Source organism: Mixophyes fleayi, chromosome 9 (assembly GCF_038048845.1).
Source record: "Mixophyes fleayi isolate aMixFle1 chromosome 9, aMixFle1.hap1, whole genome shotgun sequence".
Taxonomy (NCBI): domain Eukaryota; kingdom Metazoa; phylum Chordata; class Amphibia; order Anura; family Limnodynastidae; genus Mixophyes; species Mixophyes fleayi.
In genome coordinates, this window is record NC_134410.1 from 26,727,501 (window position 1) to 26,847,385 (window position 119,885).

Consider the following 119,885-nt stretch of genomic DNA (forward strand, 5'->3'; position numbering starts at 1 on the left):
ACTAAGCCACCGTTCTGCCCACCAGTTGTGTGGTTTCTTTAAATTTTACTTTGTGGGACTACATCGCTCAGCATGCCCTGGCTGCCATGGGTGTGCTGGTGCTTGTAGATCTACGAGCACCAGCATCCCCAGACTAGTTATGGCCGGGACTTGTAGTTCCACAAAGTAAAATAGTGTTTTATACTTTTTCTAGTGCATTCGGCACCGGGCTGGGTATTCCTAGAGGGGAGGCCTGCACAATTTTTTTGTGGACTCCACTCTTTAGGGAATTCGACCCTGTGCTGTGTAGCATGGGGTTGGTTTGTCATTATGGCTGGGGGGGATCCCCTGTGCGTGTCCCCTGCTATAGTGACAACAACCCCGACTGGCTTGCCTTGTGCTGGTATTTGTAAAATTGGGGGGACCCCATGCAGTTTTCCCTCTCGATTTTGTGGCAACCAGCAGTAGGCTGGCAGCACTAGGGTTAGTACCATTAGCAGGGGGAGGAGCCACGCATTTATTTTTTTAAAATTGCTTTATGTACACTGTATTAGAGCGTATAGTATACAAAATAGCTCTGCGCATACCCATAACTGGAGATACGGCTGTGAAAGCGGCCTTGTCTGCTGCGTGTGCAGAGGCAACATACACTTACTACAGCCTAAGAGTTTGGGCAGTGAACAGAACGGGGAAGGGGCATACTCAGTTTACAGTTAGGGCGTGCCAAGCTCCAGCGCACACAGCCACGTCCGAGTCCAGCTCTGAGTGTCTCAAAGTTGCTTGTTTTTCTGCCGTATCTCTTGCTCATAGTTGCCTACTCTCCCGGAATGTCCAGGAGACTCCCGAATTTTTGGGAGTTCTCCCGGACTCCCGAGAGAGCAGGCAAAAATCCCGGATCCAGCTGTCCCCGTTGTTCGAGATGGTGGGGGCAGGGCTAAACGCGCCATCGTGGTCTCGCCCCCTGCTGCGATTGGCTAGAATTGCCTAAGATTGACAGGGGCGGAGCCTAACGGTGCACCACACGTGGCTACGCCTCCCTCGATGGACCCCATCTCGGACCGCTGCCTTCAAAAGTAGGTAAGTATGCTCTTGCTCCAGCTACAGGGCTAGTCTAAGTCCTGAGTCCTAGTGATGTCAGTATCATATGCTTGCTAGAACATGTGTCTGTCATCAGGAGCAAAAGATAACTAATATATTAAAAAATATTTTTTTTTTCAATTTCCATGTATAATCATAAATGACTATATTAGTGACAGGTAACATTAATTGCTTAATTTATTTTTTTGTGTGCGTCCTTTTGAAATTTTATATTCCACATAGGTATTGTACATATCCTGCACTGATCTAGTACAGCAGAGAAAAACTACACCCATAGTCATCACCACACGTATCTTTTAGATCCGTTCCTTGTTGACTTTGGGAGTATGGAGAGACGATTCTCCTGCTGTTTATAACAAAGGCACAATGCGCTCACTATGTGTGCCTTAATGACTCAGGCCCATAGTGTCCTAGTACACTAACAGCATTGACAGAATAACCATACTGCCATCTTGTGGTAGAATAATGGAATACCTTGTGCAATACAGACTCATCATACCAAGTTTGGCAATTACATATATGAAAAAGGAATTACTAGCACCAGTGTACTGGGTTTCGAAGTACAACATATATCTTAAAATTAATTGAAGACCAACCATCTTAAGGCAATATTGCTATGGGGATTCTTTGTGACGTGTAGAGGGTTCTTTAGAACTTTCAGTACTTAATAGGTGAAGGTAAATTATTGTATCCTGTTTTGTTCCTTTGTCGTTATATCAATGCACAGATTTTCCCTATGTACAGTGATACACAATATGCTGACTGTACCTAAATAAAAGTAAATAATAATTCTGATTTAATATATTCAATCATGAAGAAAAAACAGTTTATAATTACTGCTGTTTCACGTAATGTTACATACAGGCATCATCGCCTCTTCTTGCAGGCACAGTATTGGAAAATACAGTGGTATTCTTTCAATGTAATGTATATCTTACAACGCATCTCTGTGATTGTTCTACACAAAGGCCAGGGTAATTTGTGATTTGCTGATTGTTCTGGCCACTGATCTCCACCAGTCACAGATTGTAGTATTGTCTAAATGTTCTTTGAAACACTACACTTCCCATTATTTGCAGTTTAAATGCTTAAATTCAATAGAAAAATTACTTATAAAGTCCAAAGAATAATAACAGTTATGCTTTATATACAGTATAAGAGGAATTATACTGGATACTTAACTAATATTGAAAAAAATATGTTTCCAGTAAATCATTTTTAAAAGCCAGAATATAGAAATTACAAGAAATGTCATCATCATCATCACCATTTATTTATATAGCGCCACTGATTCCGCAGCGCTGTACAGAAAACTCACTCACATCAGTCTCTGCCCCATTGGAGCTTATAGTCTAAATTCCCTAACATACACACAGACACAGACATAGGGAGACAGACAGACTAGGGTCAATTTTTTGATAGCAGCTAATTAACCTACTAGTATGTTTTTGGAGTGTGGGAGGAAATCAGAGCACTCGAAGGAAACCCACGCAAACACGGGGAGAACATACAAACTCCTCCCAGATAAGGACATGGTCGGGAATCAAACTCATGACCCCAGCGCTGTGAGGCAGAAGTGCTAACCACTGAGAAATCCTAACATTACTTCTGATTATGAGGACTATAAGCTAACAAGTACACCAAAGTCTGTAGGGGGTAACTAAATGTATCTGTGTGTATTGAGTGCCAATAAAAGGGAGGGGTGAATATAAAGTACTTGGGCCAGGCAATTAGATGGGGCAAAGAGGTTCTCTAGCCCCATCCATGCAGAGCCAGATAGTTGGCAGGGCAGAGTGAATGCATGGACCAATAACTTCCTATTACAAATGCTTTCTCTGCATCCAATGTTAGTGCTATAAAGAAAGTTTAATATTTCTATTGATTTTGGATTAAGCTTATCATATAGAAGGTGCTGTTCAAAGCTTACTTTTGATGAATAAAGTCTATCTAGGGGGTATATTTACTAAACTGAAAAAGTGGAGATGTTGCCTATAGCAACCAATCAGATTCTAGTTATAATTTATTTAGTACATTCTACAAAATGGCAGCTAGAATCTGATTGGTTGCTATAGGCAACATCTCCACTTTTTCAAACCCGCTGTTTAGCAAATATACCCCCTAGTCTGGATTAGTTGGTTTTGGAAAATAGGGGTTCAATCTATTCCGTAAGATTTTTGTGAAAAGCTTGAGGTATCCAGAAGAGAGAGGGGGTGGTAATTGGTGCAATTTGTGAGGTTCTTGTTTGGTTTTTGTATGACCATAACTTTTAACACATGCGATGTCCGCATAGATTGTTTCTTCTTTCATAATATTGTTAAAGAAACAGGCCAAATAGGAGAGAATAACTTTTTATAGCGCATCCATCCGAACCCGGAATCTTGGATTGTTTCTGTGATTTCATTGTGGGGTTAGTTTTGTAGATCGCTATGTCCTTAATTAGGAATTTGATGAATAATTGGTTTACAGTTCACAGTAAATCTAAGTAGGATTTTATACGGCTCATTAGAGTCTGCTCAGAAGACACATTTTTGTGGACATTGGATAGAGATGTATAATATGATTTAAATGTATTGTTGATCTGTTTATTAGGGTTATAATAGTTTACTCCTTGTTGATCACCTTAGCCCTGGATAGTGTGGGAGGGTCTGCAAATTTTGAGTCTACTGTCTATTAATGTAACTGATTTATTACTTTAGTCATAAAATCCCTGTTTCTTTCACTAATTTCCCATTAACATAACATTGATTTGCCCTGGATATCAAGACAGACACCCGGAGGAATTTGTGAAGTAAAATCCTCTCCATTGTGTTTAGACTTGTGGGAGGAATGGTGGTATCACTCAGACCTTTGTCATCACAGTAGGTTTCTTGGAGGACAATTAAGGAGATTTCAGAGGAATGTAAGCGGGTTAATTAGAGAGAAGAGAACGTCGTTAGTGTATAACTAGATTTTATGATCTCATGGATGGTGCTCACATTGACTCAGACTCTATGCACATTGTGGTTCTTCTTAAGCCAAGATAGTTCTTAAGAAAGGGGATTTGATTAGTGTTAGAGGCATAACAGATGGGACAGGTCTAGGACAGTGTTGGCTGGCCTGTGACACTCCAGGTGTTGTGAAACTACAAGCCCCAGCATGCTTTGCCAATATATAGCAGTTTATTGCTGGAAGGGTAGTTTCACAACACCTGGAGTGTCACAGGTTAGCCAACACTGGTCTAGGATGAAGCTCTCTGGAATAGCATCTGGTAGAATCTGCAGGAATAAGGTCATCAGGTATTTAGGTAGTGCTTATGTGGTGCCCCAAAGCCCAGTTGAACAGCACAGAGGAGTGCATAAGCGCTGTTAAAATGCAGGGCTACAAGGGGTTAATTGTGCTCCTGGAGACTTGTGACCTGGAGTGATTGACAGGAGGAGGGTGAAGGCCCTGATTGGCTGTGGGAGTAACAGGAAGAGGATGTGCAGGAAGGAGGAGGAAGAGAGAGCAGCATGGTAGAAGGAACAAGGGGGGCTGAGGTGCAGCCGAGCAGAGAGAAGATAAGCTGCTGTCAGAACTGGTGACATTGCCAGCAAAGCGGACGGAGAACAGCTGGGGACATGTAGTGGGGCGCCAAAGACAGTCTCCACTAACTACAGAACCCTCTCAAGGTAAAACCCTAGCCTGCAGTGTATTGCACACACCCCAGTGTCAGAGGGAAGAGTGATGAGGGAATCTACCCACAACTGCCATTGCATTCTTGTACAAGGAAGGATTGTGAGAGTTTTTCCCCCAGATCATACCTTTACACAGGCTGCAGGGAACAATTAAGCTATATCCTATGTGTTGCTGATATCTGGACACTATCCCCTGTTGCAGAGCAAACGTGCTAATATAGATTCATTGACTGTTGAGGGAACAGCGCCATTTTGTGGCTGAACTGAGCAACAGCCCTGCTTTCTACTATAATACTTAACCCTTCTGGAAACCTCTGCAGGACATTGGAACGCTACCAAATTCCTGTGCACAGGTCAGCCCAGGACTGAGTGGAAAATATGGTAACGTTACCGGGGATAATATTGGTGCACCAAATGTTTTAGATGATGTTAATGTTATGTGATTTACCTAAGAGTTGATTTATTGATATTGAAGGTGTGACATTCAGCGTTAGCGGTACCGCTACGATTCAAGTTAACCCAGAGGGAATAGCACGGTACCCCAAACACCTGAATAAGAAAGAGCCCTCTAGTGGGAGCGGTAGTGACCGTAAGAGTCTTGATGGATTATTATTGATGGTTCTTGCACCATCACCAGTCAGATATTGTTAACGTGAAAGTAGTAACTGTGATTACCAGTGTGCCTTATTAGACAATGTGCATTGAAGATGTTATCACTATTGTGCCTTATACTCACCAGGTGTATGTTATATGTTAAATGCTATTGTGCTCTATGCTGATCAGACGCATTATTTTGTCATTACTATTGAGCTGAAGGGGTCAGTGGCGCGGTGTCTTACCGAAACTATCCTTACCGCATTCTCAATAAACCCCAGTTGTTTGACCAATCCTTGTCCCTTTCATTGAAGTATTTATCTCCTGACCACCGGATATCCGAACAGAAAAGAACCTGACTCATGTCTGGAGGACAAGGTAAGGGAAGGATTCCCATCAGTACTCTACAACCACACTTCTATGTCCATTGTTTCTGGAACATATTTAATTGTTAGGTTTTTGCAGTGGGTCTGATTCTTTCACCTTGTAACCAGTGTAAGAATATGTTGGTGATGGGATCCTTTTACTGTTATAAATCTGCTGTATGATTTAATGAGGGTAAAAGGGATCTTTGACTGCAATGCTGATTCAATTTCCTCCACCCAGTTGGGAACCATCCGCTTCATCCCTATTGGGGCTTATTTGCCTGGGCCGCCTCTGGAATTGTAGGAGAGCTTTAGTGTTGACTGGAGAGAGGACAAGAGATTTCTTGTAGATCGTTTCTCTGGGAAAACTAGGAAGAATCTACCACTGAAGACTTCTTTTGCTAGTGGGTCATCCTGCAGGCCACAACAGTCTAAACTGGGGAAGGAAAGGTTGGGGTAAAAGCAGTGCTCGAAGTGGGGTAGTACATGCCAGGATAGTATTCGAGGTATGTCTATTAAATAACGAGACTGTGATTCCACCTAGTAAACAAAGCAGTCAGAACCGGTTATAACTGCATATGTGGTAACCTTGAACCTGTCTGAACCTGCATGACAAGCTGCAACACTCTATGACGTTCAGTTGATTGTGAGTCGCCGTTTAGTTTGGTTGTGTTTTCTGTAGAGTGCCGAAAAAATGGTAAGTTTAAAAGTTGAACAACGTGTCAATATGAAATTTTTAGTAAAATTGCACAAAACACCAACGGAATGTTTTCAAATGCTTACTACGGCCTATGGGAATGACTGCCTGTCTCGTGCACGTGTGTTTGAGTGGCACAAAAGATTTAGCAAGGGGCGTGAGAATGTCGAAGATGATGAGCGCCTTGGACGACCTCACACTTCAAGAACCGAAGAAAATGTAGAAAAAATCAGTCAGAGTTGACAAAGACACCATATGGAAAATTTTGCATGAGGATCTTAACATGACGAAAGTTTGTGCAAAGATGGTCCCAAGGGTTCTCACACCAGAGCAAAAGAACGTTGCAAGGAATGTTGTGTTGACATTCTGCAGCAACTTGACACAGATCCAAACCTGTTTTATAAAGTAATCACTTGTGATGAGACTTGGATCTTCCAGTATGATCCTGAAACCAAAAGACAGTCAATGCACTGGAAAACACCATCATCACCAAGAATGAAAAAAGCTTGTCAAAGCAAGTCAAATTCAAAGCAATGCTCATTGTTTTTTTCGATATCAAGGGTGTAATTTTTGAAGAATGGGTTCCAGAAGGCACAACAGTTAATCAGCATTATTATAAGGATGTTTTGCAAAAGCTGAGAGAAAGAGTGTTTAAATGAGTGTGAAAATATTTTCTTTCTTCACCAGGACAATGCGCCTGCTCACACAGCACTTTCATTGAAGCAGTTTTTGACCGACAAACACATTACTACACTTGAACATCTTCCATATTAGCCCGATTTAGCACCTTGCGATTTTTATCTTTTCCCAAAAGTTAAATCAGTGCTTAAAGGGACACATTTTGAGTCAGTTGATGCTGTAAAGAAGGAAATGGCAGATATGTTGAAACAAGGGACAGAAATTGATTTGCTCCATGCATCGACCAGTGGACAAACAAAACTACAGCGGTGTATTAGTGCAAATGGGGAGTATATTGATGGGGACAAACATTAAATTTGTTGTAATACCAATAAATAAAGGTGAGTTATTTAATCAGTCTCGTTATTTAATAGACATACCCCGTATACAGTATATACAGGAACTTCTTCTCAACAAATCAAGCAATATTTGGTGTTCCAGGACTCAGGAGGGAGAGGAGCAGTGCTCCTGTGGTGACAATTAAATAAAAACTCTAAATAAAGAATGGGAACAATTGGAAAGTGACAAGCTAATATAAAGAAATTAGAGAGGATGTATCCTTTGCAGAAAGAGGAAATCACTAAGTGGGACTTGGTGCCAAAGGTGGATGCTGTGGTAGCTTCTCCATCAGCTAGAATTGTGAAACCATTTGAAGATGAAGGGCCTCTATGAGATCCTCTGGGTAGAAAAATAGAGAAATGCTTCAGAAAACTGCTTCATCAGGAACGGTGATTAAAGCAGGAGTAGCAATGCCCTCAGTATCCCGGGCGCTGAGAATTTGGATGGATAATTTTTATGAAGGTGTACAAGGATAGGTAAACAGGCAGAATCTGCTGAAAAATCTACTGACTATGAAGACAGGAATTGATTTAATGTATGAGGCATCCAGGGACACTATAACGTTTTCAGCTAGGAGCAAAGCCTCAACGGTGGTAGCCAGGAGAGCACTTTGGCTGCGCAATTGCACAGAAGATCAATCAAAAAATTGGTTAGTGACATATAATTGTTAAGGTGTTCACCTTTTTTGGGCAATAAACTAGATATGGTGATTAAGAAGGTCACGGAAGGTAAATTCTGTCATCTTACAATGGATTGCAGAAGATCTTTTCTTTTTCATCAAGGCAACAATTGAAAGACGTCAGGACATATTACCCAGGTAAGTTGGCGTTTTTAGCTAATATTTTTGTAAATTAAGTTGTGTATTTGTTATTACTCTTTTCACGAAGTCATTTTTTCTGACATATAGAACATTGTGGTCGAATGGTCATATATATTGGCCAACAAGGTTGTGGCCTCAGCCTCCACCAACTCCAACAAAATTGTCCGTCCTGGGAGCATGTCTACAGGTCACGTGTAAGCCTCTTTGGAATGTCAGATGCATTGGTGATATACTGCTTTCACCTACCACCTCTTGTATTTATGGGCACTGCACATTGGTATCCACACAGCAATACCACTGTAGACTAAATTATTGTGTGTCTGGGTCATTCCAGACCACAGTGAGTGTTGTGGCAAGAATGTTCCGGGCTTCTATCCATTGTGTACTCAAACGAGTACTGCGAGCATTCCGGTGTTGCATCACCCAGTTTATTCATCTGCCATTGGATGAGGATCCCTTATGCCTATAAAACAGCATATTCATCAAGTTGCTTGTTTTCCGCACATTTTATACCTTAGTAGCTCAATTTATCAATGGATTCATTTGATATACCATATTTACACTACAGTTATGATTTGGCCTTATTCCCCCCATTTATGTTATAGATAAGTTCCAATGTGTTAAGCTGATCAGTCCTTCACCACACAAACCATTTACTGATAACACTTACTAGAGATAAAGGCGTAGTGTCAAAATGCTGGAGATCTTTATCTTCCCTCTTTAATGATGCTGTAAAAATTCCTCTCAGGTGTAATCTCTCAGTGTGACTATGAGAAAAGATATAAAGAACAAAACGGATCTAGCGTGATACAGTTTAAAACTGAAAAATACATTTATTGCACTTGGCTACATATATAAAAAATACATTAAAAAAACATTAAAATGAGGAAGCCTGGAACATGAAGGAATATGAGGATCGCGATCAGATAGAGACAGATATAAGCATGATGTAAAAATCCCCAAGGTTTCTCCACTGTCTCTGCTTCTCTGGTTCTAAAGCTGGTATCGATAGGGTCCTTCCTGTTCCAGTATTCCCGCCCCTTTCAATCCAACGTGTTTCAACCTCTAAAACAGGTCTTTTTCAAGGCTAGGGCTAGTACAGTGGCCTAGTGGTTAGCACTTCTGCCTCACAGCACTGGGGTCATGAGTTCGATTCCCAACCATGGCCTTATCTGTGTGGAGTTTGTATGTTCTCCCTGTGTTTGCATGGGTTTCCTCCCACACTCCAAAAACATACTGGTAGGTTAATTGGCTGCTATCAAAATTGACCCTAGTCTCTCCCTCGTTGTCTGTCTGTGTGTGTGTCTATATTAGGGAATTTAGAGTGTAAGCCCCCAATGGGGCAGGGACTGATGTGAATGAGTTCTCTGTACAGCGCTGCAGAATTAGTGGCGCTATATAAATGGTGATGATGATGATAGTACAAACTGACTCCCCTTTTATACAGGAAGTCTGACTAATACAAGTTCATAGGTCACAAATGCATATAATGAAAGCTATATAATAAATCTCATAACTATATAACTAAGTTGGAATACAAGAAATTGGTGACATGTAATCTTCCTCTCATCTAATATCTATACATACATTGACATATACCTTGTTTATCACTGTTGATAATACCCATCCCCCCCCCCCCCCCCAAAAAAAAAATTGCATGCTCCTATTCATCAAATAGTTTTGGATAATCATCTCAAGTGGATAAGTCCAATATAAAATGTAAATTTAAGTCAATATAAAACTCTGAGCTCTAAAAGTAGTGGAACACTGTTTGCGTTCCAACCGTTGCTTCCGGTTAGCGGTTCAAGCCTTAGTGTGAATGTATTGGATATTATACAGGCTCAGATCTACTTCCGGTTAGCAGATCCCACCTCATAGATGGATCATAAACACGAAGGTTATGGGCACATCTTGCGTTCCACCATTACTTCCGTTTTGCGTACCAGCACTCATTCTTAGGGTTTTCTTTCTTACCAAATCATTGTTTGGACATATAGTGATCTAGAACATACTAAATCATTACTGTATGGTTTAATTATTGGGCAACTTTTGATATGCACAAAAATTATTCATGTGATGGTAAAAGGACATTATCATCAGTGTACAGTGAAAGCATCAAAACTCACTTAAACATATTGAAATGTGTCAAAGATAGTAATATGATGTAATAAGCTTCAACCTAAATAGGTCCATATTCTAAGCATGTATAATTAATTTGCATGGTAATTCATTGAAAATAATACTGTACATATAAAACAATAAATATATAATAACATGTGTTTCAACTTGTTGGAACCACAGTAATATAGTATATATGTACATTCTGAATGTATTGCACTTAATAATGGACAGATAGTCAACATGAGAATTGGATAATGATGACGTGGATCCTAAAAGGAAATAAACAGAAAAAAAGAAGGGATAGAGGAGAGAGACAAATAGTCAGTCTAGAAACCATTTTAATTCAAACTCTGCATTTAAGCCATTGGGGATACGAGTGTATATCCATGTCATTTTTCATGTAGCCAATCTTTTTTTTAAGTTCCTATATTTTCAATTGGGAAGTATCACTTGAACCCCCCCAAAAATTAACAATACTCTTAATTGATTATATAAGTATTTCCTTTATGTGAAAATTCTTTAATACTTTATGCATTGTTCTTGTTTTACACCCCACACAATCCCCACATCTGAAGAAACATTTTGTTTTAATGGGGTTCTTTGATGGAGTTTCTTTCAAAGGGCCTCTTACTAATTTATATTTCAAAGTTAGCGCCCGTTTATATATATATATATATATATATATAAAGGATGGTCTTTCTGGTAATATCTTCTGTAATGTCATATCTTTATGTAGAAGATTCTAATGCTTTTCTTTTACAATTTTTTTCAAGCTCTTTATAATATTGACCATAGTAAGTGGTAAATGCAAATTCCATCCATTTTTGATCCCCATTTTTTGAGACCTCCTCATTTGTGTCCTTTTTACATCTGAGTAAATCTGATCTTTTTATTTCCATCATTTTAGTTCGTGCTTTCTGTAATTCTTCTACTGTATACCCTTTATGTTTAAAATCTAATTCCATTTTATCTAGTTGTTCTTCCAAAATTTTTCCGTTTGTCCAGCTCCTTTTTATCATTAAAAATTGGCTATAAAGTGCCCCTTTCAGCCAATGCGCATGGTGTTCGCTATGTCTTAATAAATAGGAATGGACATCTGTTGGTTTCCTATAGCTCTTGGATTTTATTTTATTTTGTTCAACATAAATATTGAAATCTATGAAATTCACTGACTCTTTATTAATTGAAAAAGTAAACACAATGCTATCTTCATTATCATTTATGTATCTGCAAAAAGAGTCCAAGGATTGGTGGGGGGGGGGGGATCTCCTTTCTTGGTCTGTGATCATATCTATAACAAGTTAACCCGTGCATGATACTCATGCATTCTAGTCAAATCAAGCTACTTAAGGTGTTAAAAACTCCTCGCGGTCACCCCCAGCGACCACCAACCACTCCCAACTGTCACTTCTCCTTCAAGAAATATATAGGCCAGTGTATAACTCTGCCCAGCAGGTGGCGCTGCAGCTTGCTTTTTTTTTTTTTTTTTCCACACACGCCACTAGGCATTTATATAGTAGATATTATATTTAATATATATAGGGATATGTGAATACAAACAATTGTGCTGGTTACTCAAATTCCTATATAGATTTCCATTTGTACAAGAACGTGTGTGGTTTGTTTTTAAGAGGTAATAGCAACAACTATTAATAGCACGGTCTATCACTTTTTATATCTTTTATACATTTTAGGATTAGATGATTGTACGTTACATTCCGGTATGTAAACACAGATTTGCAAGGGGGTGTGTGCTTTCTTTTTTGCCATGACTAGGAATGACATTTTATGTATTGGGTATATACACTAAACCTCACACATTACACTAAGCCCCCTTATTAGAGTCCCCCACCCTACACATACACTAGTAAACTCCTAGACATTAAACTGTCAGAAGCTCTCTGTATAAATATCAGTATAGATTAGACACATATTACACTACATCCCTATGTTCTTTAGAACACCCTCATACACTTTAACCCACGTATTTACCCATATCAAATTTACATTTCCTTAAAACCATTTACACAATCAGTGAAAATCTTTCCGTTGTAATTCTTTGTCACTGACCATTATCTAAGCACCTCTCTCACATTTATGATCTGTAGTGTTCATAATATGAGTCCTGCTCTGTTGCTTTCACCCTAATGTACACATCTAAATGCTCCCTCAACCTCCAAGTTGTTATAACACGGGCAACAACAGAGGGAATCTTTCACAAGAAATGTCTCAAATTATATATATATATATATAAACATTTTTTGTGGAAGTTCCTATTCAATGTAACTTTAGAGATATTAGAAGCCCATCAATATTCAACAATCAACAAATTGCTTGACATGCGACATTGACAACATAACAGGAGAAAGGGTGATGTTATTTAAAATAAAACAGAAGCGCTATCTAAACAAAAAGATTATTTTATTCTTACATTAAATCCATTTCTCCAAGGCCATCTGGGAGGTCACTGCTAACTTGGCGTTAAGGTGACGGCGAAGGAGCTTGGAACTTAATAGTTTAGGCTGGAAGACTGAAGCTCCTCCCCTCTCCATCTCCAGGTCATATATGGCAAAGCCCCACAGGATAGGGTATACAGCAGACCAATGACCAAACCAGCCACTGAACCCAGAGTGTAACTAGCGGGAGCACAGTGTCCTTCAGATGGAATCAGAGAAATGGATTTAATTTAAGCATAAAAATCCTCTTTTCTCCCTAATCTTATTTGGGAACACTACAAACTTCCAGATGTTCCAAAGCTGGCCCTAGGGAAGGGTATGCTCAGACACAGTTGAAAACAATACTTCAGTTCAAATCTAACATTTTTGGATGCAAAAACATGAAAACTGTAAAATCTTTTAAACATGTGGACCGCGACCAGGTTGCTGTCTGACATAGCAGCTCGGCCGAAGGCCCGTGACCGGCTGCTGAGGAAGCACTGACTGAGCTAATGAAGTGAAGATTTTCTGAAACTGGCTGACCAGAACTAGAGTAAGTCTGCTGAATAGTGGATACACCTGGCTGTCCTTCCTTTGCTCGTCGTAGAGAACCAGTCACCGTGAAAAATCGAGAAGGGAGAGCTGCACGACAGAGCCGCCAATTCTGAAACCCTTCTAGCTGAAGAAATGGCTAGAAGGAAGGTCATTTCCCAGGTCAAACTTGAACTCAACAGTCTCAAAAGTTGAAATAGAGAAAGTTGAAAGAACAAAGTTAAGGTCGCAAGGCACTGAAGGGACATGGGAGTCTGGATGTGTAAAACACTCTGCAAGAAGTTGTGAACCTCCAGAATCAGGGCCAATTTCTTCTGAGAGTATACAGAGCTGAAATCTAAACCTTAAGGCCACTGTTCAGAGAATCCTACAGAAAAAAAAAAAAAAAGATGTGAAAGCCTACAGGAAGTAATGTTGAACCATCTGCATTTGCACCAAATAACATGAGTCCTACACACACTAAGATAGTATCTTGCAGAAACTGGCTTTCTAGCTTTCAACATTGTATAACAACTTCAGACAATTACTTAGCTCTCAAGATCCTGGCTTCAACAGCCATGCTGTAAAGGCCAGACAACAAAGGTCCTGGTTTCAGAAATAGACCTTGTGAAACATAACCTTCCCATAGAGGAAGACACCATCCTGGACCTGCCACCATCCTTAGAAAGTTGGCGTACCAGGCTCTTTGTGGTCAGTCTGGAGCCATAAGGATCACCAGCATCACTCGCTCTTGGCCTTCATGAGTACGCGAGGAAGCATCCGAATTAGGGGGAAAAAGATAGATCAATCTGAAGTTCCAAGGAATGATCATGGCATCCACTAGGGACCCCAACTGATCCCTGTCTCTGGAGCAGAACATGGGCACCTTGTTGTGTCGGGAGGCTATCATGTCTACATCCGGTTGACCCCATCTCTGCTCCAACAGACCAGATACATCAGGATGAAGGAACCACTCTCCCAGGGAAAAGGAGGAAATGATCAAGAAATTCACTTACCTATTCTCCAACCTGGAATATACACCACTGAAATTGCTGGCACAAAGTGTTCCAACCATATCAAGTTCTGGAAGGACTCCCTTATCGCTGGGGAACTCCTGGTTCCTCCTCAATGGTATATGTATGCCAATCTCTGCTTTGAGATCCAGAACATCGATAGGAAGCTTTGCTTCTTAATTGGACCAAAGACCCTCTAAGCAAAAGTGCAATGTCACAGCTCCATATCCCTGATGACATGCGTTCAAACATTACTACAGTCCAGTCGAGGATGGTAAATAGTTGGCCCTTGTTCATGTTGTCCGCTGTCAACCACCACCTGAGACAGACGCGTCTCCGAATATAGTCAGGTAAGCTGAGAAACCAACCGAAGATTGCATTTCGACCACATTGTCAAAATGTCTAGCTGAAGCATCCAAACCTGGTGCATTGAACATAGAGCACACCTTCAACTTCATGCAGAGAATAACTGATGGACTACTGAGGTCCAGAAACCTTCTTGCCAACACCTGGAGAGTCCGTATCTTGTCATTCATAAGAAAAGACTCTACCCTGGTATCGAAGACTAAGTCCAGAAACACCACTGATTCGGAACAAAGTTGTATTATTGATAATTCAAAATCAACACATGCAATTCCAGTAACTGTCCTGTGCATGTAAGACTGCAGTAAGGGAGTGAAATCAACTTTGAGAAGATCGTCTAGTTAATTCACGATGGCGATTTCGAGATCTCAATAGGGCCGCCATGACCTCTTTGAAGACTTGAGGTGCAGTGGCCATAGCAAACGAAAAAGAACTACACTGAAAGAGCCCTGCACCGAGAATCCAAGAAGGAAGTAGCGCCCCTCTAAGATTGGAATATGTACATATGCATCCTTGATGTCTATGGACACTATAGTTTGTTGCCCTCAATGCCACCGATAACAGATCTTAAGAGACTCCATCTTGAATCTGTGCAGCGGAAGCTTGGTGTTCCAAAGACTTCAGGTTCAAGATGAACTAAAATTATTTTCTCTCTGTTTTGGAAGAAATCTAAGTAAAACTCATGAGTCTTCTGCTACTCTGGAACAGGGGTGATCAATCCTAAAGAAAGTAGAGAGGCAATGGTCTTTCTGAAATCCACCGGTTTCACCTTTTTCTTGGGAAGGTGAATGGAAACAAATCTTTTGGGCAGAGTCCCCCGAAGGACAACGATGTAACCCATCTTCATAATGCCTATGAACACACAGGTCTGAACATGAGGCTTTCCACATGGCCTACAACAAAAGAAGAGGGGCACCCAACCACTACCTTAGTTTGGTGGGAAAAAATCCAATCAGGCACTTTCTTTCACAGGGTTTAGGCCCTGGATGCTTGTCCACCCACATGAGGCATGAAATCAATGGAACCTTGGTCCCTTATGCTTAGACGCATTGACTGGGAGAATATGGTACCTTCCTCCTGTAGACAGACAAATAATTTGGTCAAGTGCAGGTCCAAAAATAACTGCACCTTCAAACGAAAGGACTTCCAAAGACTACTTGGACTCAAAATCTGCATCTCAAGACAGGATCAAAAGTGTCCGCAACTACAGCTAAAGCAGAGATCCTACAGCTGATTAATCCAGAGTTGCATCACCAAGGTATTACGCTTCTTTGATATGCTCTGCCAACAAGAGCAGCTCTAACCTAGGCCAGTCAGCTTGCAATCCCCCAGAAGCTGTCCAGATATTGTTTTCTTGGTCTTTGACTGCGAGAAGACAAAAGGAAGAGAGCAACTCTTCTCTTCTGAATAATGCCACCTACAGGCTAAAAAAGGATTTACTTTCTTCTCTAGGACAAGCAGGAAGTCTAGTCAGAAGTGTGCATGCCACAGTCAGGGCCGGATTAACCATAGGGCTAAGTGGGCTACAGCCCAGGGGCCCCGGGCATCCAGGGGGCTCTTGAAAGTGCTCAGCAGCAGTATTGATCGGTCGGGGGCGCCCGTGCCGCGATCAATGCTGCTGAGCACTTTAAATGCGGTCCTTCCCCGGCACGCTGTAGACTCCTTACTGAAGAGATCTCGCGAGTCTCACTCTCACGAGATCTCCTCAGTAAAGAGCATACAGTGCGCCGGGGAAGGACTGCAATGCCAGGAGAAGGAGGTAAGTGCCTTGGGGGCGGCTCAGCTCACCGGGGGGATGGCTCAGATAACGGGGAGGGGGGCCCTCACGGTGGAATGGAGGTCCCCTTAGCCCAGGGGCCTCCATTCCCTTAATCCGGCCCTGGCCACAGTCCTCCACTTCAAGGCCATCTGGATCCTGATGTTCATTTGGTCATTTTGGCACTTGGGACAGGTGAAAAGCATAACACACTTCTCCCCAGCTTTGGCCTTAGAACTGGTCCCTTTTTATAGGCACAGTATAAAATGCACAGCAATACAAAACAGTGACAGAATCTGACCTAGAATTATCTATATCTATAATTATCAAAGTCAAACTTCAACTTTTAATAGTGTGGATTTTTTTTTTTTTTTTTAAAACAATTGGGAATGTTGCAAGATGTCTTAATACAAAATCCACTTTTATTTTAAAAAAAGACTTTACCCAGAACAAAAACTTTAATGTAACAGCCACTAGAAGAATTGCTGGGGTATGGTGACATGTAGGGAGACGTTTAAAATGTATGTACTCTGATACCCCATATGTTGAGAATTCAGACTGGACAGATACCCAACCGTGCTCTCCGCAATCTCAACACAAAATCTGACGTTTGTAATCCAGATTCTGCTGCCTCCCATTGGTGTGAACTTGGTAAAGAATTTCTTGGAGGTCCTTAAAAACTTCACCCAATTAAACTAAACATTTTGATACACAACACAGATTCGATGGACAATTCAAGATCAGTATGAAAAATTCCATTTATTCTCTGCGTTCAGCCATTCACTGATATTTACACACAGACAATTCATAATCATCTAATACATGAACCATTTTGTCCCTAATACTTGAGAGTTTTATTTAGGCCTGTACACATGATGAGTGAGCTGGGAGTGAAAGAAGCAAAAATATTCAACACAGATTAACTGTCAGTTAACCCCGATCTTGTAGAAATGGCTATAAAGGCAAAAACGAAAACATAGGTGTGATCCTACCGTTAAAATAAGAGAAAGGATTAGACAGACCAATAGTGAGTAGTTTTATTCTGAAACTTGCAGTAGTTTTTGAAATTCTACCTACTTTAGTCTGTACACCACTAAGTGTTTTTATTGTTATTTTAAAGATAGCCAGTGCAAAGAACTGTTTATTATAGCAGTCATGTTTGTCTTGACGCCTATGTTAATTTTAGCCCATAAAGTTTCTTCTAGTCATTTGGGAATCAAAACCTCAGTTTCTTGAGAATATTTTTGGGGGGAGAAGGGGGTTAAATGAAGGGGTGTCTTTTTTTAAATAAACTCTTTACAATACTCAAGTGGCAAGTTTTAAGATTTTGATTATAAATACTTTTTCTGAACTTGCTACTCTTTGTATAATATAGCACATACATAAATGTGGTATAAAAATGATATTTATATATATAAATATATATATATTTACAATGATGTGTCTGTCCAGCCCTATCCAAGCCTCTCAGGAGTCCCACTGTATGGACAGACAAGTAGGGTAATTCGGGGGACATGACCAGCTTTCGGTACAGTAAATTAGGAACTAGCTGCCTCTTCACACAAAGTGTTCTCTGTACTGACGTGCACTCAACACAAAGAGATTGGATTTTACAATAATAGGAATCCATCTTTTTAAACTGTGTTTTTTGAAATACACCGTAAATATATGTATATATACACACACATACATATAGATGTATGTTTATGGAGAAAGCTTTAAAATAATGTACAAAAAGAAAGCATCAGTCACTACACAAGACACTGATTATTCATTAAAAACAGATTGCTGTTGGCTTTACAGTTTGGATGTATGTACAGAAGGATTAACATGAGCACTAATGGAATAAGATTATAAAAAAAATATATATTTAAGTTGTTACTGACACAGTATATATGAACACTACTGGCAGAAAGGAGATGCTGTAGGGTCAAATCCTTTAAAAACATCTTTAAGGGAACCAGCGTCCTGCTCACTGTCCTGTGTTGGGCTGTTCCCAGCGAAAGGGCTGACGTTGCCTGTCTTAGCAGCCTGCTTTACTAACCCATAGACGGATGGCACTGGGAGGTTATGGACAGCAGCCTGGCTGCTCTCAGAGGCAGCTGGAGTCTTAGTACGTGGCCGGTTATAACTGCTGTACCGGTCAGTGGCAGTCTCTGAGTTTGTTTTGTCAACATCCGCTTGGTCAAGGGCAGACTTGCGCACAAACAGTGGCTCTTTTGGTTTACTGGCAACTTTGCTGTCCAGTCCCTTAGATCCCGTCTCACTAGGAGCAGCCTCAGCTGAGGTCTTACACCCTGTTCTGGGATCATACAAACTAATAGTGCTCAAAACATTACTTTGGCCAACAGGCTTGCTCAGTCCCCCTGCAGTCAGCAGGCGAGGATCATAGGGTGCAATAGTTGGTGTGCTCTCAGCAGGAGGTATTGTGGGAAGAGGCTGGGTGGGTTCTGGAGGCCGAACAGGAAGCACAGGCTCGGTCGATTTTTGAAGTCGAGGGTCAGAAGGGGGCTTACGTGTTCGGGGGTCACTGGGTTTCTCAATAGGTGCTGGCACAGTGCCAGTGGTTACAGAGGCAGCATTGACAGTCTTCAAAATCCTAGACAGCAGTTCAAAGTCCGGCAGGCTAGGATTAGGCGCTGGTGGATCAGGAGCAGATGCACGCGGACGTGACTCCTGAGATGCTGCAGGGGCTGGACGGTTAAGTCGTGGATCAATTGCTGGCATAGACTGTAGTGCAGCTGGCACAGGGACGAAGTCGTGTTTGGGAATGGGCAGTGGAATAAGGTCTTCAGGACTCCACAGAACCGTCCTGGCAAAGCTTGGCTTCATCAAACTTATGTCCTTTTTGATATGGCTGAACTGCTGTAGCTGACTACGAGGGTCTCTCAATGTCTGCCCGGGTAGAAGTTCCAATGGGATATTGACAGGTTTATCCCGCAAGACCCTTTCAGTTTCTTCCTCATCTGCAGTCATTTTAACTGGCGAGTCTTGTTTGGGCTGGGGAGGGTGTCGGGTCGCCTCAGCTGGAGTGGAGTCTGTGTGTCGTGAAAGCCGAGGGTCACGAGAGAGACGAGGGTCTGTGGGGCGGTTGGCTGGACTCTTTTGCAATCGTGGGTCAATTTGTCCTCCTGTACTGATGTCTCTGGCAGGATTCTGCTGAGCCGCTCGGTTAGACTGTTGACGCAAAGTCTTGAGTATTGAGGTTACACTACTTCCTCCTTCCTCCTCATCACTGGAGTACCAGTTACCAGGATCACCTAAAATGAGAGAATTTATCATTCCATAGCTCATAAAAGAATAGTTCACAGAAAGCTTCAACTGCACAGTATACCTAGCATACACCACATCTTTAGGTTCAGAGAGGCTATAATTGACAAGAAGCCTTGAGAGCATAGGAAAAAGATTTTATATATACAATTTAAAAAAATATATATATATATATATATATATATATATATATATATATATATATATATATATATATAGAGAGAGAGAGAGAGAGAGAGAGAGAGAGAGAGAGAGAGAGAGAGAGAGAGAGAGAGAGATAAACTTGAAACATATTTTGATGTTCCATTACCTTCTTCATTGTCTCGGTCATGCTGGGAGCCTCCAGCTATCCTCCTGGCTTCTTCTTCCTGCTGTTTTTGTTGAATACGCAAGTACAGGGCACGCTGAGTAGACGGCAGGAAGTCAGGGATGTTACCTTTGCTGAAAGTGGATTGTACATCTATATCTTCAGGCGGCTGTTCTGGAGGAAGCTCGTGGTAATGGTGAGGTTCTTCCTGCATCCCACCATAGTCATCATAGACTCCTTGTAACAAAAGGAAATTATGTTACTGACAAATGTTTTCCATTTGTAGACCCAGGAACTGTACATATTTCATGCTAGTAAGTTAGGATAGGACACCTGTTTGTCTGTGTATTATTTACTGTATGAAGACAGAATGGGAATGAAAGTGTCGGAGTACAGAAGATGGAGTCAGAAGTCTGTGCTGTGTTACTATTTATGTTTCAGTAAGTGGACATTTTTAATTTGGATTGTGAATCAAACACAGGTACTCACAATGCTAGGAGAATGGACTTGTGTTATTTAACTACCCTATTTTGGGGACGTAGAATGGAAAGTCAACAGTGGAAATGTCTACATCAAAATCATAAGGTCAACACAGATATAAGGTCAGCCTGTAAAATGTGTGAAGGGTTGTAAAGTCGACAGTGAAAATGCCGACATAAATCACTAGATTTAAAATGGCAATACATAGTAAAAATAACCCCGGCAAGAAATGTAAAATTAGATATTTTTGCAGAGCTCTTAGGAGCTAGACTTGCGCTGTGTATCGGGATTTTTTTTATTTTGTTAAAGATCCTTGGATTACAGATGGAGACACTGGATCCAGGTGAGCAATAAAGAGGGTGACTGAGGGTAGTGTAGGGGTTTGTGGTTCTCAAAATGCCAGCATGTCCTGACAGCCATGGGTATGCCGGTGCTTGTAGCACTACAAGCGCCAGCAAGACCAAACACTTAATGGCAACCTAGACATGCTGAAACCTGTAGTGCACTAGAGACAAAATGGATTTTTACTATAAAAATAATTATTATTACCCCACACCCACCGCCCCAGGAATGTGGGAAAAGCCTTAGGGCTATTGGCAGGGGGCTGGTTAAACCTACATCCACATTTGTTTTCTTGAAACCAATCTCCCTAGGGAATCCAGCCTGGGGCTGGTTTGCATTAAGGCAGGGGAACTCCATGCTGCGGGATTCCCTGCTATAGTGCCACCAGCCCAGACTGGCAAAGCCTAGTTCTGGTAATAGTAGAATTGGGGGGGGGGGGGGGGGGGGGAACTCCACACTTATTGTCTAGGCTGGCAGAATTAGGGCTGGTTATGGTTTGTGTGCACCTTTCCCAACCCCCAATGCATTGCCGTTTTAAATCGAGTGATTTATGTTGACATTTTGACTGCGGACTTCACAACATTGTACACAGTTTACATGTAGACATTTTAACTGTGTCGGCCTTCTGAACATGTAGACATTTTGACTGTCTACCTTATGACTCTAGACATTTTCAAGGTTGACTTTTCATAAACAAACCCTATTGTGTGTCTACTTTAGTAGAACATGGGACACTCTAAAAGATGGAGCCTGCACAACAGGACTATTCTAAACATGTGCGTCCGTGTTCTGCCTCGTAACCCCCCTGACTGCATTTACATGATTGGATAAGAGCGGTAAAAAGGACCAAGAACCAAAAACTTAAAGATTCTGGTAGGGCTTCAAAGAGTGGTTCCATAATCAAACACTTCGTGTTTAGTAAACCCTCACCGCCCCCTCTTTTCCCTTACTTTCCAGTTTGTTCCTCTCCCTATTTCTTCTGTTTTTGCTTTTCTTCCTTTTCTTATAAAATATAAGTGTCATACTGTCTAATCTGGCATTATAATTTTGTTTCAGGGTTTGTCTGTTATGCCTGTCTTATATTGTGTCAACTGCTTTATTTAAACATCTGGATTTATGGCCTGTTTATGTAATGCACACCCATTATATATATTATATATAAGACATAAGAAGGGGCTACATACCTGTGTCTCCCATCATATTCGGGTCCATCTCCATACCGGGGTCTTGATAATATTCACCATAGAAGTCGGGGCCAGGTGGGCCATCGGCCATCATCTCAGACTCATCACCAGGACCATAGGGCATCATGGGGGGACCTTCATCCATGCCCATGTCATGATGCATAGGGCCTTGAGGACCCATAGGCCCAGGAAACCTTGGGGGAGGTGGCCCTGGAGGACCTCCTGGTGGACCAGGTGGCCTAAATAACAAAAAGATATAAAAATATATTGTTACACACTCAATCTCATATACACAAAGAAAATACCAATGTGAATAAGCAATAACTCACCTGACACCCAATTTGTGAGCCAAGTGGGCAGTGGGACGCACCACAATTTCAAATAGTGAAGGTATTTTCCGTTGGCACATTTGTGGATCCATGGGTCCAGATCCAGGAGGAGGTCCTCCAGACATTGGACTTCCAGGCATTTGATCAAGTGAAGGACATCCAGATCCAGGGCTTCCAAGCATTGGAACAGCAGATCCATCTTGCATTGGAGGCATGGGCCCCCCCGGTCCAACCTGCATTGGAGGCATGGGCCCCCCCGGTCCAACCTGCATTGGAGGCATGGGCCCCCCCGGTCCAACCTGCATTGGAGGCATGGGCCCCCCTGGTCCATGCTGCATTGGAGGCATGGGCCCCCCTGGTCCATGCTGCATTGGAGGCATGGGCCCGCCCGGTCCATGCTGCATTGGAGGCATGGGCCCGCCCGGTCCATGCTGCATTGGAGGCATGGGCCCTCCCGGTCCAACCTGCATTGGAGGCATGGGCCCGCCCGGTCCAACCTGCATTGGAGGCATGGGCCCTCCCGGTCCAACCTGCATTGGAGGCATGGGCCCTCCCGGTCCAACCTGCATTGGAGGCATGGGCCCTCCCGGTCCAACCTGCATTGGAGGCATGGGCCCTCCCGGACCAACCTGCATTGGAGGCATGGGCCCTCCCGGACCAACCTGCATTGGAGGCATGGGCCCTCCCGGTCCAACCTGCATTGGAGGCATGGGCCCTCCCTGGCAGGGATACATAGGTCCTCCTTGATAATGGGGCATCGGGCCTTCTGGTGGTAATTGATCACCTGGACAAACCTGCATGGAGTGCATTGAGCCTCCTGGCATTGGACCTCCAGGAACCTGTATACCAGGCACAGGATCACCAGGCATTTGTCCTCCTGAAATGGGGCCTCCAGACTCTGGACCACCACTAGGTGCAGGGCAACTTGGTCCTCCAAGAACTTGTCCATCCAATACCGTGCCTTCAGACACTGGCCCAGTGACACCTGACATACTTCCTCCCGATAAAGGACTTTCAGGCCCCTGCAAATCTGAACCCGGTCCTCCAGGAAGTGCGCCACTTGCAGCATTACATCCAGGTAGTGGGGCAGTGCTAGAGTTACCAGATGATGCTACCGATGGAGGTGCAGCAGATGATGGGGATGATGGATCACATGGCCCTGTGGAACCAGAAGATCCTGTTGGGACAGAAGGTGTAGGTAGCAGTCCAACCCCAGGTGGTGGTTTAGGTAAAGGATTTATGCCCTGTTTTTTCAGCTCCTCCACATCCTTTTCATCCTCTGCACCAGCTTCTGCATCCTCAGCCAGTATCTATGATGAGAGATAGAATACCTTCAGTACAACATCCATTTAATACAGAGAACCTCTTACATAGGATATCTCCACACAATATTGTAGGTAAAATTAAAATATACAAGTGACAAATATACATTTCTGTAATACTATATTAATGTACTATCTTTTGTTATTACCCTCCAATATATTACTATAAGGTTATGAGGCGTCAGTTCTGTGACCAGTATAGTAGAAAACAGCCTGCAGCCAAGTTAAAGGTTTACTTCTCAACTCTATATAGCTTACACTATGAGCTCATGAGCCTATACAACATCATAAAGTAGTCATAGACAAACTTATTTCAGTTAACACCAGCTAACTGCTGTAACAAATAAATTGTCACAAGTCATTAAGTAGACAACCAAAACCAACAAACCACGTTAGCTAACGCATTTCCAATGTGCTCAATACCTTATCCAGCAACTCCTGTGTCTCATCTGTGAGCGCCTCATGGGAGAACATGCATTCCTCACCATTGACGCAGTTGCCTGTCGTGTGGTACAGCTTACAAGGGAAATCATGTAAGAAGAGTTAAGGAAAATCAACTATTCCATGTTGTAAACCTGCACATCCACATTTATCTGTATCTAATTATGGCTCATTAATGTGCTAAATCAGTCCTTATGTACACACACGGGGATCCACCATGTAAACTGCCCATGCACCCCTCCCCAGTGGGAAGCAGTATCCCTTTGCACACACCCGTGTATGGAGCTTCATATCAACTACGTGTGCTTCCGGGATAAGGCTATTGGACATTACAGGTTTATCCATTATAAAGTCTAATTGTTCCACTGAAAAGGATATTGTGCATATATGGGCAGCTGTCTGCTCTGGCACAGTAACCCGTAACATAGAACTTGCAGAGTCCACGGCGCCTTGGCACCTCCACATCGTGGCTGAAGTTACAATGCTCCCCCTGCAGGAAGATAAAAGAAACAGTCAGCACACACATCCATGAGAAGACAAACATTAAAATAATTATACCACAGACAATTGGGAGCGCAACGGTTATAAATCACTTGAAGAATCAGAACAATTATCGAATGTTAAATAATCTAACATGAGCTGAACTGAGTTCATGATTCTTCCCTCCTCTCCCAAACACAAAGCTGCACCCAGATTGGAGTCATTACAGAGATAAATGTGACACACAATCATCAGCAGTTGTTGGAACGCAGTTCAGCCGTCACCACTACTCTCTATGAAACCAAACACCTAAGCCCATCTGACACGTGTTCAACTGGTTAATGCCTCCCACTCACCCCTTTTGTGATGTGTGATATCACACACTTCCTGTAATATCATACATAGAAATGGAACAAGGACATGTAAGGTTGATGGAAAAGGTGCAGACCTGGGACAGGGGGTAGTTAGGGCCCTGGATGTGTGAGAAGTGATCTCTGGAGTGGTTTCTACAACTGCTGATGTTTACCAGTTATAGTTACCTCTTAGAACACTACATTAGAATTGAGCTTCTGGTCAGAGTTAATCTGGGTGCAGATTTGCCTTTTGGAGGGGAGAAAAGACCACAAATTATTCTGGAGCGCATTTTAGCTCATGTGAAGAGCACTTCCTTTGTGAGTGAATTGATTTGGGTTCCTCTTTGTTCAAGTCTTAGACATTGTCATAAAAGGTACTGCCCATAATCACAAACTTCTGGAGGCCTTACTCACACAGGTCCACTTACCTCACAACCTTTCCTATCTTCTCCCAATTTCTTCTGCACGCCAAAACATTCACAAAAGCCAATAAGTCTCACCCTCATAACTGCTAGGTGTCGGGGACATACATATAGTGTGGCAGATACATAAACTGGAGCCCATCACCGGTATAATACATGACCGCTGTAGACATCCTAATAATTAACGCCACATAATTATACATCCTTTGTATTCTATGCACTGTCCTTGTTTTCAATCCGATCTCTACTCCCCCCACCAGTTATATTTCCCCAGTCCTCTCCTCCCCAGTTCACGACCCTTAGACATGTACTGTCAAATTGTTTGCTGTAGCTCCTTATGCCGTGTATATTGATTTTTCCCTCCTTCCTGCCCCTAAATATTCTTGCAAACAAAAACTGAATACAATATATTTCAAATAATAAATAAAAGGGTATTGCCAAGTTATGTTTTAATTCACGCAACATTCAATAGTTGTCTGTAATGACTGCTATGCAATTTGTAGCAGCTGCACTCCAAATTTTCCTTGGTAATCATTCTGTTTGGGTACAAGCTGCACTGTTATTTTGCAATTCGGCACATTCACAATTTTTAACTTTACTTATAATTCTTTGCATTTGTTCACTGGTTTCTTGGGGTTTTATTCAAAATAATACTACAGAAACAGATTACACGTCTAGTGGTGAAAAAGCAGCAAGCAATATATTGTAGACTAAACATGCTTAGGACTACCTCTGAAAATGAAGAAGTTGTACAGCTTCCAAACATACGTCCAAATCAAATAAACCATATATTTGCCCATAGGGATATACACTTACTACACTTAGTAGTGTTCACTATCTCTTTCTTGTGCAGACAGATACGAGCCATGAAAAGGTATTTGCTCCTCCAGTTTCTCTCACCCCTTCCCAGCAGCTTCGTATTATTTCTTTAACTCTACCCACTGCCAGCACTTGGACTAGTGATTGTCAGATAGTTTCTCCTGATTAGTGAAAATTATGTAGTCAGATCAGGATGAACAAAGGGGAGAAAAAAAGTTCTGCTCTAATTAAAAAAAATAGTGAATTAATTTGTGTTTTGGAGCTTTCCATTTCCATATACTATAGGTTGTTTTTACAGGTGATGTTTTCTGTTTGGTATTCTAGAAATTTGTATTTGTCCATTAAATGCTTAATTTTTCATTGCTAGTGGTTGTAGTGTAGTGTATACAATTTCCAATGTTAACATAGGAGTTTTTATTTTGGACAGACTGTAGGGCACGTCTGCCCCCAGAAGAAAGAGAATCCTCACTTTCCAGGAAGATACTGTTAGATACACTATTATATCTAACAAATATTCAAAGATAGGTAAGGAGTGTAAACTACAAATACAGTCTTATGTCTCTCCAACATACACTGGCAGAAGAAAGGTCACAAAAGTGGAACAAGTAAGCCTTTATAATCTCTCACGATCCATGCTGGTCCTATTTTTACTCACCCAGGTACACCGGCCCTCAACAAAGTATTTGCAGATGACTTTTCCTTTCTTGTCTGCTCGATGGTGAGGTTTCTCATAGTCATTTCTGTACATTCCCCCATCCTACCCAGGTAAAAAAAAGTGTCAAAAGACCCAAGCATGAAAGATTCATAATTATATGAATTGTTCCTCAAACTCCAGGTCACACCGAAATAACAAAAAATGTACACAACTTACTCCATCTTCTTCATAGTAATCATCTTCGTCGTTTCCTTTCCCTCTGCCTCTTCCTCTACCACGACCCATGCCTTTGAATCCCCTTCCACGGGGTCCTCGACCTCGGCCTCTATGAAATCCTGAAAGCCAGATACATAAATGTGACTAAATCCATATCTCTGCTACCCTCTACCTTAATGTCTTCGCCGCTGTATGAACAAACTCACCTCTACCTCTGCCTTCTTTAGATTTGCGATACTGGTTCAGCTCTTTGGAGTATTCATCATACTCTTCATCTCCCATCATCTCCTCATCACAATACTACATAAAACAAATGACAACACTGATCATGACAAGAACCAGAAAATTACCTTCCAAAAAGTAATTTAAATGTGAGAAACTGCAGCTGAAGCAGTGACCATTCTGCAGTTTTATCTCCACAATCCACTTTACAGCTTCCTAATGAGTCATGAAGATCAGTGAGGACATAATACAATAAAGTCAGGAATTGTAAGGGAATGGGACTCCTTCAGATCCTGACAACAAACAGTAAGTTAGCCAAGGTATATGCATATGGAGCTATTTTCTAGCACCTGTCCAAAAGAAATTCTAGTAAAGACTGAAATTATGACAATGGGGGAGATCTATCATAGCGTGAGGTGTCTCAAACATCCGCAGAGACACCTCGCGCTGACGCTACGGCTGGAATCTCCAGTCATTTTTCCACATACCCCCATAGAGATGCGGGGAAAAAAATGAGTGGAAATTCCAACCATAATTGCCTGCAATGTGCGCAGCTCGATGCAATTGAATTTCCCCCTACGAATTGTGTATAATACATACAGTGCACTTCTGACATGTACTAGCCTCTTAATATGGACTATTCAACTACAAAAACAACATAAAATTAATGGTTACATAACTTTATACTTTTGTCATTATTAGTAAAAGTGATTATGAACAAAAGTGGGTTTGTGGCATTACAGATTTGAAACTTACATCATCATCAATTTATATATCGCCAGCAAATTCTGTAGCGCTTTACAATTGGGTATAAACACAGTAATAAGCAATACTGGGTAATACAGACAAAGAGGTCTCTGCTCGCAAGCTTACAATCTATGGCTTACATTTTACAATGCAGTCTTCAGACTGAATTAGAACGATAACTAAATTTAAACCTCTTGTGAATCATAAGAACTGATGACAAATATCTGACATTTATTAAACTTTGTCCCTCTCAACCATTACCAAACATGTAGCACAGGAAACCAATAGGGTCACATAGAGATAATAAGGTATCCATGTTACTGCTAAATTAGCAAACCTATCATTTGCACTGATGTACTGTACATAAAAGATGCCATGAAACATACAAATCATGTTAAAAGTGTGATCCTTTATTACACAGATTCACATCATGAGGAATCCAAAAATTAATTAGCACAAATTCTGAACAGGTTAGTTATAAAAAGATGAAACTTTTATAGTAATTAAAAGAAACAGTCTGCAGGGAAAATAGAAAACTATATGAGATTAAAAACGTACAAAAATATTAAATAACTATAATTATTTGTTTGTGTTATTTTTTATATTCATTGGCAGTAATTTTATGTTAGTGTGTAGCATGTTTAGTAGCAATTGAATGGAATATATGTGGTTTCAAATGGATGTTTAAATAATGGCACTAAGCCCACATTCAGCCCATCCTACCAATGTCAGCCGCCAATCTTGTTGGGGGCACAAAAAACTCCCATGTCCAGCTCAGCTCGTTAGAGATGGTGGTGCTCTTAGCCTTATAGTTTCCCCTTATCCATTCTCTCAAAATCAAATTGTTTCCTGTTAAGGCAACACCAAAAAATGGCAACACAGATCCTTATATGCTCACCTGGACTAATTTATTTAACTTTGAGATTGGTATTTCAAAGTGCACACTGGTTTGGGGGCTCCTCTCCCTTCTTCAGGTGCAAAAATAAAATATAAATAAATATAAGTGTGGCATGTTTAGTATCAAACATGCTTCACAAAGGATACATTATCAGCCTATTACCAGGCTACACAGGTGGAGCACAATCCCTTAGCTAATGTTGTAGTTCCAAATGCACCAGCACCCTTAATCAAAGGTGGTAATTGAAATGCTATGGTGCTGCTCTATCTAATATTATCGCTGAGTCAAGACATTCAAGTGATTGTCTATTGTGAATAATGTGAATTATAAATACAGAGCCCTAAATGCTGACACTGTAGATGGTGCCATAAGTGTTGATATTGTAATAGTGCAGTCACATGCACAGACTAAGAACAATTATAGTTCATGCACAAGTCAACACTAGCTCTTAAATTGATTGTTATCTCTTATCTGAGATGATTTAGACTGCCTAATGAGCTAGTTCTAGTGCTCAGTTTTTTAACTGGTTTTAGGAGACAGCCAGTAAAACTACAATGGCTAGTTTGTGGTGGTGGGTTATCTATGGTGTGACCAGGGGGGCAAAGTGTATTCCTTCATTTGGACACACTGCTAAATCAGAGGAACTAGTTTACAATATACCCTGAAAAGGACAATAACCAGCAACCATTTTATCTATGTGACTTCCCCAGGGGTAACACAAAGCAGGTTTTTAACCACCAGATGGAAGCTTAAATAATGGCGCCAAGCCCACCTACAGCCGTCAACCCCGTTGGGGCCACAAGTGTCACCATTAAGTGAGAAGGGGCGTGTCTTTGTGTTCCTAGTGACCAGGCTGGGTCTCTCCATCTCAGCAGCTACAGATGCCTGAGAGGATTACATACTCAATGTGGAAACAAAGATCTGCTCACTGATGCAAACCAGGCTACATGCTACTCACTAACATATAATAAAGATGTACACTATTTTTAAAGAATATTTATACAATTTAGTTATATATAATTTTCCCTCTAGAATGTTTCTAAAGGTTAGGTTTTAACATCTCTGTAAATACCTTATTCAAAATACATGCAGTATATAATCACTGCTTGGGCTATATATTAATCCTTAACATACACCTATCACCTCAGACATTTCAACTTATATATTGAGTTTATGGTTTTAAAAATTAAAAAGCTTTTTACTGAGAGGAGGACAGATACTTTTATAAGACTTGTAAAGTTCACAGTCTAGAGTCCGCCCCACAGGACTAAGACAGAAAATTCTGCTCATTTCAATATTAGTGACATTGAAGTAGCTAGAGACGGTGGTTTTTATTCTCTTTTGGGTACATTCAAAGAAAACAGTTGCTAATATACTAAACAATAATGCTAGGAACTAGAGTGGGATTAAATGTCTAAGATGTCAGGTGCATTCAGCTGACACAATTCAAGAAGAATAACCACTAACACTGTTGTATTGTGCAGATGCCAGAGAGTGATACGTATTTAGTTAATTGTACTGACAAGATTTGCAGGCACCAATATAAAAGACACCCAAAAAATATATAGGCTGTACCAGATGACTACTAGACAATAAAAATTTGAATCTGCAAAATAAGCATGGATGTCTAACATGAGAACAGACATATTGCTTATGACATTGGAGCGGTTTACATTGATGGGCAGGGGCATGTGGTCACTGGTAGACAAGTTGTCACACATCGCTTATGGTTTACAGAATAGAAATCTGAGGGAAATTGTTCCTTGAGCTGTTTGTAATCCTACGTCATATAGGGGGGATATTATGCTTTATTCTGCTATAGTTACAATCATGTCACACATGTTACGTATATATAATGTTTCTATGCGCCTCTCACCTCCATTTCTTCATCATACATCTCCTCTTCCTCCTGATGATCCTCCTCTGAGAATCCTCTACCTCTACCGCCTCTCCCTCTAAAGCCTCCTCTTCCACGCATCATGCCTCTTCCTCGGCCTCGTATAAATTTACCCCTTCCTCTCATGCCTAGGAGAAAAGAATGGTTAGCCTAAGGGGTTACTGTGCTGGAGCTCTGTACAAAGCCAAATATATTTAGTTACTGCATAACCGATTCTAGCTTATTTATAAAAGTAGGACTTGTTTAAATTCTCTTTAGTTGGGTATAATGTTGTGTTCAACTGAGCTGAGGAAAAGTTATTTGTTCCTTTGGTCACAATTAACCCGTCCCACCCTTTAACAATGCAGGTCTCAAAAAATAAATGCAAATCTTTAAAAAAAAACAAAAAAAATGGCAGCACATCTGCGCTTAGTATGGAGTGTGGATTCTAAAGTTAATCTATATAGGAGCTATCTTAATACTGTGACGGAGATCAAATCTATGGATCACATAGCTGCAAAGATTCTTTACAAGCTTCCAGTGCCCACAGAGGTAGTAATTATCACAAAGGAGCATGATTATCAAACAGTCCATTAAAGTATTGAGTGTACATTTAGAATACTCACCTCTAGCACGATGGTTGCCCTCTTTGGCTCTTCGGTACAAGTTCAATTCCTTAGCAAAATCATATTCTTCTTTACTCATCTCGTCCCCTTCATCACCTTCATATTCCCCATATTGGTCATTCTCATAATCATCATACATGCCATAATTCTTGCTATCCATTTTAGGGTAGCCTTTTTTTTGAGGTGGGACATTGTGTGGTGGTGGAGGAGGGTACTGCTGATGCGGCTAATCAAAGAAAAGACAAACAGAGTTTGAAATGATAAACTGTATGAAAATGAAAGTGACAGTGATATTGTGTTTTCGCACTCTGCATTTATATTAGAAGTATTCTGCAAAAGTAAATAAGTGGTGACATATAGGTAGCAGGAAGTATATAAGCATGGGAAGAACATTTTTTGTGATAAAGAGTTTGGGTCAGTCACACAAACTATCACAGCACTCACTGGAGGGTATGACGGGCTGTACTCGCGGTATTTCCGGTGAGACTTCTCACTGGGGCTGAAGTCTGACTCATCACTATAATCCGAAAAGTCTTCACTGGAAGACGCATGACGCTGAAATGCACAAGAGAATATGTTTCATACACTAATCACACGCGTGGTTTCAAACATAATCATGATTTTTTGGTTAAATGTATAACTGAGAAATACAGAAGAGAAGAGGGTACAGCATAGATCCTGTTCAGCTACTATCGATATAGCATCACTCTACATCGTTATGTACCTTGTGCTTAGACTTCCTTTTCTTCTTTGCTCTCCTCTTCTCTTTCTCCTTTCTGCGTTTCCTTTTCATTCTGCGGTGTGATTTTTCATCATCTGACTCACTGTGATGCTTCTCCACCTTCTCCCGTGGAGCCGCAGGCTCCGATTCATTGCGGCCCCCTTCCTCACCTCCATCATCTTCAAGCTCACCCTCTTCCAGCTCGCCATCCTCCCTATAGAGGTATAAGACGAGGGAGTTCAGAAAATATTCAGACATGGAGGAGGATGTAATCAACAATTACCTGACATTCCCCAGGGAAACTCAATACTGCAAAATATCCTACACCATTTTGGTATTTCCTGGTTTACAAAGTACACAGTACAAAGGAAAATTGCTTCCAAAACAGTATTGGTATTTGAAAGAGGAAGAGTTTTAAACAAGTTGTCTAAAGGCCTAGAAACTCCTACTTATTAATTTGTGAACGTAATAAAAAATGCTCTTTTAAGTTTCAATCTAATACTCTGTATTTATTATTATTAATGGACTCTCCAATACACATACCCTATTTCCTATGATAAACCTTATGTACAACACCAATTTATGTCTCAATTAAAAGATCTGGGCCAGACCAACACATCACAACCAAGAGCTAAAGCAGCAGCAGCTGAATAGGAAGTCTATATATACTGAGATATCCAATGCCAATCATTGTATTTCACATTGAACCATGCATAGCTACCTGGAGCTACATGGCTGGTACCAATACAAGCATTCATCATCTGGAATAAATTTTATTTTTTGAAGCTGGAATCTTAATGTTACCAGCAATAACTTCAGAGACCATAACTTAAAATAAAGACATGGCTATTACAATAAAGGATAACACCAGTGAAAATATACATTTCTTATAAAGTCCTTCCCTCAACAAAATGGTAAAACTGACCCGTTCAGGTCTACCTAGACGATTCTGAAAACGAGCAGGACTCGTGCTGCCTCACAGACAATGGTAGTGAGAAGCCGAGTATGGAGGATTGGGGTGTAGTCTTAAGTTTCAGACATGGTGCAAAAATGCCATAGGGAAAGGTGTTTGACAAGGGGGGGGGGGGGGGGGCTATTACATTAAAGAAACTAAGACCAGAGTATGTTTGGGATTTCATAATCTTCCCTGGAGAGGAGAATGTAATGCCACTTGCTTATATATACCGGAGCTCATTTCCATGCATCACAATCTGCATGGTTTCTATAAAATATCCTCTCAAGTGTGTCATGCTGGGGTTCTACTCTATTACCACAGCACCCAGTTTGGATCTCCTTAGCTATAAACCTACATCTTCACACTTCTAGCATGTCTTATATAATACTGGTTGTAAGATCAATTGAGGTTTTCATTTTCAAATGGTGATGCTGTTGCTGCCTATGATCCCCATTATGTTGTCCCCTTTTTTAACATGTAAACATAGAAGACAACAAGCAGTAAACTACTAAAGAAAGCTTTACAACTAATAGAAAATTAGGCAAATTGTTCTGTCTCGTCTGAACATATTAAAACGTTTTAATTAGCTGCATTACAGCATAAAGAATTCTACAGAGAGGCGTGTCTCGATGGAATGCCAGGAACACTGCGCTTTTACACACAAGATGGGATTAAAGCACGGAGGGGACTGAAAGCTCTAACATGTAGTGCTCTGCGGCTAGCAGCAAGTAATCCATATACCGCTCACAGAAAAAAAATATATCTGCTCTCCTGAATACTAAACTTGCATAAGAAAAGAATCATTAACCAACTAAGGTCTCATGACATGGGAAACCTATTATATGCTGAATCACTGATAAAACCAGTATGAATGTGAGGGTGGCAGCATTAAACATTCATTTTGTTGCACAGAATCTCCTGACTGATATAAAAGTGAATTTATGAGGCTATACAATATGAAGCCGCTGATCCCCTGAAAAATGACTTTACATGTAGCAAAACAGATTGGATATCATCAATCCATACCAACCACACAAGTGGAAAACAACACCAGTATCTGAACTGTTCTTTTATAACATTTTCACAGCTGTGGTTTTAGACAAAGTAAACAGAAGCCATATACTGTCAGGCTCCAGCTTCATATGAACCTAGGACTGTGGCAGCAGCCAAAACGGCTGAAGCTATGCAAAGTTTTTCACAAGCTGATAACAAGTTTCCGCAGTTCATAGTCGCTGCTGATCAGCACAGAAAACACAATAGTGTCAGCCAGCATTGATCACGCTGCTATAACTCACAAAGGGGAGTGCTTACACAAGCTGGATACAGCCTTCAGCTTACACATGGTTAAAGCACAGAAACTACAACTACGAAACAAGTTATAAGGAAAAGCCTCTTCCTGATGTACGATTAACTCGCTGTCCTTTCTAGGTCACGTAAATAAAACCCAATATCTGTACTAAAGGTAAAATAACAATTAAATAGTGACAATTGCTTTTTTAGTCGTTTACAAATTAAAATATATACTGTGTGGGTGGGCATTACAATTCTGAGCCAGATAAATCTAGAAGTCTTAAAATGAATAGCCCCTGCAATCTAAAGAAATTAGCCTCAAGCTAGGCACCCACGGACAACTTTTAGGTGTTAGGTAACTGGGCTTTGTACCGTGCTGATGAGCTGTATCACTGTACATGCTCTCTATAGGTATAACAATTATGGAAATTACATATTTTTCTACAAAAAAATAAATGTTTGTTTTGGTGTAGAAATGGCAAAACATTTTTTTTTTTTTTACAGTCCATATAAATGAACAATAACCTTAATCTAGATGATGCAGGCATGCAATAGAGATACACGACATGTCACTGTGTTATGTGCTGGCTTATGATGGAAAAGTGAACATTTCTCACAAATGTTTTGCTGAGAAAAGACATTTCAGTTTGGGGAGAGATACTCACATCCTCAGTTTCACAGTAATAACAAATTACAGTTTTAAAGTAAGTTCCTGCTTTTCCTGTTATGAGGGAGAGGGGATGAAGTTACACCAAACAGATTCAGAAAGAAAACAAAAAAACAAAAACAAAACAAAAAAAACAGCTTGAAGGAAAGCGGGAGGACAGGACCTTAGAGGATGGGGCAATCGGGGGTTTTGATATTTTGTTGATGTTAGGTCTCGTTTGCAAAAACATTCAACAAAAAAGGTGCAGCTCAGGAGGCGGGGAAGCAGGGAAGAGAGAAGAAAGGAGAAGCTAGAAACTGGTTCAAAGGTCATCTGGCAGGGACGAGGCTTTACAGCTGCAAATATTAGTTATTAATATGGAGAGGGTGGGTAGACGAAAGCACTTGCCGTCCATTTATGCCATGTAAAAATAATCTAATGTTAAAGAGATGAGAGCTTGGGTTTCATACACAAGGAGCCCTGGGAGGGGTTCATTTCTAATACTGTTGGACAGAGAAAGCCCCTCCCCCACAATCTGCCATTTTACAAACAAAGAACCCAGAGAGAACAAAATTAACCCATTCTAACGTGGACGTCAAGAGCTCCATTATTGTCTAATGTTACAGGGCAAATATTTATGATGCAGAAACAAATGTCAACATGTCTTCTGCTCGGTTTCTAAAATCAGGTTTCAAAATTCCCTTTTAGTCAGTATGACGGATAGAGGGAATTTTTCTGGTCTGTTGTTTTCCAGTGACCCATCCCCCATAATAAATGTAGAAACTGGGCTTCAATTGCACAGCATTTCCTATGTTACATGCAGTAATGACAGTAAATGTAACACCATTTCAAATACATTACATCCACACAAACAGCTGTAGGAATGAGATCTTAGTTTGCAACAATTCAATAAACAAAAAGCTTCACAAATTTTACTCTTTTCTTTTAGTAATCTGTGCTATAAACATTTTAATGTCAATATGAAAACAGAGGGTACTAACGTACGATATAAGGTCTTTACTATAATAATTTCTTGGCTGAGGGTGACCTTATGACTCAGCAAAGGTGGCCGGCCACAAACACCGACTTTCAACTGTAATTTATTCATTCTTAGCTTTTTTCCCCCCCTCAGTACACGTTATATTTAAAATTACTACTTTGAAATGGCACAGCACTGATGAATATTTTGTGTGGTCACAAAAACAAAACATATTAAAAAGATACAACTATTCCCAGACACTGCGTGTGCAATACTAAAGCTGTGATGTGTTATGTATATCATAATATACAAAACAGATCTTTAATGTAGCTAACCTGAAGTTCACATCGCTCTAAACATACTACTACAACAGATCACAAAAGTTGGCCTGTCCCTGTGTGGATAAAACACAAGTATTACATAATCAGATTTTTCTCAATTTTTCTTTTGTTCTGTGGCCTTGCAGAATTTTTTTGCTTCCACTGACAGCCTTAAATTTTTACGATCTGCCTTTAGTATAGCAGTGATATTACATCACAAACTGCTCTGTGCTTTTAAACCCCAGGGGCAACCTCACTATGTAGGATTGCAAAGCCAATGACACAAACCTATGAGCCATCTTGAAATGAACCTGTATTCGCCATAATTATGGCACTATTTTTACCGTACTTTTCAACAATACTACAAAAATGTTTAAGTATTTGAAAAAAGGTAATCATAGGATTTTTCCTGGCACCTATGTCTCCCAGGAACTGTCTTAAAGGGTTCATACATGGGGATGGACATATGGTAGTGGTGCTCAACTCCAGGCATCACGCATGCCAAACAGCTCGAGTTTTCAGGATTTCTTTAATCATGTCTACTTGGCCAGGTCAGTAATTATCCTACCTGTTTCCAACAGAAATCCTAAAAACATGAGCTACTGGGGGTGCGCGAAGACTGGAGTTAAAAAACACTTCCATACAGGGTCCCTTGCATGGCATGAGTAGTGTAAAGTAGTCAGCCAGTCAAAAGTAAAGTGAAATATACCACACACTGGCCTCTGGTTTGCTGTTCTTTGAACACAAGGACAAAGCAGTCTTGCTTCTCTGAGCCATACAGATAAGTTGATGGAACACTTCGTGTCCAATTACAAATCCTTAAGATGGCATTAAAATACTGTACATGTGTACTGTTACCAGGATTGCCACCGCCATAAAAACCTTTATCAAATAATAGTTTAGGGATGAAGAAAAGTTTTAAAAAAAATATGTAAAATTAAAAAGCGCCTCAGTCGCTTACGCCATAGCGTAGAAAAGAGATCAATCACATCAACAGCATTAAATGAATACAACATTTACAAAAGGACGACCAAATAAAATTTTTTACAAATAAGAATTTCTGGCAATATGACAATTTCCAGAAAGCCCACACGATTGTCACACCACAAAGTATACACAAAAAAGCCATCAAATCACTTTGTCGTCTGACAGAATCACATTTAACTCTTTCCAAGACACTTTTAACAGATCATAAAGCCTTTTCCCCTATTGCACCCCCCAAAAAGGGTGTGGGTGGAGGGTAGCTGGTGGGGGCTCCTATAGGAATATCCCCCATTGCCCCACAAAATGACATTGTACTACTCTGTATTGTTACACATAATAATAACATATATAGTAGCTATGTAGTATACAGATGTATATATATAATATGGGGTGTCAGGAAGAAGAGACACATTACATGAACACTGACATTATAATGGCACAGATTACCTGCTGTGAGCCCCCCCAAGACCTGTACACACAAGTGGAGCCCCCCCAGCCCAGCCCCCTCCAGGACCTGTGGACACAAGGGTTATACTAGACACACAGACTCTGTTACTCGACCTTTCGGCGGGGAGGAAGAGGAGGTTGTGTTCATTTTCATGGTTTGATGTTGGGGAGGAGGATTCATGGACACTGGTGCCCTCCACGGCCATAATAACCATTAACTGTCTGTACTGGGCTTAGTGTCACTTGTGTACCCGGCTACATCACATGAGTCCACGTGTGGTTTGCACTGTAACACGGCGGGCAGGGGGTGCTGAGGGCGGATTTGGGGGGGTCTCTGGTGAGACGGTGGCGGTGGGCAGGTGGTCAGTGGAGTTGATATGAGGGATTGGGGAGTGGGTTGCGGGGTGACAGATATGGGGGTTTTTGGGGGGTGATATTCCCTGGCAAGAGGTTATTCCGTGTATCGTGGCGCAGTGAGGAGAATACACTGAAGATGGCGGCCGCGCAGGACTGGGGGGAGGTGGCTCTGGCGGTGATGTCACAAAAAAGCGAACCGAGGCCGCCGGTTTTCCGAGGGTGACGTCACCTTCGGTTGTTTCCGGGGAGGGTGGGGGGATGGAGGCGGGAATTGCCTGCGTTGTCATTGGCCGGACGCGTCCGGCCGCGTGGTACGCAGGAATGCACCAATGAGCTGGCGCCTAAGGGGGCGGGGACTGGAGAGATGGCGGGAGGGGATTGGGCGATGTGACGAGGGTGGTGCTGACGCCGTTTCGCAATGCACTTTGGTTCTCCGCCTAGTTCAGAACTTTGTACCAATAAACAAGTGTGACCTGTGTAACACTGTCCTGTATTACCACACCTCACTACCGTGTATGTCCGCGCTCCTCACCGGCTCTATAATCCTTAGCTCATGGCATATTGACTTGTAAACACCCTGTCAGTACCAGCATGTAGAAGTGTGCTGGAAGTAGTAGTGTGCGTGCAAAACGTACTATTAAGCACAAATGTTATACTTTGGCTATATACAAATCTGGGAGGAATGGATGCCTACCTGCCTCACACCCATGTAAATATACTGTCATCTGTCAGTGTGCATGTCCACCTACCTAAGACTTATGTAAACACCTGACGGTGTGCATGTCCACCTACCTAACACCCATACTGACATCTGACATTAGTGTACATGCACACCTACCTAACACTTGTGTAAATATACTGTCACCTGACAGTGTGCATGTCCACCTACCTAACACCCATACTGACATTAGTGCACATGCACACCTACCTAACACTTGTGTAAATATACTGTCACCTGACTGTGCATGTCCACCTACCTAACACCCATACTGACATTAGTGCACATGCACACCTACCTAACACTCATGTAAATATACTGTCACTTGACATCAGTGTACATGCCCACAGCATTGGCAGGCACATTCCCAAACTTTGCATTTGTGTAATAAACACTGAACAGGCAAATATTGCCACTTTGTTATTACATTTACAAATAGGTTAGGAACCACTAGTTTAGTCTACGACAACAGTTTAACACACATTTTATAAATTAATTTCCAACATTTTGGTTGCTCACAATTTTGACTAAATTTAAATCCATGGTCGCAATGAGCAGTTTGAGCAAATGCAGGCAGGCAGTAAATTAATGCAAACTTATAGATTATTTATTATTTTAATATTTATATATATATCCATGTAATAACTCAGTAGCATAAACAGTTTCCAAAGTCTACCGAAATGTGCCCATTTTGGATGAGGCCACATCCTTTCATGGTAGACCGTGCTCCATTAGGATACAGAAAATTGTTATGGTCCCTCAAAAATCAAGACTTACAAGTAATACTTTTTTCGGGCAGCACCCACTCTATGGAATTCCCTCCCTCACACAATAAGACTCTGCTCTGGTCTACAAACTTTCAAGCGTTCTTTGAAAACCCACCTCTTCAGACAAGCTTATAATATTCCTCAACCACCCTCTTAGGAAGAAGCACAGGAGACTCCTGTACCCTGCACTCATGCAGGATAATCATTGCAGAGCAGCCAGTGACCGGAGGTTGGTATAGGTATGTTGGAGGCCAGGAGGTGAGGGGAGAACCTCATATCTACCATCTGGCATACCTCTCAACGGCCAACTTAGTATATCTGATATCAACGCTTAATGGGTTTGTTTAAGTCAAATAATTCAAGAGTTTTCCTATAGGATGAAGCTGCTAAACTATATTTTCATAAATATTACAAATATGTGACTGGTGTTAAATTTAACATTAATGTTTAGGCATCTACTGACTTTAGGCTGAGAGAAGTCACATCAGCACATTCACATCAATGAACATTGTTTGTGTATGTATTTAATAATATACATGTCACATTCAGCTGGTAACTGATTGTTCTATACCAAGTAGTGACTTTTATATCAAAACTGGGTGACATCACAGAGGCTGTTTATGTCAATCACATGATCATCCTAGTTGGCTTTTACATCTCAAACCTCCTGCATTTAACCACTGAACCAGAGAAGAGAGAAAACTGTTGCACTGGTGGCTAATTAGATATTCAGCAGGACTGTATATTTACTAAGCTGCGTGTTTGAAAGAGTGAATATGTTGCCTATAGCAACCAGTCAGATTCTAGCTGTGATTTTGTAGAATGCACTAAATGACAGCTAGAATCTGATTGGTTGCTATAGGCAACATCTCCACCTTTTCAAACCCGCAGTTCAGTAAATATACCCCAAAGTGTATTACTTGTATGAGTTTACTCTCTTTTTATGGGTGCTACTACTAAACCATTAAGCATACAAGGAATAAAAAGTATAGTTTGTTGAATGTAGTCCACTTACAGCCTATTTCTTTATATCTCTTTCACAAATTATCACAATATTATCCTCACAAAAATAAAAAACAATCTTTATTTCATATTAATTAAAAACAGCAAAATATACTTGTGCTAGGTGAGAAGTGATATATAACATGTCATAAGTATAGAGTGTAGAGCTTCCAATATTATAAAAATGTCCTAATTCCTGAGTACTCTTGAGGTAATAAATCGGTTCACTGTATCTTTACATAGTTTCATTTTGCAGATATTTCTTGTGTCTATGTATTTTATCTTAATACTGCAATGAAGTGAGGAGAATTCCAGATATATATTGTTACAATTGATAAACAGGCACAAGTTCTGAACAGTTCCTCAATAACAATCAAGGAGATAATGAGACAGCAGTGCCTGGCATATGAATCCTGCACCATAGTTTCTTTGTATAATAGAATACTCAGTAATTATTATTTTCGTTTATAGGTTTTCACACCTTCAGTTAAATAATCCTAAATAAATATATATATAAAGGTCTGTGGAATTCCATCCTCGGATAGATCTGTGTTCCTTCCTATGTAGTACTGCCAAATCAGTGATGTCTTTAACTGTCGGATCCCTATTTTTTTTTCTCTCATTTTCTTAATTTTCGGCTAATTGGGACAGTTTTCTCCAATATTGCAGAACGCAAGTACCTGATCCACCATGCTGGTTTTATAAATGTTACTTGCAATGTAATATTAGAACGTACTACAGCAGCGTCTAATTAACCAATAGGCTGCAGCCTAGGGTGCAAGACTTTTGGGGGAATGAGCAACATTTTTGACAAGTAGAGGTATAAACTAAAATTATGTTTTAAACATAAGACAATAGTTGTTTTTCAAAGTAAAAAGAAAACATGAACGAACGAAAAATGCTGCAACTCTTTTAAAAAGCCAAGTGGGGCTGAGTCTCTAAAACACAGGCAGGGGTGCCAAAGAGGAGGAGGGGGGGGGGTGGAGTAGTTAAAAAGAACAGGGGCCTGCCTGTGTTCTGGGGGGAGCCACCAAATTGGTGTGATCACACCCCCTATGGTGGCTTTGAGGAGCCCCACAAAGTTACTGTACCAGGGCCCAAAATCCCTCTTCACAACCCTGAACACAGGAACATTACCATTGATGGGGTGGGGAAGATGGATTTTAAATTAAGGACAAATTATTTCTTAGGATGGCGTGAAAGGGCAGTGGGTATTAGCCTATAGCGGCCTTAAACCCTGCACTACACAGTAAACAAAATAATGGTGAGGAAGAACCTGGTGGTTAATTTATTTAATAGTTTCCACTAACTTAGTAATCATCTGTAATATCTAAACCAGTTTACAGGACATAGACAACAGCAGAAGCCTATATAACCCCATAACATCTAACAACCACAGAGAATAGCAAACAATGGTAGTAAGTTAAAGCACTTTCAAGCATATTTCCCCTTCACTGCCTATAAGTATGATCCCTAAATATACCAGCAGCCTTTTATTACAGACCACCCTCTGCCATGACTGGTAACAAGGAAATAAATAAACACTTCGTTTTAGTTTCTGTCTTTATATAGCGAACGCCTCGAGTCCTCTACCCAATCACAGCGGGCCATGGGGGGCTCACGTGAGGCGGAAAGGAGTAGGTCACGTGGGTCGGCAGGCGGGTAGTGACGCGCCCTGGCTCCGCCCCCTTGCCGTCCTCCATTCATTCGGTGTCTGTGTGTGTAGAACCGGGAGAAGATGGTGGAGAAGGAGGAGGCGGTGATCAGTGAGGAGGAGGCCGCGCAGTATGACCGGCAGATCCGCCTCTGGGGGCTGGAGGCTCAGAGGAGGTGATCCTAATACTCGTACAGTTCACGTGGAGTAAATAGATTCATCAGGGCCGAGTATACTATAATACATACACATGGTTCCTGTGAGACAGATATATATATATTATTATATTATGTTTTGTTCATCTACTTTATTGTATGTACATCTCGGTTTCCTATACTGAATTAGCTGAAATACCTGTATATTAAATCTCAAGTTATTCCAATACAGCAGAGAATGTGGTCACTGCCATGGTGAACTCTAAGCTTTATGTTTACATTTCCCAGCTGTGTTTTTCTATACTACTTTATAGGAATGTGGTTTAGAGTTAAGCTAGGTACACACTACACTGTTTTCGTCCAATAATCGGCTCAAACAGCCGACATACGACCGCTCGTTCAAAAGTCGGGTCAGTGTGTGCAGTGACACGATGGTCGAAAGTCTGCCCAAATGGACGATTGTCGCCTCATTTGGTTGGTCGTACCGTTTAATATTTTCGTTCCAATCTCGTTTTCGCTGTGTAGTGTGTATAAACTTCCGACTGATCCACAACAGTGAGTACGAAATTACAGTCATTGCTCACGACGACATGGCTGTAAAAAGTCGCTAAAGGGACGTCTGCTCTTCCCTTTATCGTCCTAAACAAGGCTAGTGTGTATGCATTCCATGGACCGAGCGATCGGAACATCGATCGCATGTAAAATTGCTCGGCATAAAAAGTTGGTGGAAATTTCTGTAGAGTGTACCCAGCTTTAGAAATGATTTTGCCACCATGGACAGCAGTGAGACATAGTGTTGTTATTGTCCTCTAATGTTCACTTAAGGGTGTTATCTAAATAGATGCATAATTTTGTGCTGCCCCGCGTGGTGTTTCTATTACAAGCAGTAATTCCCCCATGGGGCTATGTGTTCTGTGTTATAGATGAGTCCCCTGCACAGTGATGATGATGTGTAGTCTGCTTTCCTCAAGCTGAACCTGCCTGTGGCTCTTTTCTTTTTTTTTCAAGGCTTCGGACATCCAGAGTCCTTCTGGTTGGGCTGCGAGGGCTGGGTGCTGAAGTGGCAAAGAATCTCATCTTGGCGGGAGTGAAGGGGCTGACGTTGCTGGACCATCAGCAGGTGGGAGACGAGTCTTGTTATGAGCTGTGAGAGAGGCTGTAGCTCCATTTCACTCTTTACATTCAAACCTTCTTGTATGACCCCGATGGATTTACTACTAATTTGTTTGCACACTTTCAGATTGCTACATCTAGCATGAAATAATGTATGACCCCAGCAATGTTAAGTACCCTGAAATCTGCAAGGTTTCCATACAATGTTACTAATTAAAGATCTTTTTTTTTTTTTTATAAATAAAAAGTTCTCTTGTCCTGATTAAAAGATTTAATAAGATGACCACAGACATAGTTATTTATATTTGATTGCTCTTTAGCCATTTCCTGGGTTCCCTGAAACATGGTGGTGGCATCACCATATTTTCAGTGTCGGATACCATAGTATTAGAGTGCACATTAACTTTCTCTAACATAGCTTTTGGATGTTATTAACTTACCAAGTATCTGAGTATTTTAGCACATGTTACTAAAACTTACAAAAAAAAATAAATAATAATCTGAAAATAAAAATAAAAAAATACAAAAGCAAAATAAAACCCAAAAACAGAAACCTGTCCTTTCAAAATGTATTGAGGTTTGTTATGCCCCACTCACCTAGACCATATTATTAAAATACATATTTTTAGTATCCCCATGCATGTTATGAGTCAGCATATATACATTTCAGAGTATATTTTTAACATACTCAATGTATGAATATGCTAAACGACAGAAGCGATTTTCTACTGTTTATTCTCCCTGTGCAACATTTTGGGGATTGTCCCTTCCCGGAGATCCAGAACATTATAGGATAATTGCTGGTCTACTCCCTTTTAAAGCCTGGGGTGGATTCCTGTCCAATGCTGGACCAATCCTGAAATCTAGTTTCTCTGCAGGCTTGAAAGTGGTGTGGTTTATCAAAGGTGATCATACAACAGGGTGATTCCTCCCACCAAAGTGATACATGGGGTAGATCCGTAACTAAAGTTAGTTCTAAAATGAACAAAATCCTTTAACCGGTTTTCCCTCTTATCCCCTTCGTCTCTTGTGAGTGTTTCAAATCCTTATGCTTGTTTAAAGAGGAGCAAGTCTGCAATGGTGTGTGCTTGTACTGACACTACCACCAGGGGGCACTAGTAGCATCTGTATGCAGAAGCTCTTTATGTTTCATGGAGTACAGTTAGATGTTGTAAAGGGCCACTAAACCTGAACATAAGATGCCTTTTATAAATCTAATATGTGCAACATAAATAAAAAAATATATATATTTCACTTTGCCAGTTCTTGAGGTGTGTTGTATTACATTTTTCTTTGTTCTGCAGTCCAGTAAAAGCTATTTGCCGTCTGTCTCTTTTTGCCTCAGAAAGTGCTATATCCATCAGTTGGATTAGTGACAGGAAGTTCATTGTGCAGATACAAAATATATTCGGTCACCCTCAAGTTTAAAATACATTTTTGATAAGCTCCTGCAACATTTACATATTTATTTGTAAATATTTTAGTATCTTTTTTATAAGATTATTATCGTTTAAAAGACAAAAATCCCTGTCACTGTATAGTGTGAAAGTAGAACATAATACAATGATGTAGAGGATCAACAGGCTTAAATATAGTACGTTGGAGAAGTATAATACTTAAGATGTAATGGGCAAGTTGTATAACAAACAAGTGTCATAAAGAACATGCTACTAGGATACATAATTGGAGGAGGTAGGAGCAGACAGGACAGGAGCAAAGCAGGCCCTGCTCATGAGAGCTTACAAACTAATGGGATTTTGAGGAAAAGGTATCACTTCACTGCAAATTATCTATATGAATAACTGTTATAATATTTTCATTATCATCATTATCATTTTAATTAAAATGAAAGTGGTGCTCCTTCAAAATTTGCATCCTCAGGATATTCCCATATGTGCTAGGCTGCCACATACTGTTTAGATGCATGGGCCCCAGAGGAGAATTGGGCCCCATGCCTGCGTAAGGGCAGCACAGTGGCCTAGTGGTTAGCACTTCTGCCTCACAGCACTGGAGTCATGAATTCGATTCCTGACCATGGCTGTACCTGTGTGGAGTTTGTATGTTCTCCCTGTGTTTGCGTGGGTTTCCTCCGGGTGCTCCGGTTTCCTCCCACACTCCAAAAAACATAACGGTAGGTTAATTGGCTACAATCAAAATTGACCCTAGTTTCTCCCTCTATGTCTGTCTGTCTCACTCTCTGTCTGTCTGTGCCTGTGTGTGAGTGTGTGTCTATGTTAGGGAATTTAGACTGTAAGCTCCAATGGGGCAGGGACTGATGTGAATGAGTTCTCTGTACAGTGCTGCGGAATTAGTTGTGCTATATAAATAACATGATGATGGGTAGAAATGACATTTGGCTCCTGATAGAATGAGTACTGCGACCATCCAGTCATGTGTTGGTTGTCATTCCTACCCAATGTGCCGGCTCTTTTGGTGGTCATGTATCATTATATACCTTCCAGCAGAGGTCTCTACTCACCAGTTACATTGAGCAATCTTTTGGGGGTTACTGGGGAAGGGTATCCACTGTGGGGAAACTGTTTAGTATACATATGAAGAATGGCTACACGTTTATGTAGCCATCTGTCTTTCTAACTACAATCCTCATGACATCTCTACTGACATCATATGTACTGGTGGTAGCCATCAGCTGTGGGCTGCTGTGTGAGTGGGACTGTGGAGCAGTGGTCTTGGTGGACTCCATACTTGTTTTTAATATAGAGGTTCTCTCACTTTAGTAATATTGTTGTATTTTCATCACCTTATTATATCTTTAAGTCTCTGCTGGTTTTTCCTCATAGTAAAATGAAACTCCCTATTAAAATTTTACTTTATTTTTCACCTGAGATTTACTTGTGTTCAGTTTATAGTTTTGTATTTTCTCTATAGGTATCCATACAGGCAATGCTTTTATTCATTTCATTCAGACTAGTTCTAAACAAGTTTAACGTTAAACAACTCATACTCAGAACTACAATTTTAACATTGAATGTTTTGTACACCCAGAACCATATGAATATGATATACTTTTTATATTCAGCCTGCACAGACATTAAATCTAATTATGATTGTCCAATCCGCCCCCACACAGTGATAGTTATCTTCAAGTATTGAGTGATCAAATTTTTTTACCATTCCTTTGGAGTAGAGCGTATCTTTTTAGTCGATTCTTATAATGTAATGATAATTGTGTCCTATTGAATATGATCACATCATATGTGTGCATACATGTTGTCACAACATTACAATACATTCTCTCTTGACTTTCATGATATCCAGGTGTCGGAGGAGGATTCGCGGGCGCAGTTTCTGATACCTACCGGATCTCTCGGTCGCAACAGGGCAGAGGCTTCTCTGGAGCGGGCGCAGAATCTCAACCCTATGGTGGATGTTAAAGTGGACACAGAGAACGTTGAGGACAAACCAGAAGACTTCTTTAAGCAGTTTGATGCTGTGAGTATCGCGCTCCAGTCCGGAACTCGCTGTACTATACACAGAAGACTTGTCCGCCCCAGATCTCAACGATTGTAATGCCATTACTATTTAGAGTAGGATACTTAAGTGGTAAATGGTGCCCTCTGCTATTGTGACCAATGTGAGCTGATGTCCATATCCTATGTCTTAATCTTCTTTTCTTCTCTTTGATATGAACACATGCAGCAGAGAATTAATTCTGCTCACGTGTTATTTTATAGTACAACAATGAGCTACAACTTGAGTGGCCCAATTCCCTTATGCCAGACCTACAACCCTTGACTGCTGGACCCTGCTGAATTTGTCTTCTTGCTTGTACAAAGCTCTACGCTACTGAACAACTAGCCAGTTTGTCCCTTTAGTAGCCGCTCACATGTGAAGACATGCTTACATGACTATTGTATGTAAGAAATGATATATTGGTTGTATGTTGGTAGCTACTCATGGGTTTGTAGTGGATACATAAACATGAACACGGTGAGGTTAGCGTGATGAAGTGTTTAGTGTCTTCTATTTTGGCTTTATGTACATGTTTATAGTAATTACTGGCAGCCAGGATGTCCTTACCTTGTATGGGGATAACTGTTGAGGGCTTTTTCTGTGTTTTGGTATTCATATTTAACAATCTGTTTTGAATCAAGGGAATACATTTTCTTGCTGAAAAATATGGGTTAATAGTTTAATACCAGATACAGACACAGCTTGTCTAGTTGACAGGTCTTTAGGAGCTACTTCCCACTTTGTTATAGCATAAAGTCCAGTTTGAACACACTTAATAGTAAAGTCCTACTAATATTAATAGGTCTATATAAAATTTACCTGCCCGTAATTCTTAATGTGTTACAGCAATGTTAATTTCACAGACTTCTCTGATCTTCTAGTGTTACTGTGTAACTGTAGACCACGCCGGGCAGTAGGATTCTGTCAAATAAATCAGAAAATTATGTTTACCTAAAATATATTGTCTGTTGGCGGCTTACCTTTACTATAATCGTCTGTTGGCGGCTTACCTTTACTATAATCGTCTGTTGGCGGCTTACCTTTACTATAATCGTCTGTTGGCGGCTTACCTTTACTATAATCGTCTGTTGGCGGCTTACCTTTACTATAATCGTCTGTTGGCGGCTTACCTTTACTATAATCGTCTGTTGGCGGCTTACCTTTACTATAATCGTCTGTTGGCGGCTTACCTTTACTATAATCGTCTGTTGGCGGCTTACCTTTACTATAATCGTCTGTTGGCGGCTTACCTTTACTATAATCGTCTGTTGGCGGCTTACCTTTACTATAATCGTCTGTTGGCGGCTTACCTTTACTATAATCGTCTGTTGGCGGCTTACCTTTACTATAATCGTCTGTTGGCGGCTTACCTTTACTATAATTGTCTATTGGCGGCTTACCTTTACTATAATCGTCTGTTGGCGGCTTACCTTTACTATCGTATTGCCCAGAAGGCTTACGTTTACCTCAGAATGTTTCACCTGCAGTAGCTTGAACTATGTTTTCATCAGATATTGTCTAATATTAGCTGGTGAATTATATTTACCTCAGACCTCATCTTGCATAGGCTGCTCTCACCCTCATTAGTACGCTCCATAACATATGTACAGAAGGAGGGGTTATGGAAATAGGGAAATCCTCTGGATATCCTGAATGCTGGTCCCCAATTAAGTCATCTTTAAGATCAGGGGTAAATGTATCAAGCTGCGAGCTTCTGGCGGGTTTGAAAAGTGGAGATGTTGCCTATAGCGACCAATCAGATTTTAGTTATCATTTATTTAGTACAGTCTTCAAAATGACACCTAGAATCTGATTGGTTGCTATAGGCAACATCTCTACTTTTCAAACCCGCCAGAAACTCGCAGCTTGATACATTTACCCCCAGGTTGTGCACAGAATAAGTTTCAGTTTGTGGTTTAATTATCCTGTAATGTCTCGTGTACATGCGTGTTTTTGTTTCGCTTGTGTTCCTTTAGGGTTACCTGACAGGCGGATGTGGAATAACGCAGAGACTGCACATGGGCTTTCTGTAATGGATGATTGAACATGGAAGTAATAGTCTGTCAATCCCTATTTGAGTCTCCGCTCACTCTCTGTTCCTGCTTTATCCACCTTTCAGAACAGAAAAACGGGATCAAAACTACCTGTGTAAATAATAAAGTGAAACTTAATGAATAGGGCTTAATCGGTCTTCTACAAGCAGCTTTTACAGATACAGTGCTGCTTATATCCTGCTACATAAACTATCCAGTACATACTGAGCGCCATAATTGTTCATTATCCTCCAGCTTCTGTGAAGTGATTGGCCGGAGGACTTTCCTCTTGTTCTTTGTAGAAAGTGCCCATTTTCTAGAGGTGTTGAGGGTAGTAGAATATGTGGTGCTTCCATTGTGGTCACTGTTTCATATAAATGACAATCTGCCCCGTAAATAAATGGTGGGGGCTGTTATCCAGCTGGTTGTTGTGAAGTATTAGGATGACTTAAATACAAGATGTGAATGAGCAGGGAAATAATACACAGACACCGCACATGTACAGAACAATGGCGTGCAAACAATGGTGACTGCACATTGAGCGTTTACCATGAGAGGAAGCGCGGCTTCCCGAGTCCGTGCAGTAAAAGTGTTGACATGGGCGCCTTTCTTGATAATGAAAGTTCCCTCTCTGCTTTTGCTCAGTGCCAGTGTTTTGTGTCTCGGAGGAAATGGAGAGTAACAACAGGAAGCCACTTCAGGGGGAGAAATTGTTTTTCTCTCTCGTGCCCGGGTAGAACAAGAAGAGTCTATCTTGACTGACATCTTGTGTTTAAAACTGTCCAGGAACACTTTGCATACAATAGCCGTGGCCCCAGCTTCAGGACCTTGTGTTACTGCAGAGTCTTGACCTGTATTGTATATTTGTACATAGAAAGGGTTCTTACAAATGTGTTTTTATATATGTATTTTTTTAAATCAAATATTTTTATTTAAATTTTCAAACATTACAGAAAGAAAAAAATAAAAGTGAGTTGTAGTTCCAGTGCATATAACCATTCAAAACACAAAGTTGAAGGTAAATCAGCATTCACCTGATCTCCAATCACAATATTATATCAATATTGGTACATGAGGATCAAATGGTGAGGTTGCGGCCTGTCTTGTTTGTAGTACTATAGCATGCTCTGTAGCCATCAAGCAAGCAATGTTTCATCCTCCCAAGAGAAGATGTAGGGGGGGGTGGCTCTGGGCTCTCATTAAGGAACAAAGTCTGCCGAGAGTGAATTGCATACCTTGACCAAATCTTATAGTATTTCAGCCTGGTATTTCTGGATTGGTATGTGAATCTCGCATGCCCTACAGCTAAATTAACCTAGGTCACCCAGGCATAAAAGTTAGCTCTATCCCGGGTGATCCATACTCTAGCTATTACAGTCTTGGCTAATACAAGGAGGTTAAGAACATAGCGAGTTGCATTTCTACCCAACAACAGATCCTCCCCTAGACCAAAGACACGTGTGCTAGGGAACAGCAGGGGAATCTCAATGTCTTGTATTCCCTCGACCAGAACCCCACCACTGGACAGCTCCAGAGCAGATGCCAAAAGGTGACAGATATTCACCCTTTGTTTTGGCAAGTTGAATCTGCTCTAGCATTCATCTGGAAGAACCTGTGCGCAGAATAGTAAACCCTATGCAGGATGTACAATTTTAATTGGTCCAAATCTAGTACAAGACCACACCAGCCACTGAACATTATTTCTTATAGGCCTATTTAATTCAATATGAAAAATATATATATATATATATATATATATATATATATATATATATATATATATATATATATATATATATGTACATAATTATTATTTTTTAACTTATTTTGCCTTTTGTAGCATCTCACTTGCTGACCTCCACGCTGCAAAACACGATCGCTCAAATAAAAATTTGGTGTTTTCACAGATTAACAGATTGTTCATTTTATGTAACACACTATGATAAATACATCACCTAGCATGTAAAGAGGAATAATGGCCCGGTTTCAATTGTAGCTAATTAACATGGCCCTTCTAAGCGACATTTTTTCCCCAAAGCTCTGGTAGTACTTTGGTTTATTCTGTTCTACTAGAAGTCTGTTGCTCAACTGGTTCTTCTTGCAGTGTGACAGCTGCTTTAATAAGACAACATCTTAGTATTGTATGCTGTAATATATTCTCCATTTTATGCGTTGTTACTGATATTCTTCATCTGAACTAGCTCTGAGAGTGATTTTACAGCGCAATGTGTCACGGGTGACCTGGATTTTCCTATAACACCAGCCCAATGGTGCAAATTTAGTTTTTTAAAAATTTTCAATAATATAAACTATCTGGATGTAAAACCTATATATCAATTACAGCATAAAATGCATGAATAACATGACACTGCAACATTGTGAAACTTCTTGTAAGACTTGTCCGTATAACATTGTGTAAGAATGTATCTTGCACACTTCCGTGATGTTATAAATCCCAGGATGAAGTCGCCTGTATGTCTACATGATGATTGCTGGTACCTAAATCTTGGGAATAACTTCTGTTAATGCCAATATGGTGGGGGAGGGGAAATATAAGACAAGATGCCATCAGCGAGTCATATATACAGCAACGACCCATTCACACTCTCGTTCGGAAAAGAGTAAAATAATATATAGGCTCACTCATTGGAGTACAAGTAGATAAAATAGGGACAGCCTTTACATGGGTTCCTTGTCATATATCATATATGATACATGGATACATTTTTACTTCATGCTGCGTGTATATATACATATTGTCAGGCTTCATTGATGTGTGACAGGACCAGGATATATGACGGTTAGGAAGTGGGTAAATATGTTTTGGTGGAAGGGGGGGTTCTCCTCTTAAGTTTGTTTTCATGATAAGCCCAGCTTTGTAATATGTGTTTTCTACTGACAGGTGACACTTTAAACCACTCTCCTACACGTTTTTGTTCTGTATGGGTTCTTGTGTCTATTCCATAGTTCATGCTGCTTTAGGAGCGCAGCTGGATTGAGACGTTTATTTTATTTCTGTTTCACATCAGAAACCCACAAAAACCCATCACGTTTGTTGCGGCTGGGAGTAGCCACATAGTACATGTAGACTGGAAGGCTGATCAGACCATTAGCTTATATTAGGAGGAGGCAGTTGTTTTCCTCCATCCTACACTCTAATAATCCATGATTTACCCATATGTGTCAGCGGATCTCTGTGTCTCACTTATAACCCACTCGTTACAGACTTGTCAGTAAGCCGCATATCTGCTACGCAGGAAGTGTGACCTCTGTCAGTCAATTATTCCGTGTTCCCTCTCTCTCCCCAGGTATGTCTGACGTGCTGCCCTCGGGACCTGCTAGTGAAAGTAGACCAGATCTGCCACAAACACAGCATCAAGTTCTTCATGGGTGACGTCTTTGGCTATCATGGATACATGTTTGCTGACCTTGGAGAGCACGAGTTTGTTGAGTAAGTGGAGAAGCTGCAGCCGGCTCAGACTTTCATAAATTGCTGTGTGTGTGTGTGTGTGTGTTTGTGTGTGTGTCGTGTACTAGATAGCAGCACGTTTGTGTACATTGTATCATTGTATCATGTTGTTCAAAGTGAACCTATCACCTACGCAATAGCTAAGTACTGATGACATTACTGAGTTATGTAGCGCAAAGTGCATTACGACTCAGTGATGTCACCAATTCCCAGTGACTCAATAGGCTGAATATTAATTCAGGCTATGAAATAGCTGCATCCACTGTCAAGTGATGCGTTTAGTGCCACCGAAAGGATTCCTTCTTTTTTTTTTTTTTTTTAAAGATATTTTATTGAGTTTTTCAAAAGGATTCCTTCTTATTGGCCCAGTCCCAGTCTACCTCTGCAAAAGCCAGTGCGCATGTGTCCTAGTCGGCGGAAGCCATTGGTCCACGCGGTCACATCCCTGCCCCCATGAGTCCCAAGCCCTTTCCACCTACACTAATTACTACCGCCAGGCCCTTGGGGGAGGACCGGGTACTTTATATCATCCATTTTCAGCACCCCTGGACCTGTGCCCTTTAAATAAGCCATGTAGTGTTCATGAGGTTTTCTCATTCATCGCCTTCAGTTGACATGTAGGGAGGTCACTCTTCCTCCTGGTCACATAAGTAATTGAAATGAAAATGTTGCATACAGCGTCGTTAGAGCTTTAACGCTCCCATGATGCAGGGGGTGGCGCTTTCTCTCGTGCGCTATGATTGCTAGCTCTTCTGTTGCTGTGAAAGTGGCAGTACTCAAATTGGTATATTCAATTCCAGTGCACTATTACCGTTACTATGGGCTGCTTTGTTCTTTAGAGGGGAATTGAGTCTAGTAAAGATGGATTGTACCTAAATGGAAGGGTCTACTGTGTAAGTCTGAAAAAAACCTTGACATTTCTTAGTAGATTCGGCAGTCCTTATATGAGTTCTCTTTATCATAAAGCTAATTGTGTCACTGGGAACTGCCATCTGGCTCGCTCTGGTGAGGTACAATTGATTACCATCTATATACCAAAATAAAGCAAATCCCCATTGCTCAGATCAGTGATTCTTAAACCCAGTCCTCAGGGCCCCCTAACAGTACATGTTTTCCATATCTCTTTGCTTTAGCACAGGTGTATTCATTACTGACTGACACAGTGTAACAGATCCACAGGTGGTATAATTATTTCCCTTGTCACCTGGAAATCATGCACAGTTGGGGTCCTGGGGACTGGGTTTGAGAACCACTAGCTCAGATAAACTGCTTTTAAACGTGGCATCACATTCACTTGAGAACCTTTTTTTTACACAGAAATACACTTCAAACCGTATCTAATTATCTACATAAATGCGTCAATCCATTGTAAAACTGTAGCCTTGTCCATCTGACGTCTGATACTGGGGGTCTCATATTGGTTATTGCCTTTAAAGACATTGACGTTTTAAAGTTCCCCTGCAAAGTCGCCGAATATGGGCAACTTGCAAAAACCGCAGTTTAATACATTTACCCACTGATGTCTTGTATCTGTTGACATAACATCTTCACAACCCGATCCCGTGATACAGTCCCATGTGGCTTCACCTTCCTCTGTGATTACCAACACCTTCAAAACAAATAAGCTCTTGCTAATTTATTCCAGCCTGAATGTTCGTGAAACATTGTGAGAAACTTGTTTCCATTTCTATGCTGAAACCTAGGATTGAGTTGATGGCTGATTAATAATGCCTACTTACGTATTGATGGTCTATTATTTTTAAGGCAGACCTACGTTTACCCAAGCGTCTTTATTTCCATTACAAATGATGCTCTGTGATTGATAACTATGTAATTGCTTCTGGAATTTAAATTCCAGTTTATTGTGGCCAGTCATCGGCTTATCCTGTCCCTTGTCCTGAGTGAATGATCTCTTTTCAGTTTGGCCGCACACAGGCAGGATCTAGCTGTTTGGTGCTCGGCTCAGATGGCCTGTGTCTCTTTGGACATCACCAGGGACCGGTATTTTGTGGACAACACACAAGTCAATTTTTATCATCTTCTGATTATCCACAAATAATCCCATTAATTACTGTTCGGTTATTTAGGCCAGACATGCCAGGTAATGGAAGCAGCATCGCAACGTGTATTAGGTTTGTAGCCCCTGCCTATTGTAATGTCTGGGTATTGGTGCCGCTACCCATTCTTCCCATGAAGCATGCTGGCGTAAGGAATGTTATGGCGTTGTGGTCAGCCCTACCGTGGAAGATCTATGGTGGGGGATGAATGGCAGTGCCAAAATGTGATCATTTCTTTTGGTACCTATGTAAATAAAAAGTAATTGTTTCAGGGAGAAGACGAAAGTTACCAAAGCCAGTCGAGAGGTTGAAGATGGTCCAGAAGCTAAAAAGTCAAAGATTGACTCTACAGAGAGCACGATGATTAAAAAGGTAACACGGAGCAGACCGATGTGATTTTCTTAGTACGGAGTTTGTGTTGGACATTGGCTGCAGTAAGGCTGCATTTGACAGCTCTGTGCAGCTGTAGACATTACTGTTATATTCACAATGTTTCCTAGGAATGGAGATTATAAATGACACAATTAGCTTTATCCTGCAGAGGTCTACCTGCACTCAGAGCCCCAAACCTGCAGTGAATGTCATTTGCTCAAAATACTGTTATATATGTATTTCTCACTGTATTGTGTGTTCCTAGCTGCAGTTGTCTGGACTGCCAGTAAAAAGAGCACTTGCCAACTTATTTGAAGAGTATTGTTTAAAGATGAGTGTTTGAATTAATGTCTTACTCATGAGAGGACAGCATACTGAAGAACTGTACCTGACACAGTGTATGTCCACCCTGAAAATATTTACTTTAAGACTATGAAAAGGAACTGAAAGCTTTGCTATGGTCATAATAAATAATCTCAGTGCATTAATCTTTTATCTGAGCCAGTTGGCTTCCTGCAGTTTAGAGATGGGTGATAAGATTGGATAGAACACTGGTAACTCTTTGAAGATAGAGCAGCACTTTCCCCTTCTCCTATAGACTGCTGGAGAGATATATGGTGATATCATTGTGTAATCTTCTCATGCTGCCAAGAACAGGCCCGCCCCACACATTAATTTATTCCTCTCTGACATAAATTAGGATGCCTTAGGTGCTCGCAAATGCTTAAGTGTTGCAAATGGGAGTTCGTTTTTTACTTGACAGACTTTGCAAAGTGACATATTTAAATTAGAAAATGCTTGGGGGATGTGTGTTTTTATTCCCTACTGGTGAGCAAATGCACTGCCTGGAAGAACACAATAGTGTCTGAACATTTTGCAATTTAGCTTAATGTCTCAGCGGGGCCTTAACTCCCTCAGTACTAGCACAGTTGAAAAGACTGACAGTCTCGTGGAGCGCTGCATAGTCACTAGTGTGGAACGTGTAGGGCCCAGAGTTTTCAGGGGTGAGCGAATTATAAAAGGTTGAGGGGCACGCTTAGTGCATGTAACTATATTAGACCCTAGCACTGTATTGTTGAAGATAATTAAAATTGTGTATGTATTCAGTAGAAAATCTTGTCATTTGTACTGAGTGACCTAAATAATATGATGGAATATCCAAGAGGAATAGTGCATGTTATGAAGTGAAATTTTTTTCATGAGATTTAAGTCTCGCTTCATTTCTAATGGTATCGATATTGGTTGAAGCACCTAGGAGAGTCTATTACACAGTTCGGGGTGTCTATCACCTGGGATCTGCACAGTTTGTCATGCAGCTAAAGCCAAGTCAGGTTGAGTCTGTTAGTTGCATGGAGGCTGTAGAGTAGTACATCTATAAAGCTAGGTACACACAATTACATTTTACTTCAGATGTGATCTCTAACGATTTTACCAACGACTGAAAGTCCCGCTGTGCATGCGATTCATGCGTACACACCTACACGATTTACCTTCAGATCTCTTCATCTCTAATAACCGTCTACTGAAAAGATCACAACTTTGTACACTCTATAGAGATCTTCCTACGCTGCTGTTCCTGAGTGTACACACTTCCACATTTGCTCATTCCATCATTGATCGTGACTTTTAGACATTTTATAAAATCAAATCAAATGATACAATGTGCTTTGGTGCGATAAAACATGATCGTGGGAGTGTACACACTAATGCGATATCAGGCCAAATATTCGTTTATCATGGGATCTGTACGATAATTGCATCGGTGTATACCCAACTTTAGTGTCAAAATCTGATGCACCGACAGCCAGCTCCTGATTAAATGAGTGGCTGGACGCTGATTGCAGAATCCCTTATTGTGCATTACAAAACTGCCTGTGTAATAGACTTACTTGGGAAAAACCCTTTTGAAGAATTTCTTATGTAAACGTTCTTTATCTTCTGTATCACTCGTCTATTTTGAGAAAATTGAAAGTATCAAACTCGCAACGTGTCAGTGTCATAGACATTGACAAGTAAATGACAGTAATATGTGGATTCTGTTGTATTGTCATTTCACAGGCTAATGAGAGAGTGCGATTATCACTATGGTCGTCAGTGATTCCCTTCTGTCCGTATCCTGCTAAATGGCTTCATTTATAGTTAATCTTGACCTTAATCTTGAAAGTGTCATTAGTGTTGACATCAGTTCACCTTTCCCAGTAAGGTGTATTCAGTGTCTCGCTCAGAACAAAGATTGGACGGCCTCTCCTCCAGGCAACTGTCAACTAAAACAGGGATTCATTTGGCTTCAAGTAGAACTGTTGTTTGCTGATGCCAGAGGATGTATGAGGTTCACAGACTGTCTAGATTCTAATTATTTAAATCAACAGAGTTCAAGTCAAAAGGTCACGCTTCCTGGGGGCTGATATTAGCTGGGGACAGAGGAACCTTTGTGTGCGAAACTTTATGATTAGTTCAGCACTGTCTAGATTAAGGGCCACCAAACCTAAGATACAAGTTCATTATGCAAAGACGTCTTGTGACAGGCACAAATCTTTATGCAAAAAGATGTTTTGCTTTGTTTTGTTGCCCATCTCGTTACTGTCTGTTAGGTGCAGCATATTCTGGTCTGAAACTCACTAGATATTTTAAACACTTGTGAATTCTAGTAATGGATCTTCTATATAAAACAAATTGGTTTAGTGGTTTTAGTAATTTTGTAAGTGAAATATGTTGTCAGATGCAGGAATCTGTGCTGGAGGGCTGCGCTAACCACTATTAGATCTGATATAGAATAGATCTGATCTTTAGAGCATATTAACACGTTGGGACACATGTCCTAAATAAGTTCATTTGATCATGTCCGCAGCCTTCTGTTTGCAGTGTATCATCCATATCAAGCTTTTGTAATATCAGAGCTTAGCAGTTATACTGTGCGTTTTGGGAAATATTAGTTTTTCAGTTGTGTAAAGTAATCTGATACATTATGTGGTAGTAGTGGTCTGTTTATTAGCTTCCCCCTGGCAGCTGGTGCCCATTTCAAAAGGCAACACAGCCAACATGTGATACTTAGAAACCACAAACTGGATCCCTCTCACTGTAATATGATCAACAGAAGCTACATCCAGTTCTGTACAGATGGGTTATATAGAAAAGATGTTGTTCAGATGATATAATTGGGAATACGTCTTAAAAACCATGTGAAATAAGTATCGCATCTACCAACGGATGTCTGTTCATATAGCGTGAAGGGAGCATTTTCTTATATTTTCAGACATATCAAATACAATCGGCATAAAGTAATTTTTTAAGGAAGTTTGTATTACTAATCCATTTCCATCACCCGGGGGTGTCCTCTCCTCAACTGTGAGGACAACTGGAGAGAGAGTTTGTCACAGAATCATATTCTGATCATTTACATCTATTAGGCACTTCTCTGTCTATATCAGTGATGGGTAACTAGCGGCCCTCCAAGCCTTTCCCTGCGCCCCTCCCCCCCCCCAGCTCCTTCCTGCTTTATTGCCAGCTGTGTTTTGTTATAGCTTGTAACACTTGTTTAAAATGCCTGCGGATATGTTATTACAGGTAGGTGTCTTTCTTTGATTAAATGTATTGTTGTAACTTATTACTGAGAGTAAGGGTAATGTGTGGCCCTATGGAAGATTAGAGGCCGTCCACATGGCCCCTTTAGTGTATCAGGTTGTCTATCACCTCTATAAGTAGTGAAGAGCGAGCTTTCTATAAAGCAATAATGCATCATGTTCGTTGTACTTGTGTTTTCCTAATGTTTCGACTGGCACTAGTATACTTGGCAGTGAACATGCTTTTGGAAATGAGATTGATGTACGGGGCCACAAGTTACCTCCTCTAGGGTAAACTGCTTGTACAGTGATAGTGGATTCCTTGCTTCTCCAACAGCAAAGTAGTCGTAAAAAGTAGTAAGTGAACTGCTGACCTCCCTCTGCTGTACCTGAAGCGTTGTCATGTTAAAAAAACAATTCTAGGTGAATAAAGTTTTAAAAACAAAAAAAGTATTCAGAGAAAGTAGAGCACGATGTCCTCAGCAGCTGGAACACTCAGTCTCATTATCCACAAGTGACATTGCAACGGCCCCAATCAATGTTCCTCTCGCTGTCTAAATGTTTTAAAGCGCTCGGAGGAGGGGTGCGTGGAAAGGAGGGGGGGCGGGTGGTTGAAATGACAGTAAGTTCAACTTTTCTGGAAGAAACGTTCCCACTGCGACTCAAAACTTCTCTGCTTTTGTCCTTGTCAGAAATTAGAGTTCTGCCAGTTGAAGGACGCCTTGGAAATTGACTGGAACAGCGAGAAAGCAAAAACTGCATTGAAGAAAACTCCGGCCGACTTCTTCCTCCTGCAAGGTAGATGACGTAGCCGCTAACTTTCCCTCGTTTCCAGCGCACTGCTTGCTAGGAGAGAGCTCCGCATAGAAGACTGATTTATTGAGTAAACGTTGGGGATAATTCAGTTCTGCAACTCTTCATCTGATTTAATCCCCCAACAGTTCATGTCTTGTGGATATCCTTGTCTGAACACAGCTTGCTAATTTAGTGGCTTATGTGTTGTCTTGTGATTACTGGTAGTAGTATTGAATAAGATTGTTGATCGGAATGTTGTTGCAGTGTTACCTATACTGTTGTATTTTTACATAGTCTAAGGAGCGAGAGTTGTCTGAGTTGTATGTACTGGTGGTATTAGAGTATAGATTTAGGGATAGAAATGGTTATGAGGATCCTAGTGAAAAGGCTTGGAGGGGTGCTTTTGCTGTAGTGATTCCTAGCACTACTAGATTTTATATACTCAAAATAACAGAAAGTTGATACTTACCTAAATATAGCTACTCCATATCTTTGCTGAAACTTGACTGTTTAGGAAGCCAAGATGGAATCTGTGGGTTGAGGAAGAACAGTGAAGAGAAACCTACTGCTCAATATGTCTTTGTGAATGACTTGCAGTCTCATAGGTAACGTTAGCTCTGAGCTGAAGTCAACCATTACATAGGAAAGGACCGACTTGCTGGTTTGAGGACATGCTGTGCTTTGCTATTTCAGAGTTCAGGATATGTTACTTATCTATTTCTCCTTGATACTGCCCCCCTGAGTGTGGGGGTTTAATGTTTTGGTTATCACGAAAGGTCCCATTGCTGCAGCAGAAGGCAAAATGACATCCTGTATTAATCTGCTGACAGTGATCATGGGTCCATTGCATGAAATTGGACATATTGGGGTTTATTGGAACTAGAGGAGGTGGTTGTAGTTTGTCAGAGGTTTTCCATGACGTGAATCTGGATTCGTACTCGAGATGCTGGACAACAGTCACCAATAAAAATGCAGCTAACTCTGTTTAAGACATAGAAGATGTTTCAAAAGTGATAATATGGATTTTCTTTAATTGTGACTTAGTGTCTGATTTCTTGCCCATGGGGTGGATATCCCAGTTATTTGCTGATGAGTTTTGTTTGGCTAATTAAAGGCATGTGCCGTACCTTCCTTCTGTGCCACGCTGTGTGTTTTCTGTATTTGTATTGTGGACATTTGGCATAGCTCATGTTTCTTTTTCTGGGAATTCCTGGATGAGTATCAGTGACCTCTCAAACTTCTCTCTCCCCCCTGCCTAATTTCTACAGACCTCTTACATGTGCGATGTTAGGAGGGCCCTTCTCACTTCCTAATGGTTGCCCTTATTTACACAGCTTCCTTCCTGCTGCTTTTGTCTTAGGCACGGTCACCCCCACACAGCAGCTGGACAGAGAGGGCGCCTGAGGGTGTTTTTGGGGTGTGCCGTGCACCTGCTCTGCTATTCTCAAGTTGCTCTGCTAGCTGTGACCTGCGGGGAGAGGACCAGGCTATATGTGCATTCCTTTCCATCGGCAGCTACGTACATTTACCAGGGAGTTTTATGTCTCTAGTGTTGGGGTATCTGAATTGTTAACATTTGTCTGTCTGGCACCAGGGGGCAGGAATCCACAGGACGCTCTCAAAATATATAGTTTCAGGATTATTGTTTTATGGTCAGATGGCAAAATTCAGATTAAATTATTATATAAAATTTTGATGCCATGTTCAGGGTGGGGTACGGAGATGTTGGCGTTGTGGCGTTTCTGTTAATCTGTAGAGGTGTCTGTACCTCTTCCATGGCCTCTGTGTTATGAAACAGCTGGCATCTCTGCCAGTGCCCTGTCTGTACCATAAGCTGCGTCTGTGCTGTGATTAGAACACCTGTACTTATATCTCTGCCACTGTCTGAGGTTGGATTTGGGGACCAGCCAGTCACACTGTCATTGCTCTTTACAGCATTCAGTGATGAACGCCATGTGATATAGCACGTTTTCTGCACTCGCTAATAAGGCAGGACCTGGCTGTTCTGGAAGACGAGCCTGATAAACTGGTGTTATTTCTGTATCTCCTTACACTGTTGTCGCCTGAGCCTTGGGGGAAGCGGGTGGAACAGATGCCACCACTCCCTGCCAGCCTACACTTCTACTGTATTAGCTTCGGCTCTGTGTCCTGAAGAGGAATTTTTCCTGTTCTACAACCATTAATATTGTCTGGCCCACATAACAGATGCGTGCGTACGAGGAATGTCAAGAGTCACTGCAGGCTGGTAGATGGAATCTACTTTATATATTGAATAATAACACAGACAACAGTTGTTGTGTTTTATTTATTTAAAGTTTCCTTTTTATCCTGCTTATTACAGTTAAACGTCTCCATTTTGTACTGTTCCCACACGTTATCTCCCAAGTAAAGATCACATGTAAAGTACATGGATACTTTTTATTTTTGTTATAGAATTACAAAGGGTGACTTTTTCTATTATATTATATAAGCCTTTAAGGGGGGAAATTCAATACTGTACAGTTACAGTAAAACATTGCTGATTTTGCAGTCTTATTGCCCTAATGTTCTACCGATTCAGGCTCCGACTGGACATCTCCAGGAATTGAATTCCCCTCTAATCTGTAGATTTATCAAACCTTACAAGGAAAAGTGGAGATGTTGCCCATAGCAACCAGTCAGATTCTAGCTATCATTCTCTAGTGTACTAGATAAATGACAGCTAGAATCTGATTAGTTGCTATGGACAACACCTTCACTTTTCCTTCTTAAAAGGATTGATAACTCTACCCCATAGACTTTATCTTAGAAGTTATAGGCACCATTAGGTCTGGTATGTGTAATCGTGTATTACTGCTGGCCGGAAGCCTCCACTTTCTCCCGTTCTATACAGCAGCATTAAGACAAGTTTTACTAAACTATAAAAACCAAAGATTGGAACTGCCATCCATTACACAGATTTAGTGGAGTCTACATATTCTAAAGTGAATCTGTTATATAAAATAGCCATTGGGGCTAGGCTAAATGGGTCATTTGTAGTGATTAATCTCATAACAATGATCACATGCTTTGTAACAAATTGTTTTCAATGAGTTCTGCTACACAACTGGTCTTTAATTGCTGTGCGAGGAGTCTTGAGTTTCACATTACATTTAGCTAATTAAACTCGTACGTAGTCCTAGGTGGTGCTGGGTAGGAAATTCTCATAAAATAGATTTTCAGATTAAATCTCATGCAGTTATTTGCTTTATAAAACACAAACCCTGTGTTGCAGTTCCGTTGTCTGGTGATTGATCTAATGAGATCAACCACAAAGAAAAATGAAAACTTCCTATGTTTTTATCTCAAATCAGTGAGATTCGCTTAACATCTCTTGGGCTTAGCAATCATTCGCCTATCCGAACATTGAGTAATTGACGGAGATAATCGTTCTACACGGCAATTAAAAATAGCTTATGTAGCCCAGCTTAATGGAAACAATAGTTACATAACAAGCGATCGCTGTTATAAGATTAATCTCTTTAACATTTCTGTGTTTAAAAATCGCCCACGTTGTTGCCAAACGTAAACCTGACAAACCCCAGTCACCAGGGCAACTGAAAAATGCATTCTGGCGAATGTAACATGGCATCTGGAAAGAGGTCCCTGGCACGTACGGGTTCAGCGTTTCAGAACTCTGCGCTATACTCCTAACCGGAGTCTCTGTTATAGCACAGCTTTGGGAGAAGGCAGAGTTCTCATGGTTCCTGGCTAATGTGTACAGGCTCAGCCAGGTATATTGTGTGTGGAGTGGGCACAGGCTGGCATTTTCAAGAGGGCCTTGCAAAACTGGCAACCTGGTATCTGTTGATTAAAATGCTCAAAAGACCATTCAGTGTGGGGAATTCAAGTCCCCCCTTAACTCCGCTGCGTTAAACCTATTACCGTTAATACAGTAATTTTAACAGATTTCTGCCACGAGGAAAAAGCCGAACTGTTACCATAATATCGGTAATAGTACGCAGGCCACGTCACTTTTTACAGTAACGCAGCCAATTGAATTGCCCCCAGTGTGTTTGTTGTTCTCTTTGTTTTAAAGCTAATTATAAATAAAGGGATCTGGTCTCTTTCATTCCAGAAATACTCCCCTCATTATGTGGCTATACAGTAACAATGACCTTTAAATTGTAAAAGCTTTATCTAATTCTATAATGTGCCGTGCAATGCATGTGTTGAGAAGCCCCACACCAAAATACTGATTGTATGTACGTTATGTACAATTACTGGCACCTGTCGTTGGGCACCACCTCCAAAGTTTTAGAGAAATGTGTCCAGGGTCAGCACGGTGGCTCAGTGGTTAGCACTTGTGCCTCACAGCGCCGGAGTCATGAATTCGGAGTGTGGAGTTTGTATGTTCTCCCTGTGTTTGCGCGGGTTTCCTCCTTGTGCTCTGGTTTCCTCACACACTCCACAGACATACTAGTTGGTTACTTGGCTGCTGACAAAATTAGTGTGTGTGTGTGTGTGTGTGTGTGTGTGTGTTTAGACTGTAAGCTCCAATGGGGCAGGGACTGATGTGAATGACAGATATTCTGTATACAGCGCTGCATAATTGGTGGTGCTATATAAATAAATGATGATGACTACTTTAACCACTTCATGATTGGAAGTAGTTTTCACTAATGACAATTCTGTTTTTTTACACCTTTACCCTGCATTGTTTTTACCAGAATATCCATAACTTTCGATTGCTACCATATTGGAATAGATTTTTTTTTTTTTTAAATGACATTAAAGGGGAAATCATTGCAAAAAAAAAAATACTTTTCCTGGTGACTTTAATTTATTACCTTGTATGTACTCTCCTGAAAATAATGTAATACATAATCTGTGCTTTTAGCAGTGTATTTATATCCTTGTTTTGTCATAGCCGCAGAATACAACATACATGTACTCTGCTTTCTCTGTCAGACAGTTGTATCCTGACCACACACTGATACCTGGCTGATGTCATTGGTCCCAGCTGCGGGCAGCCATGTACATACCAAGGCAGCAAACGCCTTACTGCAGCCCCCGCAACTAAAGCAAATAGCTTCACTTTAAATGTTGCTGTCCTGAGCACAAGGATACTAACCACATGAATTTTACTGTATGGTTGGTGCTGTTACAGGGCTAGAAATAAGGAAATGTGTAGTGAGGTTGTTTGTTGTTGTCTCTAAACCAATAGAGACCATGCTGAACTGGATCTAATAAAAACTAATGGAAAGGTTATTATATGGGACCATTTCAAGATAACTATAACTACTCTCTTAGAAAACCTGGTTCATCACCCCAGTTCTCCTTTATGGGTGGGAGTCCTTAAAGAGGTGACAGAGCGGTCCTGTAAAAAGGGAGAAACGCGCTGTTTCTGCGTTGTTCACTACTGGTTACATGCCCACCTAGTGGTCATTGACGGTGATGGCGGTGCCCACAAGATCAGGCACATCATAGTCACTCTGTAATACATGATCCTTTACAAATGTCTGTTTGCAGCAGCTTATAAAATGACTAAGTAATGCATAAGCTTACAGACTTCTCAAGATGAGAAAACACAGAATGTATTAGTTTCCATATTCATGTTTGTTAGATGGTATATTTAACACCGAAATGTGGGTCTAGCCACAAAAATCGTTGTTTATCATTAATCATTGGCTTTTTTGTCGCCAATTTCCCTTCGGCCAGTAGGAGGCAGTGCAGGAGAGAGTAATAGAAGCGCAAGCTGCCTTGATTCGCATTAATGACCATGTGAACTATATTTGTGTATTTCATATTCCAGCAGTCTGTGCTCTTTTATAGCAGAAATGGAAAACAAAATGTTGGTCTATCCTAGCTGTAGTTTTATCTTTTCCATCTTTCATCTGCTCTAAACAATGGACCGTTTCAGCCTCAACATGCAAATCTTGTTCTAGTCGGTCTTGTCTGTCTCTGATCAATTCAAATCCCGTAACCGTGTTGTCTTGGGAAGCTCACTCCCCCCCCTCCCTCATCTCTGTCGTCCACTGAGAACCAGGCAGAAGGTTCCCCATAGTATATAAACTGGTATCCTCCACTGACCCTTCTTGATGTCACTAACGGTTGCTTCCTTCCTGCCTCCCCTCAGTGATAATGAAGTTCCGCACTGACAAGGGAAGAGACCCTCAGCCTAGCAGTTTCCAGGAGGACTGTGATTTGTTGCTTCAGATTCGCAATGATCTGCTGGACTCTCTGGGTGTGAATCCCGATTTGCTGGCAGAAGACTTTGCAAGGTAAACATTGCTGCTACACATATGCAGGATGACGACAAGTTGTCTGCAGTGGGTCCTGTTTTATTCGTTCACACCAAATCCTTATGAGATTGCCCCGGCCCTGTCCTGCTGCCTCAATAGCGGAGAGGGACGACATAGTGATCGCATGATAATCCTATCACCATTAAATAGTTGGAGGCATTGCTTAATGGTATAGGACAGTGTTGGCTAACCTGTGACACTCCAGGTGTTGTGAAACTACAAGTCCCAGCATGCTTTGCCAATATATAGCATCTTATTGCTGGAAGGGTATGCTGGGACTTGTAGTTTCACAACACCTGGAGTGTCACAGGTTAGCTAACACTGGTCTAGGACATAATAAATGTTCAAAAACATGTCATTGAGCAAACAATGACAGCCATTCATTAAGTTTGTTCATAGCCTGCATAAAGCTATGAGTAGCATTTTTACTCCACTGTGCTATGCTGGATTATACACAGCATTTTTGGGAGGTTGATGTCCCTTTAAGGAAGTTTTGCAGACTGTAATATTATATGATAAGAATATCTCATAACCCCACATAAGATCTTGTGATCATCCCAGCTGTGTGCAGTGGGCCTGATGTGTGGCGTGTGCAGCACCAGTAATTGTGTCCAGCCATGCATGTGTAATCTCACAATCGCCCCCAGGAACAGCAAGACAATCGCCTGTATCGATGTGTGGATGATAGTAAAGACACAGTGCGTTCATTCAGGACAAAGGCTGGGGCAGGTTGTGGGTAGAGGTTTAGCCATTTAATTCTATAATGAGCGCATCGGGGGGGCCGCCTGTTGCCCGTCACTGTTCTAGACCCATACAAATCTCAGTCTTAGTTTTTAGAATTTATACATCACAGGTAGTTTTGTTAAATAATGTAATAATTGAGAGACCCAACTATATCTTGGCATGCATAACTTTCCTTCGTATTTTTTTACAGCTATTGCTTTTCTGAAATGGCTCCTGTCTGTGCGGTCGTGGGAGGTGTTTTGGGTCAGGAGATAGTGAAGGTAAGGTCACACGCAGACAAAAATAAACACCTACATATTATATAACAAGTTAACCTGTGCATGATACTCATGCATTCTAGTCAAATCAAGCTACTTAAGGTGTTAAAAAAGTTCTTGTCATGCATTTGGGCCATAGCCCAGGCCTCAATCACCAACCACTCCCCACTGTCACCCCCGGCAACCATCAACCACTCCCCACTGTCACCCCCGGCAACCACCAACCACTCCCAACTGTCACTTCTCCTTCAAGAAATATATATATATATTTTTTAAATCTTTATAAACACTTTTAACAATTATCAAATTAAAAACATCTTGGTATACCAAATTTCAGCCCTTTCTGATTTTTTTTCCCCCACACACACTAAGAACTTAGTAGGTCAGTGTATAACTCCGCCCAGCAGGTGGCGCTGCAGCCTGGTTTTATTTTTTCCACACACACACAGACAGACTAACACACGCCACTAGACATTTATATTATAGATATTATAACGTGTGTTTATTGAGCAAGTATTTCTCTTTCCACGCCCAGGCTCTGTCCCAACGAGATACCCCACACAACAACTTCTTCTTCTTCGACGGGCTTAAAAGCAGTGGGATTGTTGACTGCTTGGGCGCCAAATGACCAGGAAGGATGCACAATGGCTGACATGGTTATGTAATGGAAAAATTTGTGACGTTTGGACCAATGACGTAGTACTTTGTAAATCCAGTAGCTCTCTATTAATGCTTGGTTAGTCTCTAGGTGTCTGCCTAGAGGAGTGAAGAGCTGCTCTGTTGTAATGGTAACAAGCACATGTTATCCAGGGCTGTTAATTTCCCACTTGATGTTTTGTATTCAATCAATGACCTCTGTTTGGGGGTGCAGAAAGAAGTGTCTTCTGTCAGGTCTGGATGGAATGATTGGGGGTCATCTAGCGCCTCCTCCTCTTACTAACCAGTACGTCACCCATTCCTGTACTCCGTTTACTTTCATAGCTGTCCTCTGGTGCCTTTACCATCACATGTTTCTGGGTGTCCACACAGTAGTAGCAGGTGGAAATCATGTAATGTTGGGTGTCCGCAAACAGGGTGTAAAATCCACTGATTTAATAGTTCAGAGCAGGTTTATGGGTTCTGCCGGTCTTCAAACTGGCATCATTGGTGCAAGGTCGAATCCTGATTTACCTGGGGAGACCTGCTTCTCTATTCTGGAGTCATTGTCATCAAGCAAACACCAACTATGTGTCAGCTGTCATTAAGTAGTTTCTTGGTTTGTGTGGGAATATATAAGTTATTATCACATGTAATCTGCCTTGTTTTGACCTGTTTTTGTAACGGGCTTGCTAAATGTATTTTTTTTTAAGTTTTTCAATAAAATCCTGTTTAAGACTGGTCTGTGTTATCTATAAAGGAAAATAACATGAGGCCTGATTCATTAAGGATCTTAACTTGAGAAACTTCTTATTTCAGTCTCCTGGACAAAACCATGTTGCAATGCAAATTAGTATTCTGTTTTGCACATAAGTTAAATACTGGCTGTTTTTTCATGTAACACACAAATACTTGATAGCTTATTTGTACACTGAAATTTAAAGTTGATATTTGTGTGCTACATGAAAAAAACAGTCAGTATTTAACTTATGTGCAAAACAGAAAACTAATTTGCACCCCTTGCATTGTAACATGGTTTTGCCCAGGAGACTGAAATACGAAGTTTCTCAAGTTAAGATCCTTAATGAATCAGGCCCATAGTCCTTATATGTAGGTATACAAAGTAGACTAAAAGAAAAAAGTGCGTAGCAATTAAAATGCTACATTGACTCTCAACTTTCTTTCAGTATTTGTATATCTTAAATACTATGTGTTGAATGCATGGTAATATTTTAGTTATAGAATAGTAGCTAGTTTCTATGGAGTTGATATATCTGCCTGCAGAGTTTCCATTCACTAGAGTTACCATTGTTTTTTTTCTTTATATTATGATAATCCTCTCGGAATACAGTAGCTTGGGGTGGTGGCGGCTTAGTACAGGGTATGTGACACACACGGGGGGAGGGGGGAAGTTTTCAAGTTCTGAGAAGACACTAACTGGGACAAAGCAGGTAAAGAGGGAGCGTGCACAAGTCCCATAGTTTGTGCAAAGTCTGCAGATATCACTGATAATAGTATCCCTGGAAGCAGGGCTTTATCTATTTAAGAAGTGGTTGCCTTTAAGTGGTAAAAGAGCCAACAATATCAGGTCCTTTTATAGAGCAGATAGTGTTATGAAACGTACAGATAAGTAGGTATTCAGGAAACTGTGAACACAACATTTGACATAAATGATTGGAGGAGATAGGTGACATCTTACGTATGTTTACTGGTAGGAAGCGAGGCTAAGGAAGTATGTTGAGTCACAAGGACCCAATCACATTATGTCTAACAGGAGGAAGTGCTGCTGCATCTAAACAGGAATAAGACTGATACAGACTACATGGCTTACATGTCAAAAAACGAAGCTTCTAAATGAAACACAGGTTGAATTAAGTTAAAGTTGTTGGTCAGTATTGAGTCCTGTTTTTTTCTGTCTGCATTGGTGCCACTGGACCTTGTAGGTGGCCTAGAATATAATATACATATTACTTGACACAATCATGTAAGATTTGTACATGTGGGTTAGGCTATTTTCTCGGCACAGTGAATGTGGCCAAGTAAGACGTTGGACAAGTAAATTGCAGCTGCATCATTGGATAGATATACGGTTTTGCACCAAGGCCTTGGTTAGCTATACTTCTTACACTGTGTAAATGAGGTATAGTTAGAAAAATCTAATAAAAGAAAAGAAAAAAATTCCAGTGGTCCATAAACTGATTTATGAGCACACAGCGCAAGGTATTTGTATCCCGCAGATAATAGAACTCTAGCCTATAAAAGAAATAGGGATAGATTCAAGAAGACCAGAAAGAATGTATTTCATGTTTGTCACTGCTGCCTGTGTGATCCCTATACCAGCAGCTTTTTATCTGCACTTTTCTTGCATTTATATTCTGTTTGGAATGGCAGGAAAATGTTCAGTCATTTGTCGTGGTGCACACTCACGGTTTTATAGGCATTGATGAAGGATATGGTACCTTTCAGCTCATTGGTTTTCTGATGTCTGTTTGATAATCACTACCCTTCTTTCTAGTGCAGCTCATACCATGACACCACACCATCTGTGCCGAGTGGCGGGAATCATGCTTAATGAGTTGGATATATGAACTTTGTTTCATATACATTGTATTTGAGACCATCATTCTGCACTAGTTTAGCAGGAGCCCCACGTCTCTGCTATGCTGCCCTTAACATATAGTTGCTTGGATTGGCTACAAGTTGGCATATCCCATCTCTCTTCAGATTCGGTCATGCTTTCCACACATTGCCATATCTTCAGCAACATGGGGCAATTGACCCGATATTACAGCTACCGTCATGCTCAATGATCTTAATGAAATCAATAGGTTCGTTATTGGTCATGTTGGTAAATGTGGTTTGAAACTCAGCCAGCAATGTATGGCTGGTTCTATACACGGATAAGCAACAGCTGACTGGGCTGAAATGCTCCGTGCTGTCATTAACATTCTACCACTCCGATTGCCTGGACACTTCCTGCTTGTCTGTGTGTAACCAGTATTGAAGAATGAATACTGTAGTTGCTCTGACCCTGGTGAAAAACTTGTAAGCTGGAGTTTGACTCCATGCTGCCTTACTGTACAGTTTCTGTTGCTGGCTTGAACATCTGTTGGGCATGGTTGCTGTAGTGTGAGATTACTATAATATGGTTATATATAAGAAACATAACACTTCATTACATGAGCAGGAAAAGAAACCCAGAGATGGAAAATGTTGCTGGAAACCCCTCCTGTAATGGAGTCAGGCTATGTAAGGTTAAACAATCCTTGTGTCTTGTATCTGTGACTCACTGTTCTCTCGAAAGACAGGTTAATTCTGCTCTCTCGTTTAGTTGGAAAGACGTAGGCGGGCTGTCTGCAGCGGGAACATTATGCCTCGCCTGGTAATTTTCATATTGTCTAGCAGTACTAGTTTGCGTGCTATCAACACCACCGATGGCGCACTTCAAAGGTGGGTGCTGTAATCGTCTTCATTTATCCCTCGTCTCTGTAGCCATGTTGTCATGGTAAAATGTCTCTTCTTTGGATGGGTCCGATTCTGGGCCATGGGAACATGGGAGCTCTCTTCCAGTACCACAATTATAACCATTAAGTACATGCCTCGCTTTCAGGTCGATGTGTATTGGGGAACAGACCCTGTGTGGTTCCTGTGTGTCAGGAGAGGAGCATTCCTTCCTTCCTTCCTTCCTTGAACCTGTCCCCGTCGTAGAATCTATAGTTTGTGTTACATACTTCAAAATTCAGCCCTATAAACAAAATATTGAAATGAGGTGGAACACCATATTTTGTCAACTTCACACTTCAGAGAAAATAAAGCATTTAACAGGAAGACAACTACTAAAGAAATTAAACTGGTCTGTAGCATATTGAAGGCCGAGCTTTTGTAGCTGGAAAAGCGCAACGTTCAAGTGCTCCCATCCGACACCATCCCCTGCTGTTGCGTGACTTGAGCTCACAAGATGGCTGCCTGTGTGTGGAGACAGGTACACTTCAAGCATATATATACTATTTTGAACTTTGTTTATTGAGGAAACTTTTTTTAACTTCAATAGTATTTTTATGTTTTCAAAATTTAGGGGGTACAGAAAATAAAGAAGGACAAAAAAAGGAAGAGTATTGGGGGTACATAGTGGAAAGGAAAACAACAAACAATACAATATTTGTAGTACACTCAATATGAATAGTCAGGAACCTTGTAAGCCACTTGTTCAAAAAAAGTTATCCTATGTTCTAGCCACCTGTGTAGGAAGCTATGGAGACCAATGAGGAGATTCATTAAGCGAGGGTGGATGGAGAAGCAGAATATAGTTTGATTGAGCCGAAGGTGCTCCTTCACCCTCTGTAAGATACTCGTGCCAGTTGAACCACCTCATTATGGGAATGAGGGGGCAGTAGAATACGGCATGCCCACAGTCTACAGTTCAAAGCTATATTGTACTTTGGCCACTACCTTCTTTATTGAAGGTGTGAGTGGGGATTTCCAGCTTTGCTATAGAGTCCCTTGCGAGAATCAAAATATGACTAAACACATATTTAGCATGAAGTGGAAATTGCGGAGGGAAGTGATGTAATAATGCAACATCAGGGACAGGAATAACAGTCTGGGCAGTAATTTTATTAGCTAGCTTAAAAACTTGCATCCAGAACGACTGTATGATATTACAATTTCAGGATACATGCATTATGTCACCTGGAATACCACATTGTCTCCAATAGAAATTCGACTGAGCAGGCCACTTTTTATGGAGACGGGTGGGGGTGAGGTACAGCCTGTTGATTAGTTTTAACATCATTTCTGTATGGTTCATACATTTAGACATTCGAAATGAGTTAAGAAAAATATCTTCCCATTGTTCTCTAGTTAGGTCAGTGCGGAGGTCAGCTTCTGAATTCTGGTCTTAGTTTCTGATGGGGTTAGGAGAAGGTAGCGATACCAAAAAGTAATGCCGGCTTTATTAGTTCCTTTTGTCAACTTCATGTGTATCAGGGCCGGGGGAGAGGTCGCTCCCAGACCTTGTCCGGGGACGGCTGTGAACCAGTGTCTTAGCTGTAAATATTTATAAAATTCTCAGGTGGGTAGGTGGAACTTTTTCCGTATTTATGTAAAAGAAAGTAAACTGTCCCTCAGGTAAATCAGAGAGTTAAATGGCCCCATTCATTATCCAAAGATAAAGGTTAAAGTCTGGAATAAACTTGACAATAGCTGCTATTAAGATATTTTTTTAGTAGGAACCATAAGGTCAGAGTTAGCCTCCAACAATCAGTCCCACACTGCTAGGGAGTCTCTAGTTGTTCGTGGTAGATGAACAGGCAATGGTCCCCAGGCTTTAGGAACCCATGTGAAATCTGCTAGTGGGAACTGTAGATTAAGTGCTTTTTCCAGGTCGACCCATGGTTTCTGGTAAGGGGGCAGGGACCAATCTCTGATTAGGGAGAGTAAACAAGCATTGTGTTATTTAGGTAAGCTCTTCTGAGAGCGAGCTATACAAGGTGGTTTAAATTTCCAAATATATGTGATCAAAATCGAATGCAGTTTATCAAACAGAGGTTTAGTATTGGTTGCAGGTATGGTTCGAAATAAGTACATCATTTTTGGTAACAGAAGCATCTTGAAGGCTGCCAGCGATATGGATGCCCAGGTACAGAAGTGCTGTTGTCTTTCAAGAATAGTGAAAGGCATTTTTGAGGTGGCTAACCTTCAAAGGAGAAATATATATTGGGAGAGCTTCCGATTTAGAAGAATTTAACTTATAATAAGACGCATGACTGTAGGCATCAAGGATGTTATGTAGGGTTGACAACAAAGTCTCCGGGCTGGTCACAAAGAGCAAAACGTCATCTGCAAACAGACATAACTTGTGTGAGGTGTTCTTAATAGTGATACCTGGGAACAGTAGTCAGGATCTAATAGTTTCCGCAAGGGGTTCTATTGCTAAAATAATAATAATCATCGGCGACGGGGGGGGGGGGGGGCAGCCCTGGCTTGTACCATTTGTGCTCAGGAATCTATCTGACAAGAAGCCGTTACTAAGCACCTTAGCTGAGGGATTAGAGTATAGAGTAGATATGGCTGTCAGAAATTTGCCCTGAAAACCAAACCAAACGAGGACTCTTTCTATGTATCCTCAGTTTAATGCTTTCTCGGCATCAAGGGAGAGGGCAAGAAGTTCCGATCGAGTTCCTGAGGGCATTCTAAAATATTAAGTATCCTCCATGTTTTGTCCGAGGCCTGGCGCCTCTGGACGAACCCCACCTGATCGGGGTGAACCAGGGTCGGGAGGAGGCCATTGAGCCTATTCGCTATCAATTTAGCATATATTTTGATATCTGACATTAAAAGAGCTATTGGTACAGAGGGAGATGCAGTAGTAGAAGGAGAACACAAGGAAATAGTTCTTTGTTTATCAAGTTAAAGGAAGCTGTTCTCCAGTCCAGGTCTGGCCAACCAGTGAATCTCCAGGTGCTGAGAAACTACAAGCCCCAGCATGCTTTGCCGGGGTGTGTTGGGACTTGTAGTTTCACAACACCTTGAGTGCCACAGGTTGTCCAGTCCTGCTCTAACCCGTTTCATTGATTAATTTACTAACTAATTTGCTGTTTTTAAAGTTATGACAAAGATAGAGTTCTTCTAATCTATAGACATTATCCATAACCATACCAGTGTTGTATGTAAGTCTGAGACAGTGTACATGTGGTTTTACTGTACATCTTGTGAAGGGAAATCATACTGAAACCTATCACTAGCTACGAAGATAGTCACAAACAGGAAAGACATGTCATACTTCCCTGGCACTGGGCTCAAACAGCTTTGTTCCCACCACTCAGCGGCTGCAAAACAGGAATTCAGCACTCTTATGACAGCCGCGATGAGTCCTTCCACTGTCTCATGTCTTGCTGGACAAGCAGGAGTCTGATCGGAACTAGCTGTGAGATCAGTGCCTGGGCCAGACGGGACATTCATCCACCTTGTGATTGTGGTTGTTTCACAGACCTCTTTTACATCAACTTCATTTTTTAATGTTTTGTTTTTTATTTCATTATTGTGTAGCTCTGATCTAATCAATATGAATTCCCCTCCAGTCATACGGCTGCGTGACTAGTTTAAAAGGGCAAAACCGGACATTCAGCAAAACAAGACACCTACACGCTGTGCTATCTGCTGCTTGTAGCCATAAGGAAATGTTCAAACATAATCTCTCCTGGAGTTCATGTTCAGTCAGTGTGATTTGCAATTTGCTGACTAATCAGTATTGTATATTATCGATTTGAGGGTTTTCATCCGTTCAGTATTGCAGTATATACAGTCAGTGGACACTTTATTAGGTACACCTACACACCTGCTCGTTAATGCAAATATATAATCAGCCAATCGTGTGGCAGCAACTTAATGCATAAAAGCATGCAGACATGGTCAAGAGGTTCAGTTGTCATTCAGACACCAGAATGGGGAAGAAATGTGATCTAAGTGACTTTTACCATGGAATTATTGAGGTTTGAGTATCACTGAAGCTGCTGAGCTCCTGGGATTTTCAACCACAACAGTCTCTTGAGTTTGCAGAGAATGGTACACACACAAAACATCCCATGAGCGTCAGTTCTGTGGGTGAAAACGCCTTGTTAATGATAGAGGTCAGAGGAGAATGGCCGGACTGGTTCAAGCTGACAGGAAGGTGACAGTAACTCCGTGCGTTACAACACTGTATGCAGAAGTTCATCTCTGAATTTACAGCACACTGAACCTTGAAGTAGATTGGCTACGGCAGCAGAAGACCACACTAGATTCCGCTGCTGTCATCTATGAGTGGGAAAACTGAGGCTTCAGTGGGCACAGGCTCACCAAAACTGGACAGTTGAAGATCGGATAAACATTGCCTGGTCTGATGAATCTAAATCTCTGCTGCAACATTCAGAACGTAGGCTCAGAATTTTGTGTAAACAACAAATCCGTTGACCATCCTGCCTTGTTTCAGTGATGCAGGCTGGTGATGATGGTGTGGGGTATGTTTTCCTGGCAACATTAGGTCCCTTAATACCAATTAAGCATTGTTTAAATGCCACATCCTATGTCTGCATTGTTGCTGACCATGTGCATCCCTTCATGGCCACAGTCTACCCATCTTCTAATGGCTGCTTCCAGCAGGATACTATGCCATGTGTCACAAAGCACACTTCATCCCAAGCCGGTTCCACGAACATGACAATGAGGTCAGTGTACACCAGTGGCCTCCACGGATCTCAGTCTAATAGATCAGAATCTCTAAGGAGTGTTTCCAACACCTAGTTGAATCCATGCCACAAACAATTCCGGCTGTCTGTGGACAAAAGGTGGTCCTACCCAGTACTAGAAAGGAGTAACAAATAAAGGGGCCACTGAGTGTATACATACAATGAGTAGCACATAATGGCACAGATTTCTCTAGGCTAATATACATAGACACCCATATGCTGTGAGCCTTAGAAGCCTGAGACTCATTGGGCCCCTTTCCCCTCTGGACCCTGACCTGTTGGCAGAAGGTGCTGATGGAACCATACTTTGTGCAGTCAGTTGCTTCTCACGGCTCAGATACATCAGCTGACACAAGCTCCACATCTGTACACTAGAAGATGTAGTGAGAAGGTGTAATTGCTGTGGACTAAGGGACACAAACACTGAGGAAATCACAGCGATTGTATGTCCATCTTACAGTGGCGGATCCGGAGGACAAGCATACCTTTAAACTGAGGAGGGGTGGGGCCAGTCAGGACCAGCCAATCAGAATGAAGGTGGGTCATGACTATGCTAAATCTCCCCTAAAAATAAAGTCTAGATCCATTCTTGCCAATCAAATGCATCTGTCTTGAGTGTCCTCAATCCAGACTGGCTTCTTTTACAACAGGTTACCTAATATATAACTTCCCACTTATTGTTTAAAAACACCATACTCGTCACCGAACACCTAAAACTAAAAATGTACAGTAGTTTTAGGAGGAGTTCAGTTAATTAATATAAAAAACAACATTGTCCTTAAATCATGGACATCGGTGCATCCACTGAACAGTAAATAAATGTTGTTTTTGATTATATTAACTCAGGGACACCTCATATGTTTTTAATTTTGTGCAGCGTTCATCTTTTATTTCATTGCAGATAGCTCAGGTAGGGCAGAATTTATGGGAAATTACTGGTGGATTGGGTCTTGGAGGTTTGGGGGTGGTAATGGTGTGTGTTTTTATTTTTTCACGCCGATTTGTGTGTCAGTGCCGTAGTGAAGTCATGGACTGGTTCAGTGCAGTGGTCTGTCTAACCAGCTGGCAATCCAATCGTACATGAGGTACAATGAGCTATATAAAGTCGAGATTCAGCACCAGATAGTAACAACTATTGGACACATTGGGGGTGACATGAGCCAACATACGTGATAGAGTCCATGCCTCGATTCAGGCTGGCTTGAGGGCAAGAAAGATAGCAACTTGCTGTTATGTAGATGCACCTTATAAAGTGGCCACTCAGGGTGTATAAAATTACTTTACAAACTATACACAAACAACAGCAACATTCGAACAGTCTATTATAGTAAGTATTGTTACAGTGTGGTTCAGACAACTTTGGAACTAGGCTATATGTCATGTTTATCCAACGCTCGTCTCAGGCTCTAAACATCCAACTAAGGTATGTTGAAGGTTTCTATTTACAAATATCTTGCTGAGCATATTGGACTTTTAAAGAGGATTCCCTGGATCTGTGTGATTATTCACCAAAGGAACCATTTCGTTTATTAGGATGTCATCATCATCATCACCATTTATTTATATAGCGCCACTAATTCCGCAGCGCTGTACAGAGAACTCACATCAGTCCCTGCCCCATTGGAGTGTACAGTCTAAATTCCCTAACACACACACACACACACACACACACACACAGACAGAGGCAGAGAGAGACTAGGGTCAATTTTGATAGCAGACAATTAACGTACTAGTATGTTTTTGGAGTGTGGGAGGAAACCGGAGCACCCGGAGGAAACCCACGCAAACACGGGGAGAACATACAAACTCCACACAGATAAGGCCATGGTTGGGAATTGAACTCATGACCTCAGTGCTGTGAGCCAGAAGTGCTAACCACTGAGCCACCGTGCTTCCCCATGTGTCCTCTGTGGTTCCCAAACATGCATAAATTCAAGATTTCACAAGGGAAAGTATATTGATCAGTGATTTGGAAATAACTAAATGAGTTGCCTATTTTGCCAGACAAGCGAGAAAAACAACACTTTTATGTTGCTTTCTTGTGAAAGAAAAAAAAGCATACAGTTTCCTCCCTTAACCTATCTACTTGTGGGCTGGAAATTTACAGGCGTTCATTTAGTTTTGAAGATACCTGTTTGCTAAAAAGGCGCTCTCCACATACGAAGCTAGTGTGCTGTTTCTCTATTCCAGTTGTCGGAAGAAAAATGAGATTAAAAAGAATTAAAAATGAATAAGATTAAAAATAAACAACCTTGTGCATGTAGCCTAAAACTTGTTTTTATACACCAAGCAGCAGAAAAATTAATACAAATATTTGGGGATCATCTAGTTAAAATATTAACTTTTTTTTAAAAAGAGTACAAGTAAATTCCCATATTGGCCCCATGAGACAGGCTAGTTCCATTGTCTATGTGACAGAGCTGTACTAGAATACAGTCACCAATTATGTTCTGTTTAGCTGATTTCCTGTGTTAGCGTTTTCAGCTATCTACTTGCACAATAGCCGCAGTTCATTGTTTGGAGCCTAGAGTATGTCTGTGAGTAATCTACAGGACCCACGGTTTTGTTTTGTTAATTAATAGTGTTTTTTTGCTTTTATTTACTGACATCATTTTAAGAATATTATTTTTCTTTGAAAAACTGAGCTTTTATGAAATAAAGTACTTGTACAGAATAGTATTAAATTATGATTAGTCATTGGTTTTCTGGTTGATTGTAGACACTAGTCTTCAAAAGGAAATCGGTAAACCTCTTGGGAAACCATATTTCGGGCCTCCACCCAGAGATAAAGAAATAAAATCAGTATTACATAACTCTGGAGTAACTGGTTGTTTTGTTTTACCACGGGGAGCAGATGATTTTCCTTGTCTCTTTTTATCAGTTTAGATTCTTTTTATTTTAAGAGACATTTTTTTGTGTTCTTTTTATATTGCTATTAAGTGAGCAGGAAAGGGATTCTGGCCAATCAGAGGCAAGAGTTATCAATAATAATATGAATAACGGCACCCAGTTAGCAAGTGAGAGTCACAGTGTTGACAAGTTCCACTTGCTGGAAGATAGCACATGCAAAATTTTCTAGTGTCTTAATCTAATCTCTGGTTTATGTGGGAACAGCAGACACATGGATTACTGAACCGATACCTGCGGTATCTTCAGAGCACGTCTTTAGTTCATCGGGAAGCTTGATACCTCATCATCATCATCATTTATTTTTATAGCGCCAACATATTTCGTAGCGCTTTACAATTGGAAACAAACACAGTAAACTAATAAACAAACAGGGTAAAACAGACAAAGAGGTGAGAAGGCCCTGCTCGCAAGCTTACAATCTATGGGACAATGGGAGTTTGATACATGAGGTTAAGTCTACATTTTGCATTTCGGCCCAGCCAGGCTGCAAAGGTAAAAGTGACTCATAAGCTAAATGATTCTGTAACACAACAATGTTGGTCAGGGGGTAGTTGTCTTGTGTGAAATTGTGTAACGGATGGTAATAGGGTAATGTAGTGAGGTTAAGAGGGTGGTTGAGGAATATTATAAGCTTGTCTGAAGAGGTGGGTTTTCAGAGAACACTTGAAGGTTTGAAGACTAGAGGAGAGTCTTGTGCGAGGGAGAGAATTCCATAGAGTGGGTGCAGCCCGAAAAACGTCCTGTAACCGGGAATGGGAGGATGTAATGAGGGTGGATGAGAGACGCAGATCTTGTGCAGAACGGAGTTGCCGAGTTGGGAGATATTTTGAGACAAGAGAGGAGATGTATGTTGGTGCAGCTTTGTTGATGGCCTTGTAGGCCTTGTAGGTTAGTAAAAGTATTTTATAGTGGATTAGGTAGAAAACAGGCAGCCAGTGTAGAGACATACAGAGTGATTCAGTAGAGGAATAACGATTTGCAAGGAAAATCAATTTTGCCGATGCATGCAAAATAGATTGTAGGGGTTTGAGTCTGTTTTGGGGAAGACCAGTAAGGAGGGAATTGCAATAGTCAATGCGGGAGATGATAAGTGCATGTATTAAGGTTTTTGCAGTGTCTTGTGTGAGATATGTGCGAATTCTGGAAATTTTTTTAGATGTATATGTAGATATATACCTAGCAACAGCCGGTGGACTTTGGCAGCATGGAGGACGCCATGTCTGTCTATGTGACAGACTCTCTACTGCTGTCCTCAATTTTAATGCAAAAAAATGACTAAAAGAGTGGTTTCTCCTTCAGGCAGTTCTTTCTCAACAGGAAAAATAGAGTTAAAAAAAAAAAAAATGAAAAAACCTGTCAGGCAAGTTTTAATTTCTTCCGCCTCAGATTCTGAGGTAAAAGCTCAAAACCACGTGTCATGTTTGTCTTCTCCCTGCTCCGGGGCCTCACAGAGACAAAAACACAAGGTTGCTCATAAAAATGCTTTAATAAAACCTTGCCCCATGGATGCATGTTCAAACACGTTTACAACTTTCTCTGTCATTGCTTGTAGCCAGCAGGCTTTCTATGCCCTCAGCAGGCATCACGGTCCTGCCCATAGTTGGCATACTTATTGTGCCCCAAGCTGGCAGCATGAAGAGACCCCCACACAGCATAAGGGGTCACTACACCATGAGCCACAAGGAGGAAGTCCTGTCAGGCTCTTCTACTGGAGTCTGAAGCGGTGACAAAGACCTCCACCTCTTCTAAGCGAGGCAAACTTAGTGAGATTCAATGGCTAGGGTAGACTTAGCGGGTAAGACCCCATTAGAAAAATAATATAGTTTACATTGGGCTCTGAGTCCCATCTATGAGGTGAAGAACTTTGCATTTGCCTTGTACTTCACACTCATTAGAGAAGATGTAGTCACACAGGGTTACCAGATATCCCAGCACTCTTTGCTCCAGTTACCGACCAGGCCTTAGCCTTCATTGTCAGAGGTAAAATGCATAATGACCCCACTGAGCCAGATACTGAGAAAAGTCCAATATAAAACTGCAGACTCTGCTTGGTCATTATTCTTCGTGCTGGAGCAAGCGGAGAGGGAAGGTGAATCGATTGGATCTCATAAGCTTCTAGATCTAAATCGTCAGCCTCAAAAGTATGAGCCGTTCTACCCTTTTTATAGGCTGGACCTTTAATGATATCACTAACACCCGCAGGTCTTCTTGGCTATCCAGAGCAGGTCCCTAAATCTGTGGATTTTCTTAATTTGATAGATTCAGATTTGTTTGGGCCTTAGTTCAATGAAGAGGTAAAGGTCTGCCGAAAAGGCCACAAGTGTGATCAAGAACCAATCAGGAAGCCCTTTCATCCGCGGGGTCAGAATTCTGAAAGCGAAGTTGTGACTAAAGATTACATAGACTCTGGAAGGTCCCAAAGTGGAGGTTTTGGACATAGACCCAGAGAGAGTGGCCAATGCCAGGAGCCTGGACTTCATTCAAAAATAGAAAAAAACAGTCTTATCTCCTTTTCCCTTTCATCCCCTTACACTCAGAGACATTATACCACTGCAGATTACCACAGACCAGAGCTTTTTTTTTTGGCCTTCTAGTATTTATTAGTTATCACTTAAATTAGCCTCTCTGTTAGCATTGGCCTTTGTGACTAGAGGAGCAGAACTGGTTCTCTTTCAGGTTACAGACCCCTGGTTTACGCAGAATCCAGGGAGATCCCATGTTAAATCAAAGAGAACACTGAAATATCCTCGTTCAATTGTAGAATTTAATCTGATCCAAGATACTACAGAGCCTAGTTTGTGTGTTGTGTCTTGCTTGTCACCTTATACTTACAACCCCTCTGAGGGGAGACGTCTCTCAGCTGTTTCTGGCCTAATGGAAACGCTTCTGGCCTGCAAGGTCCTCTACTATAAGGAGGTGGATTGTCACGATTATGAGGGACCCTGGTATTGATACCAACCAATTCAGGGGTTACTCACTACAGAGTGCAGCTTCTACTGAGGCGGTGGCAAAGGGCATACCTTTACAAGCCATTATGTATGCTGCTCGTTAGTCCTCAGCTCAGACGTCTGTGAAACATTACTGGAGAGCATCTGATTTACAAATGATCAAGGGGTATATTTACTAAGCTGCGGGTTTGAAAAAGTGGAGATGTTGCCTATAGCAACCAATCAGATTCTAGCTGTCATTTTGTAGAATGCACTAAATAAATGAAAGCTAGAATCTGATTGGTTGCTATAGGCAACATCTCCACTTTTTCAAACCCTCAGTTTAGTAAATATATCCCCAAGTTTCTAAGAGCAAACCACACGGTATGTGGTAGACTGACCCCCCAGCTGGTGCTAAGTGGCAAGCTGCCCGACAAACAAAATACAAGCGTGCAGGAAACTATGACCTGCAAACTTGCTTTGTTTTAGGGAAATAGGATTTGACACCTAGCCACAGCTCCCACCCTACCCCTACTGTTGTTGTTTCCCTGGATAAATATTTGCCCAGCATTATTATAGTGGTTTCTGTCATGTCCACTAGGTGCAGCAAGGGACCAGAAGAGGCCTTAGATGGGGCCTAAGGTGACAAAATAAAGCTCCATTTCGCAGAGTAGAGAAAACTGAAAAGAGAGCGCTAAACTTAAAAACAACAGTATGTATTTATTAGAACAATGAATACAGTGTCCATATAATGAACAAATAGTTAATATATAAACCATACTTACCTTCCGGGAGAGGGGGAGTGAGTGGAGGGCGGGACGAGGCCAATCGCGTCATTTTGGCCCCGCGAAAACTTAATTTAGGTTGCGGGGGCGGGGCCAAAATGATGCAAATGGCCTCGTCCTGCCCCGTCCCGCCCTCCAAAATGGCGTGATTCACCGGATATGGCATCAAATGACGCGATTCTCGGTGAGATCGGGATGCAGGAGAAATGCCAGACTGACCCGAATTTCGGGAGTCTCCCGGACTTTCTGGGAGAGTTGGCAAGTATGATATAAACATAAGAATCACAATAAAAAATATAAATCAGAGTTGGCGGTGTAAAGCAAATTAAATAGCTGTATATAACATCTTATTGCAGTCGACCTCTATACTTAGGATGGTAAACAAACAGGGTAGAGTAGCTTTGGCCACAATGGTGCAAAGTTCTAGGGCAAATGTCAGTGTTCTATTCTTCAGAGTTCTAGTATTATAGTTTCCAGAATTAGTTCTTACCTTTCACACCTTGGGGTATATTTACTATGTGGCGGTTCCGTAGGACCGCCGATTCCTTAGGACCGCTGATTCCGTAGGACCGCCGATTCCCAGCGCTTTGAAGTCGTTTTCTTCAAACTGCAATTTTATTAAAGACAAAATCCAATGGGCATTTATATTTTACATGTTATATATTATAGTAAACATCCAGCAGACACTTTGTGCCACTTGTGTTCTTCGCTACTCAAGGGACTACTGGCATTTCTCTTTTATCTGGATTCCCTTCTCTTGGGGTTTGTTGCCATCCGTAAGCTTTAGAAAATTCTAAAAAGAGAAGATTTCATTACACTGCAGCAATATTAGAAGGAGCCGTTTCTCAGCGCTGGAAGTGATACTGTGATTGTACTCATTATCCAAAGACACGTCGCCACATGTTACTCTTGTAATGTTTATAACATAGGGGCTTATTCAATTAGCCACGTTACTCGCAAAAGTAACGTGGCGTTAAAAGTATTACCGTTATTAAGGTAATTCTAACCCGGATTTTGCCTCGCAACTCCTTGAGCTGCGAGCAGAAAGCCGACATTAAAGGCACCGTAATAACGATAATTACACACACTGGTAATAGTGCGCAAGCCACGTTACTTTTGACAGTAATGTGGCCAATTGAGTATGCCACATTGTTTTTTTTCATTTTAAAAACTGTTACTTAGACATTAATTTGTAAGAATTGCATCTAATATGCAGAAAATTAGGTTAATAAGTGAATAATGGACACATGGAGCATCATGTAAAAGCCAGAACTGTCCCTGGACCTCCCATAGATTGTAAGCTATGGAGCAAAGCCTTCTTACCTCTCTCTCTGTTTGTATTACCCAGTATTGTTTTATTACTGTGAGTGTTTACAATTCTAAAGCGCTACAGAATTTGCTGCCGCTATATAAATAAGTGTTGATGATTAAGGACAACTGGCAGCTATACAGAAGCACAGCTCCAATGACAACATGGCCACTATTGTGCTTGTGCATCGCTCAGCCCAGCTCTTCATTTGATGCAGCCCCTTACATTGGGGACTAGTCCTTTACCAGCAGATGTCTGCTGACTGAGAGGTAGATTTATGTAACCTCCTAAAAAGGGAAAGTGGAGGTGGAGCCAATAGCAACCAATCAGATTTATCATTTATCCAGTCCATGCTAGAAAATGAGAGCTAGAATCTGATTGGTTGCTACATACAACACTTCCCCCTTTTCCTATTTTAGAATGTTAGATAAATCTACCCCTGACAACCAGCACAACATACAGCATATCTCCTCTATATGGCTGTATAGACATTGTATGTGTTATTGCTTTCTCTTCATGGTTGTCTCTCATACCTTTTATAATGCATGTGTATTATTATGGAGCAGTGTGTCTGTAGTCACGCCTATTATAATAAATGTGCGTTCTATATGTGTGTGTTATTACGGAGCAGTGTGTCTGTAGTCACACATTGCCGATGTTATCAGGCTTGTCCTGACGTCACCGACAGTCGTGTGATCTGAACTGGGTCAGAGAGCGATCTGGCTTCCTGGGTCACTGAGGACAATGTGTTGTTATGTTATGTTACGTCTGCGGCTCTCACTGGAACAATAAGGACTTGCAAATACAAGAGGCCATTTCAGTACAAGCGTCCTGTGGGATTCCCAGGACGGTTTCATGGGGACAATTAGACAGAGCGTACAGCTGGCCTGTGGGTGCAGATCCCACCTGGAGGCTATTTCTGTACCGTTTCCTATGGTGCTTACTATCGAATTTGACTTCACCATATTATATGAAAGGACTGTGTAAAACAAAAAAACACAGTGTGGACAACCTGATACACTACAAGTGGTACAAGCTATAACAAATCTGACAATTCAATGTGACTTCTGGGTAAGCAGATTTTCCACCAGTTAGGGATAAGGCTGGAACAGGCAACATTCTATTTGATACCTTCCAACATTCACCGGGAGCCCCGCCTCCAATCCACACAAAACCTGCCCAATCACCACGCACTTACTAACCAACCACTCCCACATTCTGGTGAAGCTCCACCCACTCCCCCATAATCCTCACTCATGACAAGGGGCCTGATTCATTAAGGATCTTAGCATAAGAAACTTCTTATTTCAGTCTCCTGGACAAAACCATGGTACAATGCAAGGGGTGCAAATTAGTATTCTGTTTTGCACATAAGTTATATACTGATTTTTTCATGTAGCACGCAAATATCAACTTTAAATTTCAGTGTATAAATAAGCTATCAAGTATTTGTGTGCTACATGAAAAAACAGTCAGTATTTAACTTATGTGCAAAACAGAATATTAATTTGCACCCCTTGCATTGTAACATGGTTTTGTCCAGGAGACTTCATGAATCAGGTACCTCTTGCGCCTTGTTCATACATATAAGTGGGGCTAAAAACAGACAACTTTATGCACAGAATGCTAAGCGTTGCTTTTGACTTTACAATCTCATATCATTACTCTGGGCTACCAGAGACCCTGTTCCTTCCAGTATCTAACGCTCAGTCTGTGGCTTCCTGCCTGCTTGCCTCCTCCAATCAGGACACTCCCTGCCGCCCACAAGGATCAACACAGATCTACTGATGGGGGAATGTTCACGGTCCGCTTCAAAACTGGGGTCACAGTTATTTGCAGAAGTTTGATAACAAAAATGTTCTCTATGACCCCAATTAAACCTAGCGTAAAAAGGAAATTCTTTCCACAAAAGTCTAAACTAGTTATAACTGTTTTACATTGTAAAATTTGCTAAAAATAAGGCACAATAAAGAGGACTTATATAAGGCAGGAGAGGGGTGCTATTGCAGTACATTCAGACAGCAGTAGGTTGTCACTTGCCCGACGGGATAAATTTGTTTCTGTTTAATTAGCTTTTGGACACCTATATTGGTTTACTTTTCAGGCAGATTTTCAAAATATAAATATGCATTATTGTGTGTTTGAGATTGATTTTAGATGTTATTGCTACATGGGAACAGTGTTCCCCATTTACTTATATAATATTCTGACTGAGCAGATCATCGTTTTAGAACACAGCCATTTGCTGTAGAAATAAATAAAAATCATGGGGGTAAAATGTAATAAACTACGATTCTGGCACATCGACAATTTTCTGCGATATCATTGGGCAAATTTAAAACGGCAGTTTCATTTAATTAAATTACCGTTTTAAATCTGCCCGACGCTCTCGCCAGAAATCAGCGATTTGCCAGAATCGCAGTTTGATACATTTACCCCCATGGTGTTTAACACTGAACTCGTCTGACGCTTCCCTAAATCGGATAGAAATGTACTCCTTAAAATCAGGCCTGTCCAACCTGCGGCACTCCATGTGTCCCAGCATGCCCTTCCAGCTATCAACTGGTTGTCTACCAGCAAAGCATGCTGGGGCTTGTAGTTTCACAACACCTGGAGGGCCGCAGGTTGGACAGGCCTGCCTTAAATGAATAACAGGTACACCCATCTCTGGAATGGAGCCTGAAATAAAACATTGCTATGCCGAAAATATAAGTCAGATCCAAATTTTATTGAAAAGAAATACAAAATCCATGTACAAAAAGAACGCAATCACAAAATGTACAGAACGGAAAAGAAAAGAAATAAAAAAAGAAAAGAAAAAGATGTTTACATTTCACAGATGTACAGTATTTACAAAAGTAATAGCCCCATGAGTGACATGTCCTCCTGGGTTCCACCAGCAGGGGGCAGTCACAGCTCTTGTTCTGCAGGTTATTCAAATGAATCTATGAAACGTCACAGATTATTGTCAGTGACATATAGGTGGGCTACCAAGAAATAAATATACTTAACTCCATTTATTTTAGCGTCTCTGCAATAAACAAAAATAGAAAACATTTCATAAACTGTACAAATAAAAATAAAATTTAATTATTTTAATGTTAAAGTGATTTGTTTTAGAAGTTTATTTGAAAAAAAAATAAAAAAAAAAAAATAAAAAACTGCCACTGATACATGGGATGAAATAAGGGACCTGGTTTTAGCTTATAGCAATGTCGTGCAGAGTGAGGCTGCGAAGAGTCTGGTGAGGGGGCGACAAGCAGGGAGTAGAGGATATTGACTGTGACAGGCAGGAGATTAACCACCAAAAATCCAGCGGAGAGAGGGAATAGCCCATTCGTTTAATTCTTAAATTTTATTTTATTAGACAGCGACTGAACGTTGACTACAACGACAGCAAATTAACCCCCGAATATTCCATGGGCTTCAAGAGTAGCTAGCAAGGGCAACTTATAACAGTGTGGACACAAGAGTCTTTAGATCACTTGTTCTTCAGCAGCCTTTTATCGAGAGCTACACGGGTGCAGGGATCATGGACATCTATGTAGAAATAATGGAACACGTCCATGTTTTGTCATCCAAGGACCATTAAGCCCTAAATACAGGTTATCTTACATAAAGGTGCCATTAATAACATCCTTTTTCAGGCTACGGAGAGGCTGACTGCAGAGAAGAAGATTCTATCTCTCCTAATCACAAGTTTATGTCAAATCTCTTCAGTTCTTAAACGCTCCAGAAAACTTTTAAATATATATTTGGAAATGTTATTAGTGGTTCTTTTATAGAAGACTACCTGCATATTAGGTTTAGTGGCCCTTTAAGAAACGTAAATAGACAGTCAGTCCAATTGATCTGTCATCCGTGCGCGTGTGCCAAGCCGGTCACAGCGTACAGATATCTGCAGATGACTTCTCAGTCCTAGAACGTCACGGATTAACACACGCTGTACATGTATGTTCAATTTTGCTCTCGGGAAGGCCAGTAAACAAATGATCTTCCTCAAGGAAAAAGTGGGGAAAAGAAGTACAAAAAAACAAAACAAAAAACTACCTCAAAATATTCATTCCCTTTGAGATTGACTTCTTAACACATAAAGAAAAGAAAAACATAACATAAATAATAATAATAAAATAAGTTAAATTTGTTATTTCCATTATTCAATGTTCTGTTTGTCTGGGAGCTAATTTCTGTTCTTCAATGGATAGCAAATTCGTTTTTTTTCACTGGTAGCAAAAGATAATAAAAAGTTTATTTATCAAAGCGTTGTAGGAACGAAACGTCAGGCATTGTGTTCAGCAAAGAAAGTTTAAGTGCTATCAGGGCATAGGTCATTACAGAGTGGCATCATGCTGAGGTCTACGTATATGAATTAGGATCCTTAGGCCGAGCAACAGCATGCAAAAAAGGGGGGCCAGCAAGATTTCTGTATGGCTTGTCTAGGATTTACACAATTTGGCTAAAAGGGCAGTTTATGGCTCAGAAAAGGACCCTTTGATGTGTGTGCAGTAGGAGAGATATCTCCAGACCAATAGAAATCCATGTTCTACCCGGAATTATCTCAGTGCTACAAACGGAACCGGCTACAAAATTCCGCCACGGAATTCAGCAGATAACTTTAAAGAATGTGCCATAGTTTGATTTCACCCAAAACGTTTCAACAAACACCAGTTAAATCCACATTACCAATATATCCCCATTTGTGACAGCCGTCTTATAAATGTCTTAACTGGAGGAAACCATTTGATTTCTACACGAAAGTTTGTCAGTGAACATAACAGGGAGATAAGGCGATTACCATATCCACCATGTCTGTATAAACACCACTCGGCAACAAAAAAAAAGCCAATGGCTCTCAAAGATATAAACCGATATATCTCAAGTCTTCGCAAGGGTGAAGAGATCACTGGAAGAGTCGTGGACTCCCGATTCTTCTAAATCATTATCTTTGTTGTCCACTGGACTTTGGCGGTACGGTCCATGGAGACTATACAAGTCTTCCAGCTTCTGACCCGCAGAAGCCTGAATCAGCACAGGAGAGAACGTGGGCATTTTCAGCCGATTCTTTTGTACCATTTGTCCGCGACGGCTCGTCTTAGTTCTGCGGTAAAATGTCCACCAGTGGGTTGTACAAGGCAGCCACAATCTCAGAGATGATTTGAGTGAGATGCCATCGCAGGGGACCCCACCACTGCTGATGCCCCATTTGCCTCTGAAAAAGAAACAAAACACCAATTATAAGCAGGTGTAATACAGATTTCAGTTTCTACCACTGCAAGCAAGTCGTATCCACGGCCACACAAGGCGTGGACATGTACATATATCCAACGTGCAGGTGGTGAAAACAAAAGGATTAAGCTAAAATGAATCTGGTTGGTTGAACCAAGGCTTCTAGTTTCTATCGAATTGACTGGATGCATTCTCAGAAATATTAAATCAACCTTAATACGGCATACTTGCCAACTCTCCCGGAATGTCCGGGAGACTCCCGCATTTCGCACGAGTCTCATGGACTCCCGGGAGAGTGTGGAAATTAGGTCCAAAACGCTGCGATTCACCGGGAATTGCGGTGTTTGGCCCCACCCCCTGCTGTAAAATGACGCGTTTGCGTCATTACGTCACGGGGGCGGGTCCAAAATGGCGTGAATTTGGGAACCCCGCCCCCCATCACGCCCACCTCCCCCGGCAGGCTCCCGGAAGCCAACTTAAGAAAGTTGGCAAGTATGTAATACGGCTGATTCTGCCGTGTTTCGCATACAAATTAAAAACATTAAAAGAAATGAAAACAAGCAATATTGTGGGAGAAAAAACAAAACCCCACACATCTATATCTCCTCCTCTTATGACATAATTCAGTAAGTCACCCAATAAGAAAAAAATCCATTTGTTTAAATGAGATTGTTTATCAAATTTTCATTTACTTCTCAGGAGTATTAGGCAATAAAGATTATATTTTAACAAAAACAAAAAATATTCATGACAACCAATCAGCAATCAATTTTCATGCATCTGGTGCAAGTTACACAATTTGTGTACACTTCAAGCTTACTAACGAAACTGTTGTAATTTGAGCACGTTCCCTCCAGTAAACAGTTATGTTATCAGCAGTAATTGTAATAACATTATAACCATGAACATGTCCTGTATATTAAAACATGCACTATGAATATAAATCGCACTGAAGAGGTCTCACAAGCCAGCATTGCTAGACTACTAGCAGCGTTACCCCCGTCCCAGGGCAGATGTGTCCTATAGCTATTCGCAGGCTGCAACTTTTCTCTGTATTAGAACAATCAGGCTCGGACCTGCAGGTTTAGTCATTGCAGGAGGAGATAAATAAGACAGATGGTGGCAGCGGTGGGAGGAGCCTGGCTCCAGGCAGGCGGCTGAGTCATAGGTTAAATATAGCAACACATATAAAAAGGAGAGAGAGCCGGGCAGAGCTGCACAGATGGAATAAAGTACATGCAAAGAACAGCACGGTACAGCAGTAGATTATATGTGCTGATCACATTCCAGGGATGAAAGTATGTGCAGAGTGAGAGGATTAGTGGCAGACCATAGTGCCCTACCTGGAGAGTCTGACGGACGGTTAATGGAGCAGACGTCCCTGGGGTGAGAAATTAACCCTATGCTACTCACTGCACACTAGGCGGTATAATTACTAAACTGCGGGTTTGAAAAAGTGTTGATGTTGCCTATAGCAACCAGATTCTAATTACCATTTCTTTAGTACATTCTACAGAATGACAGTTAGAATCTGATTGGTTGCTATAGGCAGCATCTCCACTTTTTCAAACCCACAGTTTAGTAAATTATACTTCCAGGTCTCCTTTACTCCCCAGCTAAAACAAGTATTAGGATTTATATGGGTTACAGATATTTGACTAGTAGCGTCTAAACTAGATGCGTTCATTAGCAGTTACCACCATCTGCCAAGTAAATGACTACACATTAGATGTGTGTGGATATGATGGCATCAGGGACACTTACTCTCTGTAGATAGCGTTCATTCATTTGGTCGCCAATCCTGCGCAGCCGCATAGCGATCTCCCGTTCTATGGGCCCTTCCCCTGTCCACGGGAGCTGCCCTTGGGGGCCATTCTGGTTTGACGCATCCACCTCCATCCCCGACCTGGAGTGTTCATGGACCGTGTGCCTGAGACCTGGCGGGAAGAGTCACAGAGCAATGAGATCTACAGGCACAAACCAGGGAACCTTACACCAATGCAATCTCTTTAGTTATGTTAACATTCCAAAGCTGCAACTGTATATTTACTAAACTGCGGGTTTGAAAAAGTGGAGATGTTGCCTATAGCAACCAATCAGATTCTAGCTGTCATTTTGTAGAGTGCATTAAATAAATGACAGCTAGAATCCGATTGGTTGCCTATAGGCAACATCTCCACCTTTTCAAACCCGCAGTTTAGTAAATCTAGCCCCAAGTCTCAGATAGTTTTACCTTGTATAGGTTTATTTAAAAAAAAAAAAAAATGTCCTTTGCATCACTAACATTATTAGCTCCAAGTACGGAAGAGAAACATCTCCATATAAGAACATGTACCTTTCTACAAAAATATTATATATATATATATATATATATATATATATATATATATATATATATATATATATATATATATATTATATATTTTAATGATTTTATTATTAGTGTTTCTGACATCTGTAAGGAGGTTGGTCTAGGACACCATCACATTTCTCGCGCAGTGTTATCAGCTGAAATGCTTTAGTTTGAGCTAAAGAAAAAGGGAAAACCCAGACAGACTGCATCATTCGGTCACACACCCAGCAGCACGAATACAGTACACAATGCCCTGCATCAGGCAGATAAAGGATGGTGGTATAACGAGCTGGGTAATTACAGATTATAGTGTGTGCTTCATTCCAGCACATGACCGTGCTACTGTGTACACAAAGCCATCTCTTCTAGACACGCTGGACTGGATCCAGGGTGTCATGACCGGCTTCTAAAGACCTGGCGCCTAGCCAGACATGCAGCTCCGTAAACAGGAAGAATAAGGAACATGTGCGGGAAGACCTATATGGTCAAAGCAAGTGAAAAAGAGACTCATGTGATCTGTACACCAAAAGAGAGACTTTTGCTGTACAATCTACCTAAAAAACTGAGCGCAAGCCAGGTCAACAGTCCACACAGGATTAGACATGTAAGTAATGTTTAACTAACAGGTGATGTAACAGAGTGAGTATGTCAAGTTACAGATCTAGAGGAGAGAGAGGTAACCTGGCCAGATTTTAATCATATCCCTACTTGAGCACAGGTGGCTAGTGTGTGGCAATACTAACCACCTGTGGACTAGAGACACCAGACACAGCAATCAGAGGAGGATCCTGTACTCCAAGAGCTTGCAATCTATCCTGGGAAGCTGAACAGAAATCTTCACATTTATACTATTCAGATGCATACAGTTCACCCTTTATTAGAGGAAGTGGGTGACAGACAAGTCAGGACATGCCTACCTGCTTGTAAAATCAGTAGCACCTATTCAACGCTGCTGAGGCTGCCTAGTTATGATCTGATCTACATAGCCTGTTAGCGCTGCAAATCCACTACCATGGCATCAATGTGATAATTTGTTTCCGGGGATCATGTACTGTAATATTCCCAAAGAGGCCAATGGTGTAACATCACTTACCATAAGCAGTGGTTTCTCCTGTGCTGAAGGATTCTGGGTATGAGCAGTGTCGCTGTGCAAAGGAAGGTCCAGACTCGCAACTGTTAACCATTTCACATCTGTTCTGGAAGCAGTTTCTACGGGGTGAGACGCATCTTTGACACAAAGATGCTGGGGCAGGCGGGTTGGGGGCAGTTTGATGGCTCATTTGCACGTTTTGTTCACAGAGTCTATGAGAGGGTCCACAGACACCGACTTCAGCGGGAAAAGTGTGGCTAACATCCGTCTGGATATTTCCCACAGGTTCAGAGGTACTCCCATCATAAAGTTGTCCAGCCATTGTTGAATCTGTAATCTGGTAAAAAGAAGAGTTGTATAAATTTATATGTCTAAAGTAAGGGCAACTGCAAACAGCTTGGGTGTACATGTAGAAGTCATTGGGTTAACTAGCTGTGTTCAAGCACTTAAAACGCATTGGTCCCTTCACTGCTGTAATTTATAAAGCATGTTCGCCCTTTATGGTCCCTACTGAACTGCAAGGTAGACATGTGGAGTGAGTGAGGCATCATGCCAATCTGCATTTATTAGATCCTCGTGCAAGGCTCCGTAGTGTCCACATGAGGGCAGTGCAACCACCTCAGAGCCACTGTTTGTAAACAAATCCTACAGACTGGTTCGTGTAAATCCTTATATGACCCAGCGTGTGGCGGGCTGCTCTTAAGGAAACTAGACAAGGACTCTAATAAACACAATGCCAATGGATCTTATTCCTCAGAGACACAATCATCAGTAACCCGACAACATAATCACAATAACAGGTGACTGGTACTCTTCTGCTATAATAATATGCATATTGTTTTCAGAAAGGATCTCTCGCTTTTATTATTCATAGGAACAAACCCTCATCATGATCACTAGATTAAGCAGTGTATATGTCAGGGAAAAATCACTATATATAAAAGATTACCATCAAACTATAAGCCCTTGCAATAATAGACAGGAACTCAAAAGAGCTTTCAGGGCCACTGTGCAATCCTGGACACCCTGCCGCCTCAACATTCTAAATTCGACCACTATAACCCCAAGGCTCTACATCCGTGGGGATTCTAATATCGACCACTATACATCCGTGGGCAATGCCCACTGGGCATTCTAACCCCAACACAACATCCGTGGGCATTCTAATATCGACCACTACACTTCATTGGGCATTCTAATATCGACCACTACACATCGATTGGCATTCTAATATCGACCACTACACATCATTGGGCATTCTAATATCGACCACTACACATCATTGGGCATTCTAATATCGACCACTACACATCATTGGGCATTCTAATATCGACCACTACACATCATTGGGCATTCTAACCCCAACTCTCTACACCCGTGGGCATTCTAATATCGACCACTATACAATGCTGGGCATTCTGATCTCATCACAATACCCAGTCATGTATAGTGGTCATTGACCACTGCACCTCCCTGGTCATTCTGACCCCACCACTAAACATCCATGTTCATTCCGATCTCTCATGTACAAGAGGCAGTTGCTCCGTAAATTCCTTTGGTCAACAGAAATCTGCTGGAGGAGTTTATCAGCCATCATAGGAGAGAGCTGCAAGATATAACCTCTCCGCGAGTCGCCTACAGTGCCCTCTGCACCATCCACGTGTGCCAGCTGCAGGGAGTCTCTCGCCCAGCACAGGAGCATGGTACACACTTGTACCACCTTAGTGCACATATGACAGGTGCAGCCTGCACAACAACCTGCTCCCTATTCATACCACTGACAACTGAGACATCACCTTGTGTGCTCAGGTACTAAGCATAACGTTGTATATACCATCCAGGGAGTGCACATGTATAGTGCACTAGGCTCTATCTGCAATGTACAGATCTCTCATAGAGGGGGACCAGGGGCTCCAAAGAGCACTTACTTCAGTAGATTTTGTGTTTGTAAATGTAAATCAGTATATACCGGTCTCTGAGGTTAGAGGTCTTTTAGGCTCAATTAAAAAAAAAAACACTACAAAGCCACAATCACAAAGTGCACAGTTAAACCCCTGCACAACATGTCAATACAGAGACATCTGAGACCCCAGCAGTGGAATGGAGATATGGAGATATATATATATATATATATATATATATATATATATATATATATATAATCTATATCCCCCTCCCCCCCAATATAACAGCGCTATACCATGTAAGCATTTAGCACTCCCCCCAGGCGCAGCTTGTGACCTGAATTTACACAGACCCTGGTAAAGATAAACAGACCCTCCAACAAATGCTTGGGGTGCAACTATAAGGAGCACCCCAACACATCGTAGGGGTGCAATATACAGAGCACCTCACCATACCCTAGAGTTCCAAGGAGCCGGCACTATCCAACAAACCCTCAAGTTGGAAGTAGCCAACACAAACCCAACACATCCTAGAGGTGCAGCAAATAAATCCTAGAGGTAGTGGGAAAACAAAAGCACTTACCTGGCTCAGAGTGCTGACATCGGCTTCATGCAGCAAATCCCCAGATCCCATAAACAAGATAAGATATAATAAGATAAAGCAGCCAGCAAGGTGTAAGAGAGCACTCAGCCAGGTAACACACAGCGCTGTGCACACACACGGCTCGCAGAGTCCCACTAACAGCACATAGGAGCAGCCAGCGTCCAACTTGGATAAGCCACGCCCGCTTAGAACGGAGACGTGCAAACCACGCCCACAACGGGGCTGTCACTCAACCACCAGGCCCCTCCCCCTCCCATAACATAAACATGTTAGGGCATGCAGCTTCTGTGCATTGTCTGCTGGGAGGGTGGCAGGGAAGGGTTAATGCCTAAGTGACATCTTGGGGGGAGGGATTTAACCCTTGTTATTAAAAGATACTACTGTATAACCCAGCCCTGCTGTAGTTCATGTTGTTAGATGCCAGCATGAATTGAATGTAATGTGTTTCATTCCTGATGTAACCCGTTTTTTTTTTAATTTATGCTTCAATGCAGGCTTGATTTATTTTGCTGTTAGATCCCAGTGTTAATTTGATGCACTGTAACCCAGCACTGGTTAGGTCCATACTATAATATTATAAATATTGCTGAATGTAAGGCCAGTCTTTCAATTAAACTTTGTACTAATCTTGCACGTAAGTGCTAGATCGTTACTTTAATAATTGGGATTTTTATCTAGCTCCATTTTTGTATTTGTTACTGTAATCCAGACCTGATTAATGCTTGTCACTGTAATCCTGCACTGGTTTAATACTTATTACTGTAATCTGGGGCAGGCTGGGCTGGGAGGCATATGCCCCCCCGGGCCGGTCCCATAGTGGGCTACCTTGGACTGGGTCACTGGGCCACCTGCATTTTTTGGCATTTAAATTAGGCTGCTGAGTCAAGTCTTACCCCTGGGCTAAAGTTTGCCAGCCCTGACTGTAATCCTATCCTGGTTTAATACGTTATTGTGATCCCGCCATGTGGTCCTGCTCTGGATTAGTACTTGTTACTGTAATCCTGCTCTGGTTTAATACTTTTCTATAATCCTGCTCCGGATTAATACTTGTTACTGTAATCCTGCTCTGGTTTAATACTTGTCATTGTTATCTTGCCCCAGTTTAATGCTTATTACTGTAATCCTACTCTGGTTTATTAGCTGTTACTGTCACCCTGCCTTGGTTTGATACTTGCTACTGTAATCTTGCTCTGATTTCATACTGGATGCTGCCTTGGTTGGTTACTTGTTACTGCTACATGGGGAATGGGTTAACTGGAAGTGTCTCCAGGAGATGCTGATGAACACTGTATCCTGGATGGTTGCAGAGCTCCTCTCCTCACTGGTCCTGAGCCTTATTGCAGGCTTGCAATTGGCTGTTTCTTCTGCTCCATTCACTCAGCGCAAACCAATCAGCAGATTTCATTGTGTAGCTGCTGCATGAGCTGTGCATAGACTGCCAGGGAACTAAGCAAAGGACAGGGCAGATCCTGGCTCTGCTCAGCAGCAGCATCTATGCTGTGTACCAAATTTGCTGCAAAACACCCAGCTTCATTGCACGTGCTGCTGTTTCCATACTAAACATAGAATATCCTGACACTATTAACAGCATGTTCCCAACTGCATCTAGAAAGGAAGGGAGAGGACGGAGTGATTGTCCTACAGGTACTTAGGAAAATATATTGTGCATACATAGGTACAGGTGTACGGTTTTAATTCCACCATAACATCTCTTCTGTCAAATCTCCTTGTCCCCACATTGCTTCCCTAAGAGTCAAGGTCCATGGAATAATTAATATACAGTTAAATGACTGGTCACATGTCTTGGTAGAGGTGTTAGATTAGACATGTGACCAGAGGCTGGCTGGGTTGAGGGGCTTACGGCCCACGGGCTGGTCCCATATTGGGCTACCTTTGGCTGGGTTACTGGGCCACATGCACTAAATTTCCTTTAAAACATCCCTAACAGGCTACTGAGCTGAGTTTTGCCACCCGGGCTAAAATTTGTCATCCGGCCCCTGACAGTGACCAGATACAGGACTATCACAAACCCACCCGGATTTAAAAGTCTGTAAGAAACCCAGGGGTGTGACCAGCCTAGAGCCGGTTACAGAACCAATAAGGGTCATTCACAACAGTGCATACACCACTTAATGACATTAGTCTTATGATGCCTTTAAACCATACAGCAGGCTCCAACAAGCATTATGTTATGAAAAAAAAAAAAGTAAAAGTTAAAATGAACGCAGGGGTGACACACAGGGCTTTATAGTAACATTTTTACTTTTGGCAACACAAAAGATTTTAGGAACGTTGAACGCAACGTGATAGTGGTTAATGTGCGCCAGTAACACTTATTGGGTTTTCAAGCACCGAACGGTAACGCAATGAGCCACAACCCAAGCAGCATCCAGCCCACAGAGGTCCTGTGGGTGGGAACGTGAAAAGGCGGGTGACAGAGTCAGTCAACAGCATTATAGTACAACATTGGTGGGGAGAGAGTCCATTGACCCTAGTCTGTGTGTTTAGAATTTAGGCTGTAAGCTCCAATGGGGCAGGGACTGAGGTGAGTGACAAAATATTCTGTGTTCAGCACTGCGGAATTGGTGGCTCTATATAAATAAATGATGATGATCAGATCTCTACCAGCAGCTAATTACCAATTGATATGGGACAGATGAGAGCCGGTATAGACTAGCAGCCCTGTGTCACATTTTGGTACATTGTTGAGTCCATAGCTTGACAAATTTAGGTATAAAATTACTAAAAAGATTAAGGAGAGCATGATACACGAAACATTTTTTGGGGAAAATAAAGGGGCTCATTATAAGGGAGCCGTCTAGTTGTCCGTCGGCTGGATGGACAAGCAATTCTTTGTTCCGTGAGATCCTGGGGAGACTTCAGAAAATGCCCAGCAAAGATTTGTGTTGTATGTTTCAACATTTTATACACACATACAACACATCCAAACACCTTTAGCGTCATAGAGCAACAAAATAAATTGTGAAGATGAAGGATAATTCATAAGTATCACAAGTTAAACCGGGTTTTAAAAAGGTTAGTTTTATGGTATTCTGAATTGATTAATACAAGATCCTCCATAGATAATGCTCCACTGATACATAACATTCAGGTGAGGTGTAGGCAGCTGTGATTAGAGTCTACATCACACCCAAATACCATTGACTGGGTGGTTGTACGCCATCTGGGCAGCAGAGGCATACTTCAGGATGCCACGTATTATCAGCCACGCATGCATAGCAGGGAAGTCTGTAGGAACATTTAATGATCTGCTATGACCCAAAAGAGCCCAAATATGGTCCAAGGAACAAAGCTTCTAAGTATTTTCAGAATCTGATTGTTGGAAAGTATCCAGTTATCTTTTTACCTGTATGGAAAGAAAAATGAGACTTTCTATGCTCAGATGTACAGCAGTGGGACACTGAGAGGTGCATGTAGCAGTTCTCCAGTCACTAGGCTATCTGGTTGGATAGTTGACCTTGGGCTAATTAAAGGAATTGTTACTGTTCAGTAGAGTACCAGGTCTCTGTGGGTCAAAGGCTATGTGTTTTGAGAAGACCACCAGCCCTTGTGAGAATACTGACACCTGATTAAATGATCATCAGACTGTGATAAACATGGTCTATGATATTGCTATGATCTGACATTACAGGTTGAGCCCTGACAATACCAGCAATGTTTCTGTCTTTGCTTCCAGAGAATTGGTGGGAATTTTCAGATCCTCTCACCCACTTCACAAGCACCTCTCACACAGGAGCAGGGTCACTCTGACCCAACTCAGCTTTGACATTCTCCTTAATTAAACTCTTTTAAGAACATTATATGCTCTTATCATCTTCCTGTAGATAAGGAACTGGACTATCCAAATAAGGAAAAAGTCCATTAATTTCATGATATCGAGAATTAGCCTGTCTTTGGCAAAATGGCATCTTTTAAGCTCACTTACCAGCACTCATTAAGTTTTGTTATAAATAAGGATGATTTATTCGTATCTTCAGCAGACACATGAATATTACACAAATTACTATATACAGCTACAAGCAACATTAAGGACCATAACAGGTACCCAATGTACAAGATACTATCATAAGTATATGAGCCAATGGAGGATTTTATCTATATAGATCTATACCTCACACCCATTGTGGAATGAAAGAGAAATCAGGTGTCTTTAGGTCCTAAAGAGGGACCCTGTAGTACCATCCATACCAGTCATATGTAGACATCTAGGGGCTAGATTTACTAAACTGCGGGTTTGAAAAAGTGGAGATGTTGCCTATAGCAACCAATCAGATTCTAGCTGTCATTTATTTAGTACATTCTACAAAATGACAGCTAGAATCTGACTGGTTGCTATAGGCAACATCTCCACTTGTTTCAAACCCACAGTATATCCACAGTGTATACATTGCAGAGCTGTAATAGTGTAATAGACACAGCACAGGGGTCTCAGCCAATTGTGAGTTTCTTTGGAGGGTCTTCTGATCGACACCATTATAGACAACCTCCACTTTCAGACTCTATAAACCTGTCACTTTTAACCTATTTCACACAATATCTTTTTCCTTATCTCAGTTTTTCACAAAGTTCTTATTCTTTCACTTTCCTTGTCTCTATCTTCAGTTTAATGTTATCTCTTTCTCACTTTCCTTTTCTCTTCAATGTTATTTCTCTCACATTCAGCATTTTTTTCTTTCTGTCTTTACATCAATGTTATTTCTCTCAAACTTTCCGGCTCTCCCTCTTCAGTTTAAACATCATTTTTCTCTCTCCCTTTCTTTTCTACGGTCACCTATCATTCCTTTTCTCTTCAATGTGATCTTTCTCTATCACCTGCTTGTTTCCCTGCTGTCCCCCTGCTAAACGTTCTAGCAGTGCAAGACAGGTCAGAGAATGAATTTCCCTTGGCTCTACGTGGCTCTGCTCTGCACGGGAACGTCCCTTCCTGCCCGTGGTCAGCACTTGTAGTGGCAGATTCAATTCTGCCACGATAGTCTAGGATTAACGCAGCGTTAGTACTATTACCTTTAATACAGTCATTTTAACCCGGATTTTTACTTGCGGCCCCGAGAGCAGCGAGCAAAAATCAATGTTAAAATGACGGTACTAACGGTAATACTGCGCACTTTTACTGTACTAATGGTAATAGTGCGCAGGCTGCGTTATTGCTAGAATAACGCAGGTGTATTGAATTGGCCCCGTAGAGCGTCCAAATTGGCAAATTTCAGGCATTAACATTAGCCCTGGCACCCCATAGCGCGTCTAGTGCCCCTGCCTAGGTGGTATCACTACCGCTAATTACTGGAGCACTGGTCTATAGAACTGATCACTATACTGTACCTGTAGAAAACTGAGAACTAAACCCTAGATGGGAGATTTAGTAAGTTGCGACTCTTGTTGCAGTTTGCAAACATATCCTGTGGTTTGGAGGCTGAAAAGTAAAATAGCGCTTCATGTCAAATCGCTTGATACAGCCATATCTAAAATATTCAGATTTTACCCCTCTCCTTGTGCAAGAGCCCAGTGCTGATGGGGGGTTGTTGAAAATGGGCTTTTTTTTTTAAAAGTGAAATTAATTTTAATTTTATTATGACAAGCAAGATAGCTTAAACTTCATCATCACAATTTATTTATATAGCACCACTAATTATGCAGCGCTGTACAGAGAACTCATTCACATCAGTCCCTGCCCCATTGGGGCTTACAGTCTAAATTCCCTAACACCCACAGACAGACTAGGGTCAATTTTGTCAGCAGCCAATTAACCTACCTGTGTGTTTTTGGAGTGTGGGAGGAAACCGGAGCACCTGGAGGAAACCCACGCAAGCTCCACACAGATAAGGCCATGGTTGGGAATTGAACTCATGACTCCAGTGCTGTAAGGCAGAAGTGCTAACCACTGAGCCACCGTGCTGCCCAAGTGGCTTCAGCTATCTTGCCTCTGTGAACCACTTTTTTTTTTCTACTAAAAAGTGTCCATTTACCATACGATTTGGCAAAATACATGGGACGTTTTGCATACCTCCAAAGTATAAAAACCGGGATGGTGATTTTTAAACCTTGCAGTTTCTAAACTTTGATGTGCGGTTTAGCTTTTTGTAAATCACTCGGTTTACAATCCTCACACTAAAGCGCAGTAAAACTTAGCGTTTGATCAAACTACAGCTTACTAGATCTCCCCACCTAGGTGAGAATTTACTAGTAATGTATAGTACATTTATATTATTATAAATTCCAAGAACACAACTATGTTTATTCAAATGTTTACATTTCTAAATAAATGAAATGATTATTTCTCTTTGATTGTACATTTAATATAGATTTTATTGTTTCACTTAAGGAAGAATGATGCAATACACAATGTAGCACTGAAAACAACATTATTGCAGCATTGGGTGTAACAATACATAGAGAGATGTCGTTCTAGGGTCTTTCCCTGCGTGCTTCATGCAGTCATCCCACTCTACATTCCCCAATCCCCCATCTGCACATCCTGTGCTGACCAGTACAAGGCTGCATCAGTTAAAGGGTTAATGTTAGGGACCATACAGCTGGGAGCTGTATAATGTATGGAATAATGAGGTATTAGTGTGGCAGACGGCTTTGACTCTGGGAAATCCCCTCCAAGAACATGTCCTGACATACACTTCCTATGCACCTGCTACGATCTCCGTACATCCCAAAGTCTGAGAGGCTTCTTCTCTCTCTCCAACCCCCTGCATTCAGGACATAGAGAAGACAAGTGGTCGCCCACACTTCTGTGGTCGAAAACACAGGTGCTATTATTCCTCACCTGTGTATTGTACCACTAGTGATGTGAAAAGTCGTCACTTGCAGAATAATCCGTAAAATATAAAAGATACACTTTGAGGTTCTGCAAGGTGCCACGTTAAGGGCGTTGTAGACAATAATACAGATTTTAGTACCAAAAAAACCAAACAAATTATTTGATCATAACTTTTAAGCAAAAAATATACCAAATGGCATTCATCATCATCATCATTTATTTATATAGCGCCACTGATTCTGCAGCGCTGTACAGAGAACTCATTCACATCAGTCCCTGCCCCATTGGACTTTACAGAATAAATTCCCTAACACACACACACACAGAGACAGACAGAGAGACTAAGGTCAATTTTGATAACAGCCAATTAACCTTCTAGTATGTTTTTGGAGTGTGGAAGGAAACTGGAGCACCTGGAGGAAACCCACGCAAACATGGGGAGAACATACAAACTCCACACAGATAAGGCCATGGTTGGGAATTGAACTCATGACCTCAGCGCTGAGAGGCAGAAATGCTAACCACTAAGCCAGTGTGCTGCCCCCTATTACTTCCAGTAAAACAGCACAGTATCCTGGTAAGGGTCAGTTATGAGTGTGAAACAATGCAAGTGCACATGCTAATTACTGTACACGAAAGTGTCTATTTCACTGCATGCCGCATTTATTGATGTACCCATCAGTTTCAAGGTTTCTTTGAGCGGATATGTGGTCTGTGGTGGAAAGCCACTTTGATTAAAGCTTTCATTAATTAGAATTTATCCTTCTATTATCCTAAAATACTGTTCACATGAGCTTCATTTACCTATTACTAGCAAAAATGAGCCAGTAGTCGAGCGGTCTGAAATTGTTTTTTAAAAAGTTCAAATAGCAATCTAGCAAAGTGTCTGGTTCCCTATCTGTTTGTGTGAGAGCATGTGAAAGTAAGTGTTTCTTATTGTGTAAGTGTGCTAGAAAGTGTGCGTGTGTTTATCTAAAGGTTTGGCAAGTCAACAGTCAGAAAAACACACATTACAGGCTTATCAACATGAGTGGTTTTTACAAATGCGTTCCAGACGGAATATCTCAAGAAAACCGCCAGAGAAATGATGTGTCATAGAAGCCATTGTTCTCTATTCTGTGCCGCCTCTTCTGTCAGAAAAATAAACATCTTAGTGGATACTGCACGCAAAAGGTGTGAGCATCATTTTCTCGTGGCAACCTCGTGTGGACATAGAGGAGGTGTGGGTTAGAGAGCAATGGAACTCTTTGGCCAGCAATTTTTCTAAAGGATTTCTCGAGTTGGGCCGCAGTTCCAGAAATCATTAATGTTAAACTAAACTAAACTAACTATAAAGGCACAATACTGCACCAACATACAACTCTTCACTTGTTGCAAAATATCTCCCAACTTGAACCCTCTGCTCTGTGCAAGATCTTTGTCTCTCATCCACACTTCTCATCTGCTCCCAGGGCTGTCAAGAGGAATTTTGGGCCTCGGAATAGAAACTTCTTGGGGCCCCTTTCATAGTCGTTGAAGGAGAGGTGGCCACACCAGGTTGGTGGCTCCTCCCACTACTCAGGTAGGTATTTTGTACCTGTTGTCTCCTCTTGGCTCTCCTGCATGCTCCCAATCCTCGGTTACAGGACTTTTTTCGGACTGTACCCAATCACCCTCTCACAACAAGGGGTATATTTACTAAACTGAGGGTTTGAAAAAGTGGAGATGTTGCCTATAGCAACCAATCAGATTCTAGCTGTCATTTTGTAGAAAGCAATAGATATATGATAACTAGAATCTGATTGGTTGCTAGAGGCAATACCTCCACCTATTCAAACCCGCAGTTTAGTAAATCTAGCCCCAAGTCTCCAAACCTTCGCTGAGAAGTCAACTTATTATGCAAGCTTATCAAATTTCCAAACTACCCTCCTAACCTCCCTAGGCTATACTACCATTCCTCTACAGTTTCACACAAAACATATATGTGTTCGGTCTATACCGAAGCAATCCTCTGACCCCCAGACCAACATTGCTGTGTGCCTGGATTACTTAGCCCCACAAAGCACCATTTACCCTTGCAATTTGTCTGGACCAATATGCAATATGTGGTACTTAACCTTATGTATCAAATTCCTATTGCCCCTCTCTGTCTGTCTGTATTACCCAGTCTCGTTTTATTACTGTGTTTGTTCTCAACTGTAAAGCGCTACGGAATATGCTGGCGCTATAGAAATAAATGCTAATATTAATAATAAGGCTACAGTTGTCAAGTAGTTGACAACATACATAAAAACGATATAAAATAATTGCATTGTATATCCTATTTGACCGTTAATAAACACTTGGTTTAAAAAAAAAACAAACCAAAAAAAAACTATATCAAAATCACACAAATTCACAACAATGTGCAATATCACGGTCTAGTTAGATATACATTGAGGAAAGTAACACGCAGGCTCTTATAGAGCTGGAAGTGTCTTTGTTTTTAGCATACAAGGGGGGAGAGCGAAGGATATGCTGCTGTCATTTCAGCAGAAGTGCAAAGAGGGTTAGGGCAGCGAATGCGCTGTAGGGGGAGGTTAAATGAGCTCTGCAAGCATCACAGTGCCGTATAGTCTAACATTATTTCCCGTCACAGTGTTTGAACAGGCAAACAGGGGAGTGCTGCTGAAAGGCTGGACATGCCAGCGACTAGGTTCAGGCGATGCTGTGGTGAAGGAGAGGAGAGGTCACCTGCAGCAGCAAAGCTCAGCAGAAATCTGAGCTTCAGTACAAGTGCGTATTTGCAGGTGTGTCTAGATGTGAAGTGTGTGCTGTAACTGGGTATAGGTGGTGTTAGGGGGAAGTGAATCTGCATGGATCTGCTAATATGTCCAAGAGCTCTCCTGTCCCTACAAGTCTGCTACTTTACTTTAGTATATAGATATATCTCATGACCATAAGGGGAAAGCATTAATATCAAGCGTTAGAATTTCACCCAAAACCCCAAAAATTATTTTGAGTAGAGTTCAGTCAATAAGTAAAAATAAAAGATCCCACTTACCATCGCTCTGACGATCAGGGTTGTATTGACACTAAATAAAATAGGGTCCAGGGCACCGTAAATGCCACATGACATGTGAATAAAAGCAACACATTTATTAAAGTTACTGTACCCAAAAATATTATACCACTGATGACCCAAACATATTATACCAGCATATCACCTGAATAGCATTAGTTCTTTTAAGTCTACAAAGAGCTTTAGACGAGGTGGCATATTACCCTATCCCCACTTTCTCCAGCCCCAATGTCATTGTCACCTGTCCTTTCTTTCATTAGCCAAACACATGGATATAATTATGTTGTAGCCAAGTTAGTGCTCATATTATTGTTTACTATTCAGTAGATTACACACAGGATTCCATATGCTAGTCGGGGATATCCCGTGGTGACCTCATTAGCTCCTCTGGCCTCCAGTACCACCTACATGCTGATGACACCCAAATCTATCTTCTGCTGACCATTCCTTTCCCTCATCTCTTGTATCTCCTGCTGTGTCTCAGCCATCCCATTTTGGACGCCCCAGCGCTTTCTGAAAGTCAATGTTTCCAATACTGAAATCATCATCTTCCCCCTCTTCAGGGCTCCCTCAACTCCACCCCACTGTCTCTCTGTTAATAACATTACCCTTTCCTCTCTCCCTCTTGCCCGGTGCCTAGTGGGTATCCTCCACTCCCCTCTCTCCTTCACTTCGCACATTCAGTTCCTCTCCAAATCCTGCTGCTTCCACTTATGGAACATATCCAAGATCTGGACCTTTTTCACTAGGGAAGCTACTAAAACTCTTATTCACTCCCTTGTAATCTCTCTTCTCTCCTAGATTGCTGTGACCTCCTCCTCCCTGGTCTAGCCAACTGCCCCCTTTCCCCCTTTCAGTCTATTCTCAATGCCGATGCCCACCTTATTTTTCTCTCCCGCAGCTCTATCTCTGCTGTCCTGCTCCGCCAGTCGCTAAACTGGCTCTCTGTGCCCTACAGAATTAAATTTAAACTCCTCATCCTCACATACAAAGCCCTCAACCAATACCCCCCTACATCTCAAACCTTATAACTACCTACACTCCTACCTGTCACCACTGCTCTATCAATGACCAGCACCTGACTACCACACTCATCACTTCTATCCACTTCCGTCTCCAGGGTTTCATCTGGGCTGCTCCCCACCTCTGGAACGATCTCCCACGCCCTATCAGATTAGCCTCTACTCTCCAAGGCTTCAAGTGTGCCTTTATTCTACAATCTCTCCCCCTAACCCAACTCCACTCCCCTACTTAGTGCCACTCTATTTCTGTCTTTCCCTTCCTTTCAGTATGTAAGCTCTCACGAGCAGGGCCGGACTCTTGTGTTCTCCTTCTACTATTCCATCATCCTCTGTACCTCTAGGCCTATTTCCCTGGCCCTGTTTTCTTGAGCCCAGGCCTACTTCACATTAGACGTTACCATCACTCTTACTCCCCTAAATAACTTGATCTGCATTACCAAGTTAAGTGTGTGTAATCTGCTTATTAGTAGATGTCTGGTCTGTGCATAATTATATTTAGCTCAACAATGTATTTTGTAATGTATTATGGATTGTTGCTGGCTGTGAGTTGTATACTACTGTAAATTTTATGTTCAGTGCTGCGGAGCGTTTGCAGTATTTTAAAAATAAAAGATAATAATAATAATAATAATGTCAGCCCAGCTTGTAGCCAATACCATTATACAGCATCCAGCGTGCCCAAAAAACTATATACCAGCCCCATAGAAGTGCCCAAAGGATTACAGACACATTGAGGAATTACCGATGGCCATACTTGTCAACTTTTAAACCTTGTCCTCATTGAAACCGTGTAGCCCTGCCCCTACTATTAAAAAAAAAGTCAAAATTCACGGCATTGAAAAGTAAGGGGCGGGGCTTAATAGCAATCTTGTCATTAAGCCCCACCTTCACACATGTCCGGGAGGTTTCCTACTCTTTCAGGAAAGTAGGCAAGTATACCAATAGCCCCAGGGGCGGACCCAGACATTTGTCCTACCCCGGGCGATTTTAGGGGGGGGCGATTTAGGCCCCGCCCCCTTTCTGTGTTCTAAGGCTGCCGGCGGCTGCACAGTATGTGCAGGTCCGTTCACCAGTGAAAGTGTGCTGTCCCGCTGCTCTGATTGTGTTTAAAACACAATCAGAGCAGCCGGGCAGCATACTGTCCCTGCTGAACGGACCTGCACAGTGTGCAGCTGTCGGCAGCAAGCCCCTGGTAGGGGGGGGGCGATCGCCCCGATCGTCCCCCCCCTGGATCCGCCACTGAATAGCCCACATGATTGCATACCAGCCCTGAATAATTGCAAATACCATTATATATCATCTGTAGTTCGCACATGATTATATTCCAGCCCAGTAGAGGTGCTCACAGAAACCTGACATCTGTGCCTCACACTGCTGCAGGACTTGCTGTACTGTCATTGAGACATAATTTCAGTGATATATAGTAATATCCCTTATCCATAATTGTAATTGCTTGTTTCCAGGTAAAATAATTATATCTTTCCAAAACAACAACTGTTGTACGGTTTTACATTGATGGCGGTTATCCTTCCCCACACTTTTAGCCACATCTTCCTGTAGTAATTTAATAAATGTGTCAACACCAGGATTATTAGTCGGGGGAGGAAAACTACTATTAATTTTCATATCCAATGTAGAAAAAAAAGACCAATAGATGGAATATCAGCTGGAAAAAGCTTTTGAATGTAGATTTCTGAAAATTCTGAGCAAGAGGTAAACGTGTGTGTGTGTGTGTGTGTGTGTGTGTGGCTGGGGGGGGGGGGGGGGGGGGGCGGGCAATGGACAATATAGCTAAATCTAGGAGGAATTACACCAGGGGGTATATTTACTAAACTCTAAGTTTGAAAAAGTGGAGATGTTTCCTGTAGCAACCAATCAGATTCTAGCTGTCATTTAGTAGAATGTACTGAATAAATAACTAGAATCTGATTGGTTGCTACAGGTAACATCTCCACTTTTTCAAACCCACAGCTTGATAAATGTACTCTTAATCCTCTAAAGCATTTTTGATTACTCTGGATCTTCTAAAACTCCATTATGGTTCATATTGTACCAGACTGAGTGCCCATGTGGCCACCATTATGGATCATATTGTACTATACTGAGTGCCCATGTGGCCCCTATTATGGATCATATTGTACCAGACTGAGTGCCCATGTGGCCACCATAATGGATCATATTGTACCAGACTGAGTGCCCATGTGGCCACCATTATGGATCATATTGTACCAGACTGAGTGCCCATGTGGCCACCAATATGGATCATATTGTACCAGACTGAGTGCCCATGTGGCCACCATAATGGATCATATTGTACTATACTGAGTGCCCATGTGGCCACCATAATGGATCATATTGTACTATACTGAGTGCCCATGTGGCCCCTATTATGGATCATATTGTACCAGACTGAGTGCCCATATGGCCACCATAATGTATCATATTGTACTATACTGAGTGCCCACATGGCCACCATAATGGATCATATTGTACCAGACTGAGTGCCCATGTGGCCACCATTATGGATCATATTGTACCAGACTGAGTGCCCATGTGGCCACCATTATGGATCATATTGTACCAGACTGAGTGCCCATATGGCCACCAATATGGGTCATATTGTACTATACTGCGTGCCCATGGTGCCACTATTATGGGCCCTATTCATGAAGGAACGCATACTGAGCGCAACGTGCGTTTATTTAAAAACACGTAAATCGTCTCTGTGGCCTCCCAAATTCAACAAGGAGCAGATCTGAAGATACGTGAGCTGATGAATTCGGGTGTAGGTCTGCTGTGCTCTACTACACCAGACACCTGAGAATACGTCCAATGCCTATGTGGATTATACATTCACAAAAGAACGCACAGAAAAAAAAAACCTATTTAATTAATGTTACCTGTTAACAATATAAGTATTAATGAAAAAACAGCTAAAAGCAAAAAACTATTTATATTTAATTTATTTTTCCACAAAATACATTAGGATGATATTAATGTCTACTGAACATAAAATACATGTTTACAGTTGCTCCTGATTGCAAACACATGTTATAGCATGCATACGATACTGACATCACTAGTACTCAGGGCTTAGACCTGCCCTGTAGCTTGAGCAAGAGATACGGCAGAAAAACAAGTAACTTTGAGATGCCCAGAGCTTGATTTAGATGTGGCTGCGTGCGCGCCGTTACTGTACATTGACTACGGGCAAACGCCCCTTCCCCTCCCAGCTCCCTCTCACAAAACGTAGGATGTAGTAAGTGTCCTTTGCGTACGTAGATGCAGTGAACATTGCTGCGTTTATTGGCGTACAGCCCTATGTAAGGAAAACCACGCACTGTGAAAGTGAGAACAGAGGAACATAAGTCTATTATTAGGTCATCTATATGTTCACTTTCCGGTTCCTCATCACATTATAACTGCAGGACATTCAGTCAGCCTGAAATATAGAATGAGTGATGTAGAAAGAAGCTATGTGGATTTGCAGATTGAATTTTCTTAAACCGGTGTGTTAATATAGTCATAATTTGCAATTCCCACTTTAGCTAAATTGCATGTGACTTGGACTTTACATCACTAAACTGGAGAAAAATAGTTTCTTTCTATTCTTTTTTCAATAGAATATGTCATTTATTTAATTTTTTTAAGGATTTTACTCAATTCCTCTTTGATTGACGGATTTATATTAGAACAAGCAAATGGCAAAGGCAAACAGGAACTCACTTCAAGTTCCTTTGCAAAGCCTCTTCAGGCTGTTTTATTGAATGGACTAGAAGTGAACAATGTTTAGTCTCAATGGGGGGTCTCTGTTCCCTTTTTCAGGTTGGTTGAGTCTACCAGGTGGCAGGATGCGTGACGAATCCAACAGCATTTATACATTAGATTTGTGGGATAAGACCAGGGTTAATCAATGTGTGGTACGTTTACCTCCAAATTCTGTCGGCACTATTTATAAAGGATCATAAAAATGCTTAACTATAAATGTGCATGGAACAGTGGTTTAAACTTGTACAATATGCATATGAAGCATTTCAAAGACCATTTATTTTACTTTCCCAAGACGATATGGAGCTTATTTTAGTTGGGCAGCGCAAAACACCCAGCACACATGAATGTGCCGGACGGCTCTCCGTTCTCAGGAGACACCTCCGAAAGCCAGAAGCTAGGAAGTCCATCCTCCTATCACGTTAGAACTACCTCTTTGACCCGTGCAATGAGATTTCAGAGGGATTAATCTTGGAAGATTGATCACTCAAAGTAGCAGAAAGTAGCACAGTATTTTCTAAGCGATTACTCTCATGAGATTTAATCACAGAGACTAAAAACGTGCGGCTTTACTGTGTTAGATGCCTTTTTTTGCAATGCATTTGTTGTGAAAGGAGGTATTAATATCACCCTAATCAGTCTCACAAAATGTGGATTATAGCATGTACTTTTTATAGCCCTTGCTTTTGTTCTCCAGCCCAATAGAAGACCACTGCAGTGTCTAATTACATGTGGATAAGGGGACACTGTAGCACATTGTAAATATGTATATTGTTTATTGTATATTGGTGATGTGGCAGTGAAGTTGTTATTCATTGTCTTTAAAGTGAAGCCAGGGGGGTTATGGGTAGGGAGATCAGGTTAAAAGATACTGGAGGGGGAAAACTAATTAGTTGTCCATTGTTCTCAGAAGACTATTCCAGACAGGCCATCTAGCAGGGGAGGTTCTGTGGAAGGACAGCTTATCTTCACTGCCCTCTTCAACCCCCCCTAGTCCAGCACTGACCAATGGTTAAGAAGACTAGACCCAGTGGTTTGCCTAGGGAGGGGAAAACACTGTGGAAATTTGACCCTAGATATAAGGAGCCACTCCAGGGGGAGGGGGTGTTCATTCTGGGATTTCGTTCATGGAAGGTGCAAGGTCTGGTTGTGAGTTGTCGTTCTCTACCAGAGTCTACATATGCAGCTGAGAGAGATCCATGGGTCTTCAAGTCTGGACAGCAAGGCGACTGTAACTCCTTAAGCTAGTGGGGTAAGGGACAGATGATCTGGTAAACCTGCCTGGCATTTATTTACTGTGTGTACATAATATTCTAGTGATGTTTTTATTACAATAAATGTATTGCTTTATTTTCTAACTGAATTTGCCTGAGAGCCTATACGAATCCTAGAAGGTACTGGGTAGACTTCCCTGGCATAGGAAGGCAGCCGTGGGTAGCCAGCCAGCGTGAAGTGGGTAGCACTGGGCCAGATAAACCCGGTATCTTCACAGCATTGTTTTGGAATTTTTTGACCTGTTGTTTTATTATTGCATATTTTGATAGGTGTAACATCATTTCAAGCGTACCCATTGCCTATACAGAGTGGATCAACTGGTTATTGGGATGTGACAAGATTCAGAATATCAATACATTAGGAAATACTGACATCACTGAGGCACAGTGACTTCACTAGATCCTGGAGAAGTGGTTGTACTCTCGTACATCCCGACTGTCCCGCTCCGAGGACAGTGTCAGGTGGGAAGTTTGACTGGGGCGGTACACCTGTCAAATCGCAATACATGTGTCTAATAGCAGGTTCAGAGTGGACAGAAATCTCCTCTGGAGAAGAACACGGCAGGACAGTCCCGATTGGAGAGGACTGTCTCGTTGTTCTATGGTCGGCACCTTTGTCCCGACTCATGGAAAGTAGGGAGGTATCTATAAACTGGAGGCACATGTATCAGAGGTGTCTGGTAATACTGGTATGTGTTGCAATTCAATAGTGTTTTTAGGGAAAGGGAGTTGGGGGCGGCCTAGAACTACGCAAGCGCTAGACATGCCCCTGGGTATGTGACCACACCCATTGTGATGTGGACACGCCCCTAGTGTGACCCGGCCATGCCCCCCTTTCAAATGAGGCATTGTCTAGTCCTGTTCTTAGTAATGTCAAATGTTGGAAGGCATGTGCTCTTGTGCTCGTGGAAATTTTGTTTCAGCTGCCGCTGTAATGGGTACACCTTTACTTTCCACTTAGATACGAATCTTGTGGAGGAATCTGACATACTGGAATATTTCATAGACAGTGAAAACATATAACGTTTGAATACATCACAACCTCATACGTCCCAATGTTTCCGAAAGAGTGACTTGTCCATGTGTTTACAGTCTCCCGCATGCACTTCTGCTGTCTGTCAGTTATACATTATCAAAAAAACCAGCTAAAATTACAGAGTTACCAAACCCTAAAGGAACTAAAATATTAAATCATAATCACCAACTGTCTCTAATTTCCAGAGTCAGTCGTCGGTTTTAAAGACTTGTCTCTGGAAATGTCCCTATTTTTCAAAATGACCAACTGCACAATAAAATGTTTACCTAATACCCCAAAGATCTATTGTTATTTTTTGGGCTTTAAAATTGATATTTATTGAAGAGGAGTATTTAACATTCAAAAAAAGTATATTATAATCAAATCCAGGAAAGATGAGATGATAGGCATTGTAGTCTACGTTCCATCAAGACAGAAACTATTTTAAAATGTTGACAGCTATGTAAAATAATATCCGGGATGGCTAATAAAATAAACTTATGGCCCAGCTATATACTTTTTGGAGCCACTTATTGAATTTATTGCTACAGATCTACTAACGGAGGCTCTGATCTAACCTATATACATCATCTTTACTCTAGGAGCTGCTATCTGGGTAACAAACGTCAAACTCCAGTTTACCTCTGCACATATATCTCACACCTGAACACTCTGCCGTCTTGGCCGGTAAATCCATGTGCTTTCCTTTAAAATGAGCCTATTCTGTCAGAAATAGGCACTGGCCTGCACTCTCCTAAACTACCCTTACAAATAAGCTCACAGTCTCCTGTTTAGACAACCTGCGGCTATCCAGATGTTCTGGGACCACATGTCCTGCATGCACAGACAGCTGGCATCTGGATTACCATTCTGGGATGTATAGTTCCACTACCATGTGGAAGTTAGATGTGGTCCAACCCTACTCTCAAGACACATTCCTTCTCAGAGAGAGCCAGATCCTATCTGACATAAATAACACTGGTAAAATGCTTTTTCGCGGAGCGGCAAAATTGATTTTTCTTGCAAATCGTTCTTCCTCTGTTGAATCACTCTGTATGTCTCTACACTGGTTGCCTGTTTTTTCTACAGAATCCAATATAAAATACTTTTACTAACTTACAAGGCCATCAACAAAGCTGCACCAACATACATCTCCTCTCTTATCTCAAAATATCTCCCAACTCGGCAACTCCGTTCTGCACAAGATCTGCGTCTCTCATCCACCCTCATTACATCCTCCCATTCCCGGTTACAGGACTTTTCTCGGGCTGCACCCACTCTATGGAATTCTCTCCCTCGCACAATAAGACTCTCCTCTGGTCTACAAACTTTCAAGCATTCTCTGAAAACCCACCTCTTCAGACAAGCTTATAATATTCCTCAACCACCCTCTTAACCTCACTACATTACCCTATTATCACATAATTTCACACTTCTTTTCAGACAACTACCCCCTGACCAACATTGTTGTGTGACGGGATCATTTAGCTTATGAGTCACTTTAACCTTTGCAGTCTGGCTGGGCCGAAATGCAAAATGTAGATGTAACCTCATGTGTCAATCTCCCATTGTCCCATAGATTGTAAGCTTGCGAGCAGGGGCTTCTCACCTCTTTGTCTGTTTTACCCAGTTTGTTTATTAGTTTACGGTGTTTGTCCCCAATTATAAAGCGCTATGGAATATGTTGCCGCTATATAAATGATGATGATGATGCTTTATACTGTATGTGACTGCAGCAGTAAGTCCTTAGCTGACAACCGTCCCCAAGGGACCGTCCGAAGATTTAAAGATTTGTCCCTGGATATGCCCAACCGCACCGTTCTCTTATTCTGTATAAAACATAGAGATCTCACTACGGGCCTAATTCATGTTCGGATGCAACTTACGGTTAAGAAAAAAAGAGCACTGAACTTTAATTTTATGTGGGTGTAAGTACCCGCTGCCTAAAAGTTACTTGACGTATGTAGATACACACAACAGGCATCTGTACATAAAAATAAAATGTTATATTATAAATGTAATATTATGAAATTAATGAACAACTCTTAACAGTATAATCATTACTAAAAATATAATTTTTTTTTTTATGTATATCTATTTTTTCATTAAATGCATAAACAAAGATGCTTTTAATGAGTACGGTACGTACAATGCATTTTTATAGTCTATCTTACTAGTGGTACACATAGGTGTAGTTTTTTTTTTTTTTTTTTTTTAAACAAAGACTATGCTGTGTCAGTCATTACTATCAGCCGGCACTGACACCTGCCCTGAAGCTGGTGTAAGTGATATGACTGGAACCAGACGTTCTTACCAGAAACCCAGGACTGGAAGCATCTGCACTGGAAGGTCCTCGGCATGCCCTTACTGTGCATGGCCTACGTTCGTCAGCCCCTTCCGCCTCTCAAGTCATAAGCCGTCATAAGTGTCATTTGCGTTAGGACATGAATTACGTTCACTGGCGTAAGGTTCGTTTCTGGGCATGCACGGAGCTATTTCACGCAGGACACACTACGCAAATGGACTCCCATGCTATTCATCCCAAAGTTTTAATAAATATCCCAGGAAACTGGCCTCACATATGTTACCGGCAGCAAAGTGTCTATTAGCCAAAAACAAGATAAATCCTCATTCTCCTTCATTCTCAGCACTTACCAAATATACATGGCATAGAGCTGCTATGGAGAACTTGACCTACTACCTCCATGACACGGCCATGGGTTTGGACAAGTTTAGACACCATAGCTATTCGCTGAGCGCAAGGAGCCCTCCTCCGTATAATCCTTGATCTATGTCCCACGCATTTTTCCCCAGATTTAAGAATACTTCTTTCTAACTTCCTACGCTCACTTTAGAACATCCATCCTTTTTAGGCACCTTCTGTTCCTCTTTATGAAGGAAGATAAAGAGGCTGTAATCCTACAATTAATCCAGTATACTCTCTCCTTCCATATCCTATCGCCTCCGTCGTACACCCTTTCAAAAAGTGAGGTAGTCATATTCAAGAATACAAGTTTATAATGTATTTGTTACGACTACCCGATGTGTACTGGCTGCAAATTGTCCCACAACAAGTTTCCCATTTTTTTTGTTTCCTTTTCAGTTTAAAACTCGTATAAATATACACTTATCTGAGAATATAGTGATACCTTACATACTAAGGTTAAAACATGGTTTGCTTTTACTTACTTGGTTCTGTAAATGTATTGTTATACTTTATTGCTGCTGACAAAATATGGAATTATAAAACTAAAATAAAAAAAATTGAGATTATATCTATGTCCAGTGAATATGTAATGCTGGAGATTGTAGTGCACCAAGATCTGTTTGGATCGTACCATATGTTACTTACAAACAGCAATGGTCCATGGACATTTAGAAATGCTGTCAGCTATGTAAATCATGTCCTGGAGTGATTGGGAGGATTCAACCCATCATTTCTAGTGGCCTGAACGCTACGTTGTGTAGTGCAGTATAACAGTCAAATTCCAATCAGCATAATTGGCTATTGTCACTATATTCCAGGGATAGTGCAAAGTTTTAAAGATTTATCCCAGGAAATGTCATTGTTTTTCAGTCTTGACCAACTGCACGATAAAGTTCCTATTCCAAGGGTCCCTGGAATACATATTGAAGCAGCACTATGGCAGGTTACAAGAAGAATGTTGCTATTTATTTTTACCCTTGCTTTTTTTTTCTTCAGGCTGCTATTAGTAATTGAGCCTGGCTGCCTTGGCAACCACAGTCACATGGCACATGATGCTGTGAACAGAGATTTGGACACACCCCTCTGAGCTCTGACATCCTCCTTCTCCCTCCTCAGCCATCATGCAACATAATGAGAGCTGTAAGCCTGTGTCTGTGTAGCAGACTGACTGTGTCTGTGTTTGGCAGCCATCATTTTATGCCAACCAGAGAGCTGTTGAAAAGGGGATAATGATTTGTAAAGGATAGCTACAAAAAATAACCAGATTCATGCTTAAAAAGGTACTTAACTTGCTATTGAAAGAAAGAATAAATCTTCTATGTGGGATTGGTGCTATAAGATGTTGGCAACTATGCACATAGTAATACAACAGTATTTATAAGCCCTGGTCCTCACGATCACTAACAGAACACATTCTCAGTATAGCCTCGCTTTACCTTACATACATTAATCTGGAGCCTGATTAATGCAGGTAGGTGTTCCTCGCCCAGAGATCTTGGCAGCGTATTACACGGGCTGATCAAAGACAGGATTAACAGCATCCAGTTGGGGGTAGAAATTTATCATGACAGATAGAGAGCAATTAAATACTTGTAACAATAAGTAACAATAATCCCCCATCTCAACACCGGACGTAGTTAATTACTTTGATATTAGTCGCTGCCTCTGATTGGCCAGTGTAATACACTGCAGAAATCTCTGGATGAGATGTACACACCCATGCACCACAAATTACCCTTGCCGTTTTTATATACAGATACAATGAAATCATGCACTGGTACAAGCCCCCGAGAAAGGGAGTTGAGAAGGCTGCACATTGGACAGAAGGCACCAGCATTATGTGTGGTGGACTTTATGTGAATCCGTTGTCCCGTGCCCCAATGTTCACAGTATGCATAGAACGTACACTTGTGAGCAGCATGGACTGGCTGCATGCAATGACAGCTCTCAGAATGAGTGGGTAAAGGTCATGCTGGAACAGAGAACACACACAGTCTCTCCACCTCCCTATAAAATATGCCGACCAATCTGCGTGCCCCGGGTGTTTGTGCGGGTGCCATGGAGACTGAGGGCAGATATTGCGCGGGAAATTCCCCTCACTCTGCGGATGTTGGCCCCAGGCATGTGTAGCTGGGGAGGAGAGAGAGCCTTGTCCTGAGAAGGGGTGTGGAGTTTCTGCCTGGCTGAATTGTGGCTGAATGCCTCTATCACGATCATCACACTTGAGGGAGAGGAAATAAATAGCATTGTAAATATAGAATGGGAATATATAGGAGCCATATTCTACATAGCAACATGCAATGCTGTGATTATCATGAAGGGAATGTGCTCTGCAGCGTCCTGTGTCTGTAACTACTTGTGCTTGTCAATCTGTTCCAGTGCACTCTCTAATGTCTATCCATCTGTCTGTAAATAAGTTCCTGTGTGTGTCAATCAGCGCATCCATTATATACGCAATCTGTATTATTCAGGATCTGCCTGTATTTAGCCTGTGAACCATACTTTGAAATCAATTTCCAGGGATGCTTTCCTGTTGGGCAGGTGAATCTACATGTTGTATGAAGAAATAGGACACTACATCTCCCAACATAGCATGGCCACTGGGCATGATCATAATACAATTCTATTACACTCTGTATAAACACAGGACACTGCATCTCCCAACATGACCTGACCGCTGGACATGATCATAATACAATTCTATTACACTGTATACAGACATAGTAAGCTACATCTCCTAACATGACCTGACCACTGGACATGATTATAATACAATTCTATTACACTCTATACTTCTACTAACATGACCTGACCACTGGATATAATCATAGTACAATTGTATTCAAACTCCCTACTTCCTCCCAATCTGCAATATTGAGAAGTTATATTGTTTTACAAATTACACAAAATGATACTTACCAACTTTTTTCCCCTTTCCTTCTGGAAGATCTTGGAGGGGAGGTGAAGTGTAAGGGCGGAGGGAGGGAGGGAGGGGGGCACGGTAAGTTGCATCATTTTATCCCCCTCAATTATGCAATGGGGGGGGGCAAAATGACGCGACTCACAGCGAATTGCGTCATGGAGGCTCCCATCCTGCCCACTACACTAGGAATCACACAGGAATGCTGGGATTCTACAGTCTGCCTGGTTTAGCTCTACCTTCCATTGAGGCACAGAGTCTAACTTGGCAAAGGTTTTCACCAGGGACGGATACAGGATACCAGGATTAGCTAAGAAGCATATAGCGCTGGATACCAGAATCTGCTGAATAGGAACGGATACAGGATACCAGGATTAGCTAAGAAGCATATAGCGCTGGATACCAGAATCTGCTGAATAGGAACGGATACAGGATACCAGGATTAGCTAAGAAGCATATAGCGCTGGATACCAGAATCTGCTGAATAGGAACGGATACAGGATACCAGGATTAGCTAAGAAGCATATAGCGCTGGATACCAGAATCTGCTGAATAGGAACGGATACAAGATACCCAGGTTTAGATGAGAAGCATATAGAGTTGGATACCAGGATCCGCTGAATAGGAACAGATACCAGAATTCACAAGGAAAACACAGGATAACAGGAGCCAAGCAATCCAGCAGCTAGCAGGCTAACTGGACATGAAGATCTGGCATTATATTGCCAGAATAGGTGCCTTAAATAGTCTGGAAGATGAGGGGGAGTGTAAGGTAATCAACCAATGGCTGAACAGGGAAAACCATGTGTGTAATCCAAGATACCTCCTCTGCTACAGCATTTCCGCAATCCATCGGAAAGAGCTGGAGCGGAGGAGGCTAGTCCTGCTCAACAGATTCCAGAGCCAGAGGGTCCAGCGCATGACAGTACCCCTCCTCTTAAGGGTGGGCACAGAACACACCATAGAAAGGGTTTGTTGGGAAATTTGACATGTAATTTTTTCAGAAGAGAAGGAGCATGAATATTAGAGGAGTCAACTCAACTCATGACCAAAGCGCTTCCAGGCCACCAAGTACTGAATCTTTCCTCGGGAATGTCTGGAATTGAGGATCTGTTTCGAATTTGTCCCGTGTTGGGTGCTGATTATAAATGGTGGAGGCATTTTAGCAAGTTCAAAGAAAGACTTCTCTGATTTACAGTAGAGCCGATGTTTATGTAGACGGGATAGAACTTCTAAAATGTGAAGGTGGTGAGAAACAAGGGGGTATTTCTATAATGCCGCATTTCCATAGATCCGCTGATTCCCATCGCTTTGAAGCCATTTTCTTTAAACGCCAATTTTATTAAAGACAAAACTCGATGGGCCTGTTGTGTGAACTCTGCGAATGTTGCAGGATGCTGGAGGGGGCAGAGGAGGTACGACCGGGTTCATCAAATATTTTGCGAAATGAAGCAATGAAGGTTGCACAGTCTTGGAGTAACGGGTTGTTTCGTTCCCATAGAGGAGAGTCCCAAGTTAGAGCTTGACAGCAAAGAGATAATAATAGCAACCTTCATTCGCTCAGTAGGGAAATTCTGAGAAGCAATTCAAATTGTACGGAACACTCAAAGTCTCCGCAGGTTTTAGGGTCTCCGTCGTACTTGGCGGGAGCGGGAAGCAGGTATGGGAGCAGCCACTGCAGCAGGAGGTATGGCTACAGTTGGGGGAAGAGGAGCATAAGAATATTTTGGAGAGCGTCTAGCTGTGTAGACAGGCATTGATGTCACTGCACCAACAGGACTTGGGTAGCATCTTATCAGTCCATTCTGCCCAAAAGATGTTGGATCATCTCCTCGGAGAAGTATCTCCTATAGAATCTATTATGGCCAGATCTTATTATCATGGAATCACACAGGAACAATGGGAATCTACAATCTGCCTGGTGTAGCTTCACTCACCAGACGTGGTATCTAACGTAGCGAAGGTTTTCAAAAGGGACCCCGGCAAGGAGGTTTGGTCTTTGCTGCTTACACCACGCATGTCGCACTTCTCCGGATGAGACTGGCAAAACTGACATGAGAATAAGAGGTTATCGGACAAGGGGAGACCAGAATAGAAAGCCAGGATACAAGGATTACTCAAAGAGCAACGAATGCAGGATATCATGGTTAGCTAAGAAGTATGTAGCGCAGGGTACCAGGATCTGTTGAAAATGAACGTATACAGGATACCAGGATTAGCTGAGAAGCATAAAGCACTGGATACCAGGACTGCACTCCCGTAACCCAAGATGACGGCCTCCATCTGAAGACGTCGGAGAAGAGGGGCCCAGCCCTGCACACCGGACCCCGGTATGTAAGCCGGAGGGTCCAGCAGGTGACAGGATTCTTGTTAAATAGACTTCCCCATGCTTTGCGAGACCCGGTGAATCTTATCATCAGCGGGGTTTACCGCTAACGATAGCAGTGGTATCGCCAGTGCTGACCCCTTGATGGATAGGGAGAAGCCCATATTTCACCTGTTTTTGCTGGAGATAGGGCTTTTCTCTTAATGAGAGACATCTGTCCATACATCTCATTCATTGACCTCAAAAATAACCAACCGAAATTGTATAGTGCCTCCCAGGTCTGCATAGATTACAGAAACTCCACATTAAAGACTTATTTTTGCTCAACTGACAATGACAAACATTTTCCCTTGAGCGTGTGTGTGTGGGTGTACAAAAAATGTACACAAATACTGTCCTTTTTCTGGACATAGGCAAGAAGTTTACAAAACAGTTCAAATACCCGTTGACATTCGAATGTCCGGGTTTACCGACTCAAAACATACACAAATTCT

At 41.4% G+C, this 119,885-nt stretch overlaps 3 protein-coding genes across 4 annotated transcripts; 1 reads left to right on the forward strand and 2 right to left on the reverse strand.

Annotated features, from left to right (window-relative positions):
- Positions 1-17,182: 17,182 nt before the first annotated feature.
- ZC3H4 (zinc finger CCCH-type containing 4) lies at positions 17,183-38,347 on the reverse strand. 2 transcript variants are annotated; one of them, XM_075187114.1, is made up of 14 exons: positions 37,888-38,347; positions 32,156-32,366; positions 31,876-31,986; positions 31,432-31,657; positions 30,806-30,954; positions 27,269-27,362; positions 27,063-27,181; positions 26,847-26,948; positions 24,494-24,607; positions 24,100-24,207; positions 22,355-23,664; positions 22,026-22,264; positions 20,023-20,256; positions 17,183-19,702 (listed from the first exon to the last, which is right to left on the reverse strand). In XM_075187114.1, exons 1-14 carry the CDS (start codon positions 37,986-37,988, stop codon positions 18,345-18,347), a joined length of 4,476 nt encoding a protein of 1,491 aa, XP_075043215.1. In that variant the 5' UTR covers positions 37,989-38,347; the 3' UTR covers positions 17,183-18,344. The 2 variants fall into 2 exon arrangements, with proteins under 2 accessions (XP_075043215.1, XP_075043216.1); XM_075187115.1 differs by lacking the exon at positions 37,888-38,347 and adding an exon at positions 35,063-35,805.
- Positions 38,348-42,273: 3,926 nt separating this feature from the next.
- On the forward strand, positions 42,274-67,939 carry SAE1 (SUMO1 activating enzyme subunit 1). Its single transcript, XM_075187116.1, has 9 exons — positions 42,274-42,447; positions 43,435-43,546; positions 46,819-46,992; positions 52,355-52,497; positions 54,845-54,944; positions 59,197-59,302; positions 65,397-65,541; positions 66,497-66,566; positions 67,099-67,939. The coding sequence occupies exons 1-9, from the start codon at positions 42,356-42,358 to the stop codon at positions 67,189-67,191; spliced, it is 1,035 nt and encodes a 344-aa protein (XP_075043217.1). The 5' UTR covers positions 42,274-42,355; the 3' UTR covers positions 67,192-67,939.
- An 18,123-nt stretch (positions 67,940-86,062) lies between these two features.
- On the reverse strand, positions 86,063-94,701 carry LOC142102314 (uncharacterized). The gene is made up of 4 exons (XM_075187117.1): positions 94,512-94,701; positions 92,028-92,361; positions 90,346-90,518; positions 86,063-88,564 (listed from the first exon to the last, which is right to left on the reverse strand). The coding sequence occupies exons 1-4, from the start codon at positions 94,560-94,562 to the stop codon at positions 88,448-88,450; spliced, it is 675 nt and encodes a 224-aa protein (XP_075043218.1). The 5' UTR covers positions 94,563-94,701; the 3' UTR covers positions 86,063-88,447.
- Between the last annotated feature and the right edge of the window lie 25,184 nt (positions 94,702-119,885).

What these genes read in the sequence shown, in the direction of transcription:
- ZC3H4 (XM_075187114.1), bottom strand. Translation starts at nt 37,988, where the DNA reads ATGGTTATTATGGCCGTGGAGGGCACCAGTGTCCATGAATCCTCCTCC. An exon ending in CTCTTCCTCCCCGCCGAAAG is followed by an intron (nt 32,367 to 37,887) that starts GTCGAGTAACAG and finishes ATACCTCTATAG; the next exon opens with GGAGGATGGCGAGCTGGAAG. An exon ending in ATTACTATGAAGAAGATGGA is followed by an intron (nt 26,949 to 27,062) that starts GTAAGTTGTGTA and finishes TTACCTGGGTAG; the next exon opens with GATGGGGGAATGTACAGAAA.
- SAE1 (XM_075187116.1), top strand. Translation starts at nt 42,356, where the DNA reads ATGGTGGAGAAGGAGGAGGCGGTGATCAGTGAGGAGGAGGCCGCGCAG. An exon ending in CGTTGCTGGACCATCAGCAG is followed by an intron (nt 43,547 to 46,818) that starts GTGGGAGACGAG and finishes CATGATATCCAG; the next exon opens with GTGTCGGAGGAGGATTCGCG. An exon ending in TGGGTCAGGAGATAGTGAAG is followed by an intron (nt 66,567 to 67,098) that starts GTAAGGTCACAC and finishes TTCCACGCCCAG; the next exon opens with GCTCTGTCCCAACGAGATAC.
- LOC142102314 (XM_075187117.1), bottom strand. Translation starts at nt 94,562, where the DNA reads ATGGGATCTGGGGATTTGCTGCATGAAGCCGATGTCAGCACTCTGAGC. An exon ending in ATGTCAGCACTCTGAGCCAG is followed by an intron (nt 92,362 to 94,511) that starts GTAAGTGCTTTT and finishes TCTTTTTACCAG; the next exon opens with ATTACAGATTCAACAATGGC. An exon ending in ATGAACGCTATCTACAGAGA is followed by an intron (nt 88,565 to 90,345) that starts GTAAGTGTCCCT and finishes TTTCTTTTTCAG; the next exon opens with AGGCAAATGGGGCATCAGCA.